The 105308-nt window shown below is 44.3% G+C and overlaps 1 protein-coding gene across 1 annotated transcript; it reads left to right on the top strand.

The window, feature by feature from the left end:
* Nucleotides 1–43824: 43824 nt before the first annotated feature.
* On the top strand, nucleotides 43825–96290 carry LOC143809417 (cytochrome P450 2G1-like). The gene is made up of 9 exons (XM_077292485.1): nucleotides 43825–44010; nucleotides 54576–54738; nucleotides 56602–56753; nucleotides 62767–62925; nucleotides 87668–87844; nucleotides 88759–88900; nucleotides 88993–89180; nucleotides 90251–90392; nucleotides 95814–96290. The coding sequence occupies exons 1-9, from the start codon at nucleotides 43831–43833 to the stop codon at nucleotides 95993–95995; spliced, it is 1485 nt and encodes a 494-aa protein (XP_077148600.1). The 5' UTR covers nucleotides 43825–43830; the 3' UTR covers nucleotides 95996–96290.
* Nucleotides 96291–105308: the final 9018 nt, after the last annotated feature.

Here is a 105308-nt window from a genome sequence, read left to right as displayed (position 1 = left end):
CGGGACCAGTGTGGTGTCTGTGAAGTACTATATGAAGATGCTGGAGGGTGAGTATAAGAATGGGGGTGCAGGGCTTATATTGAAAGCACCACTCCAGCACTGCAAAATAACACTGGAGTGCTGCTTTAAAATCCCATGGGAGAACTATAACTCCCAGCATGTCCTGCAGATCCTATGACATGCTGGGAGTTATAGTTCACTAAAGGAGTGGCAGAGTGCCTTATTGTGTTTTGGAAAGACTAACCTTTTAATTGTGGCAGCCAGCCACACTGTGGTGAGGTAAAAGCATCCCATGACTGCACACACAGAGCCCTCCCTCTTGTTGCCTTTCCACAGCACAGGTAATGGAAGCCAGCAGATTCTAGTGTTGGAGTCTGAAGGACCTGTGATGAAGTCAAGAAGAGGGAGGGCTCTGTGCTGCCATGTGATGCTACAGCCCGCCCACTTCTGACATCATCACAGGTCCTCCTTGTGCACACTGCACAGCACTCAGCGTCCAGCCCAGGAAGGTACCAGCGATCTCCTCTCCCCCGGACCCTGCTGCCTCCTCCTCCCCTGGACACATGGATCTCCCCAGCTGCTGCAGGAATCAGCGCTGAGGAATCCATATATGTCGCTGCTTAAGTGCAGCTCAGCTGATAGGTGGGCGGGGAGTAGCTAATGAATATTCACTGCACTTAATCATCGGGACCACATGGTTTCCCCAACAGCTGATTCCCGGCAGTGGGGACATTTTTCTGCCTCCTGAAGTGGGATATCATTGCGATCCCACTCACTGCTGCCCCCCTCCCCACATGCTACATCCCTACCATAAGACGCACTCACACTTTCCTCCCAAATTTGGAGGGAAAATGTGCGTCTTATGGTCAGAAAAATACGGTACTTTTGTGGCAACACAAATATTTTACCACACTTTTACCGAATGTTACTTTTTTTTACTGATTTTATAAAATTTTGCTCGTGTTTCCGATCATGAATTCAAATGTGCCATATTCATGCCGAATGTTTGGCCATCGTTTTCCAAATAAAAAATCGCGCATCACTAGTCTCCACTCTCCCTTCCCTAGTGTTGGGGTCCCTTAATCTCAACCCTTTATGTTGCACTTAGTCTTTCCCACACTATGCGTGAATGACAGCCACACTGTCATGCACATGATAGCATGGTAAACACTGGAGGTTTGGGCCTCCCAGTCATGTGACGAGGTCTGGGTGTGAGTACTGTTCTGGTACCCAAACCAATCCTATCAGAACTGTTCAGCCGAACGCACCAGATCCAAACATCCAGGGGTTAGTCTATTGCTACTCTTGTCCCTACATTTATCATTCCCCTCTTCAACTCCTGACCCAGTTGTTCCCTCCTCCACCCTGCCAGGCACTTTTGCAGTGACTCATGAATTACTCAGGGAAAAGAGACTTCCTGTTTCTACACAGAGCTTAGAAAGATTCAGCTTGTCAGTTTTTAATTCCATGATGTCAAAGACTTAATGGAAAATGAAGAATTAGCTAGGTAGAAGGGTAAAATGAGCAATTGTAAGTACACAATGCTATATAATATGAGGATTGCCATATATTAAGAAGATACAAATTTTAATGGGAACGCTTTTTTAACTTGAACACCAGAGCACTGTCTGAAAAGCGTTTCAAGTGTCCCTTGAGAAAGCACATCTGCAAAACGTGAGTCAGGGCGTCTGTGGCATTGCGGACCGGCGATTAACTGCACTATGGGTAAGCTCTACATTTTATCCCTTCCCATGTGGACTGACTAAATGTTTTTATGATTTATATCTATGCACTTGCTTACCATTTTGGCATCCCTAGTATTAAGGGCCTATATACATTGCTGCTATTACTACCTGCAGCCTGACCTCATTCCGCTTTACCACTCGTTCTTACTTGATTATTTCTTTTATTTTATCCCACTTACATGTATCATGTTCAACCCTTGATTCATGTCTTTTTGAAGTGTATTAATTTTGAATAAAATTTACTATATCTTTATATATACCTCTTTTGAGTGGTGTCTTTGGTTTTTTATTCTTTTTTAGGTTGTACATGCTCAAAACTCACCAAGTTACTTATTATTTTTTTTTATAATTTGGATACTGATTATTACACTTTAAGATCCCTTGTATTTTTGATATCTTTTTGGATATCTTTTTGATGAGAACCATGGACAGCATGAATCAAATACCGGCTACATTATAGTAGCTGTGCATGTTTTACTCTGAAATATTCCAGCATTTAAAAGAAAGTATATTTTTAAATTCTTCAAAATATGCTTTAAAATGATTATTCAGACTAATCTGAGGAAGATCCCAGTGACTTTTTCCTCATCCCCTTCTCATTGAATGAGAGGTCTCTGCAGGTAGAAACCTGTCAGTCCAGGAAAATTGAACAAAATGTTACCACTGGGTTCTGACCTCAGAATAGTCATTAGAGACACATCATTCCCGGTCAGATTTTCAAATTTTCTTTTTTTTCAGAAGCCCCGCAGCATAAGGTTATTGTTCACTTTTGAGAATAGGTTCCTGGACTGGAGAGATTTGATACACCTCTGATATAGAAGGGTTAAAGTTTTGCCTTTTGCCTTTAATTGCTAGAATGTGTTTAGAATGTGTTTAGTCGTGCAAACAGTCTGGTAATCTCCTCTTCAAGGACACTATACTTCTCATCATATATGTTTTCAATAGTCAGCAAACAACATGTTCTGGGAACATCTATATATATAATTGTCTAAGGGGTACTTCCGTCTGTCCCTGATATCCATTGGTCGCGGCCTCTGTCTGTCATGGAAATCCAAGTCACTGATTGGTCACGGCAAAACAGCCACGACCAATCAGCGACGGCCACAGTCCGATTAGTCCCTCCCTACTCCCCTGCAGTCAGTGCCCGGCGCCCGCTCCATACTCCCCGCAGTCACCGCTCACACAGGGTTAATGCCAGCGGTAATGGACCGCGTTATGCCGCGGGTAACTCACTCCGTTACAGCCGCTATTAACCCTGTGTGACCAAGTTTTTACTATTGATGCTGCCTATGCAGCGTCAATAGTAAAAACATCTAATGTTAAAAATAATAAAAAAATAAAAAATCATTATATACTCACCTTCCGCCGCCTTTCCCGCTCCTCGCGACGCTCCGGTGACCGCTCCATGCAAGCGGCAGGTTCCGTTGGCAAGGATGGTATGCGAGAAGGACCTGCCATGATGTCACATTCATGTGAACGCGACGTCATCACAGCTCCTGCGCGAGAAAGACCTGCCATGATGTCACGGTCATGTGACCACGACATCATCACACCCTGGGACTGGAAGCTGCCGCCTGCACCGCACACAGGCGACAGAACTACAAGGGGCCCTCGGAAGGTGAGTATATGTTTATATTTTAACCTGTGATATACATGGCTGGGCAATATACTACGTGGTTCTGTGCTGTATACTACGTCGCTGTGCAATATACTATGTGGCTGTGTGCTGTATACATTCCTCACTGGGCAATATACTACGTAACTGGGCAATATACTACGTGGCTGGGCAATATACTACGTCACTGGGCAATATACTACGTCACTGGGCAATATACTACGTAACTGGGCAATTGTTGTGAACTCCGTTTTCGGGCTCCCTCTTGTGGTCACAGATGGTATTGTGTGACTTTGGTTTTTTGGCTCCCCCTGGTGGTTTGGTTTATTATCCTGCGGGTCTGGCTGGATCAGCTGCCTCGTTATTCACCAGGGAGGCTCCTATTTAGCTCTGCTTCACTTCCACTTGTTGCCGGCTGTCAATGTATTCAGTGCTATTCTGATTACTCCTGATTATCTCGTTTTCTGCCTCTTCAGGATAAGCTAAGTTCTGTTTGAATATTTTTTGCTCATCTGCCTGCAATATGATTTCTGTGTATGATGAGTCTAGTCCAGCTTGCTAATATGTGATTTCTTTTTGCTGGTAAGCTCTGGGGTACGGAGTTGCTTCCCCCGCACCGTTAGTTGGTGCGGGGGCTCGAGCAATCTCTGCGTGGATATTTTGAATAGGGTTTTTTATTGACCGCACAGTTCCCTTCCTATTTTCTGCTATCTAGTATTAGCGGGCCTCATTTGCTAAATCTGATTTCATCTCTGCGATTGTGCTTTCCCCTTATCTCACTGTTAATATTTGTGGGGGGCTATTCTATATCTTTGGGGTCATTCCACTGAGGCAAGAGAGGACTTTCTTTCCCTCCAGGAATAGTCAGTTTCTCAGGCCGTGAAGAGACGTCTAGGATTTTTAGGTAACGTTCCACGGCTGCCTATAGTTGTTTGCGGATAGGATCAGGTTGCGGTCAATCTAGTTACCACTTCCCCAGAGCTAGTAGTCTGTTCAGTTACTTAGCTAGTCCGACTTGCGATCCTTGCCACTAGGATCATAACAGTACAGCCGGCCCAGTAAAGTGTTAATTGCATGGCAGAAGCAGGAGAAAAAAAGCTTGGAGATATTTTTTTTTTTTTTTTTTTTGCTGCCGTGTGTCTAGCTGCTGTATGTCTGGCTTCTCTCCTCCTCTTAATCTTGGTGTGGCTCTGAGTTCAGCTGCTGATATGGATATCCAGAGTTTAGCCTCCAGTGTAGATCATCTTGCTGCAAGGGTACAAAGTATTCAGGATTTTGTTGTGCACAGTCCTATGTCAGAGCCTAGAATACCTATTCCGGAGTTGCTTTCTGGAGATAGATCTAGGTTCCTGAATTTTAAGAACAATTGCAAGTTGTTTCTTTCTTTGAAACCTCGTTCCTCTGGGGATTCTGTTCAGCAAGTTAAGATTATTATTTCTTTCTTGCGTGGCGATCCTCAAGATTGGGCTTTCGCATTGGCTCCAGGGGATCCTGCATTGCTCAGTGTGGATGCGTTTTTTCTGGCCCTTGGATTGCTCTATGGGGAACCTAATCTTGAGAACCAGGCTGAAAAAGCGTTGTTGGCCCTCTCTCAGGGGCAAGATGATGCAGAGGTGTACTGCCAGAAATTTCGGAAATGGTCGGTGCTTACTCAATGGAATGAGTGTGCCCTGGCTGCAAATTTCAGAAAAGGTCTTTCTGAAGCCATTAAGAATGTCATGGTGGGGTTCCCTACGCCTGCAGGTCTGAATGAGTCAATGACTCTGGCCATTCAGATTGATCGGCGTTTGCGGGAGCGCAAACCTGCGCACCATTTGGCGGTGTCTTCTGAACAGACACCTGAGTCTATGCAATGTGATAGAATTCTGACCAGAAGTGAACGGCTAAATTATAGACGGCAAAATGGGTTGTGCTTTTACTGTGGTGACTCAGCTCATGTTATCTCAGCATGCTCTAAGCGCACAAAAAAGATTGATAAATCTGTCACCATCGGTACTTTACAGCCTAAGTTTATTTTGTCTGTTACCCTGATTTGTTCCCTGTCATCTTACCCGGTTATGGCTTTTGTGGATTCAGGTGCTGCCCTGAGTCTGATGGATTTGTCATTCGCCAGGCGCTGTGGTTTTGTTTTGGAGCCTTTAAAATTCCCTATTCCACTAAGGGGAATTGATGCTACACCATTGGCAACGCATAAACCTCAGTACTGGACACAAGTGACCATGTGCATGACTCCTGTTCATCAGGAGGTGATTCGCTTTCTTGTCTTGCATAATTTGCATGATGTTGTCGTGTTGGGCCTGCCATGGTTGCAGACTCATAATCCAGTCCTGGATTGGAAAGCAATGTCTGTGTCAAGTTGGGGTTGCCAGGGAATTCATGGTGACGCTCCTGTGGTGTCAATTGCTTCATCCACTCCTTCTGAGGTCCCTGCGTTTTTGTCAGATTACCAGGATGTATTTGAGGAGCCCAAACTCAGTTCTCTACCTCCTCATAGGGATTGTGATTGTGCTATAAATTTGATTCCTGGTAGTAAGTTTCCTAAGGGACGACTTTTCAATTTGTCAGTGCCGGAGCATGCTGCTATGTGGAGTTATATAAAGGAGTCTTTGGAGAAAGGACATATTCGCCCGTCCTCCTCCCCTCTTGGTGCGGGGTTCTTTTTTGTGGCTAAGAAGGATGGTTCCTTGAGACCTTGTATTGATTATCGCCTTCTAAACAAAATCACGGTCAAATTTCAGTATCCTTTGCCGTTGTTATCTGATCTGTTTGCTCGCATTAGGGGGTCTAGTTGGTTCACCAAGATAGATCTTCGTGGTGCTTATAACCTTGTGCGTATTAAGCAGGGTGATGAATGGAAAACTGCATTTAATACGCCCGAAGGCCACTTTGAGTACTTGGTGATGCCTTTTGGACTTTCTAACGCTCCTTCTGTCTTTCAGTCCTTCATGCACGACATCTTCCACGAATATCTGGATAAATTTATGATTGTGTATCTGGATGATATTCTGTTTTTTTCTGATGATTGGGAGTCCCATGTTAAGCAGGTCAGAATGGTGTTTCAGGTCCTGCGTGCCAATGCTTTATTTGTGAATGGCTCAAAATGTCTTTTTGGAGTCCAGAAGGTTTCTTTTTTGGGTTTCATTTTTTCTCCTTCTACTATTGAGATGGACCCAGTCAAGGTTCAGGCTATTCATGACTAGTGTTGAGCATTCCGATGCTGCAAGTATCGGGTATCGGCCGATACTTGCTGTATCGGAATTCCGATACCGGGATTCCGATACTCTTGTGGTATCGGGTATCGGGTATCGGAACAACATTAATGTTAAAATGTGTAAAATAGAGAATTAAAATAAAAAATATCGCTATACTCACCTGTCCGACGCAGCCGGGACCTCAGCGCAGGAACCGGCAGCGTTGTTTGTTTAAAATTCCCGCTTTTACATGGTTACGCGATGTCCCGGCTTGTGATTGGTCAGGGCGGCCATGTTGCCGGGCCGCGGACCAATCACAGCAAGCCGTGACGAAAATACGTCACGGCTTGCTGTGATTGGTCCGCGTCCCGGCAACATGGCCGCCATTAACCAATCACAAGCCGTGACGTCACGGGAGGCTGGAAACACGCTCATTTTAAAAAGGGCGCGTGTCCAGCCTCCCGTGACGTCACGGCTTGTGATTGGTTGCGTCGCGGTCAACCAATCACAAGCCGGGAGGCTGGACACGCGCCCATTTCAAAATGAGCGCGTCCAGCCTCCCGGCTTGTGATTGGTTGATCGCGGCGCAACCAATCACAAGCCGTGACGTCACGGGAGGCTGGACACGCGCCCATTTCAAAATGAGCGCGTCCAGCCTCCCGGCTTGTGATTGGTTGATCGCGGCGCAACCAATCACAAGCCGTGACGTCACGGGAGGCTGGACACGCGCCCATTTTAAAATGAGCGCGTGTCCAGCCTCCCGTGACGTCCCGGCTTGTGATTGGTCAGGGCGGCCATATTGCCGGGACGCGGACCAATCACAGCAAGCCGTGACGTAATTTCGTCACGGCTTGCTGTGATTGGTCCGCGTCCCGGCAACATGGCCGACCTGACCAATCACAAGCCGGGAATTCACGTAACCAAGTAATAGCGCGATTTTTAAACAAACAACGCTGCCGGTTCCCTCGCTGAAGTCCCGGCTGCGTCGGACAGGTGAGTATAGCGATATTTTTTATTTTAATTCTTTCTTTTACACATTTATATGGTTCCCAGGGCCTGAAGGAGAGTTTCCTCTCCTTCAGACCCTGGGAACCATCAGGGATACCGTCCGATACATGAGTCCCATTGACTTGTATTGGTATCGGGTATCGGTATCGGATTGGATTCCGATACTGTGACGGTATCGGCCGATACTTTCCGATACCGATACTTTCAAGTATCGGACGGTATCGCTCAACACTATTCATGACTGGACTCAGCCTACATCTGTTAAGAGTCTTCAGAAGTTCTTAGGTTTTGCTAATTTTTACCGTCGCTTCATCGCTAATTTTTCTGGTGTTGTTAAGCCATTGACGGATTTGACCAAGAAGGGTTCTGATGTTACTAATTGGTCTTCTGCGGCTGTGGAGGCCTTTCGGGATCAGGTTGCGGTCAATCTAGTTACCACTTCCCCAGAGCTAGTAGTCTGTTCAGTTACTTAGCTAGTCCAACCTGCGATCCTTGCCACTAGGATCATAACAGGCAATATACTACGTGGCTGGGCAATATACTACGTCACTGGGCAATATACTACATCACTGGGCAATATACTACGTCACTGGGCAATATACTACGTCACTGGGCAATATACTACGTCACTGGGCAATATACTAAGTCACTGGGCAATATACTACGTAACTGGGCAATATACTACGTAACTAGGCAATATATTACATGGCTGTGCAATATACTACATTGACATGCATATTCTAGAATACCCAATGCGATCCCGGCTATTAGACGCAAGGTCAGCTGTTTATAATTCAGCTGCAAATGATAGAAAAACCGCAGCTCCTGCACCAGAGCCATCACTGCGCCAGAGGCATTACTGCACCAGAGCCATCACTGCGCCAGAGGCATTACTGCACCAGAGCCATCACTGCACCAGAGCCATCACTGCACCAGAGCCATTACTGCATCACAGTAATCAATGCGCCAGAGTCATCACTGCACCAGAGGCATCACTGTGCCAGAGCCATCACTGCACCAGAGTGATCACTGCCCAAGAGCCATCACTGCACCAGAGTCATCACTGCACCAGAAGCATCACTGTTGTGAATTCTGCTTTTGGGCTCCCTCCGGTGGTTGTAGGTGGTAATGCAGTTGTCCCTGAGTTGCAGTCCTGGTCAGGTGTATTTGCTGATTGCAGTTCTGACTGGGGTATTTAGGTGTGCAGGATTCATTAGTCCTTGCCAGTTGTCAATTGTTGTTGGGAGGTGTTGGACCTCTGCCTGGTTCCTCCTGCCTTTCTGCCAAATCAGCAAAGATAAGTGTCTGGTTTTGTTTCTGTGGCACACATGCTGTGTGCTTCATAATTCAGTGCTATTCTTTTGTGTTTTCTTGTCCAGCTTAGATTGTGTCAGTATTTTCTCAGTATTGTTGGATTCTCTGGGGTTGCAGATATTCACTCCACGTCTTTAGTTAGATTGTGGCATTTTTTGTATTATCTGCTGTGGATATTTTTTGAAGGGTTTTAATACTGACCGCTTAGTATTCTGTCCTATCCTTTCCTATTTAGCTAGAGTGGCCTCTTTTGCTAAATCTTGTTTTCTGCCTGCGTGTGTCTTTTCTTCTCCTACTCACAGTCAATATTCGTGGGGGCTGCCTATCCTTTGGGGTTCTGCTCTGAGGCAATGTAGTATTCCTATTTCCATCTATAGGGGTATTTAGTCCTCCGGCTGTGTCGAGGTGTCTAGGGTTTGTTAGGCACACCCCACGGCTACTTCTAGTTGCGGTGTTAGTTCAGGATCTGCGGTCAGTACAGTTTCCACCTACTCCAGAGAAAGTTTCATGCGGCTCCAAGGTCACTGGATCATAACACTTCACTGCACCAGAGCCATCATTGCACCAGAGCCATCACTGCACCAGAGTCATCACTGCGCCAGAAGCATCACTGTGCCAGAGCCTTCACTGCACCAGAGTCATCACTGCACCCAAGCCATCACTGCACCAGAGTCATAAGGGTCACTTCCATCTTCCTGTCTGTCCTTCTGTCTGTCACGGATATTCATTGGTCGCGGCCTCTGTCTGTCATTGAAATCCAAGTCACTGATTGGTCGCGGCAAAATGGCCACGACCAATCAGCGACGGGCACAGTCCGGCGGCAAATGGCTGCCCTTCCACCCCGCAGTCAGTGCCCGCTCCATAATCCCCTCCAGTCAGCGCTCACACAGGGTTAATGGCAGTGGTAACGGACCGCATTATGACGCGGTGTAACGCACTCCGTTACCGCTGCTATTAACCCTGTGTGACCAACTTTTTACTATTGATGCTGCCTATGCGGCATCAATAGTTAAAAGATCTAATGTTAAAAATAATTAAAAAAAAATAAAAAATCGTTATATACTCACCGTCCATCGGCCCCTTGGATCCAGAACCGGCCTCTCCCGCTCCTCGCAACGCTCCGGTGACCGCTCCATGCATTGCGGTCTCACGAGATGATGACGTAGCGGTCTTGCGAGACCACTATGTCATCATCTCGCGAGACCGCAATGCACTCTTTGGACCGCTGCGCGCAAGGAGCGTCGGTAACTGCTTCACCTGGATTCGGGGCCAACAGAAGGTGAGTATATAACTATTTTTTATTTTAATTCTTTTTTTTAACAGGGATATGATGCCCACATTGCTATATACTGCGTGGGTTGTGCAATATACTACATGGGGGGAGCAATATAATATGCGGGCTGTGCAATATACTACATGGGCTGTGCAATATAATACGTGGGCTGTGCAATATACCACATGGGCTGTGCAATATAATACGTGGGCTGTGCAATATACTACGTGGGCTGTGCAATGTACTACGTGGGCTGTGCAATATAATTCGTGGGCTGTGCAATATAATACCTGGGCTGTGCAATATACTACGTGAGCTGTGCAATATAATACGTGGGCTGTGCAATATAATACGTGGGCTGTGCAATATAATACGTGGGCTGTACAATGTACTACGTGGGCTGTGCAATGTACTACGTGGGCTGTGCAATATAATACGTGGGCTGTGCAATATAATAAGTGGGCTGTGCAATGTACTACATGAGCTGTGCAATGTACTGCGTGGGCTGTGCAATGTACTATGTGGGCTGTGCAATATAATACATGGGCTGTGCAATATAGCACGTGGACTGTGCAATATAATATGTGGGCTGTGCAATATAATATGTGGGTTGTGCAATATAACACGTGGGCTGTGCAATATACTATGTGGGCTGTGCAATATAATACGTGGGATGTGCAATATAATAAGTGGGCTGTGCAATGTACTGCATGGGCTGTGCAATGTACTACGTGGGCTGTGCAATATACTACGTGGGCTGTGCAATGTACTGCGTGGGCTGTGAAATGTACTGCGTGGGCTGTGCAATATACTATGTGGGCTGTGCAATATACTACGTGGGCTGTGCAATATACTACGTGGGCTGTGCAATGTACTACGTGGGCTGTGCAATGTACTATGTGGGCTGTGCAATATACTAAGTGGCCTGTGTTATACACTACGTGGCCTGTGTTATACACTACGTGGGCTGTGTTATACACTAGGTGGGCTGTGTTGTACACTACGTGGCCTGTGTTATACACTATGTGGGCTGTGTTATACACTAGGTGGGCTGTGTTATACACTACGTGGGCTGTGTTATATACTGCAAGCGTGGGCTGTTATATACTACGTGAGCTGTGTTATATGCTACACGGGCTGTTATAAACTACGTGGCTGTGTTATATGCTATGTGGGCTGTTATACACTCCGTGGGCTGTGCTATATCCTATGTAGCTGTGCTATATACTCCTTGGGCTGTGTTATATACTACGTGGCTGTGCTACAGTATACACTCAGTGGGCTGTGCTATGTACTATGTGGCTGTGCTATATAATACATGACTGTGCTATACACTACGTGGCTGTGCAATATACTGCGTGGCTGTGCAATATACTACGTGGCTGTGCTATTTACTACGTGGGCTGTTATATACTACATGGCCGGCCACGAACAATCAGCGACAGGCACAGTCCGGCCGCGAATTGGCATGGGATTTGAACCACGCTTCGCTAATTGGTCGCGGCCGGCTGAATCCTGTGTATTCAATATATTATTCTAAAATCTTCATAAATAAACTACATACATATTCTAGAATACCCAATGCGTTAGAATCGGGCTACCATCTAGTCTATTATATAATTGTCTAAGGGTCACTTCCGTCTGTCTGTCTGTCATGGAAATCCCGCATTGCTGATTGGTCGCAGCCTCGCACCGCGACCAATCAGTGACGGGCACAGTCCGGTCGTGAATCGGCCCCTCCCTCCTCCCCTTCAGTCAGTGCCCCCTCCCTACTCCCCCTCAGTCAGCGCCCACATAGCGTTAACCAGACTGCCTTACACCATGACATAACGCGGTGTAAGGGAGTCCGTTAACGCTGCCATTAACCCCTTTCTGACCTCGGACGGGATAGTACGTCCGAGGTCAGAACCCCTGCTTTGATGCAGGGCTCCGGCGGTGAGCCCGCATCAAAGCCAGAACATGTCAGCTGTTTTGAACAGCTGACATGTGCCCGCAATAGCGGCGGGTGAAATCGCGATTCACCCGCCGCTAGGGATGAGCGAAACGGATCGGTCATTTTCATAAGTCGCCGACTTTTGGCAAAGTCGGCGTCTCATGAAACCCGACCCGATCCCTGTGTGGGGTCGGCCATGCGGTACACATCTTTCGCGCCAAAGTCACGTTTCAATGACGCTAAAAGCACCATTTCTCAGCCAATGAAGGTGGACGCAGAGTGTGGGCAGCGTGATGACATAGATCTCAGTCCCCACCATCTTAGAGAAGGGCATTGCAGTGATTGGCTTGCTTTCTGCGGTGTCACAGGGGCTTTAAAGGGGCGTTCCCGCCGACCGCCATCTTACTGCTGCTGATCTGAGCGTAGGGAGAGGTTGCTGCCGCTTCGTCAGAAGCAGGGATAGTGTCAGGCAGGGTACATTCACCCCCAAACCGCTTGTGCTGTAGCGATTTCCACTGTCCAACACCACCTTTTGTTTGCAGGGACAGTGGAAGCTACATTTTTTTTCCTCAGCGCTGTAGCTCATTGGGCTGCCCTAGAAGGCTCCCTGATAGCTGTGTTGCTGTGTGTGTACGCCGCTGTGCAAACCAACTGCTTTTTTCAAAGCACAAATCCTGTTGTTCCTTCCTTTCTGCACAGCTATCTTGTTTGTTTGTCCACACTTTTGTGTGCAGCAGTCCTTTTTATAGCTGCCTGCCATACTTTTCTGAGATTACTGCAGGGAGATAAAGATTGGCAAGTCTGCCTCTGTGCCAGTGCTGTGTGTGGCATCTGTCTCTCATTGTGTGCCACAGAAAACCTAGTGTGTAATACTGGGCCATTTTTTTTTTTTTTTTTATTCTCCCTGAAAAAAATAAATAAATAGTGGGAGATAAAGATTGGCAAGTCTGCCTCTGTGCCATTGCTGTGTGTGGCATCTGTCTCTCATTGTGTGCCACAGAAAACCAGTGTGTAATACTGGGCCCTTTTTTTTTTTTAATTCTCCCTGAAAAAAAATAAATAAATAGTGGGAGATAAAGATTGGCAAGTCTGCCTCTGTGCCATTGCTGTGTGTGGCATCTGTCTCTCATTGTGTGCCACAGAAAACCAGTGTGTAATACTGGGCCATTTTATTTTTTTTTAATTCTCCCTGTAAAAAAATAAATAAATAGTGGGAGATAAAGATTGGCAAGTCTGCCTCTGTGCCATTGCTGTGTGTGGCATCTGTCTCTCATTGTGTGCCACAGAAAACCAGTGTGTAATACTGGGCCATTTTTTTTTGTAAATTCTCCCTGAAAAAAAAAATAAATAGTGGGAGATAAAGATTGGCAAGTCTGCCTCTGTGCCATTGCTGTGTGTGGCATCTGTCTCTCATTGTGTGCCACAGAAAACCAGTGTGTAATACTGGGCCATTTTTTTTTTTTATTATTCTCCCTGAAAAAAAAAATAGTGGGAGATTAAGATTGGCAAGTCTGCCTCTGTGCCATTGCTGTGTGTGGCATCTGTCTCTCACTGTGTGCCACAGAAAACCAGTGTGTAATACTGGGCCATTTTTTTTTTTTTTTTTTATTCTCCCTGAAAAAAAAAAAATAGTGGGAGATTAAGATTGGCATTTCTGCTTGAGTGCCGGTCCTATGTGTGCCATCTGTCTCAAATTATTGGGGCACAGAAAACCTAGTGTGTCATACTGTTAATTTTTTTTTTTTTTAATTCTCCCTGAAAACAAAAAATAGTGGAAGATTAAGATTGGCATTTCTGCTTGAGTGCCGGTCGTGTGTGTGCCATCTGTCTCAAATTATTGGGGCACAGAAAACCTAGTGTGTAACATTGGGCCTGGTTTTCCTTTCAGTGTCAGCCACCTATAAAGGTGTATATAAATCCTACAGAAGTTAGAGTTCACCTTATAAGTTGTTTTACAGTAACAAATACCGTTACTTTGGTTACGTTTTGCAAACAATGAGGAAGTCTGGTGGAAGAGGTCATGGCCGTGGGCGGTCATTGTCAGCTGGTAATGATGGTAGTGGTGGTGGAGCATCAGGTAGTCGTGGTAAAAGCAGTACAGCACCTAAGTCTCGAGTTGTTGAGCCAGGTTCGTCGTCTGGCTACACAAGGCCTCGAACGCTCCCTTTTCTGGGAGTAGGAAAACCGCTTTTAAAGCCGGAGCAGCAAGAACAATTTTTGGCTTTCCTTGCTGACTCAGCCTCTAGCTCTTTTGCCTCCTCTTCTGAAAGTGCAAAATGTAAAAGCAGCGCGTTGTTAGTGGATGTTCACGGTCAGGGACAAGTCGCTTCCTTGTCTTCTTCACCCAGAACAAGAGAGAAGGATGCGTCAGGAGACACAACGGGTTACTCCATGGAGCTCTTTACACATACCGTTCCTGGGTTAGACAGTGAAACAGTTAACAGGCCATGCCCATTAGAAGTTGAATCGGACATGGAGTGCACTGATGCACAGCCACAGCCAGATTACTATGCTGTTCCTTTGACTCAGACCAGAACATTGCCCTCGCAGTGTACTGAGCCAGAATCAAACCCAGCTGAGACTATGGTGCCCCGTCACGAACGCTATACCACCGGCTTACACGGTGACACAGACGAAGTTGCACACGAGATAGAAGAGGAGGTCATAGATGACCCAGTTGTTGACCCCGATTGGCAGCCATTGGGGGAACAGGGTGCAGGCGGCAGTAGTTCTGAAGTGGAGGAGGAGGAGGAGCCGCAGCAGGCATCAACATCACAACAGGTTCCATCTGTCGGGCCTGTATCTGGCCAAAAACGCGTGGCAAAACCAAAACCAGTTGGAGGACAGCGTGGCCATCCGGTTAAAGAAGCTCAGTCTGCAATGCCTGAAAAGGTATCCGATAGTAGAAAGAGTGCAGTCTGGCATTTTTTTAAACAACATCCAAATGATCAGCGCAAAGTCATCTGTCAAAAATGTTCAACTACCTTAAGCAGAGGTCAGAATCTTAAAAGTCTAAATACAAGTTGCATGCATAGACATTTATCCACCATGCATTTGCAAGCCTGGACTAACTACCAATTGTGCCTAAAGGTTGCAGCACCCTCGGCCAATGAAGCTAGTCAGCAATGCTACATCCCTTCCCTCACTGTAAGCCCACCATTTCCCTCAACACCTGCAGTATCTGTGCAGCTTTTGTCTCCAGGCCAAAGCAGTCAGGGAATCACCAGGTTCGTAGTAGGAAACACTGCATGTAGGGCACCGGCAAGAATATCATCTCCAACCCTCTCTCAGTTTGCCATGCCCACCAGCACCACCGCTATTTCCACGATCTCCAGCTCTCCAGTCCAGCTCACCCTACATGAGACTCTTGTTAGGAAAAGGAAGTACTCATCCTCGCATCCGCATACACAGAGTTTGAACGCCCACATTGCTAGACTAATCTCATTAGAGATGATGCCCTACCGGTTAGTTGAAAGCGAAGCTTTCAAAGCGCTGATGGACTACGCTGTACCACGCTACGAGCTACCCAGTCGACACTTCTTTTCTAGAAAAGCCATCCCAGCCCTCCAACAGCATGTTAAAGACCGCATCGTCCATGCACTCAGGCAGTCTGTGACTACAAAGGTGCACCTGACAACAGATGCATGGACCAGTAGGCATGGCCAGGGATGTTACGTGTCCATCACGGCACACTGGGTGAATGTGGTGGATGCAGGGTCCACAGGGGACAGCAATATTGGGACAGTTGTGCCTAGCCCACGGTCAAGGAAACAGTTGGCTGTAGGCGTTCGCCCCCCCTCCTCCTCTTTCTCGTCCTCCTGCAGAAGCGAGAGCTCTTCCACAGACCGCAGTCGCACATCCACTCCATCCGCAGCTGCCACTGTTGCACACCAGGTGTGCCATTATGGGACAGCTAGTGGCAAGAGTCAGCAGGCTGTATTGGCAATGAAGTGTTTGGGCGACAACAGACACACCACGGAAGTTCTGTCCGAGTTCTTGCAGAAAGAAACTCAGTCATGGCTGGGCACTGTACATCTTGAGGCAGGCAAGGTAGTGAGTGATAACGGAAGGATTTTCATGGCTGCCATTGCCCTTTCCCAACTGAAACACATTCCTTGCCTGGCTCACACCTTAAACCTGGTGGTGCAGTGCTTCCTGAAAAGTTATCCGGGGTTACCCGACCTGCTACTCAAAGAGCGCAGACTTTGCTCGCATATCCGCCGTTCGCCCGTACACTCCAGCCGTATGCAGAACTATTAGCGGTCTTTGAACCTTCCCCAGCATCGCCTAATCATCGACGTTGCAACAAGGTGGAACTCCACACTGCACATGCTTCAGAGACTGTGCGAACAGAGGCGTGCTGTTATGTATTTGTGGGAGGATACACGGGCAGGCAGTTGGATGGCAGACATGGAGTTGTCAGGTGTGCAGTGGTCGAAGCTACAAGACCTGTGTCAAGTCCTTCAGTGTTTTGAGGAATGCACACGGCTGGTTAGTGCAGACAACACCATAATAAGCATGAGCATCCCCCTAATGCGTCTGCTGATGCAAAGTTTGACGCACATAAAGGAGCAGGCGTCTGCAGCCGAGGAAGAGGAAAGCCTTGATGACAGTCAGCCATTGTCTGGTCAGGGCCATGTAGAGGACGCGATAGCGGGCGAAGAGGAGGAGGAGGACGAGGAGGATGATGGGGATGAGTACTTTTTTAATGAGGAAGCTTCCCCTGGGCCAACAGAAATAAGTGGCGTTGCAAGGCCGGGTTCTGGTTTTTTAAGGGAGACAAGTGACGTAGATTTGCCTGTAACTGCCCCTCAAACCAGCACAACCGCAGATTTGACAACTTGAACTTTGGCCCACATGGCGGATTATGCCTTACGTATCCTCAAAAGGGACCCACGCATTATTAAAATGATGACCGATGACGATTACAGGTTGGCCTGCATCCTTGACCCTTGCTATAAAGGCAAATTGCAAAATATTATGCCACATGAGAACCTCGAACAAATATTAGCAACCAAACAAGCTACTCTTGTAGACCATTTGATTCAGGCATTCCCAGCACACAGCGCCGGTGATGGTTCTCACACGAGCTGCAGGGGGCTACAGGGCAGAGGTGTTAGAGGTGCACAAATCAGAAGTGGCGTTGGACAGAGGGGTTTTCTGACCAGGTTGTGGAGTGATTTCGTAATGACCGCAGACAGGACAGGTACTGCAGCATCTATTCAAAGTGACAGGAGACAACATTTGTCCAGTATGGTTACTAACTATTTTTCATCCCTTATCGATGTTCTCCCTCAACCGTCATTCCCATTTGATTACTGGGCATCCAAATTAGACACCTGGCCTGAATTGGCAGAATATGCATTGCAGGAGCTTGCTTGCCCAGCAGCTAGTGTGCTATCAGAAAGAGTATTCAGTGCTGCTGGTTCAATATTAAACGAAAAAAGGACTCGTCTGGCTACCCAAAATGTGGATGATCTAACCTTCATTAAAATGAACCACTCCTGGATTTCAAATTATTTTGCCCCACCTTTCCAGGCTGACACCTAGCTTTCCTATAAAAAGGTCTTGCTTGTGGACTGGTCTTACTGAGTGTTCCAATCTCTTAATTTGCAGCAGCTGTTTGTACAGCATACGACATGTTTACACCTCCCTCAATGGGAAAACTCCCCCCACGGGGCCGTGGTCTCGCCACTTGGCGCAAGCACCCGTTAGAGTGCCATTTGTCTGAAGAGGTGGGTGTGCCCGCTTTTGGTCGACGGCACTGCCACTGGGTCCCTCATAGTACAATAAAGTGTCTCTGGCGGTGGTGGCGTGCACCCAACGTCAGACACACCGTTGTAACATGAAGGACCCTGGGACGGTACCGCCGGCCACAAGAGAGTTCACCCCCCCCCAGCTCAAACTGTGCTCTACCACGTGCAAAATTATCTCTCACAGCTCCACCAATGTTTAGTCTATGCGCTGACATCATTAAATGCCTGGCACTGACAATACCAATTTGTTGACATCTATGATGCTAGTTAAAATAGTCTGGGTCAGTGTCCTATATTGACACCAGTAAATACTTACTGCCAAATTACTATGTCAGAAACTCAGCAGATGAGCCCACCACAGTACCTAAGTATGCCACACTTTTTTTTTTGTTGTTGTTGTTTTGCGAGACATTAACATCTATTTATTTTTTGTGAGTACTAACTGTGTCAGACACTCCTTGCAATCGTCCTCCGCTGACCACACCAATACTGCCTGTGTACCCCTGCGAGATAACTCTAAGTGCCTTGAGCCTATTTTCATTTATTTTAGGCCTAGTAAGCCTGTCTGCGGTCCCTCCTTGCAATCCTCCTCCACTGACCACAACAATGCTGCCTGTGTACCCATGTAACCTATTTAAAACTGCATTGAGCCTATTTTTATTTATTTTAGTCCTAGTAAGCCTGTCTGTGGTCCCTCCTTGCAATCCTCCTCCACTGACCACAACAATGCTGCCTGTGTACCCATGTAACCTATTTAAAACTGCATAGAGCCTATTTTTATTTATTTTAGGCCTAGTAAGCCTGTCTGCGGTCCCTCCTTGCAATCCTCCTCCACTGACCACAACAATGCTGCCTGTGTACCCCTGCGAGATAACTCTAAGTGCCTTGAGCCTATTTTTATTTATTTTAGGCCTACTAAGCCTGTCTGCGGTCCCTCCTTGCAATCGTCCTCCGCTGACCACACCAATGCTGCCCGTGTACCCCTGGAACCCATTTAAAAGTTCATAGAGCCTATTTATATATTTTATTTAATATTAATAAAGCCATGATGGACTACGCTGTACCACGCTACAAGCTAACCAGTCGACACTTCTTTTGCGAGAAAAGCCATCCCAACCCTCCACCAGCATGTAAAAGACCACATTGTCCATGCACTCTGGCAATCTGTGAGTACAAAGGTGCACCTGACAACAGACGCATGGACCTGTAGGCATGGCCACGGAAGGTTACGTGTCCATTACGGCGCAATGGGTTAATGTGGTGGATGCATGGTCCACAGGGGACAGCCTACTAAGTCTGTCTGCAGTCCCTAATTCAAATTGTCCTCCACTGTATAAATCTGAGCTTCAACCTTCTGGCTCTCATTAAGTGCTTTTTAAAAAAAATTTGGTGGTTAGGGCCTACTAACGGTGTCTGCCGCTCCCTGGTGTTGTCCTCCACTGTATAAATCTGAGCTTCAACCTTCTGGCTCTCATTAAGTGCTGTTTTTTTATAAATTTGGTGGTTGGGGCCTACTAACGGTGTCTGCCGCTCCCTGGTGTTGTCCTCCACTGTATAAATCTGAGCTTCAACCTTCTGGCTCTCATTAAGTGCTGTTTTTTTATAAATTTGGTGGTTGGGGCCTACTAACGGTGTCTGCCGCTCCCTGGTGTTGTCCTCCACTGTATAAATCTGAGCTTCAACCTTCTGGCTCTCATTAAGTGCTGTTTTTTAAAAATTTGGTGGTTGGGGCCTACTAACGGTGTCTGCCGCTCCCTGGTGTTGCCCTCCACTGTATAAATCTGAGCTTCAAACTTCTGGCTCTCATTAAGTGCTTTTTAAAAAAAAAAAAAATTTGGTGGTTGGGGCCTACTAACGGTGTCTGCCGCTCCCTGGTGTTGTCCTCCACTGTATAAATCTGAGCTTCAACCTTCTGGGTAGCTAAACAAAAACTAAATGTTGTTGGGGAAAATCATGAATGTGACGCACATATAACCCCTTGAAACTTCACTTTTATTGTTACCACAATATAAAACCCCGACCCAAAAATAGAGAAAAAATAGTCACAAAAATGTAAAATAACCTATTAAGGTCCTAGATACAGCTACTGCTCAAACCTGCCTGTCTGTGGAGGTTGGCACCCTAAGAGACGATTTTTTGGCGCCCCCACTCAACGCAGACTGCCCCTATCTCCCCTGCACTGTCCCTCTCAGTGCAGGTAGGAAAACAATATAGGGAAAGTGCAGTAGTGAAAAACTAAATTATGTAATATAAACCATAATCGGGACCTAAATAGGTACCTCCATATAATAAAATTCTTTGGCACAACGCACACAAAATTAACAAATAATGCCCCTTACACTAATGTTGTCCTCCAATGGCAACTAGGATAGCGCTCAGACCTATATAATATAATCTAATGCCAGAGAGAAGTCAATGAGCTAGTGGCAACAATAAATATATCATTAACTCCACCATTGGGCACATAACCAAACATATAGTACCCCTAATTCGGTAAAGCATGAAAAAGCGGCCATTGGAAAAAATAAGGGTAAACTTAGCGTGTGCCGTCTCTCCTCAACGCGTTTCCCCGCTCTCACGGTTCATCAGGAGGAAGCGATGGTATATTGATGCAGCATGCCGCCTGGATATAGGGCATAAGCCGGCCGTGACAGTATGAGCTTAAATAGCCCATAACAAGCTGCGTGCCAAAATAAGTCACGCCCCCTATCGTACGGAGTCCCTAATGGGTCAATAAGATGATTACGTCCTCATTTTAACAATAGTATATAACCGTTCAACTTAAATACCATCATTCACATATCTAGCAGTATATTAAGGCTATATGATCCCGATGTAGTGCCTGATACAATGCGTATATAGATAAACACCAGCGATACAAAAGCACTCACCTGGGCATGAAGTGCGCATGTCCGGAATCCTAGTGGAACGCAAGCCGAAATCATAGCACTTAGCTGCGTGTCAAAAAGCGCCTGCGCAGTACCAATGCTGAGATCTTAATATATAGAGCCCTGTCACACTCGTCCTGACCAGCGCGCATGCCCGGAGGCCACGGATCGAGTACTATATCCCTCCAGGAACCATCAAAGCTATGTGGACCAGGGTGCAACTGTGCACCAGATATGAAAAATAAATCGCCATATAGAATTATAATTAGCGGTCAAACAGAATAAATATGCAGTGGAATAATTACATATTATTATATTGTTTATTTATTATTATTCATTAAAAAAGGGGGGTACATATACTTATAAATAACTGCGATATCGATAGTTCAAAGGTATGAACGGCAAACAAATTTCTTAGAGGACCTAAGCATCCTATAATAGCGAAATGTATATATTAGAATACATCAGATATTTAGATCAAGCCTACAATAAGGAGCACATTAAAAAATGCATAGACAGGTAGTTATAGCGGCATAATTACTAAATCATATCGAACAAATTTCAGGACATAAAGGGCAAATAAAGGTATCCTATCCCCAGAAAAATGTGATGGTATATTTATTACAAAAAACACGTAAAGGAGAGGTTCTCATTAAGGCCCTTAGGGGACAGAGACTGCAGCCTAAATATCCACTCCGTCTCCCTTCTCTGTATGATTTTATCCAAATCCCCCCCTCTAGTTTTTGGCCGTACCAACTCAATCATGCTAAATGTGATTTCTTTAAGATTCTTTCCATGATAGCTGTTCATGTGACGAGCCACGGGCGTATCACGTCCGTGTCTGATGTCACCCAAGTGTTCACCTACTCTTACCCTGAGTTCCCTCAGGGTCTTGCCTATGTAGTCCATAGGACATGTACAAGTTGCTTTATAGACCAGACCACTTGATTTGCAATTTCCAAAGTCTCTTATCCCATAAGTCTTCCCATTTGCTGCACTTCTAAACATTTTACCTTGAGCCATGAAGTCGCATTTAGTACAATTTCCACACCTAAAGAAACCAAGGGGCCTTCTCTCTAGCCATGTCCCTGGTTTAGATGGTCTCTGGTATAAACTGTGTACCAAGCTATCCCCTATCGATCTTCCCCTCCTATATGTGATACTCGGTTTAGGAGGTATGTATTTGCTCAGGTTAGGGTCAGCTTGAAGAATCCCCCAGTGTTTTTTAAAAACCTGGTGTACCCTTTCAGACTGTCCGTCAAAAGTGCCTATTAGTCTGACTATACTGTTCTCTTGCTGATTTTTTGTGTCTTTTTGTCTCAGGAGGGACTGCCTCTCCATTTTTGATATTTCATAGAACGGGCCATCCAATACTTCACAGGGATAGTCCCTTGCTCTGAAGCGCTGATATAAGTCCCTCGCCTGTCTTCTAAAGACACCATCATCCGTACAATTTCTTTTAATACACATAAATTGGCCTTTTGGTATCCCTCTCTTCAGGGGGATAGGGTGATGGCTTGTCCATCTAAGTAGGCTGTTTGTTGAGGTAGGTTTACGGTAGGTACAGGTGTTAATACTCCCATCTGACCCCTTGGAGATAGTCAGATCCAAGAAATTAATACTCCTGACATGGTATTCATAAGTGAAACATAGACCAATGTTGTTAATATTGATGGTCTCCACAAAGCGGCGAAGCTCCGCCTCTGGGCCAGACCAAAACACCAAGATGTCATCTATGTATCTGGCCCAGAGGCAGATATATGAGTTCCACCATACTTGCTCATCCCCAAACACCTGGGTTTCCTCCCACCAGCCCAGGAAGATATTTGCATACGTGGGGGCACAAGGGCTCCCCATCGCAGTACCCCTGAGCTGGTGGAAGTACTTCCCATCAAAAAGGAAGTAGTTGTGCGTAAGACAGAATTGTAGGAGTTCTTCAATAAACAAATTATGCTCCCTGCACTCAACTGCTCTGGTCTGTAAATAACGAAAAATGGCCTCCATTCCACATGTATGTGGTATGCTGCTGTAGAGAGCCTCCACATCTATAGAAACCAGCAGGGTATCTACTCCTACCGTAATACCTTCCAATTGGCTAAGCAGATGTGACGTATCCCGTACGTATGAGGGCAAGGAGGTAACAAACGATCTAAGAACCTTATCCAAATAGATACCACTATTCTGCATTAACGAACCAATTCCTGCTACAATCGGGCGACCTTTAAGGGGACTGGTGCCCTTATGCAATTTTGGTAGAGCATAGAAGGTAGGCTTCACTGGATTATTAGGTATCAAGAACTTATACTCATTTTGAGACACCAAGCCCTCTTCTCTGCCTCTAATCAAGATATCCAATAATTCCTCAGCATATCCCTGGGTTGGATCCTGTTCCAGGGCCTCATATGTATTTTGGTCGTCAAGCAAGGAAAAGCACATTTTTAAATATACCTGTTGATCCATAAGCACCAGATTGCCGCCCTTGTCAGAGGCTTTGATAATAACTTCCCTGTTATTCTCCAAGGTCTCAAGGGCCATATGTTTCTCTCCAGAGAGGTTGGAGTCACAGTGTTGATTAAACCGTGGAATTTTACAAAGATCCGCCTCCACCATTTTCATAAAAATATCAACACTAGTGATTTCACTACAGGGCGGCATTCTGGTGCTTCTAGTTTTAAGATCAGTAAACGGTCCTTTCCCTCTCTCCTGTTCATTTTCCCTCAAGAGATCGGTTAAATTCCGTTACCCATCAATGTCCTCTTCCGATAGACCCAGTCTTTTACATTGCTCCACATCATTCTTTTGGAAAAATAGTTTCCATTTAAGGTTTCGACCAAACAAATTTAGATCCTTAACCCACTGAAAACAATTAAAAGCCCCCGTTGGTACAAAATTTAGGCCTTTCAACAGGACAGAATACTCTTCGCGGGACAAATTATATGATGACAAATTAACAATTTGCCCTTGACCTATAACTGTCTTTTCCGAAGGTCGTACCCTGTTGTCAGTGGGCCCTGATCCAAAAAAGACTGCGATGATGAAGAAAAGGATGGTGCATTTGAGGTAAAGCTTAGTTGAGTACCTCTCCCTCCACCTCTCGGTTTGTAATTGCCCCTTGATTGTCGCCATTTGCCTCTCCCGTGTCTCCCCTTCCCCCGATAACCAGAGAAACCCTCCGTACGTTCTGTATCGGAGGTATCGATATCTGATGAAGACACCTCCGAAACAGTTCCCACCTGGAACTCGTATGCCCGGTTTTCTTTAAACTCACTGAGATCCCGCAAAAATTGATTATGTTTGCGTTCTTTCAGATTCGTTTGAAACTTCTCCACAGATGTTTGTAATGTATTTTCTTGTTTCACGAATTCTGGATCCGATTTATGTTTTTGAACCTTTTCTATTAGGCTCTTCAATTTTATAGAGGACTCTTCGAAGAGTCTCTGTTCTTCTTTTATCAGAAGTTGCATGAAACGAATTGAAGCTTCTGTGGACTCCTTGGTCCAGGCTACCAATAGCTGGGGGTTCGTAGTACGTGGTGAGGGCTGTATATTAATCCGTAATCCTTTGGGGACAATCTGGTTCTTAATGTAATTTTCTAACTCCCTTACCTCCCACCACGATCTGATATTTTCCTTATAGCCCCAGTATAGTTCTTTAAACAATGTTTTTAAAGAGGGGTTCTCTGTGCTACTGTTGGGGATTGTGCTGGTTGAGAACACCTGATTTGCGTCCTGAGCCCACAACTCTGTATTGATTGGTGCCGACAAAAAACTAGCCATGTCCTGAAAAGTCAAAGTAGCTAAACAAAGACTAAATGTTGTTGGGGAAAATCATGAATGTGACGCACATATAACCCCTTAAAACTTCACTTTTATTGTTACCACAATATAAAACCCCGACCCAAAAATAAAGAAAAAATAGTCACAAAAATGTAAAATAACCTATTAAGGTCCTAGATACAGCTACTGCTCAAACCTGCCTGTCTGTGGAGGTTGGCACCCTAAGAGACGATTTTTTTGGCGCCCCCACTCAACGCAGACTGCCCCTATCTCCCCTGCACTGTCCCTCTCAGTGCAGGTAGGAAAACAATATAGGGAAAGTGCAGTAGTGAAAAACTAAATTATGTAATATAAACCATAATCGGGACCTAAATAGGTACCTCCATATAATAAAATTCTTTGGCACAACGCACACAAAATTAACAAATAATGCCCCTTACACTAATGTTGTCCTCCAACGGCAACTAGGATAGCGCTCAGACCTATATAATATAATCTAATGCCAGAGAGAAGTCAATGAGCTAGTGGCAACAATAAATATATCATTAACTCCACCATTGGGCACATAACCAATCATATAGTACCCCTAATTCGGTAAAGCATGAAAAAGCGGCCATTGGAAAAAATAAGGGTAAACTTAGCGTGTGCCGTCTCTCCTCAACGCGTTTCCCCGCTCTCACGGTTCATCAGGAGGAAGCGATGGTATATTGATGCAGCATGCCACCTGGATATAGGGCATAAGCCGGCCGTGACAGTATGAGCTTAAATAGCCCATAACAAGCTGCGTGCCAAAATAAGTCACGCCCCCTATCGTACGGAGTCCCTAATGGGTCAATAAGATGATTACGTCCTCATTTTAACAATAGTATATAACCGTTCAACTTAAATACCATCATTCACATATCTAGCAGTATATTAAGGCTATATGATCCCGATGTAGAGCCTGATACAATGCGTATATAGATAAACACCAGCGATACAAAAGCACTCACGCGGGCATGAAGTGCGCATGTCCGGAATCCTAGTGGAACGCAAGCCGAAATCATAGCACTTAGCTGCGTGTCAAAAAGCGCCTGCGCAGTACCAATGCTGAGATCTTAATATATAGAGCCCTGTCACACTCGTCCTGACCAGCGCGCATGCCCGGAGGCCACGGATCGAGTACTATATCCCTCCAGGAACCATCAAAGCTATGTGGACCAGGGTGCAACTGTGCACCAGATATGAAAAATAAATCGCCATATAGAATTATAATTAGCGGTCAAACAGAATAAATATGCAGTGGAATAATGACATATTATTATATTGTTTATTTATTATTATTCATTAAAAAAGGGGGGTACATATACTTATAAATAACTGCGATATCGATAGTTCAAAGGTATGAACGGCAAACAAATTTCTTAGAGGACCTAAGCATCCTATAATAGCGAAATGTATATATTAGAATACATCAGATATTTAGAACAAGCCTACAATAAGGAGCACATTAAAAAATGCATAGACAGGTAGTTATAGCGGCATAATTACTAAATCATATCGAACAAATTTCAGGACATAAAGGGCAAAAAAAGGTTACAACCTTCTGGCTCTCATTAAGTGCTGTTTTTTAAAAATTTGGTGGTTGGGGCCTACTAACGGTGTCTGCCGCTGCCTGGTGTTGTCCTCCACTGTATAAATCTGAGCTTCAACCTTCTGGCTCTCATTATGTGCTGTTTTTTAAAAATTTGGTGGTTGGGGCCTACTAACGGTGTGTGCCGCACCTTGGTGTTGTCCTGTGTTATTTTCCTTACCTTTAATCTTCAGGCTTTCGGCCTTCATTTGTTGGGCCTACTAACGGTGTCTGCCGCTCAAAGGTGTTCTCCTCCACTGAACAAAGCAGTGCCGCCTGTTTACTCCTGTTACCAATTTTGAACTTTATTTTGCCCACTTTATTATTTGGGCCTACTAACTGTGTCTGCCTCTCATTACAGTTGTCCTCCAGTGAACTAAGCAATGCTGCCTGGTTAGTCCTGTTACCAATTTTGAATTGCATTTAGCCCACTTTATTATTTGGCCCTATATCAGTGTTTCCTCCTCATCCTGCCCATTGCCCAGCCGGTGCTACATGAGTCTTGTGGTACTTTGACCCAGACCACTACATTCCCCTTGCACGCTACACAGTCACAATCTGACCCTGCTGAAAGTCAGGTTCCCCTTCCCGCATACTATACCACCTTACACAGGGACAAAGAGGAAGGTCCAGGTGAAAGTGCAGGTTTCTTTAACAGGTAGGGGGCATACTCATTGGAGATGTCACAGGCACAGGGCCCCTCAGAGTACGCAAAAGTGTCGCTGCCGCTGGGAGGCGCCCCAGCCGTGCAAACACACCGCTGTACTTTGAGGGGCCCTGTGCCAGTGCCAATGCGAACGAGTGCACCCCCCCTGCTTGCTCAGGATCACAGCACTTGCAACGTTGAAATACTTACCTCTCCCTGCTCCACCGCCGTGACGTAGTCCACGTTTCCTGGGCCCACTAAAACCTTGAACCAGCCCTACCTCCCACAACTTTTGCCAAATGACCCCCAATTTCCAATGCCCAACTATTATTATAAAGTTAATTAAGATTGACAAGCTTCAGAAACAAGAATGGATGTTTTTGGCATTACAATGGGCACTGTAGGTGTTTTCCTGGCCTCCACTCACTGCCGACTATGCTTCCCCATTGACTTGCATTGGGTTTCATGTTTCGGTCGATCCCCGACTTTTCGCGATAATCGGCCGACTGCACTCGACTCGACTTTGGAAAAAGTCGGGTTTCGCAAAACCCAACTCGATCTTAAAAAAATGAAAGTCGCTCAACCTTACCCGCCGCTATTAACTAGTTAAATGCAGACAGCGGCATTTAACCGGCGCTTCCGGCCGGGCGGTGGGAAATGAGCGCATTGCTGACCCCTGTCACATGATCGGGGATCAGCGATGCTTCTATGGTTACTGATCGCCGGTAGCTGTGAGCGCCACCCTGTGGTCGGCGCTCATAGCACACCTGCATTTCTGCTGCATAGCAGCGATCTGATGATCGCTGCTATGTAGCAGAGGCGATCGAGTTGTGCCAGCTTCTAGCCTCCCATGGAGGCTATTGAAGCATGGCAAAAGTAAAAAAAAAGTAAAAAAAAAAAGTGAAAAAAAAAAATCAATAAAAGTTTAAATCACCCCCCTTTCGCCCCAATCAAAATAAATCAATAAAAAAAATCAAACCTACACATATTTGGTATCGCCACTTTAGAATCACCTGATCTATCAATAAAAAAAGCATTAACCTGATCGCTAAACGGCATAGCGATAAAAAAATTTGAAACGGCAGAATTAAGAATTTTTTGGTCGCCGCGACATTGCATTAAAATGCAATAACGGGCAATCAAAAGAACTTATCTGCACCGAAATGGTATCATTAAAAACGCCGGCTCAGCATGCAAAAAATAAGCCATGAACCGACCCCAGATCATGACAAATGGAGACGCTACGAGTATCAGAAAATGGCACAATTTTTTTTTTTTTTTAGCAAAGTTTGGAATTTTTTTTCACCGCTTAGATAAAAAAATAACCTAGTCATGTTAGGTGTCTATGAACTCGTAATGACCTGGAGAATCATAATGGAAGGTAAGTTTTAGCATTTAATGAACCTAGCAAAAAAGCCAAACAAAAAACAAGTGTGGGACTGCACTCTTTTTGCAATTTCACCGCAATTGGAATTTTTTTCCCGTTTTCTAGTACACGGCATGGTAAAACCAATGATGTCGTTCAAAAGTACAACTCGTCCCGCAAAAATTAAGCCCTCACATGGCCATATTAACGGAAAAATAAAAAAGTTATGGCTCTGGGAAGGAGGGGAGCGAAAAACGAACACGGAAAAATGGAAAATCCCAAGGTCATGAAGGGGTTAACCCTCTGCTTGACCAACTTTTTACTTTTGATGCTGTCTATGCAGCATCAATAGTAAAACATATAATGTTAAAAATAGTTAAAAAAATTAAAAAATCATTATATACTCAACCTTTGACGGCCCCGGGATCCAGCCCAGGCCTTTCGCATTCCTCTCGCGCCGCTCCGGTCCTCAGAATGCATTGCGGCAATGACCGGAGATAATGTAGTGGTCTCGCGAGACCGCTACATCATCACATGTTATTGCCGCTTGGGACCGAAGTGGCTCGTGAGGAAAGGGAGAGGCCTGGGTTGGATCCGGGGGCCGTCAGAGGGTTAGTATATAACTATTTTTTATTTGAATTCTTTTTTTACAGAGATATGGTGCCCACATTGCTATATACTGCTTTGTCTGTGTTATATACTACATCGGCTGTGCAATATACTACGTGGCTGTGCTATATACTATGTGGGCTGTGTAATATACTACGTGACTGTGAAATTTACTGCGTGGGCTGTGCTATATACTGCGTGGGCTGTGTTATATACTGTGTCAGCTCTGCAATATATTGCATCGGCTGTGCAATATACTACATGGCTGTGCTATATACTTCATGGGCTGTGCTATATACTACGTGACCTGTGCAATATACTACGTGGCTGTGCTATATGCTATGTGGCTGTGCAATATACTACTTGGCTGTGCTATATACTATGTGGGACTATGTGGGCTGTGTTATATACTGCATGGTCTGTATTATATACTTCGTCGCTGTGCTATATACTATGTCGGCTGTGTAATATACTACGTGGGCTGTGTAATATATATTCTGTGGCTGTAATATACTGCGTGGGCTGTGCTATATACTGCATGGGCTGTGTTATATACTGCATCGTCTGTGCTATATACTACATGGGCTGTATAATATACTACGTGGCTGTGTTATATACTACGTGGCTGTGTTATATGCTATGTGGGCTGCTATATACTATGTGGCTGTGCTATATACTACGTGGCCAACCGCGAACAATCAGCGGCAGGCACACTCTGGCCGCGAATTGGCGTGGGATTTAAACCATGCTTCGCTAATTGGTCGTGCCCAGCTAGCCGAATTCTGGGTATTCAGTGTATTATTCTAAAATCTTCAGAAATAAACTACATATATATTCTAGAATACCCGATGCGTTAGAATTGGGCCACCATCTAGTGGTAAATAAAGGTTAACATGACTCGGGGTAACAGGGGGGGGCTACATTAATTACATTGAGTTACATTTGTTGTAAATGGTATAAAATACTGTTTATGTGTGAAAAAAATCGGAAAACTGGCGAAAATTTGGACAATGTTGCTATTTTCTAACTTAAAATTCTTATACATTTAAACCAGAGAGTTATGTCACACACAATAGTTGATAAATAACATTTCCCACATGTTTCCATTAAATCATCACAATTTATGAAAAATAATTTTTTTGTTAGGAAGTTAGAAGGATTAAAATTTGATCAGTGAATACTCTTTTTTTTCCAACAAAATTTACAAAACCATTATTTTAGAGACCACATCATGTTTCAAGTCACTTTGAGGAGTCTTTATGACAGAATTATCCAAAGTTGACACCATTCTAAAAACTGCACCACGAAAAGTCCTCAAATCTCATTCAAGAAGTTTATTAACTCTTCAGGTGCTTCACGGGAACTGAAGAAATGTGGAAGAAAAAAATGAACATTCAATTTATTTCACAAAAATTACTTTAGACCCATTTTTTATTTTCACAAAGATAACAAGAGAAAATGAACATCAAACCTTGTCGTGCAATGTGTCCTGAGCACTCCGATACCCTATGTATGGGAAAAAACTACTGTTTGGGTGCACAGCAGGGTTTGGAAATGAAGAAGCACCGTTTGACTTTATGTACACAAAATTGGCTGTAATGGAGAGTGGACACTAAACTCCCTAAACAGTTGAAACTCCAAACAAGTGACCCCATTTTGGAAACCAGACATCTCAAAGAAATTGTCCAGCTGTATGGTGAGCACCTTGAAGCCCCAGGTACTTCACAGAAATTTATAACATTGAGCCTTGAAAATAATAAAAAAAAATGTTTCCAACAAAAATGTTCTTTTAGCCTTAACCCCTTCACCCCGAAGCCTGTTTTCACCTAACTGACACGGCCAATTTTTACAATTCTGACCACTGTCACTTTATGAGGTCATAACTCTGAAACGCTTCAACGGATCCTGGTGATTCTGAGATTGTTTTCTCGTGACATATTGTACTTTATGATAGTGGTAAAACTTCTTCGATATGACTTGCATTTATTTGTGAAAAAAACAGAAATTTGTTGAAAATTATGAAAATTTCGCAATTTTCTAATTTTTCGTTTTTATGCCCTTAAATTAGAGAGTTATATCACATAATATAGTTAATAAACAACATTTCCAACATATCTGCTTTACATCAGCACAATTTTGGAAACATATTTTTTTTTGTTAGGGAGTTATAAGGGTTAAAAGTTGAAAAGCGATTTCTCATTTTTGCAACAAAATTTGCAAAACCATTTTTTTTACGGACCACCTCACACTTGAAGTGACTTTGAGGGGTCTATATGACAGAAAATGCCCAAAAGTGACACCATTCTAAAAACTGCACCCCTCAAGGTACTCAAAACCACATTCAAAAACTTTATTAACCCATCAGGTGCTTCACAGGAATTTTTGGAATGTTTAAAAAAAATTGAACATTTAACTCTTATTTCACAAAATTTTTACTTCAGATCCAATTTGTTTTATTTTACCAAGGGTAACAGGAGAAATTGGACCAAAAAAGTCGTTGTACAATTTGTCCTGAGTATGCCGATACCCCACATGTTGGGGTAAACCATTGATTGGGCACATGGCAGAGCTCGGAAGGGAAGGAGCGCCATTTGACTTTTCAATGCAAAATTGGCTGGAATTGAGATCGGAACCCATGTCGTGTTTGGAGAGCCCCTGACGTGCCTAAACAGTGGAAACCCCCACAAGTGACACCATTTTGGAAAGTAGACCCTCTAAGGAACTAATCTAGATGTGTGGTGAGCACTTTGAACCTCCAAGTGCTTCACAGAAGTTTATAATGTAGAGCCGTAAAAAAAATTAATATTAATTTTCACAAAAAATTATATTTTTGCCCCAAATTTTTTATTTTCCCAAGGGTAGCAGGATAAATTGGACCCCAAAAGTTGTTGTGCAATTTGTCCTGAGTACGCTGATACTTCATATATGGGGATAAACCACTGTTTGGGCGCATGGCAGAGCTCGGAAGGGAAGGAGCGCCATTTGACTTTTCAATGCAAAATTGGCTGGAATTGAGATCGGAACCCATGTCATGTTTGGAGAGCCCCTGACGTGCCTAAACAGTGGAAACCCCCACAAGTGACACCATTTTGGAAAGAAGACCCCCTAAGGAACTTATCTAGATGTGTGGTGAGCAATTTTAACCCACAATTGTTTCACTAAAGTTTAGAATGTAGCGCTATGAAAATTAAAAAATCATTTTTTCTTTCCACTAAATGATGTTTTAGCCCGCAATTTTTTTCCCCAAGGGTAACAGGAGAAATTGGACCACAAAAGTTATTGTCCAATTTGTCCTGAATACGCTGATACCCCATACATTGGGGGGAACCACTTTTTGGGCGCACGGCAGAGCTCGGAAGGGAAGGAGCGCCGTTTGAAATGCAGACTTAGATGGATTGGTCTGCAGGTGTCATGTTGCATTTGCAGAGCCCCTGATGTACCTAAACAGTAGAAACCCCCCACAAGTGACCCCATATTGGAAACTAGACCCCCCACGGAACTTATCTAGATGTGTTGTGAGAACTTTGAACCAACAAGTGTTTCACTACAGTTTATCACGCAGAGCCGTGAAAATAAAAAATATTTTTTTTTCCACGAAAATTATATTTTAGCCCCCACGTTTTTATTTTCCCAAGGGTAACAGGAGAAATTGGACAACAAAAGTTGTTGACCAATTTGTCCTGAGTACGCTGATACCCCATATATGGGGGGGAACCACTGTACATGGCAGAGCTCGGAAGGGAAGGAGCGCCGTTTGAAATGCAGACTTAGATGGATTGGTCTGCAGGTGTCATGTTGCATTTGCAGAGCCCCTGATGTACCTAAACAGTAGAAACCCCCCACAATTGACCCCATATTGGAAACTAGACCCCCCACGGAACTTATCTAGATGTGTTGTGAGAACTTTGAACCCCCAAGTGTTTCACTACAGTTTATAACGCAGAGCCGCGAAAATAAAAAATATATTTTTTTCCACGAAAATTATATTTTAGCCCCCACGTTTTTATTTTCCCAAGTGTAAGGCTGGTTTCACACTTGCGTTTTTATCTGCATGCGTTTTTTAAAAAAACGCATGTGTGAAAAAACGCATGTAAACGCGGTAAAACGCATGCGTTTTTTAGACGCATGCGTTTTTATAGAAAAACACAAGAAAACGAGAAAAAAACAAAAAACCCTAACCCTACCCCTAACCCTAACCTGAAATACGTGGCACTGAAATACGTGGCACTGAAATACGTGGCACTGAAATACGTTTATATACGTATATACGTATATAAGTGCCACGATATTTCAGTGGCCACGTATTTAAGTGTCACGTATATAAGTGCCAAGTATATAAGTGCCACGTATTTCACGTAAATGCCACGATATTTCAGTGCCACATATTTCACTGAAATATCATGGCACTTAAATACGTGGCACTGAAATATCGTGGCACTGAAAGATGTGGCACTGAAATACATGGCACTGAAATATCGTGGCACTGAAATGCGTGGCACTGAAATATCGTGGCACTGAAAGACGTGGCACTGAAATATTGTGGCACTGAAATACGTGGCACTGAAATACCTGGCACTATGACTGTCAGAAAATGTTCATTAAACGGTTAGGAGTGAGTTTAGGGGTAGGGTTAGGGTTAGGGTTTGGATCCCTTTATCACCTTGATGGTGGTGGGTGACTTTTCAGTGTGTGTTCTGTTTTTTTTCTATAAAAACGCATGCGTTTTTAACGCAAACGCGTTGAGATCGGACGCCATGTCGCATTTGGAGAGCCCCTGATGTGCCTAAACAGTGAAAACTCCCCAATTCTAACTGAAACCCTAACCCCAACCCTAACCCCAGCCCTAACCCTAGCCCTAACCCCAACCCTAACCCTAGCCCTAACCCTAGTCCTAACCCTAGCGCTACTTTCACACTAGCGTTTTTTTGCATACGTCGCAATGCGTCGTTTTGGCGAAAAAACGCATCCTGCAAAGTCATCTGCAGGATGCGTTTTTTTCCCATAGACTAACATTAGCGACATATTGACACACGTCGCAAGCGTCGTGCGACGGTTGCGTCGTGTTGTGGCGGACCGCCGGCAGCAAAAAACGTTACATGTAACTTTTTTTGTGCCGACGGTCCACCATTTACGACCGCGCATGCGCGGCTGGAACTCTGCCCCCACCTCCCCGCACCTCACAATGGGGCAGCGGATGCGTGGAAAAACAGCATCCGCTGCCCCCGTTGTGCGGCGCTTGCACAGTATGCGTCGGTATGTCGGGCCGACGCAGCGCGACGGCCCCGTACCGACGCTAGTGTGAAAGTAGCCTAACGGGAAAATGGAAATAAATATATTTTTTTAAATTGTATTATTTTTCCCTAACTAAGGGGGTGATGAAGGGGGATTTGATTTACTTTTATAGCGTTTTTTGGGCGGATTTTTATGGTTGGCAGCCATCACACACTAAAAGACGCTTTTTATTGCAAAAAATAGTTTTTGCATCACCACATTTTGAGAGCTATAATTTTTCCATATTTTGGTCCACAGAGTCATGAGAGATCTTTTTTTTTTGTGGGACGAGTTGAGGTTTTTATTGGTACCATTTTCGGGTACATGACATTTTTTGATCGCTTTTTATTCCGATTTTTGGGAGGCGGAATGAACAAAAATCAGCAATTCCTGAAATTCTTTTAGGGGGGGCGTTTATACCGTTCCGCGTTTGGTAAAAAGGATAAAGCAGTTTTATTCTTCGGGTCAGTACGATTACAGCGATACCTCATTTATGTAATTTTTTTATGTTTTGGCGCTTTTACACAATAAAAACTATTTTATATAAAAAAATAATTGTTTTTGCATCGCTTTATTCTGAGAGCTATAACTTTTTTATTTTTCTGCTGATGATGCTGTATGGCGGCTTTTTTTTGCGGGACAAGATGACGTTTTCAGCAGTACCATGCTTATTTATATCCGTCTTTTTGATCGCGTGTTATTCCACTTTTTGTTTGGCGGTATGAGAATAAAGCGTTGTTTTTTGCCTCGGTTTTTTTTTTTTTTTTTTACGGTGTTCACTGAAGGGGTTAACTAGTGATATAGTTTTATAGGTGGGGTCGTTATGGACGCGGCGATACTAAATATGTGTACTTTTATTGTGTGATTTTTTTTTTATTTAGATAAAGAAATGTATTTATGGGAATTTTTTTTTTTTTTTCTTTATTTAGGAATTTATTTATTTATTTTTTTTACACATGTGGAAAAAATTTTTTTTTACTTTTTTACTTTGTCCCAGGAGGGGACATCACAGATCGGTGATCTGACAGTGTGCACAGCACTCTGTCAGATCATCGATCTGACAGGCACATTGCAGAGGCTTGCCGGCGCCTGCTATGAGGAATTCTCAGCAGACGCCGGCAAGCAGGGTCATCTCATGACCCGGAAGGAGTCCCGCGGCCATCTTGGATCCGGGGACTCCTTCCAGGTCACCGGAGCAGCGCGATCTCATCGCGTTGCTCCGGTGGGAGAGCGCAGGGAGCCCCCGTCCCTGCGCGATCCCCCTCTATGCCGCTGTCACTATTGACAGCGGCATCAGAGGGGTTAAATGCCCGCGATCGGCGATAGTGCCTATCGTGGGCATTGCTGCGGGGTGTCAGCTGTCATATACAGCTGACACCCGCACCCGATCACCGCGGCGCTCAGTGCGAGACCGCGGTGATCGGGGCGCCGTACTAGTACTGCGGCTGTCAGTAATGCAGTGCCGGCAGCGCAGTACTAGTACGGCGCATGTCAGGAAGGGGTTAAATTTGTTGTGCAATGTCTCCTGAATACGCCAATACCCAATTTGTGGAGGAAAACTATTGTTTGGGCACAGGGCTTGGAAAAGAAGGTGCATCATTTGACTTTTTGAAGGGAAAATTTGCTGGAATCATTAACGGATGCCATGTCTATTTGAAGAGCCCTTAATGTTCCTAAATAGTGTAACCCCCCACAAGTGACCACATTTTGGAAACTAGAACCCACAGGTGTTTTACAGAAGTTTATGATGTTGAGCTATAAAAAAAAAAAATCAAATTTTTCCCACAAAAATGTTCTTTTAGCACCATTTTTTTTATTTTCACACGGTAAAAAGGAGAAATTGAAAAATTTAATTTGTTGTGCAATTTCTTTTAAGCATGCCCATAACTCATATGTGTGTGGAAACTACTATTTTGGTGCACGGCAGGGCTCAGAAGTGAAAAATTTGCAGAAAACATTAGCAGAAGCAGATGCTATGTCACGTTTGGAAATACCCTGATGTGCCCAAACAGTGGAAACCCACACAAATGAATCAATTTTGGAATCTAGACCCCTCAAAAAATGTATCTAGATTTGTGTGAGCATCTTGAAACCACAGGTGCTTCATTGAATTTTATAATGTTGAGCTGTGAAAGTAAAAAGCACATTTTTTCCTACAAAAATGTTGTTTAAGCCCCATTGTTTTTTATTTTCACAAGAGTAACAGGAGAAATTGCACAATAGAAATTATTGTTGAAAATCTCCTGAGTATACCGATACTTCATATGTGGTCAAAAACTACTTTTGAGGCACAGTGCAAGGCTCAGAAGGGAAGAAGCGCCATATTGGAGTTCAGATTTTGTTGGAATGGTTTGAGGGTGCCATGTCACATTGGCAGAGCCTGAGTTGCCAGAACAGCAAAAACTCTCCATAAGTGACATCATTGTACAAACTACACCTCTCAATTAATTAATCTAGGGGTGCAATGAGCACATTGACACCACATGTACCTCACCTAAATTTATTGGGCGGTGAATAAAGAATAATTGAAAATTAACTGCTAAAATGCTGTTTTAGCCCCAAATTTGTAATTCTCATAAAGGCTAATAGGAAAAAAATGGACCTCTCAGTTTGCTGTGAAATTTCTCCTGAGCATACCACGACCCTACATGTAATTGTTAACTACTTTTTAGGCACAATGCAAAACTGCTATGGGTTGCGGGTGCAATAACTCACTGGGAAAGCCACTGAGGTGCCAGAATAGCAAAACCTCCTTAAGTAACACCATTTTACAAACTACACCTTTCAATAAATTGTAGTGTAGTGAGGTGCCGGGACCACTGAGGAGCTGTGAGGGCACGCTGGAGGGTGAGAAGGATAGGGGATAAGGAGCCATGCATACCAGGATGGGATGGGGGAGCCATGCATAGCAGGACAGGGACCAGGGAGCCATGCATTGCAGGACAGGGACCGGGGAGCCATGCATAGCAGGACAAGGACCAGGGAGCCATTCATACAATGACAGGGACCGGGGAGCGTTGCATACCAGGACAACGATGGGGGAGCCATGCATACCAGGAGAGGGATGGGGAGCCATGCATACCAGGACAGGGATGAGGGGATAATGCATACCCGACTTACACTGGAGTCAATAAGCTTACCCAGTTTTCCTTGGCAAGATTACGTGCCTCGGCTTATACTCGGGTCAGCTTACACTTGAGTATATATGGTAATATCGGAAGTTTATAAAAGATTCTTTGGGTGATTGTTGGCTTGTTTACACCAGTTGGTCATCGGGAACTAGCCTTCCAACAAACACCTGTCTGTAGTGTTGGCATTCTGAAAGGTGGATGCTATATGAGCAGATATAAAAATAAGCAAGTTAAAATTTCTACAATATCTGAGAAGAGGAGGAAAGCCTCTATAGTCTCACACCATCCATGGCATTAGTAAATAGAGCTGAATGGAGAGAGGCTACTCTGCCTCAAAATAGCAACAGCTGTTGCTTCTGTGATTTCCACATTCTGCACTTTACACACACATTCTGCACTATGCACACAGTTACACTATGTATGCACAGTCGGCACTATATACACACACTCTGCATCTGCACTATGTATACAGTCAATAGTTACTAATATGAACAGTTTATGCTATATACGCAGTCTTTGATACATATGCACAGCCTATGCTATATACAAAGAGTCTAAACTATAAATGCCCAGTGTACGCTATGTACATAGAGTTTACCCTGTATACAGTTTATGCTATATAGGGGAGTCTACACTGAATTTTACAGCGCTGCGGAATATGTCGGTGGCGTATTTCTAAATAAAATAATCAATAATTATTACATACAAACGAGAAATGAGCGGATCTATTGAAACCCAAATTCATCGACTTTGTCAAATTCTCCCTCAAGGATTCGATTTACAACAAATACATTTGTACGGATCTCAGTACTGGAAAGGAGGGAGAGATTTCAATAAGATATTTATATTCCTCTAGCCAGCAAGGCCACATAAATAATATTGTCTCACTCACTGATGCTTCAGTTGTGTGAGCATGAATGCTGGCCAAGTTTTCGTTTGTTTTTTTTTGGTAAATCACAAATCAAATTTCTAAGTTTTCAAATGCACGATTAATTATCTCTTTCTAAGGCCGGAGACACACTGGTGCGAGAGACGGCCGAGTCTCGCTGGTTAAAAGCAAGCTGTGGCACCTGCACTCCGGAGCGGAGCGTGCGGCTCCATAGCAATACATGGAGCTGCACGCTCAGCTCCGGAATGCAGGTGCCACAGCTTGCTTTTAACCAGCGAGACTCGGCCGTATCTCGCACCAGTGTGTCTCCGGCCTAATAAGCACAATCCATGCTACATAGACACAGTGTACACTATGTACATATCATCTAGACTGTATACACCCGGACATTACATTAATAGGAGAACCATGAGTCAAAAAGGGTTGCCAGCCGTATTTAAATCAAATAATATCAATTTTTATTTAGGTACAATCAAATAACATAATAAAATATTACCACTTATGATAAAGTGACATAGTGACTAAATCCGTGGATGCAGTGGTGAGCTGGGAATATCGGTACGAGACATGAAAGCTCCTATGATATACATATGTGAAGATCGTATATTATCACAATGAAGTGTGCTAGCAGCTGACTGCCGAAAACCGGCAGCCCAGCAAAGGTAAATTGATTCTATAAAGTGCAACAGTGCTAAGAAACAGACCTAAAGCTGCAAATGCACACAGAGTAAGTAAAAGGTGTTATTTACCCATGTGGGATAGTGTAGAAGTCTCGTCCGGCACCCAGTCACATACACCCGGACATTATAGAGAGCTCATCAGTCTATCCCCTATCCTTCAGGTCCTACAGACTCCCACTGGGTGAAGGACACTTGGTCTAATGAGCATGGTGTCACTAGGCCCTTCTACCATTCTAACCTTGGAAATTGCGCTAATAATGCAGGACTGACATTATAATTGAAGTTTTTAGCTTTTGAACACTGTTGGGTCATAGACTGACCTACCCACAGAACCTACAGCTGTGTAAGGACTCGTAAAGTGCCCCTTTAGTAATGTACGCTATGGGCAATTGCACAGTTCATGAGCCTGCCTCCAGTCGAAACATGGGGATATTGTTTAATGATTCAATTTGAATGAAAATAAAAATAATAATGTATTTCGTATTCATACTTTTTGTGAAAAAATGTATGATACATATGATTACATATGTAAAGACAAGAAAGTCCTGAAATGTTATATAATATTTATATTCCTGGTGTCTAGTGGACTGATAATCACAGCTCTAGTAATCCAGTGTTCAACATTATTCAGAGAGAACATATTATTGACTACTTTTAGAATGAGAAAACTAAGGAATTGAGTCAACTCAATAAATATCTCTAAGGCTGGTTTCACACTTGCGTTTTTGTCTGCAGCGTTTTTTGCACAAAAAACGCATGCGTTTTTTTCCCTATATTTAACATTGAAAACGCATGCGTTTTTTTGCACATGCGTTTGGTCGCGTTTTCAAACGCATGCGTTTTTTGTCTGCATGCGTTCATTTTCAAAAATGCTACCTGCAGTATTTTCTTGCGCGTTTTTTTGCCGCGAAAAAACGCATGCGTTTTTTCGCGGCAAAAAAATGCATTGCTGTCTATGTAAACGCATGCGTTTTTAAGCACATGCATTTGTTTGCGCTAAAAACGCATGCGTTTTTATAGAAAAAAACCAGAAAACACACTGAAAAGCCACCCACCACCATCAAGGTGATAAAGGGATCCAAACCCTAACCCTAACTCTACCCCTAACCTCACCCCTAACCGTTTAATGAACATTTTCTGACAGTCATATTGCCACGTATTTAAGTGCCACGTATCACGTATTTCAGTGCCACGTATGCCACGTGCCACATATTTAAGTGCCACGTGCCACGTATTAAAGTGCCACGTGCCACGTATTTAAGTGCCACGTGCCACATATTTAAGTGCCACGTGCCACGTATTAAAGTGCCACGTGCCACGTATTTAAGTGCCACGTATTTAAGTACCACATATTTAAGTGCCACGTGCCATGTATTAAAGTGCCACGTGCCACGTATTTAAGTGCCACGTATTTAAGTACCACATATTTAAGTGTCACGTGCCACGTATTTAAGTGCCACGTGCCACGTATTTAAGTGCCACGTGCCACGTATTTAAGTGCCACGTATTTAAGTACCACGTATTTCAGTTGCACGTATTTCAGTGCCACGTATTTCAGTCACGTTTAGGGTTAGGGTTAGGGGTAGGGGTAGGGTTAGGGTTTTCTTGTTTTTTCTTGTGTTTTCTTGTGTTTTCTTGTGTTTTTCTATAAAAACGCATGCGTCTAAAAAACGCATGCGTTTTACCGCGTTTACATGCGTTTTTCACACATGCGTTTTTTTAAAAAACGCATGCAGATAAAAACGCAAGTGTGAAACCAGCCTAAGGGCTCACACTCATCTGCATTTATGAAAATGTCCCAATATTGTTCCTGAAAAATCAGAGTATCATACAAGAGTGCCATGTTCTTAGTCTGGAAGGTGGCCAATATCCATGGTCCCATTCTAACCTATTCATATTAGCCTGCAGCTGTCTGCCTAGCCTATGCTGATTATTAATTATAGGGGGACCCCACGTTATTTTTTTTTTTTTGGGGGGGGATTTTAATAACCAGTAAAGGCAGCTGTGAGCATATGTTAATAGCCTGGGAAGCTCCATGTTTATCACCTCCTTCCCAGACTATAAATATCAGTCCCAGACTGTCAGCTTTCCCTCAGCTGATTGAAAAGTTAGGGGGACTCCACACCATTTTTTGCTTTATTTTATTGAATTATTAGCTAAATACATCAACATTGAACTACTCACGCACTGCATTAATTAAAAAAGTGACTGACCTCTTTCTATTTTTTCTGTGCATATACAGTTCAAAAGTGGTACATACCCCAACAGAATGTTTGCTTTCTTAGCCTTTTTTCAGAGAATATGAAGGATAACACCAACGTTTTTCTCCACTCATGGTTAGTGGTTGGGTGAAGCCATTTATTGTCAAACTACCGTATTTTCCGGCGTATAAGACGACTTTTTAACCCCTCAAAATCTTCTTAAAAGTCGGGGGTCGTCTTATACGCCAGGTACAGATAAAATGTGCATATGGTGGGTGGGGGGGGTGGTCCCGATGACTAAGACAGGGGGCGTCTCACAGTAAAGTGTGAGTGGAGTATATCCCCCTATTACCTCATTGCGGCAGCGTGCCGTGGGTGCTCTGTGCTGTGGGGCAGCGGTGCATATTCGTGCATTGGGTGCTGTGGGGCGGCGGCGCATCTTCTTGCAGCGTCGGGGCTCCTCCGGCATCTCCTCCAGGCCCGGAGGCACCGGCAGCCGCATTGCTGTGATGCGGTGACCTGAGTGAGTGCTGGGGATGGGTATCAGTCTGCCTACCCCAAGAGGTTCTTTTTTATTTAGCTGGTGAAAAAAAATCCAAATTTTGTTATAAAAAAGTTTGTTAAAAAAAGAAATTGCACAATTTTCTGTGATCTTGGGTTGGGTGAGGGCCTATTTTTTGCACTCTGAGCTGCATTTTGACTTTTTTTCCTCTTTACACCATTTAACAATGGGGTTAATTTTTTTTTTTATGTTGATAGATCGGGCGATTCTAAAAGCGGTAATACTAAATATATGTATGTTTGATTTTGTTATTATTTTATTTTGAATGGGGTGAAAGGGGGGTGATTTGAACCTTTATTTTTTTATATTTTTAAAGGCATTTGTTTTTTTACTTTTGGCATGCTTCAATAGTCTCTATGGAAGACTAGAAGCTGCTATAATCCGATCGGCTCTGCTACATGCAGGCGATGATCAGATCGCCTGCATGTAGCAGAATACCTCTCTTGCTATGAGTGCCGACCACAGGTCTGCTGGAGACCTCTGGTTGTCATACCAATCCATCGGTGACCCACGATCAAATGATGGGGTCTCCAATGGGTGGGATTTCCAGCACGCTTGTCGGAAGTGTGAGTTAAATGCTGCTGTCAGAAATTGACAGCGGCATTCAACAGGTCAACAGCTGCGGGTGAATCGCGACTCCACCTGCAGCTGTTGCGGGCACATGTCAGCTGTATATAACAGCTGACATGTGCCCAGAAAGGTGCGGGCTCCAGCACAAACAAAGGGAGTCTGACACCGGCGTAAATTTACGCCCGATGTCAGAAAGGGGTTAATGAATACAAGACACCAAGCAAAACCCCTATATTAATATCAGACTTCAGCCCTGACCACTAAATTATTTCAGACCCCTGGGACCAAAACTTTAAATATATTTTAATGTGAGAAAGAGTAGAGCATATTATTATTATTATTATTTATTGTTATTATTTATTTCTATAGCACCATTGATTCCTTGGTGCTGTACATGAGAAGGGGTTGCATACAAATTACAAATATCACTTACAGTAAACAAACTAACAATTACAGACTGATACAGAGGGGCGTGGACACTGCCCTTGCAATCTTACTTTCTACAGGATGGTTTGGAAGGAGACAGTAGTCAGGGGTTGCAGCAGCTCTGGTGTTGGTGAGGCGGTAGCTCTGGTAGTGGTGAGGAGGCAGCGGGGTCATTGCAGGCTGTAGGCTTTCTTGAAGAGATGGGTTTTCAGGTTCCATCTGAAGGATCAGAATGTGGTTGATAGTCGGACGTGTTGGGGCAAAGAATTCCAGAGGATGGGGTATATTCGGGAGAAGTCTTGGAGGCGGTTGGGTGAGGGGCGAATAAGTGTGGAGGAGAGAAGAAGGTCTTGGGAGGACCGGAGATTATGTGAGGGAAGATATCGGGAGATTAGTTTGGAGATATATGGAGGAAACAGGTTATGGATGGCCTTGTAGGTCAGTATTAGTAATTTGAACTGGATACGTTGAGGGAATGGGAGACAGTGAAGAGATTTGCAGAGGGGGGGAGCGGAGGAGTAGCGAGCAGAGAGATGAATTAGTCGGGCAGCAGAGTTAAGAATGGACTGGAAAGGTGTGAGGGTGTTAGCAGAGAGGCCACAGAAAAGGATGTTGCAGTAGTCGAGGCGGCAGATGATGAGGGCATGCACCAGCCTTTTAGTAGATTGAGGGCTGAGGAAAGGATGGCTTCTGGAAATATTTTTGAGCTGGAGGCGACAGGAAGTGGAACGAGCTTGAATGTGCAGTTTGAAGGACAGGGCAGAGTCAAGGGTTACTCCAAGGCAGCGGACTCATATAATTACTCTTCTCACTCGTGGGTCCAGTTCTGCCCCCAAACAGTCAGGAGGGGCTGAACAAGGGCCTGGAGCAAGTGTTATGGAATGGAAATGACAACTACACTTGGCACTTTTCTATTTCAGGACAGTTGTCACTTTTCATTTTTATACAATGAATAACTTAGAAAAGTATACATCATACTGAACTCTAACTATAATCCTGTCCACATAATTCTGCATCCCAATGATCAAGATATTTTGGAATAAAAACAAGGTGTATTTAAATCTACTCTTCACTAGGCACCCACCCAAATGTAGGTCCATTGCCAAGCAGTATGTGTGTTACATAATTCTTTTATGCAAGGTAAAAAACATATTGATACAGTAACTAAATTCTCAAGTGAACTTGAATGCCTGTCTAAAGAAGTTTCATTGACTGTTCTATGAACTTTAAGAAAGTCTCTGGCAGGACTTCTCGAACTAACCTATGATACAATACAATTAGCAAGTGGCAGAAGTCCAGAAACCTCTGATATATATAGACTGGTGGACACAGTTAATCATACTGTTACTAGTGCTGCCAACCTGGAACATGGACATCACGGTGTTAGCGACTTTGATCCTTGTCTTGCTGGTATCCTGCATGTTCATCTACTCGACGTGGGATAAAATGTACAGGCACCGAAATTTACCCCCTGGACCAATGCCTCTTCCGATAATTGGAAGTATCTTGCATATAAAACACGGAGAGTTGGTAAAATCTTTAAACCAGGTCTGTAATTCACCTTTACGTATTGTCTGATATCTAAAGCTATATTACAACCATGGTTTGGCATCATTGCATTTTCACCTTGCTATAGTCCTGTTAGTCTTAGTTTACGTTAAAGATTATTATTATTATTATTATTACGTTCTCATGATGAGTATTTGGTGAGTTTTTCGATGTCGCAGGTTTCCTCCACCTGTTAAGTAAATTATTTGCTTTTCTTCATTGTGGTTTTGAGAGCAATTTTTTTACAGGCGTTTTTATCAAGTTTTATTTTGACTACATGTTTTTTGTCTCTTTTTGCTTTGTCATGTTATGTTCACTCAGGTGTTGTCACTCAATTCTTCATTCGGATCTTGTCACTTGATTCTTCACTAGGGTCTGCTCATTCGTAACAGTGGCTATAAGGCTACGTTCACATTTGCGTTGTGCGCCGCAGCGTCGGCGCCGCAGCGCACAACGCAAACAAAAACGCAGCAAAACGCATGCACAACGCTGCGTTTTGCGCCGCATGCGTCGTTTTTTTCATTGAATTTGGACGCAGCAAAAATGCAACTTGCTGCGTCCTCTGCGCCTGGACGCGGGCGCCGCAGCGACGCATGCGGCGCAAAACGCAAGTGCGCCGCATGTCCATGCGCCCCCATGTTAAATATAGGGGCGCATGACGCATGCGGCGCCGCTGCGGCGCCCGACGCTGCGGCGCTGGCCGCAAATGTGAACGTAGCCTAAGCCAACCTCGATGCAAGGTGCATCCATCCTGCCACAGGCTCAAGTGCCAACTCCTCCCCTTCAGTGCATTCCTGGACCTTTTCTAATTACTAGCTGCACCACAGCTATCACTTGACCTGGTGCATCCTCCAATCTCTTCCCCGAGGAAACATGCACTACACTCTCCAGTTCCTGCTGATGCAAGTCTCTCTGCTTTTCCTTTTTCTATAAAGTTTTACCAGCAGATGGCAGTATTCACTTGCAGACATTCTGTTAGAGATTAACTGTTTGAGTCTTTTCATTTGTCCATCTCCTTACCCATAGCCTATGGGAAAAATCTACACTTAAAACTCTGTGTTATTGCAAGAGAAGTTGATTGAATTGGTTCATATTAGCGTATCTGTGCGCAGCGTATGCCTGTGTACATATCCACATAGATCCGCAGGCGCCTTGTGTACCTACTGTATATTTAATATTGAATAAACAAAATCACAACTTCAATCAGCATAGCTACCAACTGTAAAATTAATTGATCAAGGTAGAAGTGGAGATAAGTATCCACTGATATCAATACAGGATAGAGCGTACGGACTGGTCGCTAATTAACAAAGAACAAGAGGGAGCAGTTTAAAAAACCCAAAATAAATGACCATGAAGTCCACACATAATAATAAAATATAATCCATCTTTATTAAATATAATATAAGGAACAGGTGAGCACACAGTGCCACACTAAGTACAAATTACCGCACAATTCCATGACTGCACCAGGGGCGCACAGAGCCAGGGGACCATAACTGCTTATACTTCAATCAAAATTATTAAAACTACTCCCTCCCCAAAGCGGGGTGTACTAAAGGTGAGTAACATACTATGGTCAGAAGATACATCTGCACATATGTAGCTTATAAAATCTAGAGGAAATGCCAAATTGAGAAAAAATATTAATTATAGTATGAAAAAACTCATGCAACCAAAGACAAAATTCTTGCTGCAAAAAGATTGAAAGTTATTACCTCAAATGAGATGCAGATATACAGGTTCCCAGGGTTGCACCCACCCCGATGCACATTTCGGAAGCACTCCTTCTTTAGGGTGCATGGTACATAGTGCCATGAGCGGATTTATATACTAATGGCCACCAGAAGCGAGATGGAATCTATTACCTGAAGTGTATGCGGGTTGCCATGCCGACTTACACTGATTACCACAGGCATACGTGAAGAAAAATAAGCGCCATGGCCTCCTCCCCACCTCTCAGTCAACGCGCCATGCTCCGCTGAACAACAGACAGACACGGGGCCCCGTGCAGTCTGATGCCGAGCGTGCGACCAGCTCGAGCAATGACAGGGGGGCGGAGGAAGCGCCGCGCAAGCGCAATGGGCATAAAGGCAAACAGGCACCATATTGTGTGAGGGCAAATAGTGTTGGCAAGCTGATTTATCTAATTTTACAATATTGGGGGTGTCAAAGGCTGCATATCAGTCCTCTGTAGGTCAGAAAGTACACAGCAGTGTGCCACACAGTAACTGGCACTGCAACATAGTACAGGCACATATAAAATATATAGCATATACGGCAGAAATAGCAACACGGGCATTGGCATGGGACCAATACAATAATATTGCCTACTATAAAAAAGAGTACCGTAAATCATCATATTGCAAACAAAATTCATTATCCATCATATACAAATAGTAGATATATATCCAACTCTAAGGGCTTTGTTAGCCGCTGCGACAAGGTACAACATTAGTAATAGTCCATTATTGTGGGCATATGATGCTAGGTCCGACATATCTTCAATGACTACAATATCTTTCCCACAGGATGTTGCTATTCATGAACAGCATATAAAGTTAATCCAACTTGTTTATCACGATACTTGGGGAGTAGGTATAGTTCCCAGGTCCATATAACACCGTGTTCACCCAATCAGCAGTAGATATGACAGCCGATTGTAGTCCACCTGTTTTGAGACGACACCTCCGGACAATCCAATGCAAATTAAACCCACGTGAAAAAGTGAAACTATTAGTAAACCTAAAAATTAATAAAATAGAATAAAAACAAGTTAAAATAAATCAGTCAGCAAAAATGCCGTGGCAGGTACAAAGAGTGCAGCAGGTGGCGATCACAGAAAAGGTGCAAAATTGAGGTTTTTGTTGAGGCCACGTGGGTGGACCATATCATGTGTCCAAATCCACCGCTCCTCTAACTATGCCAAACGTTGAGAGATTTTGCCACCTCGGATTCCCAAGTCAATGGCTTCAATGCCCTTGACTCATAGGCCTTTACTCTCGCAGTTATGGTGCAACTTAAAATGTCTAGGTATAGTTTTAAGTAAAGCTGCATCTTCCTGATTTATTGCTGCCTGGATGCCAAGTACGTGCTCCCTGACCCGGACCTTAAGTAGGCATGTAGTTAGTCCAACATACAGTATATCAGGGAGCACGGACATGTGGCATAGTAGATCACATTTTTTGAAGTGCAGGTAATCAATTTTCTGATCTTATAGTTCCTTTGGCATGTAGAATCAAGAAAGGAATCACTGTGATCAATAATTACGCAGGCCACCCAATGACCACAAGGGACGCACCCATGTCTGGCTAAAAAGTCGCTCAAGAACATTCTTGGAGGTTCGCTATTATTGTGGCTGCGAACCAAGTGGTCGCGTAAATTCTTGGCCCGTCTAAACGTAATGGATGGTCTTTCCGGTAATAGTTTTGCTATAAATAGGTCACTCGTTAAGATGGGCCACGATTTCGAAAGGCCTGTGCATACAGATTCAGATTGAGTGTTATAATTAGTTATAAATCTCACTAGTTCAGTTTTATTTGCGTGGGTCTTATTGTCATATAAAAGCAAATTCCTGTCTGACCACTTTGCATGATGGTACACTCTCTTGATCGCCTGGCGGCTGTACCCCCGTTCAAGGAAGCGCATTTTAAGCTTCTCCATCTCATCTTTGTCAGGATGATGCTTGATTGTAAGATGTATGTTGCAATCGTTGTTATTTAGTTCCCCAATAAGATTATTAAGGGCTGGTACAGTAACCTGCCAGATCAGAAATACGTCGTCGATGTACCACGCCCAAGTGAGGACGCAGTCCATCTTCGACGACCGCTGGTCAGACAGGAAGAGGTCCCTCTTCCACAGCCCCAGGAACAGATTAGCATAAGAGGGGATGAAGGCCACCCCCATAGCTGTTCCCTGGAGCTGCAGGTAGAAGGACCCCTTAAACACAAAAAAAATGTGAGTGAGTGTGAACTCCAAGACTTCAAGGAGGAGGGCCCTCATACTAGAAGATTAATCTGATGACTCTAAAAAAATTTTTATGGCACATAGGCCATCTTTGAGTCTAATGCTAGAATACAGTGACTCGATGTCTGCTGTAACTGAAAGGGTACCTGGGTCGAGAGAGAGCACATCGACCATGCGAAGTAACTCTGTAGTATCTTTAAGAAATGATGGTAGTCCTTCCACCAGAAGCTGTAAAATGGAATCTATCCATTTATTGACATGCTCCAGGAAATTCCCTGACCTGAAACAATGGGATGTCAAAGCGGGGTATGCATATTTTTGTGAATTTTAGGGAGGAGATAGAAAGTTGGTGTTGCTGGCTCATTCACTGTCAGCATGGCGGCCAGTTCCTTGGTAATGATCCCATTATCAACGGCACCTGAAAGGATTTTTTTAAGAAGTGCACTGTAGGCAGACAAGGGGTTAAATGTCAATTTTTTGTAACACACTGGATTTTTAAGTTGATGAAAAACCTCACGTTCATACATGGCTGTAGGCCAGATCACAATGTTTTCCCCCTTGTCTGCCGGTTTCAATACCACATCCGGTAAGTGCCGCAGAAAATGGATGCGCAGAAACGCTTCTCACCCATCAAATTATCACACTGAATGTGCTGAGGAATTTGTAGAAAATCTTTAGTGACCACCTGCACAACCAAATCAATTGTGCTGCAGGTAGATAGTTAGAATAGAGATAGAATCTCCTGGAGCAAGGTCTAATGGAGGGAGGGATCCTACCTCCTTCTGGTGTCTTGTGTTCATCAGACAATTGCTCCAGCACTCTCAATGCTGTTTGTTCTTCTTCTGTAGGGAAGAGAGTATGTAAATTATCATCAAAAAAATATTGTTTAAACAACAAAAACCAGGCAAAGATGTGAAGGTCCTTAACGATAGTAAATGTATCAAGACCTGCTGATGGAGAGAAGGAGAGGCCTTAACTCAATAGTGACAAATTGTATGTAGTTAATGGATGCTCACTTAAATTAATTACCTTATTATTCCCATGCCCTCCATCTGGAAAGTGGGGACCCTGATGTTTATATGGGTGGTAATTATGATTACGGAATCTCTTATTCCCTGCTCCAGAACATTGTGTATGCAGGGACATGCGTTGGCATCAGTTTGTATGCGGATGCGTCCTGATGCGCCGAAAGCAACATGTTGCATTTTTTGTCAAGTCAAATATGCACAGGCATGCGCATGCGGATGATTGCGTCAAAACAACGCATGCGTTCGATGCGCTTGCATATTTCGGACTGGGCATGTCCAGGAACTGATTGAGACACGCCCATTGAGTCACACCCTCCAGGAAATATCGAACGCATGCTCATAAACAGTGCAAACGCAGGCAAAAATGCATACAAACCCATGCACAAGCAGCATTTTTTTTGTGTCATGCGTAACCTGATGTGGATAAAAACCGCAGCGTAAGCATGCGTTTAGATGTGTCTTGGCATGCATTTGCGCATGCAGATGATATGCTGCGCACATATAAGCTAATGTGAACCTAGCCTTATACTGAGTAAAAAGAGACAGAATGGAAATAAGATTTCTATGAAATCCCATTCCCTTTTCTCGAACTGTAAGATGCTGAGTTTTTTTGACGCAGTAAAAATTATCCAGCATCAAAAACTCATCAGGTGCACACAGCCTTATACAGGTATGACTTTTACCCTCATTAACTGCCAGCAATACATTGTGAATCAAGTATAAAGTTCAAGTAATTTTATGACCTCCCTGCAACCGCATAAAGTGCTGGCATCATTTTTAGGAATTTCGATAAAAGAACAACTTTATATACTATGTATAGAACTGAAGAAAAAACTATAATAGAGGCCTCATGCACTTCTGTAACTGTCCTATGGCTCCAGTACAAAAAAAGATCTGTGTGCATAACATTTATGATTCATAGTAGCAGGATCTAGGGTATGTTTTTTAACTACACTAATCAGTAAACAATGATTTGATAAATGAATCTTTTACATATGAGCCAAATGATTTGCAGGACTGTGGTCTGGCATCAACATCAGTATTCCTTGGCAGCCAGGCCAGAACATTGTGAACTTACTTCACCTGCACTCAAATGCCTCCATCCTAGGCTCCTCTTGTAATTACTCCTGCTCCACAATGTCATAACGTTGTGGGGTCCTTGTAATCACAAGAGGAGCAGAGGATTCCAGCAATAGAGTGCTGGCCAAAGAAATCCATTGTGCCTTAAAAGAAATGTGGGCTTGCACAGTCAAGACCAAACCTGGGTGTGTGGAATTGTTCCTGATGAGGTTGAGTGTATTCCCTGAATTTGGGACTTTAGAGTCCAAATGTCACATCTGTCAGAGGCAACAGGCTCAGAAAGGCTACCACGCATACTTGGTACAAGCCAGTCCATCGGGCAGATTCTAGAGGAACCCCAACCATCATCCTTTAAACCCTGAACAGAGATCTGATGTTACAATAGGGTCCAGTAGATTGCTTCCGCTGAAGGGCTGCTGACTGGAGGAGCGAACCAGAGGCAGGAAGGTTCCCGAGTAGGGTCAAAGCCTTGATGTCCTGTAAGAAACTGAATTACAATACAAGAGCATGATCAAAAGTCAGAAACAGGAGGAATCAGGAAAGTAACATAAGAAATGACTAGCACAACTAATTGACTGGCAGCGGAAGTCAGAGACCCAGGAGATTAAATAGCAGGCAGCCCGATCCTGGGCTCTCAGATAGGAACAATCAAAACCAGACAATTATCACTATAGTTCTCTGATCATGTGGCACCAAAAGTCCCAGGAATAAAACAGGACTGAAGATGTCAAGCATCACTCACAACAAAGACATGATTGTCGCCTAATAACCAAAGCAGAAACCGACACATACTTTACCCTTAAATTTTACATAGTCAATATAGGTAAGTATGACAGTAACATGCAGCAAACCAAAGTGCAAACTGGCAATCACATTTATTTGAATTGTTCTTTTATACAGGGTTTTAGAAAGACTTAGATTGGATACCTGATGCTAAACTGATCATAATATGTTACTCAGCTGTAATCTATTGGGAAAGCTGACAGTAAGTAATTTCCGAGAAGGATCAGCACAGGGAAAAGTGAGCATTACACTGTGCCCAATCAAATCCAAGAACATCAAGAAAGAGACAACTCTTTATAACTGCTTTAGTGATATGGAAAGCTGGCCTGGTTTTCAGAAGAAATTTGAATTAAAAGGAAATTCATTTAGAATAAAGGTTTCAGACAAAGAGCTCATTCACAAATGCGATGATTTGCCTATGCAAAATAATTGGGCCAATTGCCATATGCTAAAGACACTTAGATCAAGTTTTGTCAGCGTTTGAGCTCAGTGTCATTTGAATGTGACCCAACTCTCAGATGAATGCATTCTTGTGAGCAAGCCCTAAAAAGATTAAATAAAGTTAGCACTGTAATCTTTCAGTACTGGGGTCCTGGGTTCAAATCTCACCCAGGACAACATCAGCAAGGAGTTGTACATTCTCCTCGTGTTTTCGTGGGTTTCCTACGGGTTCTATGGTTAACTCCCACTGTAGACTGTGAGCCCCAGTGGGGACCATGATGATATCTGTGGAATTAACAGCTCCTCGTTCACATGTACGTGAAAAAAATTGTACCGGCGTCATCATAGTTTGGGATTAGTATGTCCGTGTTTTCCATCAGTGTGTTCATCAGTGCGTTTCACGGAAGGATAAAGAAAGAAATAAATGACAAAGCTTCTCCTATACTTTGCAATGTTAAACCATGACGGCATACAGATGCCATCCATGCACTGCACGTGTTTTTCACAGACCTGTAGACATATATTAACCCTTGTCATTCGTGCTGCTGGGAAAAAAATGAACATTTGAATAGCATCATAGATTATAATGGGTGCATGTTGTTTCTGTGGAAAAAAACCCCAGATACAACAGTTACGAATGTGACGCCCGGGAGACCGAGGTACCCAGCACCAGATCAAAGAGGTCCGTCTCTTGAGGGGGATGTCACTAGTGGCTTGACCCGGTGCTGTGGCCTCAGGCGATGCACAGTGCAAGGGATATCATGAAGGAACAGACACTTACTTGATCAGCAGCAGGTCCTCTCAGCTGTGATGACCCCGATCCTGGATCGATGGCTATTGTCCGAATGAAAGACTGAGGCGCTGAAACGTTTAACCAGTTTACTTCAACAAAAAGGGATTTGCAACCAATACTGTCACCGGAGTCTGTATAAGAACTCTGAATTACTTTGACCCTGTCAGGATTTCCACCTCTTATTATGTGCAGTTTCTGTATGGCCCTGTTGCTGTATGTGAACTGGCTGCCGACCCAATCTGTCTCTTCTGTGCTCTGGTTCGACGGACAACCCGAGTCCTTTTTGTCGGCTTACCCCCTTTGGGAGTACCGCTGAACTCTGTGTCTGTTGCTGCGTCTTACCCTGGTGAAGCTGATATCACCTCACTTTCTTCCGGTTGCTGTATTATATATAACGAATATAGCCACGGATCCGGTATCCGTCTCTGCGCCTATCCTGGGTAGAAATTATTGCTACCCGGTTCTCACAATGTCCTTTTTCTCTATTCCTCTTTTCCTACTATGGGTATTACGGGCCTATAATCCGTCATAGGGCTGTTAGGAGTTCAGTTATACGACCTCTCACTTTCAGCTCCTCAACCCAACTGCCAGTCCTTTTCTCAGACCAGAATAGATCAAGGGGAGTCTCTGGAGCTCCCCCTTCTGGCCGGAGGTGGTAGTGCAGTCTTGCTATTTTAATATTTGTATTTGGTGTCAATAACTATTTTTTGTGGCAAATACTCCTAGGGGCGCAACACGAGGAACACAGACGTCTGAATAAGGCCTTTGCAAGTAAATTAAATACCTGCAGGGAGTCTCTATACCATAATGATAAAAAGTTTGTCTTGTCTCAAAAGGATGTAGCATTCAGCCCTAAATTCTGGCACATAGTCATTGGTTTTGTGAGTATACTAGAGTCGAAATAAAAATTTTCAAGGATCTGCTTCCACCTGAGTCTCAAACTCGTCAAGAGACTCAAGACATTTTTTTTATCTGTGAGTACATTTTATCTAGAGAGCATTATCTTACAGAAAATCCCAAGGATGTCTCCAGGCCTAACAGGATTCTTTATCTGGAATTATTAGGATTTTATTTTATAAAGCTGGTATAAAACAAGTATTATAGCATATTGAATGATTATAATAATTTAGCTGTATTGATCAATTTGCTTATCACTATGGAGAATTAGCTTGTGTATTGCTAAGGCTATAATATATTTTTGGAACTGTCTACATCAAACCATTGTAGATATAATCTGATTAAAAGATTATAGTTGTCAAAATATAAATTATCTGTACGTGGTCTGCAAAAATCTCTGATCATGGAGGGATTACAGAGGAAGTTTAACTGAGAAGCCTATGTGATTGTGAATGGATATGTGGATGGGAATATACTATGATATTTGATATAACCTAAGAAATTTAGAAGGTAATTTTATTTTGATGTAATCTGAAATTTTTTATTTATAAAAGGGGATATACCTGAAAGCAGAATTTACTGCCCTTTGTGAAGTTCTTTGAAAAACTCCAATAGTACATACAGCTCTGGCAAAAATTAAAAGACCACCACATCAAAACCCTTTCATGGCCAGCCCAATCTCCAGACCTGAACCCCATTGAAAACCTCTGGAATGTAATCAAGGGGATGATGGATGGTCACAAGCCATCAAACAAAGAAGAACTGCTTACATTTTTTGTTCCAGAAGCAGTGTGAAAGACTGGTGGAAAGCATACCAAGACGCATGAAAACTGTGATTAACAATCATGGTTATTCCACAAAATATTGATTTCTGAACTCTTCCTGAGTTAAATCATTAGTATTGTTGTTTCTAAATGATTTTGAACTTGTTTTCTTTGCATTATTTGAGGTCTGAAAGCACTGGGTTTTTTTTAAATTTTGACCATTTCTCCTTTTCAGAAAAAAAATACAAAATTTATTGCTTGGAAATTCGGAGACATATTGTCAGAATTTTATAGAAATAATGAACAATTTACATTTTACTCAAAAACATACCTATAAAGAGAAAAATCAGACAAACTGAACATTTTGCAGTGGTCTCTTAATTTTTGCCAGAGCTGTAGAAATGAAAGTTCAAGAATCCATTGGGCAGATGTAAATTTCCAGGTCAACCTTCATTAAAAGGTTCTTCACAATCTTCTTAGATGGATCTTATCGGATAGAGCTTGTTCAACCAATTTTTGCAATTTACTGATTGTTTAAATTTGTAGCCTTTCTTGTGATAATGAAAGGAACCTAACAGTTGATAAATGCTGTCTGATCCACGAGCGGCATGTATGAGGAACTGGCTGCATAATTTCATCCAGGTATCTTTGACTCTGGAATGAAGTGGTGTTTCAGAGAAAAGCATAGTGTATTAGCCGCACGGGGTGTAGCCGGACAGGCTGGTCTATGACGACTTTTGTGTAATCGTGGTGCAATTATTGATCAAAAGATACCAGAAAAGTAATCTGTTTTTGTTTTTAATCTAATTGCAGCTCAGGGAGAAGTATGGCTCAGTGTATACTCTCTACTTTGGGTCACGGCCAGTAGTAATCCTCACTGGCTACCAAATGGTCAAAGATGCCCTTATTGACCAAGCAGATGAGTTCAGCAATAGGGGACAGATACCAATGGTGGACACATTTTTCCATGCTCATGGTAAATTTCTCTTATTTTGTTTTTTCAAACTCTGACTATCTACCAAAGTGTAACCATGAAGGCAAAGTCCAGATAGTGTTGCCTTGGGATGGTGGTGGGCAGTCACAGTAGTAAAATATCTGCCACCTTCAAGTACTGTTAAATTTAAAATACATACTATTTAGGCTGCATTTACACTGGCTGACTGTGGCCAGCTACTGCCAGTCAGCTACATGGATGCCAAATGGTGGTTGTTTGTGTGCAAAGGTGCGAAGAATATCATTGCTCTCTGGAGCTCATGCCAACAAATTCAAACTCTTTTTTCAACCTATGTAGCTATGTAAAGGACGATGTGTTGCCAAAAAGGATTAGGTTAAACGAGCTTGAAAATAGTTTCACTTGACAAATGAACACTTGGCTTTTTCGTTGGGTTTTTGACAGCCCATCTAGACAGAATGATAAATGGAAAATAGTGTTCCCAGGAATGCTTATACTTATCAGCCAGTGTAAATGCATCATAAGGGTTTTTCACACTTTATTCATGTACTGTATATGTACAGGATTTCCTAAAAGGTCTGATGGGTGGAGGTTTCACGTCAAGAACTTTCACCAGAGGTGTAATTTAAGTGAGTACTGAGGTCATAGTCACACCCAGAAGCTTGAGTTGCTTGAAAGGTGTCTTCCGCATATGAGGAGACTGCTACTATAAAAGTCATTTGATATTTGGGGCCTTATTATAGATTTGCAAGAGCTTTAAATTAGAGAGAACAAGGGGGACAATACAAGCACAATAGGGTCTTATCCAATAAGCGAGTGAAGGATAGGGGAATGAGATAACTGCTCAGCTTGTGGAGTTGTGTAACCCACAAAAATGTTAGCCCTTTAGGAGGTAGTAGTACCAGCTGCTGCAACACCAGCAGGGTGGAGGATTCAAAGTAGTTATCAAGTAGTGAAGAAGGGTGGGTAAATCAATGCTGCTGATACTGTAGTCACAATAAACGTCACATATGCGGTTTCAGAATATTTATGTGGTTTTATTCTCAATCTGTTTCAAAGTTAGCAAACTTCTTCATCAGAAGACTGCACTTTTGTGGTACTCCCAATGAAGAGGTTTGATAACTTAAAAAAACACTTTGAGAATAAAACTACATAAATATTCTGAAACCGCATATGGGACCTTTATTGTGACTACAGAGCCAGCAGCACAAATTTACCAATTCTTCTCCACTACTTGAAGAGCTTTAAGTTACGCCTCTGCCCCATCTACCAGGAGAAGGGGTCCATATACTGCTATTCAATAAATCAAAGAGGCTGAACCTCCAAGAGAACACCAAATAGATAGGTGACCACTTATGTATGTTGTTCTCTTGATTGAAGTCTATGTACGTTATAGAAACAACTATTCAAGCCTTATTGCCTATGAAGAAAACCCCTGTACAGATGCCCTATTCAGGCATATTGATATCACCAAAGGGGTCTCCGGCTTGGGACCCCCTTTTATAAGCCAGAATGGAAAGATGTTCTGAAAGAGTCTTTCCTGCTCTTGCAGACTGAAAACATCCATGTATTTCATATTTGCAATAGCTTTCCTAATATAATTATTTATTTGGTGAGTACTATGGCTCCTGTCTATAAGGTGTTCTTTTTACTGAGCCAACCCCTTTTCCATCTTAGATAGATGACTACAGATCAATTCCTAAGATATATGGAGTAAACATTAACATAATATCATAACACATTTTCCATTTTTTATCTAAAATTGTTTTTCTGACTAATTTTGCCACCAATGTAACTAAGAATTGGAAAAGCTGTTAATGAGTTCCATATTGTAAAAATCTTTTTTCAGCGAACATAAAGGAGTAAAGCATATTTTTATTAACCCAGGGATGATCTTTAGCAATGGAGAACGCTGGAAACAGCTACGTCGATTTACCCTGATGACTCTGAGAAATTTTGGCATGGGTAAGAGAAGTATTGAGGAGAGAATCCAGGAGGAGGCCCATTTTCTAATCGAAGAGCTTAAATCACACAAAGGAAAGTATACTTCTTCATATTTCATGTGGACTAAGGAAAATGTAAATAGGAGAAATAAGAAGGAAACATTTCCTATAACCTTCTGTTATCATGACTGGCTTGCATGTAGCCAATGGACAGTTGTTTAGAGGCCATCTTTCTCATGGAAATGCGGTTGACCTGTCTAAACAGTCCGTTAAACAGTCACCGATTGGTTGGCTATTTAATGACTATGGTCAACAAAATCTAAAAGTAATCTGAGTTATCACTGCACTATTTTACAATCCTACATACAGTACAGACTAAAAGTTTGGACACACCTTCTCATTTAAAGATTTTTCTGTATTTTCATGACTATGAAAATTGTACATTCACACTGAAGGCATCAAAACTTTGAATTAACACATGTGGAATTATATACTTAACAAAAAAGTGTGAAACAACTGAAAATAACTGAAAATATGTCTTATATTCTAGGTTCTTCAAAGTAGCCACCTTTTGCTTTGATGACTGCTTTGCACACTCTTGGCATCCTCACATGTGTTTATTCATAGGTTTGATGCCTTCAGTTTGAATTTACAATTGTCATAGTCATGAAAATATAAAAAAATCTTTAAATGATTAGGTGTGTCTGTACTGTATAGTCTTGAATTTTGTAAAGTAAAGGTCCATGGTCTATAACCATGGAGATATGCATGTCTAAATAGGAGCTGAATACACAAGAAAAAAAAGATTTAAATAAATCAATTTTCATTTTTTGCTGTTACTTTATTTTCTAATGTTGATTCATTGACCCTATGTGTCTCCATGGTTACAGACTACAAACAAACCCTTTGTGTAGTCAAATCTTGCAGTCATGAGTTATTACCTACAATGTCCCCCTAAAGTTATTAATTATACCACAGATGAGGCTGAGAGTTTGGAGTTTTATATAACTGCAGAATAAGACTTTTTAGCGTTTATTTGCCATTTGTAAACCTGGTGTTTGCATGATTCTGCTTAGGAGCTGCGGACACCAAATGAAAGACGTTAAAATAAGAAAACCAATAAAAAATAATGTGCTGGGAAGGTATTATTGAAAGTAGTATAAATGTTTATTGATGAAATTTAACATAATAAAAGAGAGGTGAATAAAAAAGGGGAATAAGGTGATGATAAGATATCCAACAGGGCAATAAAAGATATATAAAATATATACGGCAGATGTATGGAAGTGTAATGAATGGATCACAAAATGTACCTTAATAAATACTCATATAAAATGAAATTAAATGATTATAATATCCATCAAAAGTAAGAAAAATGGATATAATAAGGTATAAAATCACACAATAGAAGCAATAGAAATAAAATATAGATAAAGATGCCAACACTATTTAAACATCCCATAAAGTATAATAAATGTAAAGTGCAAAAATTTAATGGAATAGTTGACCAAATACAGAGATGCTCACCCACCATACCCGACGCGCGTTTCATTAATGCTTCGGTCAGGGGTCAGTGACACAATGTGAGGATTCACAAGTCAGTAATCACATAGAAGGATTGTAGACTTGTACCCTAAGGCAGACAACAATTTTAAATTCAATTCACACATTGCGGAAACAAAATTATATAAAAATGAAAGGATGGTGCAGATTTTGAATTTGCAGCATGCTCATAATTGTTTGGATTTTCAAGTTTCCCCCTATTTAATGCTTAGAACTGGAGTAGGGTTGAATCCTCAGCAAATGCAAAATTAATTCTGCAAGTAACATTTGCAGATTTTGCCTGCAGATTTGCTATGGATTTATAACCAAATCTGGGACAAAAATTTAAAAAACAAAAGTAAACATGGTCTAATACTAGGAAATGTTATTTATTATTTATATTAACATTGCAAAAGTGTAGACATTAGAGCACAGCAAACAATAGCAGAGATGCCTATGACAAATGGTAAATTGCACTCATGAGAATGTGTTTTGCCCCAGGTGGGTGTATTATTTTCATTGAAAAGCTGTACAAAGAAATTGAAGGAAAATAAGAACATGTGTGCGTGCAAACTCCCCATGCATCAACGTGACTGATTAATCTTTGTAAACTGAACCTGGGACTCCTTAGGTCAATACTTAACATAGTTAAGAGATTTAGACGGTGAACTGCAGCCAAGTCTCCTGAGACACAAGCAATAAAGCTTTAGAGCAGAGTTTGACTCCCAAGTGCAGCATTATGTACGGGTGAAACGTCACAGTCTGACTCCCAAGTGCAGCATTATGTATGGGTGACAGGTCGTACATTTAATACTAACTGGGGTGCAGAATTTTCTGTTCTGTTCTCTGCTTTGCATGGCATTAGGCTGTTTTTTGTGTTGTTGGCCAGGTTCAGTTAATACAAGATACAGAAAGAATGTATCACTCCTATTTACATTCCTCCACCAAGAGCACTCCCTGCCTGATTCATGCCAAGAACATTAAAAAAAAAAAGTCAGATAGTTAGATTTGAAGTTTATGGCTACCATAAAATACTGGTATGCTGCTACTTGTTGCCAATGGTTGCAATCTAACCAGATTTTCATAGTGGTTGCATGTTTTTAGTTTCTTTGTGTGTATTGTAGTGTGGCTAATGGTCGTATAGTCGATGGGAGGTATGTGTCACAGAGATGGCTGCGCTCTTTGATGTAACCCCGAGTATCTTCTTTAGTGCACGTAAACACTAAGAGGTTTGTTTGGTGCACCTGGGACTGGGTTGTGGGTAGCTATGAGAGATGGGCGGGTCTGGGTACCCACATACCTCACCTCTGGGTGTGGTTGCAACCTATATAATGGAGGCTGTTCTTTGGCACATGGTCTGTGTGTTGGGAGGGGGAAGGCCTCCTGTGTGTTTGGCTCCAGACCAAGCCTGAGTACTGGACATTAGCCCAGCCGGTGTGCCCTCAGGCCTGGGGGAGCAAAGCCCTGCTATGGACATTTATATTTTGTTTTGCCTGATCTAAAGACTATTTACTTTCTGTTTTTGCTTCTGGGGTTTATGAAGGAATAAACCCACAAAAACTTTTAAAGGGACGTGCCTCCTGTTTTCCTCCCATCACACCCGAGTGAGTACAACCCTTACAGTATGTACACCTAACAGGTTAGCAAAGGTATCCTGAACTTTGTGAGCCCACTTTCAACTAATATTAAGTTGGTAAGTGCTTATGACTGACAAAATTTTTACTGTGTCATTTAACTGACCACCTTTATTTCCCCTTGGCCCAAACTCCATACTTACTCTTCATTCTCTTCGCTACTTACCTTAATTTTCTCCTACGAAAGCACAGACCTGTAAATCAACTTGAGTAACATGGGAAAAAGCAGTCCAGTGCAGTACTGGACTAGTGTCTTCTCTGTGCAATCGCACAGCCATTTTTTGATTCATGCTAACCATGGCTTACGCTGCATGAGGCGAGTTACAGTCTTTCATTTACTTCTTAAGTTCATAGCCCACAAATTATTCTACTTTTCCCCTGACATTTACCTCTGAGATACAGATATGTCCTTCCTTACCTTTCCTCTTGACTAGTGTTGAGCATTCCGATACTGCAAATATCGGGTATCGGCCGATATTCACTGTATCGGAATTCCGATACCGAGTTCTGATATTTCTGCGATATCGGAAATCGGAAGTTCCCACAGAGCAAAAACGTAGTATAATGGAGTGTGGGTGGTGCGTGGGCAGAGACTGCGTGTCTCTGTGCGGGCAGAGTCTGTGCGGGACCGTGGGTGGTCTGTACAGCCTGCCGGGGGGGTCTGTACGGCCTCTCCGGGGTCTGTGCGGCCTCTCCGGGGTCTGTGCGGCTTGCCGGGGGGGTCTGTATGGCCTGCCGGGGGGTCTGTACAGCCTGCCGGGGGGTCTGTACGGCCTGCCGGGGGGTCTGTGTGGCTTGCCAGGGGGTCTTTGCGGCCTCTCTGGGGTCTGTACGGCCTGCTGGGGGGTCTATGCGGCCTCTCCGGGGTCTGCATGGCCTGCCGGGGGGTCTGTGCTGCCTCTACGGGGTCTGTGCGGCTTGCCGGGGGTCTGTGGGGCCTGCCGGGGGTCTTTGTGTCTGTGCAGGCATCGTCCGATGGGACTACAAGTCCCATCGGACGATGCCTGCTACAATGACAGTGATTGACACATTAGTCAATGATGGGACAGTAGTAGTCCCAACATCCGGCTAATGTGCTGAATGTAAAAAAAAAAAATACCACATACATACTCCATACATGCTACATACATACATGCTACATATATATATACTACATACATACATGCTACATACATACATACTACATACATACATGCTAAATACATGCTACAAACATACATGCTACATACATGCTACATACTACATACATACATGCTACATACATGCTACATACATACATGCTACATACATGCTACATACATGCTACATACATGCTACATACATACATGCTACATACATGCTACATACATGCTACATACATGCTACATGCACGTTACATACATGCTACATACATACATGCTACATACATGCTACAAACTACATACATGCTACATACATGCTACATACATGTTACATACATGCTACATACATGCTACATACTACATACATACATGCTACATACATGCTACATCCATGCTACATACATACATACTACATAAATACATACAACATACATACTGCATGCATACATACTACATACATACATCCATACATGCTACATACATGCTACATACATACTGCATACATACATACATACTCCATACATACTGCATACATACATACATACTACATACAATACATTCATACATTATGTACAATACATACATATAGACATACAGTACATTAAACGTAGATTACATACTCACCATTACTTATCATTTTGATCCCCGAAAGCCAGTGTCATCTGTAAAAAATATGAAAAAAACAAACAACCAATATACTCCCTGTCCGCAGAAATCAATGAGTGTCCCACGACGATCTCCCGTGGAGAACGGCAGCAACAGCTGTTGCAACCGCTCTCCAGGGGCCCCAGGAACACAATGACGGGAGGAAGGTATTCCTCCGCCACTGTAAAAAAAAAAGTCCCTAGTCTCACTTTATGGCATTGCTGTATGAGAAATTTTCCCAGGCAGCAATTGCCATAAAGTGAGACTTTGAACTCAGGTAACCTCAGTGATACACTGCAGGAGCCATTGTCTCCTGTCAGTGTGTCACTGAGGGTCCTATAGAGCAGTGACATCACCCGATGTCACTGTTCTATAGGGGAGATCATCGTGGGACACTCGTTATTAATTGGACTACGGTGGACAGGTAGTATACGGTTTATTATTTTACGTTGTTTGCAGGCGCTGAAGTATGGTAAGTATGGTGAAATGAAGAATATTAAAATACTTTTTCCTAATGCGTGCATGTTTTATTAACACTTTCTTACTATTGTATTAATAACGGATAGGCGTCTTATTGATGCCTCTCCGTTATTAACCTGGCTTAATGTCACCTTACAATAACAAGGTGACATTAACCCCTTATTACCCCATATCCCACCACTACATGGGAGTGGGAAGAGAGGGGCTAAGTGCCGGAATTGGTGCTTCATACAGATGCGCCATTTCAGGGGCGGCTGCGGACTGGTATTTGTAGCCGGGGGGGCACCTGTAAGCATTAGCACCAGGTCTACCAAGCATTTATCAAGAGCAGGTCTCCAACTGGTGAGTTTTGTGAGTAGCCCCATACACAAGAGCAAATGTGCATGAGGTGATACTAACTATGGGTTTGGAGAGATAAATTAGGTAAGTTCTAAGCTAAATATAGGATGATAATTTCTCTGGATGTGGCTCGCAAGGTGAGAAAGGTTGGGTGTCACTGATGTAGAGGATTACATTAAGAAAAACTGGTAAGCTATTTTATGTCTTGTGCAGGACTTTAGGTGAAGGCCATGACACATGGATCCTGTGCTGTACTTTGAACCCAATGTCATTCTCTGTATGTCACCAGTATTTCAAACATTGTTCACAATTTGCGTTAAATGTTAATTTTTTTTAACTTTTACAGGATCACCATTCAACCCCACCAATATCCTGGTCCAGAGTGTATCCAATGTCATCTGCTCAATCGTGTTTGGAAATCGATTTGATTATAAAGACTTACACTTTCTGAAACTTCTTAATTTGTTTAATGAAGTATTTCAGTTGCTAAGCTCCACCTGGGGTCAGGTAAATTATTTGCATTCCTTAATTTGCCTCTTTTTCCATTATTCAAGCAGGAAAATCTAATTCTATCTGGACATGTAGATAAATATGAAAGTATCTTTTACCCTTGAATCAGTTTTTAAGTGCCTAAAAGAATGGTCTATTGCATGATTTTAGACTCCAATCAATGGACATTGGAAAATTTTTTACAAAATCTCTAAAGTGCAATTTGACTTTGTATGAGCAGATAAGAAGTGTAAGAGGTTAAGAAATGCTTTGTACAGCTATGCATGATTGATTGGCCCAATAGTTACAAATTTTTAATACTACTCTACACAACTCTCGGCTATATTCTTGATTCGACACGCCTAGATAGGGAAAAAGTGAACACGTAGCTATGATTTCAGAGTAACTACACCTTTTGGAATTGCCTCCACAATCATCCTGCTATTCTTGACATGTTATTTTCACACACATATTTCTTTTGGACCACATATCTTTTCAGTTTAAAAAAGAAATTTAAGGTGTGGAATTGCTCTTTGTCAAATGTTAGCTATTTCCAAAGAACGAGGTTAAGTTTTTTTTTTCGAACATCGCCGGGTGGCACCATATCTTTGCAGCTGGTGACGTAGAGCAACAGTGCAGAAGCTATTTTTGATTTCTGGAACATGTGGTGAGATCAAGACAGGTAGCTCCATTCTGTGAGCCTTGGGAGGGTCTTGCGCTGAATAAACTCTTAGCTCCCTTCCTCCAGTTGCCAGTATAGTTTATATCTGACTCTGGTTCTGTCCCTATACCTTTGTTGCCCTGATCCTGTGTGGTATATATTTTCTGACCTCAGATTGTTTGGAACTTTGCATATGGCTGGCAATTCTGTTCCTGTCCCAGACTACCTGTTATTGACATGGCTTTCTTACCTTCTCCCACCATCCTGCTCTATCGGTCAGCAGCCACTCCATGATATACTACCTAGGAGCCCCTAAGTCTGAGAAATCAACTGGTAATTTGCTAAATGGATGGAATTGGCCAGGCTACCATGCACAGAGCAATTTTTCAGTATATCTGGTTCACAACTATGGCTCAAATTCAAACTGTGGACGATATAATGCAGGTTCTAACTCAGTTGGTTCACGACCTTGCCAGTGAAGATTCAGAATTCTAAAAGCAGTCAGGGTAAAGGCATAACAGCACCACAATCTACCTACAAACCTCTGATTTTTCTTGTGAAAATTATTTTTTTCCTTATGGAAAAGTTGTTGGCAACGCATCTGACTTCAACCACAATCTTCTGGTTCTGATTATTTTTTTGCTGCAGGGTGATCCCCCACTTTTGGCTTTCCCTAACTGTCGATGCTCCCTAATTCTTCACAGATGTTTTATTCTTTGAGGCTCTAGGATTCCTGTATGATTACCGTGACCATGTAGCATTCACAGAAAATAATTTTTCAGCCCTATGTCAAGGGAAACATTCTGCTGAGGAATACTGTCTTGAATTTCAGTACTGGGCCAAAGACTCGCAATGGAATGACTTAAGGTACCGTCACACTAGGCGATATCGCCAGCGATCCGTGACGTTGCAGCGACCTGGATAGCGATATCGCTGTATTTGACACGCAGCAGCGATCTGGATCCTGCTGTGAAATTGCTGGTCGCTGCTAGAAGGTCTGCACTTTATTTGGTCGCTAGGTCGCCGTGTATCGCCGTGTTTGACAGCAAAAGCAAGGATACCAGCGATATTTTACACTGGTAACCAGGGTAAACATCGGGTTACTAAGCGCAGGGCCGCGCTTAGTAACCCGATGTTTATCCTGGTTACCAGCGTAAAAGTTAAAAAAACAAACAGCACATACTCACCAGCGCGTCCCCCAGCCTCTGCTTCCTGACACTGACTGAGCGCCGGCCCTAAACTGAAAGTGAAAGCACAGCGGTGACGTCACCGCTCTGCTGTTAGGGCCGGAGCTCAGTCAGTGTCAGGAAGCAGAGGCTGGGGGACGCGCTGGTGAGTATGTGCTGTTTGTTTTTTTAACTTTTACGCTGGTAACCAGGGTAAACATCGGGTTACTAAGCGCGGCCCTGCGCTTAGCAACCCGATGCTTACCCTGGTTACCCGGGGACCTCGGCATCGTTGGTCGCTGGAGAGCGGTCTGTGTGACAGCTCTCCAGCGACCAAACAGCGACGCTGCAGCGATCGGCATCGCTGTCGCTATCGCTGCAGCGTCGCTTAATGTGACGGTACCTTTAGCCATTTGCCATCACTTCCATACCAGAATTTCTGATGGAATTAAGAACTTATCACAGATTTCTAATCTCCTGACTCCCTTGACCGAGTCATGTCCTTGGCTATCCATTTTGATAGGCAGCAGTGGGAACACAGACTGGAACTCAATGCTGCTTTTGCAGCTAAGATTTGGGAGGCTGATACAGTGCCTTGCAAAAGTATTCTGCTTCCTGAAACTTTTCAACCTTTTCTTCAAACATAAAGATACCAAATGTAAATTTTTGGTGAAGAATCAACAACAAGTGGAACACAATTGTGAAGTTGAACAAAATTTATTGGTTATTTAAAATTTTTGTGGAAATTCAAAAACTGAAAAGTGGGGCAGGCAATATTATTCGGCCCCTTTAACTTAATACTTTTTTGCGCCAGCTTTTGCTGCGATTACAGCTGCAAGTCGTTTGGGGTATGTCTCTATCAGTTTTGTACATCGAGAGATTGAAATTCTTGCCCATTCTTCCTTGGCAAACAGCTCGAGCTCAGTGAGGTTTGATGGAGATCGTGAACAGCAGTTTTCAGCTCTTTCCACAGATTCTCGATTGGATTGAGGTCTGGACTTTGATTTGGCCATTCTAACACCTGGATACATTTATTTGTGAACCATTCCATTGTAGATTTTGCTTTATGTTTGCCATCATTGCCTTGTTGGAAGAAAAATCTCCATCCTAGTCTCCAGTCTTTTGCAGACTCCAACAGGTTTTCTTCGAGATTGGTCCTCTATTTGGCTCCATCCATCCTCTCATCAATTTTAACCATCTTCCCTGTCCCTGCTGAAGAAAAGCAGGCCCAAACCATGATGCTGCCACCACCATGTTTGACAGTGGGGATTGTGCATTCAGGGTGATAAGCTGTGTTGCCTTTACACCAAACATATCGTTTGGCATTGTTGCCTAAAAATTCGATTTTGGTTTCATCTGACCAGAACACCTTCTTCCACATGTTTGGTGTGTCTCCCAGGTGGTGTGTTGCAAACTTTAAACACCACTTTTTTATTGATATTTTTGAGGAATGGCTTTCTTCTTGCCACTCTTCCATAAAGGCCAGATTTGTGCAGTGTACGACTGATTGTTGTCCTTTGGACAGACTGTCCTACCTCAGCTGTAGATCTCTGCAGTTCATCCAGAGTGATCATGGGCCTCTTGGCTGCATCTCTGATCAGTCTTCTCATTGTTTGAGACGAAAGTTTAGAGGAACGGTCGGATCTTGGTAGATTTTCAGTGGTATGATACTCCTTCCATTTCCATATGATCGCTTGCACAGCGCTCCTTGGGATGTTTAAAGTTTTGGAAATCATTTTGAATTCAAATCTGACTTAAAACTTCTCCACAACAGTATCATGGACCTGCCTGTTGTGTTCCTTGGGCTTCATGATGCTCTCTGTTATTTAAACAGAACCCTAAGACTATCACAGAGCAGGTACATTTATACGGAGACTTGATTACACACAGGTGGATTATATTTATCATCATTAGGCATTTTGGACAACATTGGATCATTCAGAGATCCACAATGAACTTCTGGAGTGAGTTTGCTGCACTGAAAGTAAAGGGGCCGAATAAGATTGCACGCCCCACTTTTCAGTTTTTGAATTTCCACAAAAATGTAAAATAACTAGTGTTGAGCAATACCTTCCGATATCGGAAAGTATCGGTATCGGAAAGTATCGGCCGATACCGGCAAAATATCGGATCTCGCCGATACCGATACCCAATACCAATTCAAGTCAATGGGACGAAAATAACAGAATTAAAATAAACCCTTTTTCTCCTTGTAGGTTCATTCTACACGAAGGAAAACAACTAAGAATAATGTAGGATGTATTGGGGGAGGTGGTGGAGACATTAAAGGCATAGAGGTTTAGCCCAATCAGATATAATAGCAGGAATTTTATTTTTTTTTTAAGATGTTCGGAGTTACAAAGATATTGACTATGTTAAGATTTTTTTTATTTTGGCAGATATTGATGTTTCACTACTTCCACGCCCTTCACCCTCTTTTTTACTTCTCCCACACTTTCTTCTTCATCATCATCAGCATCTTTGACATCAAGTTCTTCTTCACCTTATTCATCTTCTTCTTCATCTTCTACCTATAATTTTTTTTTGTTACATTGTTCATATTCTTTTTATTTAACTATTATTCTTCTTCATATTCAACTTCTTCATCATATTCTTATTTGTGACAGGCATTCCCGTAGTTGTTATCTATAAAAGTTTGAAGATTACACCTTCCGTTCTGCCTGTCACAAAAGAGTTAGATTTGTCCGCGTTCAGTTTGGCCTGCACTATCAGGGTTTATCCAGGGGCACCACGAGGAGGAACGGACTCACCCCCATACACTGCTTAGTCTTCTTCTGCTTATAATTTAGATAATACCTTTTGCTCTGATATTTAGTGTTATGCTTAATGTTCTTCTGCTCTTTGTTCTGCAGCCTCTTGTTCTTCTGCTTCTTGGTCTCCCATGTCGTCGTCATCAACAGGGTCGTCGTCATCTCAGTGGTTGTCGTCTCTGGTGTTGTCGTCATCTTAGGGGTGGTCTTCCGGGTCATCGTCTTTAGGGTCTTGAACTTGGAAATGTAGCAGAAGGTAAAAGAAGGCTGAGAAAATGCCGAGAAACAGCTGATGGAACTGGAACTCGGATGGCTACCCAAAGGTCCAAGAGCCAATGGAACTACCGAGGACCAGCTGACGTTACTGGAACCCGGTTACTAAGCAGGAGGTACCCGTGCCTGAAAGCACTACCAAGGACCACCTGACGTTGGTGGAACTCGGATACCCAGAGGGAGGCACCTAAGCCAAAGGCTCTGCCCGGAACCAGCTGACGGTACTGGAACCAGGATGGGGAGCAGAAGGTACAAGAGCAAAATACACTGCCGAGAACCAGCTGACGGTACTGGAACCCGGATGGGTAGCCAAAGGTCCAAGAGCCAATGGAACTACCGTGGACCAGCTGACGTTACTGGAACCCGGTTACTAAGCAGGAGGTACCCGTGCCTGAAAGCACTACCAAGGACCACCTGACGTTGGTGGAACTCGGATACCCAGAGGGAGGCACCTAAGCCAAAGGCTCTGCCCGGAACGAGCTGACGGTACTGGAACCAGGATGGGGACCTATTCAAGCTTGTCTTCTTACAGCCCCAACTAGTGGGGTTTGAGCAAAGGGTCAGCAGGGGGAGCAGAGTGTAGGCTGAAGCCTGCACTGGAGGCATTTGGAGGTCTGTTGTGTCTGCGTGGCATTTGCAGGACACGATGCCGGCTGCACAGCAGGGGAACAGCTGGCGTTGCTGAATCCTACTCACACATTGGCGGGTGTTTTCCTCTATGCAGCTAGCACTTCCAGGCACCAACTGGCGGTGTTAGAGCCCAGGGTCAGCAGGAGGAGAGGGAGCAGAGTGTAGGCCGAAGCCTGCACTGGCAGCAGCTTTGTGTCTGCGTCGCGTTTGCAGGACACGTTGCCGGCTACACAGCAGGGGCACAGCTGGCGTTGCTGAACCCCACTGACACATTGGCAAGGTGTTTAGCTCTGTGCAGCCAGCACTTCTGGGCACCAACTGGCGGTGTTAGAGCCCAGGGACAGCAGGAGGAGAGGGAGCAGAGTGTAGGCCGAAGCCTAATTGAACCAATTTTAAAGGTAACCTTTAACCCCCCCTCAGGTGTTTCAAACTAGAAGAGCCACATCTTGTGCAGCTGTAATGCTGCACAAGTCAAAGGTTGCTCTTTAAGTTTTGAATCTTGCAGACGCTGAATGAAACACGTATAACATTTAGCCCCTTATACAGTCAAACTGTCTTGGAGGCGTGACTTTCCTTCTTAATGAGACGCAGCACAGCTGTCAAAAATCCCACCTTGGTGCTGGGCGCAGCCTCCTGAGCGTCGTTATTAGCTGTACAGGAGTCTGCGCTGTTGTGTTATCCCTTGGCCATGCGCTGTTAGCGCTGCCCGTCTTCTGACATCATTTCATGTCGGCCGGTGCGGTTCGCGTTGACCATGAATCCCAGCCCTGCAGTGTCTTTTCCTTAATTCACACTGCGGGGCTGGGATTCATGGCCTTGCGCAGTCAATATGTTCGCCTCACACTCGTGTCCTTACACCTGCTTCAGACTGTGCGGCGTCAGCTGATCCCTTATCGCATGCCACAGCCATGAAGCCGCACAGTCTGAAGAAGGCAGAAGGAGATGAGGGACAGGCGAACATATGCACTGCTCATGCATGTCAATCACACCCTCGCAGTCTAAAGAAATTAGACACCGAGGGGCGTTGTGTCGGGCAGGGCTGCCGCAGAGGCGCAGCCAGCCAAACAATGATGTCAGAAGACAGGCAGCGCTACCAAGGGGGTTGCAGCGTGTCATTACAAAGGAAAGTCACACCTCAGGGATGGTTTAATGGTCTCAGGAGACACATTTTAGACGTGTTGTGTTCGGCGTGTGCAAGGAGAGTAACTTAAAGAGCCACCTTGTACAATTGCAGCATTACTGCAGTACAAGGTGGCTGTTATACATGCCAACGCCTGGGGGGGACAGGTTCCCATCAATTTCAGTTCTTGTGTCTGCGTGGCGTTTGCAGGACACGATGCCGGCTACACAGCAGGGGAACAGCTTGCGTTACTGAACCCCACTGACACATTGGCTGGTGTTTTTCTCTGTTCAGCTAGCACTTCCGGGCACCAACTGGCGGTGTTAGAGCCCAGGGTCAGCAGGAGGAGCAGAGGGAGCGGAGTGTAGGCCGAAGCCTGCACTGGCGGCAGCTTTGTGTCTGCGTGGCTTTTGCAGGACATGGTGCCAGCTACACAGCAGGGGTACAGCTGGCGTTACTGAACCCCACTGACACATTGGCTGGTGTTTTTCTCTGTGCAGCCAGCACTTCCGGGCACCAACTGGCGGTGTTAGAGCCCAGGGACAGCAGGAGGAGAGGGAGCAGAGTGTAGGCCGAAGCCTAATTGAACCAATTTTAAAGGTAACCTTTAACCCCCCCTCAGGTGTTACAAACTAGAAGAGCCACACCTTGGGCAGCAGTAATGCTGCCCAAGTCACAGGTTGCTCTTTTAATTTTGTTCCTTGCACACGCTGAATGTTATGGACCTGGTGGTTAGGTGCACCAGAAATGACCTGATAGTTAAACACGGAATTGGGACGAGCTCTGGGGAAATGGGAACTCTGCTGACCGCAAATCCTACTCCTATCAACACAACTAGAAATAGCCGTGGAGCGTGCCTGACTCTGCCTAGACGCCTCTTCACAGCCTAAGAGCTAACTTCCCCTAAAGAAAGAAAACAAAGCCTCACTTGCCTCAGAGAAATTTCCCCAAAGGTAAAAGCAGCCCCCCACAAGTATTGACTGTGAGATAAGAGGAAATCACAAACACAGGATGAAACAGGTTTTAGCAAAGAGAGGCCAGTCTAACTAAACAGATTGAGGATAGAAAAGGGATCTTTGCGGTCAACACAAAAAGCTCCAAAAACCACGCAGAGTGTGCAAAAAATACCCCCGCACCGACTCACGATGCGGTGGTGCCACTCTGCACCCCCAGAGCTTCTAGCTAGCCAGATAGTTTCATGATAGCAAGCTGGACTAGAACTTAACAAGAAAAACCATATGTAACAAATGAACAAGCAGGAACTTAGCTTGTGGTGGAGTAGACAGGTCCACAGAAAGATCCAGGAGAGATCTGAACCAGTACTAGAACATTGACAGCTGGCATGGAGTAACGATCTGAGTAGAGTTAAATAGAGAATCCAGCCTAGCCCCAAATGAGGGCAGCTGGAGAAGGAATCTCAGAACCAGCAGCTCCACTCACAGCCACCAGAGGGAGTCCACGGACAGAACTCACCGAAGTACCATTCATGACCACAGGAGGGAGCTCGAGAACGGAATTCACAACAGTACCCCCCCCCTTGAGGAGGGGTCACCGAACCCTCACCAGAGCCCCCAGGCCGATCAGGATGAGCCAAATGAAAGGCACGAACCAAATCGGCAGCATGGACATCAGAGGCAACAACCCAGGAATTATCCTCCTGACCATAGCCTTCCATTTGACCAAGTACTGAAGTTTTCGTCTCGAAATGCGAGAATCCAAAATCTTCTCCACCACATACTCCAACTCCCCCTCGACCAACACCGGAGCAGGAGGATCAACGGAGGGAACCATAGTCGCCACATATCTCTGCAGCAACGACCTATGGAACACATTATGGATGGCAAAAGAAGCAGGAAGGGCCAAACGAAATGATACAGGATTAAGAATTTCAGAAATCTTATAAGGACCAATGAAACGAGGCTTAAACTTAGGAGAAGAAACCTTCAACGCATTAACGTAACTATCCCTGTGTGGCCTATTAAAAATAGAAAAAAAAAACAAAACACATAATCAGGTTCCTTGCGTCGTGTTCTCATACACTTTATGAAGTTAATAGCCCTCTGTGTCTGTACTGCTACATACTTAGGCTGTTAACTGGTTCATGCAGCTTTACATGAACACCCGAGCCTTACACTATGGCTGGTCCAAATAACTAAAGCAATTGTTACCATCCACCTCTCGTGTCTCCCCTTTTCCTCATAGTTTGTAAGCTTGCGAGCAGGGCCCTCATTCCTCCTGGTATCTATTTTGAACTGTGATTTCTGTTATGCTGTAATGTCTATTGTCTGTACAAGTCCCCTCTATAAGTTGTAAAGCGCTGCGGAATATGTTGGCGCTATATAAATAAAAATTACTATTATTATTATTATATTCATTGGAACATAACGAGATGATAACCAAACCAAATCCCCAACACGAAGTCGGGGACCAACACGGCGACGGCGGTTAGCGAAACGTTGAGCCTTCTCTTGGGACAAGGTCAAATTGTCCACCACATGAGTCCAAATTTGTTGCAACCTGTCCACCACAGAATCCACACCAGGACAGTCCGAAGGCTCAACCTGCCCTGAAGAAAAACGAGGATGAAAACCAGAATTTCAAAAAAAAGGCGAAACCAAAGTAGCCGAACTGGCCCGATTATTAAGGGCGATCCCCAACCATCCTGATCCGCAGAAACAAAGCATCTCAGATAAGTTTCCAAAGTCTGATTGGTTCGTTCGGTTTGGCCATTTGTCTGAGGATGGAAAGCCGAAGAAAAAGACAAATCAATGCCCATCTTAGCACAAAAGGACCGCCAAAACCTTGAAACAAACTGGGAGCCTCTGTCAGACACGATGTTCTCCGGAATGCCATGCAAACGAACCACATGTTGGAAAAATAATGGAACCAAATCAGAGGAAGAAGGCAATTTAGGCAAGGGTACCAAATGGACCATTTTAGAGAAGCGATCGCAAACCACCCAGATGACCGACATCCTTTGAGAAACAGGAAGATCTGAAATAAAATCCATGGAAACATGCGTCCAAGGCCTTTTCGGGACAGGCAAGGGCAAAAGTAACCCACTGGCACGAGAACAGCAGGGCTTAGCCCGAGCACAAGTCCCACAAGACTGCACAAAAGAACGCACATCCCGCGACAAGGAAGGCCACCAAAAGGACCTAGCCACCAAATCTCTGGTACCAAAAATCCCAGGATGACCAGCCAACACCGAACAATGAACCTCAGAGAAAACTCTATTAGTCCATCTATCAGGGACAAACAGTTTCTCCGATGGACAACGGTCAGGTCTATCAGCCTGGAACTCCTGCAGCACCCGCCGCAAATCAGGGGAGATGGCAGACAGAACTACCCCCTGTCTGAGAATACCAGCCGGCTCAGGAACCCCAGGAGAATCAGGCACAAAACTCCTTGAAAGGGCATCAGCCTTCACATTCTTAGAACCCGGAAGGTACGAAACCACAAAATTGAAACGGGAGAAAAACAGCGACCAACGAGCCTGTCTAGGATTCAACCGCTTGGCAGACTCGAGATAAGTCAGATTCTTGTGATCTGTCAAGACCACCACGCGATGCTTGGCTCCTTCAAGCCAATGTCGCCACTCCTCGAATGCCCACTTCATAGCCAACAACTCCCGATTGCCAACATCATAATTATGCTCAGCAGGTGAAAACTTTCTCGAAAATAAAGCGCATGGCTTCATTACAGAGCAATCAGAACTTCTCTGAGACAAAACAGCCCCTGCTCCAATTTCAGAAGCATCAACCTCGACCTGAAAAGGGAGCGAAACATCTGGCTGACACAACACAGGAGCCGAAGAGAAACGACGTTTCAACTCCTGAAAAGCCTCAACGGCCGCAGAGGACCAATTCACCACATCAGCACCCTTCTTGGTCATATCAGTCAACGGTTTAACAACACTAGAGAAATTAGCGATGAAGCGACGGTAAAAATTGGCAAAGCCCAGAAATTTCTGAAGGCTCTTCACAGATGTAGGCCGAGTCCAATCCTAAATAGCTTGGACTTTAACAGGATCCATCTCGATAGTAGAAGGGGAAAAAATGAAGCCCAAAAAGGAAACCTTCTGAACTCCAAAGAGGCACTTAGATCCCTTCACAAACAAGGAATTAGCACGAAGGACCTGGAACACCATTCTGACCTGCTTCACATGGGACTCCCAATCATCCGAAAAGACCAAAATATCATCCAAATATACGGTCATGAATCTATCCAGATACTTTCGGAAGATGTCATGCATAAAGGACTGAAACACAGAGGGAGCATTAGAAAGGCCGAATGGCATCACCAGGTACTCAAAATGGCCCTCGGGCGTATTAAATGCTGTTTTCCATTTATCGCCCTGTTTAATACGCACGAGATTATACGCCCCTCGAAGGTCTGTCTTGGTGAACCAACTAGCCCCCTTAATCCGAGGAAATAAATCAGACAGTAGAGGCAAAGGGTACTGAAATTTGACCGTGATTTTATTAAGAAGGCGGTAATCTATACAAGGTCTCAGAGAACCATCCTTCTTGGCCACAAAAAAGAACCCTGCTCCCAACGGTGACGACGACGGGCGAATATGCCCTTTCTCCAAGGACTGCTTTATATAGCTCCTCATAGCGGCGTGTTCTGGCACAGACAAATTGAAAAGTCATCCCTTAGGGAACTTGCTACCAGGAATCAAATTAATAGCACAATCACAATCCCTATGAGGAGGTAGGGTACTAGACTTGGGCTCATCAAATACATCCCGGTAATCTGACAAAAACTCAGGGACTTCAGAAGGAGTGGAGGAAGAAATTGACAATAATGAAACATCCCCATGTACCCCTTGACAACCCCAACTGGACACCGACATTGATTTCCAATCCAATACTGGATTATGGACCTGCAGCCATGGCAAACCCAACACGACCACATCATGCAGATTATGCAACACCAAAAAGCGAATATCCTCCTGATGCACAGGAGCCATGCACATGGTCAACTGGGTCCAGTACTGAGGCTTATTCTTGGCCAAAGGCGTAGCATCAATTCCCCTCAAAGGAATGGGATGCTGCAAGGGCTCCAAGAAAAAACCACAGCGCCTGGCAAACTCTAAGTCCATCAAATTCAGGGCAGCGCCTGAATCCACAAATGCCATAACAGAAAAGGATGACAAAGAGCAAATCAGAGTAACGGACAGAAGAAATTTAGGCTGTACAGTACCAATGGTGACAGACCTAGCGAACCGCTTAGTGCGCTTAGGACAATCAGAGATAGCATGAGTGGAGTCACCACAGTAAAAACACAGCCCATTCTGACATCTATGTTCTTGCCGTTCAGCTCTGGTCAAAGTCCTATCACATTGCATAGGCTCAGGCCTCTACTCAGAGGATACCGCCAAATGGTGCACAGTTTTGCGCTCACGTAAGCGCCGATCGATCTGTATGGCCAAGGACATTGATTCATTCAGACCAGCAGGCGTGGGGAACCCCACCATAACATCCTTAAGGGCTTCAGAAAGACCCTTTCTGAAAATTGCTGCCAGGGCACACTCATTCCACTGAGTAAGCACAGACCACTTTCTGAACTTCTGGCAATATACCTCCGCTTCATCCTGACCCTGACACAAAGCCAGCAAAATTTTCTCTGCCTGATCCACAGAATTAGGTTCATCATAAAGCAAACCCAGCTCCAGAAAAAACGCATCTACATTACGCAATGCAGGATCTCCTGGCGCCAGGGCGAATGCCCAGTCTTGAGGGTCGCCACGCAACAAAGAAATAATGATCCTTACTTGCTGAATAGGGTCACCAGAAGAGCGGGGTTTCAGAGCAAGAAACAGTTTACAATTGTTTTTGAAATTCAGAAATTTAGATCTATCCCCAGAAAATAACTCAGGAATTGGAATTCTAGGCTCCAACATAGGATTCTGAACTACATAATCTTGAATGTTTTGTACCCTTGCAGCGAGTTGATATACACTAGAGCACAGACCTTGAATGTCCATATCCACACCTAAGTTCTGAACCACCCAGAGTTTAAGGGGAAAAGAAAGGCAAAACACACTGCAGAGAAAAAAAAATGGTCTCAGAACTTCTCTTTTCCCTCTATTGAGATGCATTAACACTTTGTGGGCCAGCTGTACTGTTATGGACCTGGTGGTTAGGTGCACCAGAAATGACCTGATAGTTAAACACGGAATCGGGACGAGCTCTGGGGAAATGGGAACTCTGCTGACCGCAAATCCTACTCCTATCAACACAACTAGAAATAGCCGTGGAGCGTGCCTGACTCTGCCTAGATGCCTCTTCACAGCCTAAGAGCTAACTTCCCCTAAAGAAAGGAAACAAAGCCTCACTTGCCTCAGAGAAATTTCCCCAAAGGTAAAAGCAGCCCCCCACAAGTATTGACTGTGAGATAAGAGGAAATCACAAACACAGGATGAGACAGGTTTTAGCAAAGAGAGGCCAGTCTAACTAAACAGATTGAGGATAGAAAAGGGATCTTTGCGGTCAACACAAAAAGCTACAAAAACCACGCAGAGTGTGCAAAAAATACCCCCGCACCGACTCACGATGCGGTGGTGCCACTCTGCACCCCCAGAGCTTCCAGCTAGCCAGATAGTTTCATGATAGCAAGCTGGACTAGAACTTAACAAGAAAAACCATATGTAACAAATGAACAAGCAGGAACTTAGCTTGTGCTGGAGTAGACAGGTCCACGGAAAGATCCAGGAGAGATCTGAACCAGTACTAGAACATTGACAGCTGGCATGGAGTAACGATCTGAGTGGAGTTAAATAGAGAATCCAGCCTAGCCCCAAACGAGGGCAGCTGGAGAAGGAATCTCAGAACCAGCAGCTCCACTCACAGCCACCAGAGGGAGTCCACGGACAGAACTCACCGAAGTACCATTCATGACCACAGGAGGGAGCTCGAGAACGGAATTCACAACAGCTGAATGAAACACGTACAACATTTAGGCCCTTATACAGTCAAAACTGTCTTTGAGGTGGGAATTCCCTTCGTAATGAGATGCAGCACAGCTGTCAAAAATGCCACCTTGGTGCTGGGCGCAGCCTCCTGAGTGTCGTTATTAGCTGTACAGGAGTCTGCGCTGTCGTGTTATCCCTTGGCCATGCGCTGTTAGCGCTGCCCGTCTTCTGACATCATTTCATGTCGGCCGGTGTGGTTCGCGTTGACCATGAATCCCAGCCCTGCAGTGTCTTTTCCTTAATTCACACTGCAGGGCTGGGATTCATGGCCTTGCGCAGTCAATATGTTCGCCTCACACTCGTGTCCTTACACCTGCTTCAGACTGTGCGGCGTCAGCTGATCCCTTATCGCATGCCACGGCCATGAAGCCGCACAGTCTGAAGAAGGCGGAAGGAGATGAGGGACAGGCGAACATATGCACTGCTCATGCACGTCAATCACACCCTCGCAGTCTAAAGAAATTAGACACCGATGGGGCGTTGTGTCGGGCAGGGCTGCCGCAGAGGCGCAGCCAGCCAAACAATGATGTCAGAAGACAGGCAGCGCTACCAAGGGGGTTGCAGCGTGTCATTACAAAGGAAAGTCACACCTCAGGGATGGTTTAATGGTCTCAGGAGACACATTTTAGACGTGTTGCGTTCGGCGTGTGCAAGGAGAGTAACTTAATGAGCCACCTTGTACAAATGCAGCATTACTGCAGTACAAGGTGGCTCTTATACATGCCAAAGCCTGGGGGGGGACAGGTTCCCTTCAATTTTAGTTCTTGTGTCTGTGTGGCGTTTGCAGGACACGTTGCCGGCTACACAGCAGGGGAACAGCTGGTGTTGCTGAACCCCACTGACACCTTGGCGGGTGTTTTTCTCTGTGCAGCTAGCACTTCCGGGTGCCAACTGGCGGTGTTAGAGCCCAGGGTCAGCAGGAGGAGAGGGAGCAGAGTGTAGGCCGAAGCCTGCACTGGCGGCAGCTGTGTGTCTGCGTGGCGTTTGCAGGACATGATGCCGGCTACACAGCAGGGGAACAGCTGGCGTTACTGAACCCCACTGACACATTGGCTGGTGTTTTTCTCTGTGCAGCCAGCACTTCCGGGCACCAACTGACGGTGTTAGAGCCCAGGGACAACAGGAGGAGAGGGAGCAGAGTGTAGGCCAAAGCCTGCACTGGCGGCAGCTTTGTGTCTGCATGGCGATTGCAAGACACGTTGCCGGCTACACAGCAGGGGAACAGCTGGCGTTGCTGAACCCCACTGACACATTGGCTGGTGTTTTTCTCTGTGCAGCTAGCACTTCCGGGCGCCAACTGGCGGTGTTAGAGCCCAGGGACAGCAGGAGGAGAGGGAGCAGAGTGTAGGCCGAAGCCTAATTGAACCAATTTTAAAGGTAACCTTTAACCCCCCCTCAGGTGTTACAAACTAGAAGAGCCACACCTTGTGCAGCTGTAAGGCTGCACAAGTCAAAGGTTGCTATTTAAGTTTTGAATCTTGCAGACGCTGAATGAAACACGTATAACATTTAGCCCCTTATACAGTCAAACTGTCTTGGAGGCGGGAATTCCCTTCATAATGAGACGCAGCACAGCTGTCAAAAAACCCACCTTGGTGCTGGGCGCAGCCTCCTGAGCGTCGTCATTAGCTGTACAGGAGTCTGCGCTGTCGTGTTATCCCTTGGCCATGCGCTGTTAGCGCTGCCCGTCTTCTGACATAATTTCATGTCGGCCGGTGCGGTTTGCGTTGACCATGAATCCCAGCCCTGCAGTGTCTATTCCTTAATTGACACTGTGGGGCTGGGATTCATGGCCTTGCGCAGTCAATATGTTCGCCTCTCACTCGTGTCCTTACACCTGCTACAGACTGTGCGGCGTCAGTTGATCCCTTATCGCATGCCACGGCCATGAAGCTGTACAGTCTGAAGAAAGCGGAAGGAGATGAGTGACAACAGGTGAAGATATTCACTGCTCATGCCCGTCAATCACACCCTCTCAGTCAAAATAAATAAGACACCGAGGGGCGTTGTGTCAGGCAGGGCGGCCGCAGAGGCGCAGCCAGCCAAACAATGATGTCAGAAGACGGGCAGTGCTACCAAGGGGGGTACAGCGTGTCATTACAAAGGAAAGTCACACCTCAGGGACGGTTTAATGGTCTCAGGAGACACATTTTAGACGTATTGCGTTCGGCGTGTGCAAGGAGAGTAACATAATGAGCCACCTTGTACAAATGCAGCATTACTGCAGTACAAGGTGGCTGTTATACAAGCCAACGCCGGGGGGGAGAGGTTCCCTTCAATTTCAGTTCTTGTGTCTGCGTGGCGTTTGCAGGACACGATGCCGGCTACACAGCAGGGGAACAGCTGGCGTTGCTGAACCCCACTGACAGAGTGGCGGGTGTTTTGCTCTGTGCAGCCAGCACTTCCGGGCGCCAACTGGCGGTGTTAGAGCCCGGGGTCAGCAGGAGAAGCAGACTGTAGGCCGAAGCCTGCACTGGAGCAAGTTGAAAGGGAATCTTGAACCCCCACCCCAGGCGTTTGTTGCTGAAAGAGCCATCTTGTACAGCACTAATGCTGCAGAAGGAAAAGGTGGCTCTTTTAATTATGCTCCTTTCAAAGGCTGAACTACACACTTATGAAATCTGTCACCTCACACCGTTTAACCGTCCCGGAGGTGGGACTTTCCTTTGTAATGTGATGCAGCACACCCGTCATTCCTACCCCCTTGGCGCCGTGCGCCGCCTCGCAATGTCGTCTAATGTAATCCCACCGCGGTCCTGGGATCCGTGGTCATGCGCAGTGCATATCCTCGCCTCTCACTCCCCTCCCTCCTTCTTCTTCAGACTGTGCGGTGTCGGCCGTGGCATGCTATTAGGGATCAGCTGACGGCGCACAGTCTGAAGAAGGCGGAGGGAGATGAGTGACAGCCTGAGGTGAAGATATGCACTGTGCATGGCCACGGATCCCAGGCCCGGGGTGGGATTACATTAGACGACACTGCGAGGCGGGTTCTCGGCCAGCGCTGCCGCACAGGCGCAGCCAGCCTGACACCAAATGATGTCAGAAGATGGGCAGCGCTAAGTGTGCCTGGCCAAGGCATAACATAACAGCGCAGGCTCCGGGACGGAATCAAACAACGCTGAGGAGGCGGCTCACGGCGCCAAGGGGGTAGGAATGATGGGTGTGCTGCGTCACATTACAAAGGAAAGTCCCACCTCCGGGACGGTTAAACGGTGTGAGGGGACACATTTCATAAGTGTGTAGTTCAGCCTTTGAAAGGAGCATAATTAAAAGAGCCACCTTTTCCTTCTGCAGCATTACTGCTGCACAAGGTGGCTCTTTCAGTAACAAACGCCTGGGGGGGTGGGGGTGCGCAGGTTCCCTTAAATTTTAGTTGTGCCAGCGGGGCGGTCGCATGACACGTTACTGGATACACAGCAGGGGAGCAGCAGGCGTTACTGAACCCCACTAACACATTGGCGAGGTGTTTGGCTCTGTGCAAACAGCACTTCCGGGCAGCAACCAGCAGTGTTGGAGCCCGGGGACAGCAGAAGGAGCAGAGTGTAGGCCGGAGCCTGCACTGGAGGCATGTAAATGTCTGTTAGTGTGCCAGCGTGGAGGTCGCATGACACGTTGCCGGATACACAGCAGGGGAGCAGCTGACGTTACTGAACCCCAATAACATGGCAGCAAGTGTTGACTGTGCGGACAGCACTTCCAGGCACCAACTAGCGGTGTTGGAGCCCAGGGACAGCAGGAGGAGCAGATAGGAGGTATTGCAGCACACACAGCAGGGGAGCAGCTGACGTTACTGAACCCCAATAACAGAGGAGCGACTGTTGACTGTGCGGACAGCACTTCCAGGCACCAACTAGCGGTGTTGGAGCCCAGGGACAGCAGGAGGAGCAGATAGGAGGTATTGCAGCACACACAGCAGGGGAGCAGCTGACGTTACTGAACCCCAATAACACGGCAGCAAGTGTTGACTGTGCGGACAGCACTTCCAGGCACCAACTAGCGGTGTTGGAGCCCAGGGACAGCAGGAGGAGCAGATAGGAGGTATTGCAGCACACACAGCAGGGGAGCAGCAGACGTTACTGAACCCCAATAACACGGCAGCAAGTGTTGACTGTGCAGACAGCACTTCCAGGCACCAACTAGCGGTGTTGGAGCCCAGGGACAGCAGGAGGAGCAGATAGGAGGTATTGCAGCACACACAGCAGGGGAGCAGCTGACGTTACTGAACCCCAATAACACGGCAGCAAGTGTTGACTGTGCGGACAGCACTTCCAGGCACCAACTAGCGGTGTTGGAGCCCAGGGACAGCAGGAGGAGCAGATAGGAGGTATTGCAGCACACACAGCAGGGGAGCAGCTGACGTTACTGAACCCCAGTAACACGGCAGCAAGTGTTGACTGTGCGGACAGCACTTCCAGGCGCCAACTAGCGGTGTTGGAGCCCAGGGACAGCAGGAGGAGCAGATAGGAGGTATTGCAGCACACACAGCAGGGGAGCAGCTGACGTTACTGAACCCCAATAACAGAGGAGCGACTGTTGACTGTGCGGACAGCACTTCCAGGCACCAACTAGCGGTGTTGGAGCCCAGGGACAGCAGGAGGAGCAGATAGGAGGTATTGCAGCACACACAGCAGGGGAGCAGCTGACGTTACTGAACCCCAATAACACGGCAGCAAGTGTTGACTGTGCGGACAGCACTTCCAGGCACCAACTAGCGGTGTTGGAGCCCAGGGACAGCAAGAGGAGCAGATAGGAGGTATTGCAGCACACACAGCAGGGGAGCAGCTGACGTTACTGAACCCCAATAACATGACAGCAAGTGTTGACTGTGCGGACAGCACTTCCAGGCACCAACTAGCGGTGTTGGAGCCCAGGGACAGCAGGAGGAGCAGATAGGAGGTATTGCAGCACACACAGCAGGGGAGCAGCTGACGTTACTGAACCCCAATAACAGAGGAGCGACTGTTGACTGTGCGGACAGCACTTCCAGGCACCAACTAGCGGTGTTGGAGCCCAGGGACAGCAGGAGGAGCAGAGGAACACAGTGTAGGCCGAAGCCTGAATGGAGAAAGTCGAAAGGGAACCTTTAAACCCCCCCCTCCAAGGCGTTTGTAGCTGAAAGAGCCAGCTTGTGCAGCACAAAGGATGCAAAAGGAAAAGGTGGCTCTTTTTATTATGCTCCTTGCAAACACAGAACTAAACACTTATAAAATGTGTCCCCTGATACTGTGAGACCGTCCCGGAGGTGGGACTTTACTTCGTAATGTGACGCAGCACAGCCGTCATTCCTACCCCCTTGGCGCCGTGCGCCGCCTCCTCAGCGTTGTTTGATTCTGTCCCGAAGCCTGCGCTGTTATGTTATCCCTTGTCCAGGCACACTTAGCACTGCCCCTCTTCTGACATCATTTGGTGTCAGGCTGGCTGCGCCTGTGCGTCCGCGCTCGCTGAGATCCCGCCTCGCAGTGTCGTCTCATGTAATCCCACTGCGGGCCTGGGATCCATGGGCATGCGCAGTGCATATCCTCGCCTCTCACTCCCCTCCCTCTGGCTTTTTCAGACTGTGCGGTGTCACGGCCGTGGCATGCTATTAGGGATCAGCTGACGGCGCACAGTCTGAAGAAGGCGAAGGGAGATGAGTGAGAGGCGGAGGTGAAGATATGCACTGTGCATGCCCATGGAACCCAGGCCCGCAGTGTGATTAAATCAGAAGACACTGCGAGGCGGGATCTAGGCCAGCGCGGCCGCACAGGCGCAGTCAGCCTGACACCAAATGATGTCAGAAGAGGGGCAGCGCTAAGTGTGCCTGGCCAAGGGATAACATAACAGCGCAGGCTTCAGGACAGAATCAAACAACGCTGTGCTGCGTCACATTACGAAGGAAAGTCCCACCTCTGGGATGGTTTTACGGTATCAGTGGACACATTTTATAAGTGTTAAGTTCTTCGTGTGCAAGGAGCTAAACAAAAATAGCTAGCTTTTCCTTGTGCAGCATTACTGCTGCACAAGGTGGCTATTTCAGTAACAAACGCCTGGGGGGGACAGGTTCCCTTACATTTCAGTTGTTGTGTCAGCGTGGCAGTCGCACGACACATTGCCGGCTACACAGCTGGGGATCAGCTGACGTTACTGACACCCAATAACACTGGGTCATATGTTTTGACTGTGCAGACGGCACTTCTGAGCCTCAACTGGCGGTGTTGGAGCCCAGGAATTACACTTCAGGTGGTAGAAAGATGAACACAACAGGAGACCTGGATACTGTAGACAGTCACCTAATTATTTAATCAGGAAGAGGAGTGGCAAATTCCTGCGAGATCCAGGCCTGGTTCATTTTCAGGAAAGTAAGCCGGTCAACGTTATCGGAGGATAGTCGCATGCGACGGTCAGTTAGTACACCACCTGCAGCACTAAAGACGCATTCCGATAATACACTGGCCGCAGGGCAAGCCAGCACCTCCAATGCATACTGGCTTAGCTCTGGCCATGTATCCAGCTTTGAGACCCAAAACTTGAAAGGGGAAGAGCCGTCTGGGAGTACAGCAAGAGGGCAAGACATATAGTCTGTCACCATCTGACGGAACCGTTGCCTCCTGCTGACTGGAGCCGTGTGTGATGGTGTAGACTTTTGTGGCGGGCACACAAAACTGTGCCACAGTTGGGCCATACTGGTCTTGCCTTGGGCAGAGGCACTGCTTCTGCTCCCTCTTTGTGCAGAGCCTCCTCCACTGCCTGGACGCACTGAGCTGCTTTGTAAAGCACTAGGAGCACTTCTCTCAGTTGGACTGGAGAAGATGATGGAATTCACCAGTGTGTCTTGGTACTCCTGCATTTTTCGCTCCCGGTTCAACGGTGTGATGAGGCATTCTACGTTGTCCCAGTAGCGAGGATCGAGGTGGGTGAACACCCAATAATCAGACATGTTGAGAATGTGGGCGATGCGGCGGTTGTTTCTCAGGCACTGCAGCATGTAATCCACCATGTGCTGCAGACTGCCAACTGGCCAAGAAACGCTGTCCCCTGCTTGAGGCGTGATCTCTGCCCGCTCGTCATCACCCCACCCTCGCTGTACACACTGACTACTGGACAATTGTGTAACTCCCTCCTCTGGACGGATGTCTTCCTCCTCCATTGACTCCTCCTCATCCTCCTCACAAAGTGTCCACTGCCTATGCATTTGTGAGGAACCACGTGGCGCTGACTGTCCAGAAGATGATGGAAATGGTGAATCCTCATCCTAAACCTCTTCCACAACATCATCCCTTAGCGCTTGCAGTGATTTTTCAAGCAGGCAGATAAGGGGGACAGTCATGCTGACTAGTGCATCATCTGCACTTGCCATCCGCGTGGAATAATCGAAGGGACGCAAAACCTGGCAGACATCCTTCATAGTGGCCCACTCTGTGGTTGTGAAGTCTGAACGGCGCGGAGTGCGACTTCTTTGCGCCTGATGCAGCTGGTACTCCATTACTGCTTGCTGCTGCTCACACAACCGCTCCAACATATGTAACGTGGAATTCCACCTGGTAGGTAGGTCACATATGATGCGATGTTCTGGAAGGCGGAATCAGCGCTGCAGAGCCGCAATGCGCGATTTTGCCATGCTGGAACACTGCAAGTGAGCACACTCTTGGCGGACCTTGTGCAGCAGTGCATCAAGATCCGGATAGTCCCTCAAAAAACTCTGCACGACCAAGTTGAGCACATGTGCCAGACATGGCATGTGAGTGAGGTTGCCGAGGCCCAGAGCTGCCACCAGATTTCAGCCATTATCACACACTACCATGCCTGGCTGGAGATTCGCTGCCACAAACCACACATCGCTCTCCTGCTTGATGGCATTCCAGAGCTCCTGCGCTGTGTGGCTTCGATTCCCCAAAGAAATTAATTTCAAGATGGCCTGTTGACGTTTGGCCACGGCTGTGCTCATGTCGGTCGTAACAGGTAAACCTTCATGTGGAAGTGGACTGTGACGGCTCCTGCAGCGATGATTCTGAGGAACTTGTGTAAGAGGAGGAGTCAATGCATACAGACTGGATTCCTGCAATCCTTGGAGTGGGCAGGACACGTCCTGCGCCACTCGCACGATCTGTACCCTTCTCAACAACATTAACCCAATGGGCAGTGAGGGAAAGGTATCGCCTCTGTCCATGTTGACTGGTCCACGCATCGGTGGTGAGGTGGACCTTGCTACTGACGGCGTTCAGTAGCGTGTGTTTTATGTGTCCCTCCACATGCTTGTGCAGGGCAGGGACGGCTTGCCTGCTGAAATAAAAGCGGCTGGGCACATTGCACTGTGGGACTGCCAATGACATCAAGTCACGGAAGCTGTCAGTCTCCACCAGCCTGAATGACAGCATTTCCAGTGACAGAAGTTTGGCAATGCCTGCAGTCAGAGCCTGTGCTCGTGGGTGGTTTGCCGAGAAAGGCCGCCTTTTCTCCCACGCCTGTACTACCGATGGCTGTAGACTGGGCTGGGAGTGTGAGGATGACTGGGAATGTGGTGCTGCGGGTGGAATTACAGTGGGTCTCTGGACAACAGTGCCAGAGGTTCTTCCATGGCGATCCTGGGAGGAAGCTGAACCAGCTGTGTGTGAGCTGGAGGAAGAGGCAACACGAGCTGAAGAGGTGGTAGCTGTTGGTTGGCCTAGCTCTTCAGTGTGTTTCTGTAACTCCGCCGCGTGCCTGGTCCGCACATGTTTCCACATGTTGGAGGTATTGAGGTTGCTGACATTTCTCCCTCTTTTGACTTTGTGATGACACACCTTGCATTTGACATAGCAAATGTCATCTGCAACTGTGTCAAAAAAGGACCAGGCACTGCCAGTCTTGGGAGCGCCCTTTTTGGCTGTTGGAAGAGACATGCTCCTAACGGGTGCCAAAGTGGAGGCTACAGGATCCGCAGTCTTCCCCCTCCCTCTCCCTCTTTGGCCCGTTCGGGGAATCTCTTCCTCAGAGCTGCTCCCACCACCTTCCTGTCCCTCACGCCATGATGGGTCAAGGACCTCATCATCTATACTACCCTCTGCCACCAACTGCTCCTCCTGGGTAGTCTCAGCAGCAGAGCACACACCAGAAAGTGGCACCTGGGTGTCATCAGCGGATGCGTTCTGTGATGTGGTGACCGGAGGCACTGGCCCACCCGCCTCTTCAGACTCAGAGAGAAAAAGCTGTTGGGCATCACTGCACACTGCCTCTTCTTCCATTTCTCCAATGCTGCTTGGCTGGCCCCCTGTTTCCAAGTCAAGAGATTCAGAGAACAGAAGTAGAGACGGCTCCTGTCCTGGGCTCTCTGTCTGCCTGGGCAATTTGGCAGGTGGTGAAGAGACAGATGGGTGCTCTCCAGTGCTCTGTGTCTGAGAGGATGTGGCACTAATTGAAGTCGATGTGTTAGCTGCCATCCATCCGACAACGGCTTCAATTTGGTCTTCACGCAGCAGCGGTGTACGGCGCTCTCCGACAAAGCTGCGCATGAAGGACTGTTCCCTGCTGAAACTGGATGATGATGAGTCACCGGTGCCCGCAGCAGGCCCAGAATCCCCACGTCCTCTCCCTGCTCCGCGCCCACGCCCACGTGCCTTACTCCCTGCCTTCTTCATCTTGGTTGACTGATAAAGATAAGCAGAAAAGTACTAACGGCTTAGTGTGCTTATTCCTGAACAGCTCCTAACAGGTATAAGAAACACTAGTTTTCTAAAGTGTGGACTAGACTTTATTATGAGCTAATGTGGCCTACACAACTGTAAAGTGGTGTGTTTGGTGAACTTTATTATTTATTTATTTTTTTGGGGCTGAACTGACAACAGGGAGAGCTGCCCTCACACGGAGACCGTGCAGGCAGCCGTAAACGGTGCTGCAAGGCCCCAAAAACCTCCTCTACGTTATCCTATGTAGTGTTTTTCCACAATTTAGCTGGATACGGGTGGAAAGCCACTAATAGGAATTATTTGAAAAAATGTGCAGCGGGCTGCACTATTTGCAAAAAAGGACAATGGAATGGATAGAACTGTATGAGTCAGTGAACCACCCTGAGCTGGATACAACCGGCTGTGGCTGCACAAAGACTACAGGGCGAGATGCACTCACACGGAGACCGTGCAGACAGCCGTAAACGGCGCTGCAAGGCCCAAAAAAACTACTCTAGGTTATCCTATGTAGTGTTTTTCCACAATTTAGCTGGATACGGGTGGAAAGTCACTAATAGGAATTATTTGAAAAAAATGTGCAGCAGCCTGCACTACTTGCAAAAAAGGACAATGGAATGGATAGAACAGTATGAGGCAGTGAACCACCCTGACCTGAATACAACCAGCTATGGCTGCACACAGACTAGAGAGTGGGCTGCACTCACACACACACACACACACAGAGACCTTGCAGAAAAGCAAAAGCAAGGTGAACAAACAGCGGTTGCTAAATTAGCCTGGGAAAAGCACAAAGAAGCAAATCGCTATCTCAACTGGCCCTCAGTCAGCACACAGCGTCTTGTCACTAACTGAATTCACAGCAGAGTGAGCGCAAAATGGCGCCAGCGACTTTTAAACTGCAGCATGACATCATTTCAGCAGCCAATCACAGCCTTGCCAGTAGTTTCATGCCCACCATGCTGAACAGGATGTGCCCACACTTGGAATCATTCCTCATTGGCTGAATTCGTGCAGTTTGAATCCTGGGAACTTCCGATTCCGGTATCCGATATGCGGCAAGTATCGGATCTCGGTATCGGAATTCCGATACCGCAAGTATTGGCCGATACCCGATACTTGCGGCATCGGAATGCTCAACACTAAAAATAACCCAAAAATTTTTGTTCAACTTCACAATGGTGTTCCACTTGTTGTTGATTCTTCACCAAAAATTTACATTTGCTATCTTTATGTTTGAAGCATGATATGTGGGAAAAATTTGAAAAGTTCCAGGGAGCCGAATACTTTCGCAAGGCACTGTATATTTACTAGGAAACTATTGCAGATTGAGGTGAAAAGATAATTGTAGAATGAACGCTCCTGTGTATGGGAGAGTTGGCCAAGATTGCTGCAAGCCAAACGATCAGCAAAGCCATCGTTCGGCAATAGTCATCTATTGTGTATGGTGTATGTATGTCCGTAACCAATTATTAGACATTGTGCAATATGAAATGTAAGTTCACATTACATTCTCTTCTAGGTGCATAGCTTAATTCCAGAGATAATGGACCCCTTTCCTGGACCTCACAAAAGAATGACCAAAATCTTAGAGGAAATTTTGGTGTTTGTTTCTGAAAGAGTGAAGATGAATCAGGAGACATTAGACCCCTCCAACCCTCGGGATTTTATTGATTGTTTTCTTATTAAAATGAACCAGGTAAAATTTTCTACATATATTTATCATCCAGCACGTAATAGGATATCTTAAATTAAGTGATAAATCCAAACAATTCATGTGAAAAGGTAAAAAGAAAAATAAGAACCTATTAAGAAGGTACTTGACACTATCACATTCCAAACTACCTGTGACAGCAGTTCCTCGTGCCTGCTGTTTTATTTCCATACCTCAAAGGTATGTGCACACGTCAGGATTTCTTGCAGAAATTTTCCTGACAAAAACCGGACATTTCTGCGTTTTTTCTGCGTTTTTTTGTGCGTTTTTCCCAAATGCATAGAATTGCGGGAAAAGCGCAGAAAATCCGCAAAAATAATGAACATGCTCATTTTTTTACAGCGATGCGTTTTTTTCGCGGAAAAAAACGCATCCATGTGCACAAAACATGCAGAATGCATTCTACATGATACAGTAGAATGCGTAATGTATGCATTTTTAATGAGTTTTTATAGCGTTTTTAGCGCGAAAAAATGTGAAAAAAACGCAAAAAAACCTGAACGTGTGCACATAGCCTAAAGGAAACTGTTCACCATTAACTTGCACATATGGGGTTAATCTGCAAGACAATAGCATGCTAATGCTGTGCTTCTGCTGCTGCACTGAAAGCCTGGCTACCTGGAAGAAATTAACCTTATTCTTCCTGGAAGCCTCAAGCTTTCAGTCATACAGGTTCAGCCAGCACAGCTTCAGTCACTGCTCAGTACATTGTTAGCTGTCATGGAAATGTAATTTGCATTATGGGAACCATTTTTTAAGGGTAAAAAGGAATCAAAGTGGCAGTCAGCCTAGAAAGTTTTCATAAAATCCATTGCTATTAAAGAAAAATTGTAAATCAGGGCTATGATGATTTTTATGAGTATTTTTTGTGTCTTTTTAAATCTTGTGCCTGTATATAGGAGAAACATAATCCCAATTCGGAGTTCACCGAAAGGAACATGCTGACGTCACTAATTCAAGTATTTTTTGCTGGAACAGAGACGATCAGTAGCACATTAAGACATGGTCTTCTCATCCTCTTGAAACATCCTGAGATTCAAGGTATGACATAAGCTTGGCTGGCCACATGGTCATGATTCTACAAACTGTCTATGGTACAATATTGTTTCTTTTTTTGTCTCTTCGTCCTGCAGAAAAACTTCATGAGGAGATTGATCGAGTCATTGGGGACAATCGTTGCCCAAGTATCGAAGACCGAAGCAAGATGCCATATACAGATGCTGTAATTCATGAAATCCAAAGGTTTAGTGATGTTATACCTCTAAATGTCCCACATTCTGCAGTAAATGACATCAAATTTCATGGATATAACATTCCAAAGGTAACAACCCAAAGATTGTACTAATTCCCACTTCTCTGGCTCTTTAGCTAAATCTGATGCTGTCATGTCAAAATACTCCAAAACACCTTTTTTGCTTCAACAGTAGAATTGCATTTGCTTTTTTTCACTTCGAACTAACTCCATATGAACATATTTCAAATGTTTTCTTAGTTGTATTTTTTAACTGAAATATACACGTCAAAATAACTCTTTAAAAAAAAATCCTGAACGTTTTAGCCCCCGTTTGTTTTTTTGTTTGTTTTTCTTTGCAGTTTTGTGTTTGGGGAATTTTTTTCCTTTTAATTGACTCAGTAATGAAATTTGGATTATTTTTGTTTCAAGCAGAACTGAAATGTTGCTTCTTTTCCTACTTGCAAAATACCAACACCAGGTTTACTATGGTGACTTTTTCCACTGAAATGAATAGGAAGCTTTTTTAAAGTATAAAGTTAAAAGGGTGTGGGATTGCACTCAGTGCATTGGAAACAGCTGATCCAGGCACAATGTCACACACATCAACCAACGACATATTTCCTGTAGCTGGCCCCGATGTGGAAAGGGCGGCCCACTCACACGACTACCGCCGACAGCTAGTTTACAATGAGACTAAGTGCAAAGAATTTAAATTAGTAGCAACACTCAAATGCTGCATTAAAAGATGAAGGATTAGTGCTTTAAAGAGTAAAGGTCTTTCATGTTGATATTGAAACACAACATCCATAAGAACACACCTTTACTGTCAGCCAAGGACACACGATGAAAACGTTACTGATCTATCTTTTGATATATTTTTGCAAAATGGTTGCGGGCTCTTAACAAAGTTTCACCTTTCTCTTGCTTCTTCTCTTATTCATTTATAGAACTTTTACTTTATAAAGGGCTAAACAGCCTTCCTGCCATGCGTGCTTCAGTAAAATTCATCCATTTTCCAGGGAATAATAATTTTAGCTGTTCTGTCATTATTCGTCTTTATACATAATGATGCTTTTTCATCTATGCTGCCAGGTTCGGGCTGTATGGGGAGATGTTCATTGCCTTCATTACCTATATGCTTTACTTCTTCTATACAGGGTACTGATGTGTATCCCCTTTTGTACTGCGCTCTCAGAGATCCGGAATATTTTGAAACTCCAAACAAGTTTAACCCCAATCATTTCCTGGATCAAAATGGCAGCTTTAAAAAAGAAGAAGCTTTCATTCCATTCTCCACAGGTATTACCCTTCTAACTAGGGATGAATGAATTATCTCGCAGGACCCTGATCCAGTGACCACACTATAGGAAAACCTAGAACCATGTTACAAGTGATTTTCTTTCACCAATGATACAAACACAGAGGGCATAATTTTACTACCAAGGCATTGAATGCTACAGCTAGGCCAAGAAAATTTAGGGTTTGCCCTCTCGGCAACCTGTGGCAAACAACAGTAGCTGTCAGTCAAGTCGCATCTTGCACTGATGCCTACAGCAAGTGAGTCTTTTGGCCAGCGCCAGAAAATCCAACCCATTTGGAAACATATGTGACTCTGTGTTGCAGTCGCAAAGCAACACCATAAATAGTCCTTGGATGCAATATTGCAATACGACACTGCAATTTCAGTTGCACTTGTCATGAGTAGCCCTCTAGTTTTATAAAGTGTATGTCCACCTTCAAAATAATTTTTGGAATGTTCTCCACAAAAAAAGTATAAAAAATTGAGAGCACTTCCTAAAATCGTTAAAAAACTATGTAGGTCTCTTTATTAAGACTGGTATAGTATTAAATAGAATTATTAGACCCGATGAGGCTGGTGTATTTACTTTGAAAAATCCATGTCTCAGGCTCAGCATCTTTATTCAGCCATGTTTTAAAGAAAAAGTTTAATCAAGAGCTAAGCCTTGGTCTCATATTTTCCGCAGTTCACATGATGTCTTTTTTGGCACATTGATAGGTGAATTATCATTAGGGACCATCCAAAATTTAGGTACACCATGTCGTAGTTGGATGGCTTTTTCATCCCTGGATCTTAAAATATTAACTCAGTATCTTACATTTTTTTTTGTGAAGCAATAATGGAGTCCAAGTATTCATTAATTGCAGTGTTTCCCGATGCGTAGTGTATGAAACTTTCTGTATAACCATAATATTAAATAATATAATATTAATTAATATTAATAATATAATATTAAAATGAGCAGTTTAGGAGTTGAGCTAAATAACTTATGAGTCCAAGTGTATTTTCGCCTGCTAAGCATGTCTGACAATTGCATCTTGTAAGGAGCAGTGTGAGATCTCAGCAGTAGTAGGGAGGAGGAACGCTGAGGAGCTGTCAATCAAGCTAGGTTGGTGAAGACTGAGTTTACATTTCAGAATGATTATGCAGCCATTTTGACATAGGTTATCAAAGTAAGTACACCGGCTTCATCAAATCTATGAGACTTAATAAGTAACATGAACAGATTATATTCAACTTAACATCTCACTTTTTTACTAGTAATATAATTATATCTAGGATATAAAAAACAGTTATTGCAGCATATTATACCTGTGATAAAGCAATCACAGGATGAAGTCCCCTAGTGGGACAAAGAAAAGTAATAAACCTTTTAGAAAATGTTTACAAATATTAATGAAAATGCAAATTGTAAAAGTAAAACCAAACCCTTTTTTTCTGATGTATTATATGAAAAGTATAATATGGTTAAGAAATAAAAAAACAAAACTAATTTGGCTAATTTATAACTGTTCGAATTAACAAACTACCATGATATTTATCCTGCATGGAGAAAGGTGTAAAAAATATAATAAGTAGCAAATTAAAAATATGTATGTACACCAAAATAGTAACAAATAATTATAGCCTGCCAGCAAAAAAAAAATAGAAAAAAAATTATAATGACATTGAGGTCAATTAACATAAAAAAAATAACTAAGTTTTGTATAACCATAACCGCAATGACTTATAGATTAAAGGGATTGTCCAGAACTTTTTTTTTTCTATGGGACTAAAAATTAACAAGCAGGTAGGTAATAACAGAGACAACTACCTGCCTCAACTACCCAGCGATTCAGCTGTTCCGCATCAACAGAGCAGATCTTCTCTTCCGGGCTGCTCTGTCAATGGGGTGTGACTACAGATGTCATGCTGGGAGTCGGCTGTCAATCAGCATGATGTTAGCAGTCATGCCCTGTCAACAGAGCAGAGCAGAAGAGAAGTCACTTCTCTGTCAAAGTGACATCAGCATTGCCACAGAATCGCCAGCTGGTGCTGTCTTTGACCACTCTGTGCCAGCAAAGATTGACATTGGGCACAACACACAGGTAGGAGTAACTACCTGCCTGTTAGTTCTTAGGCCCATCATAAAATAAATAAATATTCCTAAATAACCCCTTTAAACTTGACATGTTCTGTTTACAATACAGCGAGGAATCGAATTGAGTGAATATCTTTAACTGGAAATTAATTCTACTTGAATATTCAAAACATCTGCATTCACCAAAAAGATTTTTTTTTTGTAATTTACTTATGTGGGAATTCAGTAAAATTGCGGCTGCTGGTCACCATTTTTATGAACCGTAGAGGACCATGACAAAATTGAAAAATAAAAAAATTACTAATAATCACCTTGTCGCTCACCTCTTCAGCCTCTCTGCTACTCACTGTCTCCCGTCCTGTCCTCATTGCATCTTCTCATTACTGCTGTGTGTGCTGAAATCCCTGAGTCTCTCAAGCTATGTCGGGAATTCCAGCTCTGATGAATGCATGAGGAAGCCCGGGGAATAAGTGCTCATGGCAGTGATAAGAAGATGTGACGAGGTTGAGCATTTGCATCTTCACTTCATTTAAGATGAAGCCCCATTCTCTGATGGTCCCAGCAACTGGACCCTCATGCATCAGCTCATTACTCCCTATCCTATGTATAGAGAATAGCTTGTTATATCAATGGTAACTAGTGTTGAGCATTCCGATACTGCAAATATCGGGTATCGGCCGATATTTGCTGTATCGGATTTCCCATACTGAGTTCGGATGCTTTTAAGATATCGAATACCGGAATTGGAAGTTCCTATAGTGCAATGATGCACTATAATGGAGTGTGGGCAGTGCGTGGGCGGAGACTGCGTGTCTGTGTGTTCGGGGTCTGTGCATGACCGTGGGGGGTCTCTGCGGGCCTGTACCGACCTGCCGGGGTCTGTGCGGCCTGCCGGGGGTCTGTGTGGGCCTGCCGGGGTCTGTACGGGCCTGCCGGGGGTCTGTGCAGGCTGCCGGGGGTCTGTACGGCCTGTTGGTGGTCTGTGCAAGCCTACTGGGGGTCTGTACGGGCCTGCCGGGGGTCTGTGCGGGCTGTCGGGGGTCTGTGCAGGCCTGCCGGGAGTCTGTACGGGCCTGCCAGGGTTGTGTCTGTGTGCAGGCATTGTCTGATGGGACTGCAAGTCCCATCGGGCTATGCCTGCTACAATGACAGTGATTGACACAGTAGCCAATGATGGGACAGTAGTAGTCCCATCATCCGGCTAATGTGTTGAATGTAAAAAAAAAACCACAAGCATACATACTACATACATACTACATACAACATACATACTACATACATACTACATACAACATACATACTACATACATTCTACATACATAATACATACATAAATACTACATACAGTACATACTACATACATACTACATAAAACATACTACATACATACTACATACATACTACATACATACATGCATACTACATACAAACAACATACATACAACATACATACTACATACATACTACAAACATACAACATGCATACTACATACATACTACATACATACATACTACACACATACTACGTACATACAACATACTACATACATACTACATACATACTACATACATACTACATGCATATAACATACTACATACATAATACATACATGCAACATACATACTACATACATACTACATACATACTACATACATACAACATGCATACTACATACATACTACATACATACTACATACATACAACATGCATACTACATACATACTACATACATACATACATACTACACACATACTACGTACATACAACATACTACATACATACTACATACATATAACATACTACATTCATAATACATACATGCAACATACATACTACATACATACTACATACATAATACATACATACTACATACATACATACTACATACATACGACATACATAAAACATGAATACTACATACATACTACATACATACATACTACACACATACTACATACATACAACATACTACATACATACTACATACATATTACATACATATAACATACTATATACATAATACATACATGCTACATACATACTACATACATACATACATACTACATACATACATCATACTACATACATACTACATACAGTACATTCATACATTACATACAATACATACATACAGACATACAGTACATATAACATAGAGTACATACTCACCATCACTTGTCACTTTGTTCCCCGAAGCAAGTGTCATCTGTAAAAAAATATGGAAATAACAAACAAACAATATACTCCCTGATCTGCAGAAATCCACGAGTGTCCCACGACGATATTTTTTTTACATTCAACACATTAGCCAGATGATGGGAATACTACTGTCCCATCATTGGCTAATGTGTCAATCACTGCCATTGTAGCAGGTATAGCCCGATGGGACTTGTAGTCCCATCGGACGATGCCTGCACACAAACACAAAGACCCCCGATAGGCCCACACAGACCCCCGAGAGTCCCGTACAGACCTCCGGCAGGCCGCACAGACCCCCAGCAGGCCGCACAGACCCCCAAGAGGCCTGTACAGACCCCTGGCAGGCCGCACAGAACCCCGGCAGGCCGCAAAAACCCCCGAGAGCCCCATACAGACCCCCAGCAGGCCGCACAGACCCCCGGCAGGCCACACAGACCCCCGAGAGGCCTGTACAGACCCCCGGCAGGCCATACAGACCCCCGGCAGGCCGCACAGACCCCGGAGAGCCCCATACAGACCCCCGGCAGGCCGCACAGACCCCCAAGAGGCCCGTACAGACCCCCGGCAGGCCATACAGACCTCCGGCAGGCCGCACAGACCCCCGAGAGGCCCGTACAGACCCCCGGCAGGCCCGCACAGACCCCCCACGGTCCCACACAGACACGCAGTCTCCGCCCACGCACCGTTCATACTCTTCCCCCATCTGGAACAGGATGTACAAGGAAAGAAAGGGCTTATTTTCATTCCAATATTTGTGTCCCATTGACTTGCATTGATTTCCGGTATCAGTATCGGCGATATCCGATATTTTTGGGATATCGGCCGATCCAATCCGATCCCGATATTTCCGAATATCGGAAGGTATCACTCAACACTAATGGTAACCTTTTAAAGAACTGCTGGATATCCTGCACTTTATTCTGTAATAATCTCATGGTGAGACAGCAAGTTATCTGGTGCACTTCTAACAATATATAAGGACTCTCACATGACTTACAGTACAGGACATTGATTAATCCAGCTTTTTTATGTACTCTATATTGTATGAAATTCCAAAGTGAAAATATATGAACACATATTCTACTGTATTTTTGCACTATTTGTCATTTTTACTATAACTTATTTCCAACCCATTTCCAGGGAAGAGGATCTGTGCCGGTGAAGGACTTGCTAAAATGGAGTTGTTTCTGTTCTTTACAACCATCTTACAGAAGTTCAAGCTAACCACCAAGATGCATTTAACTGAGGCCGACATCAGCCCTAAGATGACTGGGTTTGCCAATGTGCCGATACCTTACGAACTCTCATTTGTCTCTCGTTAGGTGACCATTTGTTCAGGAGGACATTGTGCTATATTCATTAGTCCCCTTAAAAGCACTAGATGAGAGTAAAAAAACTAAGATCTGATTGCAGGTATATCATCAAAGCCTTCTTGATACAACCACCCAAAATTGCATTGTTAATTGATTATCTAGTGGGATGGCCTTTTCGAAGAAGATAGCTCGAACTGTAATGGGAAATTGATTCTATATAACAGGGTATTATTTTAGAGTATTATTTTAGAGAGGCATAATTGTACCTACAGGACCTTCAAGTAAAGAGACTATTTACTCCCTTACCAAAGAGACAAATGTCCTGATGTATGGGCCTTACCATGTTATAGGGATGAAACAGAGAGCATCATCCAGAGTCCACCACCTACCACATCCCTTTATTGCAGAAAATCTCAAAAGAAAAAATACAGATGATTGAAAACTTTAAAAATTCTTCTCACAAAATTAAAATATTGAAGAGGTAATTATGCAGGTTTTCCTGCACAATAGAAATACACCGGCCAAATACTTCTGCTTGTAGGTAAGAGGAGAGGTGATTGTTACACACTGATAGCCAATGTACACATAAGATACTGTAGCTAATGACTGAACAATCATTGAACTGACAGCTATGTTTCCCAACTACCCTCATGAACGGTAAGGGTATGTGCACACGTTCAGGATTTCTTGCAGAAATTTCCTGAAGAAAACCGGAAATTTTCTGCAAGAAATCCGCATTTTTTTTTTTGCGTTTTTTTTCCGTTTTTTTCGCGTTTTTTTAGCATTCTGCAAGCGTAATTAGCTTGCAGAATGCTAAAGTTTTCCAAGCGATCTGTAGCATCGCTTGGAAAACTGACTGACAAGTTGGTCACACTTGTCAAACATACTGTTTGACAAGTGTGACCAACTTTTTACTATAGATGCAGCTTATGCAGCATCTATAGTAAAAGATAGAATGTTTAAAAATAATAAAAAAAATAAAAAAATGCTTATACTCACCCAGACATCTCATCAGCGGCATCCGTTCGTCTTCCTATAGCTGGTGTGTGCGCGCAGGACCTTCCGTGACGTCACGGTCACGTGAGCGGTCACATGACCGCTCACGACCAATCACAGGACAGTGACGTCATCGGCGAGGTCCTTCGCCGCACATCAGCTACAGGAACCGAACGGCAGCGTGCAGTGGAGGCGGGAACACTGCGCGGGACATCGAGGGTGAGTATATCGCTATTTTTTATTTTATTTCTTATTTTTTGACCACTTATATGGTGCCCAGTGCGTGGAGGAGAGTCTCCTCTCCTCCACCCTGGGTACCAACTGCACATAATCTGCTTACTTCCCGCATGGTGTGCACAGCCCCGTGCAGGAAGTAAGCAGATCAATGGACCCCTAGGTGTGCGGAATCCCTGCAATTCCGCATTTTTAATGAACATGTTGCTTTTTTTTCCGCTATGCGATTTTTTCGCGGAAAAAATCGCAACATTTGCACAAAAAATGCGGAATACCTTGTAAATAATAGGAGGCATAGGTTAGCGTTTTTTTCGCGTTTTTATCACGTTTTTATAGCGAAAAAACGCAAAAAAAAACGCTAAAAATCCTGAACGTGTGCACATGGCCTTACACTCAGCTTGATTGAGTGCTCCTGTGTTCTCACTGAGACAGAAGGCAAAAGATTATATTCAAGGAGAATAAAGGGATCAACCACTGAAATACAGCAAGTCATGAACTTCTCTCTACATTGGAGAGAAGATCAGCAACACCGTTCTGACAGTGTACATGCTCGAGGAAAGGACAACAATCTTGACTCAATATGAATTTATAAACCTCAGCATCGAAATGCTGAAGAGTAAAAGTAACTTACTGCACAAAGTGATATTCCTTTTGATCCAGCAAGTGATAGATATGGTCCAACATTGCAATTGACACTGGTCTTTATCGGGGACATTCATAAAAACTGGAAAGGGGTCAGTGAATTCTGCACTAATCAGGCCATGATGTGTCTTAGCATTGCATCCACTGACCCCTTTCTGACTCCTCTTATAGATGTCTTTGATAAAGGCTGGTCTCAGTCGAAACATTGGACCATATCTATGACTTGCCGGATCAAAATAAATATCATTAGATACAAGAGCTAAAGCCAGTAATGAAGTAAGGCTTGCAAGGGAGACCAAAAGCAATAGATAAAGGATTTGGGGGGTATGTCAAAAGCAAAATAAAAATCAAAGATGCTATAGGATTTTTACAGGCTGAAAAGTGAAGTGGTCAAAAATGATTTTAAGAAGGTTAAACCTTTAACTTTTTATTTGCATCTTTGCTCTCTTAGCAAGTGTAACATCAACTGATCTTCAGTGCACTATCTAAAGAATAAAATAATCCACATTATCTATAAGCAGAGAGATGGTGAAATAACACTTAGCAAATTAAAATGAAGTTAAATTTCCTGATCCGAATGAATTACATCCTAGGATACTGAAAGAGTTAGCAAAGGAAATTGAAGAACCACTAGCCAAAATCTTTGAAAAATCCTGGTGAACAACAGATGTCCTAGAAGATAGGGACAACATTTGCCATTTTCCAATCTTCAGAAAAGGAAACACGATGGAGCCAAGAAATTACAGGCCAGTGAACTTTACTTCAACACCAGGAAATATCTTTGATCAAATTATTAAAAAACATATATGTAAGTACTTGGATAAAAATACAGTAATTAACCAGAGTCAGAATGGGTTTGTAGCAAGCAAGTCATGCCAGACAAATCTAATTTCCTTCTATGATGGATTCACTGACTGGGTAAATCAGGGAAATGCGGTAGATATAGTATATCTCGACTTCAGTAAAGTATTTGATAAAGTATCTTATACTATCCTTATTGAAAAAATGACCAAGTATGGGATTCACAAGGCTATGGTTAAGTGGATTCATAACTGGCTCAGTGATCGTACTCAGAGAGTGGTAATAAATGGTTGCACATTCAATTGGAAGAGTGTTTCAAGTGGGGTACCACAAGGCTCTATCCTGACCCCAGTGTTGTTCAACAATTTTATAAATAATCTAGATAAGGGAACTGAAGCTAACAAAGGAGAAACAGGAGTTTTATGGTAGAAAAACTTATGACAAATCTTTATTAACCCCTTCATGACCTAGCCTATTTTGACCTTAATGACCTGGCCATTTTTTGAAACTCTGACCAGTGTCCCTTTATGAGGTAATAACTCAAGAACGCTTTAACGGATCCTAGCGATTCTGAGACTGTTTTTTCGTGACATATTGAGCTTCATGTTAGTGGTAAATTTAGGTCGATAATTTTTGCGTTTATTTGTGAAAAAAATGGAAATTTGGCGAAAATTTAGAAAATTTTGCAATTTTCAAATTTTGAATTTTTATATTTTTTTGCTAGGAAGTTATAAGGGTTAAAATTTGACCAGTGATTTCTCATTTTTACAACAAAATTTACAAAACCATTTTTTTAGGGACCACCTCACATTTGAAGTCAGTTTGAGGGGTCTATATGGCTGAAAATACCCAAAAGTGACACCATATTAAAAACTGCACCCCTCAAGGTGCTCAAAAACACATTCAAGAAGTTTATTAACCCTTCAGGTGTTTCACAGCAGCAGAAGCAACATGGAAGGAAAAAATTAACATTTAACATTTTAGTCACAAAAATGAAATTTTAGCAACAATTTTTTTATTTTCCCAAGGGTAAAAGGAGAAACTGGACTCTGAAAGTTGTTGTACAATTTGTCCTGAGTATGCCTATATCCCATATGTGGGGGGGAATTACTCGGGTGCACGACAGGGCTCGGAAGGGAAGGAGCGCCATTTCACTTTTTGAATGAAAAACTGGCTCCAATCTTTAGCGTGACCCCATTTTGGAAACTAGACCCCCCAAGCAACTTATCTAGATGCATAGTGAGCACTTTCAACCCCCAGGTGCTTCACAAACTGATCCGTAAAAATGAAAAAGTACTTTTTTTTCACAAAAAAAATATTTTAGCCTCAATTTCTTCATTTTCTCATGGGCTACAGGATAAAATGAATCTTAAAATGTGTTGGGAAATTTCTCCTGAGTAGGGTTGAGCGAAACGGGTCGGCCATTTTCAGAAGTCGCCGACTTTTGGCAAAGTGTAGGGTCGGCCATGAGGTCGGCGATCTTCTGAGTCTGGTATCGGAATTCCGATACCGAGTTCCGATATGTTTGCAATATCGGGAATCGGTATCGGAATCCATATTTAAGTGTTAAATAAAGAATCAAAATAAAAAATATTGATATACTCACCCTCGGACGCGCCCTGGTACTAACCGGCAGGCTTCCTTTCTATGAATGAGCGCGTGAATGACCTGCGGTGACGTCGCGGCTTGTGATTGGTCGCGAGCGGTAACACGGACAAGCCGCGACGTCATCTAAGGTCCTTCACACGCTCATTCTTAGGAAGGAAGGCTGCCGGAAAGAAGCAGGGCGCGTCCGAGGGTGAGTATATACCTAATAGGAATATACTCACCCTCGTACGCGCCCTGCTTCTTTCCGGCAGCCTTCCTTCCTAAAAATGAGCACGTGAAGGACCTTAGATGACGTCGCGGCTTGTCCATGTGACCGCTCACGCGACCAATCACAAGCCGCGACGTCACCGCAGGTCATTCATGTGCTCATTCTTAGGAAGGAAGCCTGCCGGTTAGTACCAGGGCGCGTCCAAGGGTGAGTATACCAATATTTTTTATTTTGATTCTTTATTTTACACATTAATATGGATCCCAGGGCCTGAAGGAGAGTTTCCTCTCCTTCAGACCCTGGAAACCATAGTATCCCATTGCACTGCATTGGGTTTCGTGTTTCGGCCGACCCCGACTTTTTTATAGGATCGGCCGATTTCACTCGACCCGACTTTTGAGAAAGTCGGGTTTCGTGAAACCCGACCCGATCCTATAAAAATAAAAGTCGCTCAACCCTACTCCTGAGTACACCGATACCTCACATGTGGGGGTAAACCACTGTTTGGGCACACGGCAAGGCTCGGAAGGGAAGGAGCGCCATTTGACGTTTTGAATGAAAAATTAGCTCCAATCGTTAGCGGTCACCATGCCGCGTTTGGAGAGCCCCTGTGTGTCTAAACATTTGAACTCCCCCACAAGTGACACTATTTTGGAAACTACACCCTCCAAGGAACTTATCTAGATGTGTGATGAGCACTTTGAACCCCCAAGTGCTTCACAGAAGTTTATAACGCAGATCTATGAAAATAAAAAATCATTTTTCTTTCCTCAAAAATTATTTTTTAGTCCGCAATTTTTTATTTTCACAAGGGTAACAGGAGAAATTGGACCCCAAAAAGTTGTTGTCCAGTTTGTCCTGAGTACACTGATACCCCATATGTGGGGGTAAACCACTGTTTGGACACATGTCGGGGCTCGGAAAGGAAGTAGTGACGTTTTGAAATGCAGACTTTGATGGAATGGTCTGCGGGCATCACATTGCGTTTGCAGAGCCCCAGATGTACCTAAGCAGTAGAAACCCACCACAAGTGACCCCATTTTGGAAACTAGACCCCCCAAGGAACTTATGTAGATGTGTGGTGAGCACTTTGAACCCCTAAGTGCTTCACAGAATTTTATATCGCAGAGCCGTGAAAATAAAAAATCATTTTTTTCCCCACGAAAATTATTTTTTAGCCCCAAATTTTTTATTTTTCCAAGGGTAACAGGAGAAATTAGACCCCCAAAATTGTTGGACAATTTTTCCTGAGTACGCTTAGGACCCATATGTTTGAGTAAACCACTGTTTGGATGCACCTCAGGGCTCTGAAGGGAGGGAGCACCATTTGACTTTTTGAATGCAAGATTGGCTGGAATCAATGGTGGCGCCATGTCGTGATTGGAGACCCCCTGATGTGCCTAAACAGTGGAAACCCCTCAATTCTAACTCCAATACTAACCCCAACACACCCCTAATACCAACTCTAACCATAACCATAATCACAACCCTAACCCCAACACACACCTAACCCTAATCCCAACCCTAACCACAACCCTAACCCCAACACACAAACAACCCTAATCCCAACCCTAACCATAACCCTAACCACAAGCCTAACCCTAACCTCAACACACACCTTACCCTAATCTTAACCCTAATTCCAACCCTAACTCTAGTTCCAGCCCTAACCCTAAGGCTATGTGCCCATGTTGCGGATTCATGTGTGGATTTTTCCGCACCGTTTTTGAAAAATCTGCAGGTAAAACGCACTGTTTTACTTGCGGATTTACTGCAGATTTCCAGTGTTTTTTGTTTGGATTTCTATTGAGGAACAGGTGTAAAACGCTGCGGATTCCACACAAAGAATTGACATGCTGCGGAAAATACAATGCAGCATTTCCACTCGGTATTTTCCGCACCATGGGCACAGCGGATTTGGTTTTCCATAGGTTTACATGGTACTGTAAATGTGATGGAAAACTGCCACGAATTCGCAGCGGGCAATCCGCTGCGGATCCACAGCCAAATCCGCACCATGTGCACATAGCCTAATTCTAACCCTAATTGCAACCCCTTAACCTTAATTGTAACCCTATCCCAATTCTAACCCTAACCCTAGCCCTAACGCTAACCCTAATCCTAGCCCTAACCCTAGCCATAACCCTAACCCTTACCCTATTTATTTCATTATTTTCCCTACCTTTGGGGATGATAAGGGGGGGCTTTATTTACTATTTTTTTACTTTGATCACTGTGATATAACCTATCACAATGATCAAAATGTACCTGGAACAAATCTGCCATTTTGGAAGATGGCGGCGCCCATCGCTGAAGATGAACAGACACCGGGAGGGATACCGGGACTTGGTAAGTATGGGGGGTGGGATCGGACAGCGGGGGGGGCTGAGGGGAGGCCGGGGGCAGGCGGAGGGGAGTGGAGCACAGAACGGAGGGGAGGAAAGACTGACAGCAGCGACAGATCGCCGCTGTTAGTCAGTGGAGGGGTCAGATCGCGGTCTCCAGCCATGGCTGATGATATTACAGCATCGGCCATGGCTGGATTGTAATATTTCACCAAGTTTCATAGGTGAAATATTGCAAATTGCTCTGATTGGCTGTTGCACTTTCAACAGCCAATCAGAGCAATCGTAGCCACGTGGGGGCAAAGCCACCCCCCTGTAATAATTATAGGGGATAACTCAGGAGACTCTTTGCATGGAACAAAACAACCACAGGACACAGTTTTATAAGTGATAAAGTCTATATTATCACACGGTGATTCAAACAGGTGCAGAGAGAAACTCAAGTCCACAACATTTGGTGCAAATAATAAACGCAGCTTAGCAGTCTATAGGAAACTTCAGAGCAAAATGCAATCAAGCAGAAAGTCTATGAAGCACAGTTATTCTTGAGGATACTTGACACGAATAAATCCTTGTCTTAGTCCAGACATAGATAGATATGCTTATAGTCAGTTCAAATCATAACTTAGCTCAACCAGGGAGGCCTGGTTAATAGTCCCAGGTTAATGCAAAGCAGCAGCAGCTTACATGTCCAGCAAATGCAGGTGGAAGTAAACACGAGCAGCAGATGAAGGAGGATTACTGGAAACTTGTGTATGCAGCAAGAACTCAGAGCAGAGTAGCAGGATCACCACACAGGTTCACAGGAGCAGGTGTATAGCCAGGGAGTAATCAGAGGTCAGGAGCTGGATGCAAGGCAGAATACTCTAGCACAGACTGAAGGCTGGGGTGGAGTTTTATAGCAGGAAGACACAGTGCACATGAGACCAAAGATGCCATCTTGGAAAAGGGCAGTAATGCACAAAAGGACTCCCCCTGTCCCTGAAGATCGGGTGAAATTGGAGTTAACCCTTTCACCCGATCTGCAGGGACGCGATCCCTTCATGACCCCACACAGGTCAGATTGGCACCGACTTTCATGATGCCTACGTGGCATCACAGGTCGGAAAGGGGTTAATACAATCACACGTATATTGACAAACAATTTAAAAATATATATATATGTTTGTAAAGGACACCAATGAGCAACATACAGCACCATTTAAATATGAACTTCCAACGAAAAGGACCAAAAATATATGAGGTAAATGACCCTATCCAATAGTGTGTCCAAACATATCCCCACAAGACCTCTAGGGGAGGGCAACACCAGTTCTGTCCCAATGGTTAATACATGATAATGTCCACTGTTCATAATAGCTCCGTCTCACATGCCATCATGTAGGTACAAAGTTATAACATAGGTGTTAGACAGAATGAATAAGGGTTAACCTTACCGGTGCCGTAATGCGCAACTGGATGCACCCCGACGTAAATTTCGCCGCTTTACAGCATGGCTTTCTCAAGGGGAGGTGTGTTTCCACTCTCCTGCAGGACCTTAAGTATCCCTGGTAACCGGTCACATGTGTGTCATGTGACGGCCCTTTTTTTGTATGTTTTTGCTGCTGGGCTGTGTATATACGGCGCATGCGGCCGCGGCCGACCCCACAAAACTCGCGCCGCCTGGCGCGTCACCGCCCAGCGTCCGAGCAGGAGGTGACCATAGCTCCCAGTCAGACGCCAGCGGCGACCATTGCCGGACCATGCAGAGCAGCAGGCGGTGACAAGCGGGAGCACGCGCACTGCAGCCACAGCAACAGATATAAATACCAAATGAACTTTAGACGCAATTACAATATAATATATATCATAAAAGGGTTATTCCAAATTGTAGCATTTTATGGCATCATGATAACGATAATTCATTCTTCGAGTCTCCTATCTTTTGTGGTCCCAAACCCAGTGGATTCTTCAAGGAGTAATCAAACAATGATGGGGATAACTGTGATGTAAATATCAGATGTAGTTCATCATACCGCAGGGGATAGATTAACATTAACATTAAAAAACTATTGAAAGAAGAAAAAAACAATAATTAAAATCAGATAAAAACACACACAAAAATCAGTTAAAAACATACAAGTGGAATAGAGTATGAGCAGAAAAACAAACAAAGCCACCTCTAATTAAATTTCTTTACAGAAAGGGTGCGAAATTAAGGGCCTCATTAAGCCCAAATGGTTTAACTGTTCCTAGTGTAACAATCCATTTTAATTCCCTTTGCGCCAATAATTGTTTGACATTTCCCCCCCTAATACCTGTGTGGACCACGTCAATTCCCCTGATCAGAAGTCCTCTTGGGTCACAGTTATGAAAAGACCTAAAATGTCGCAGGATTGTTTTTAATTCCGCAGGATCCTGTACCGACCGGGCTGCGCCAATGTCCCGCACATGCTCCCTCACTCTTATTCTCAGCTCCCTTGATGTGAGCCCTATACAGATCAATGAA

Source organism: Ranitomeya variabilis, chromosome 2 (genome assembly GCF_051348905.1).
Source record: "Ranitomeya variabilis isolate aRanVar5 chromosome 2, aRanVar5.hap1, whole genome shotgun sequence".
Lineage (NCBI taxonomy): Eukaryota > Metazoa > Chordata > Amphibia > Anura > Dendrobatidae > Ranitomeya > Ranitomeya variabilis.
The sequence above is the reverse complement of the archived record's forward strand: the minus strand, read 5'-3'. Positions and strand labels throughout refer to the sequence as shown.

What these genes read in the sequence shown, in the direction of transcription:
- LOC143809417 (XM_077292485.1), top strand. Translation starts at nt 43,831, where the DNA reads ATGGACATCACGGTGTTAGCGACTTTGATCCTTGTCTTGCTGGTATCC. An exon ending in CACATTTTTCCATGCTCATG is followed by an intron (nt 54,739 to 56,601) that starts GTAAATTTCTCT and finishes TTATTAACCCAG; the next exon opens with GGATGATCTTTAGCAATGGA. An exon ending in AGCTTAAATCACACAAAGGA is followed by an intron (nt 56,754 to 62,766) that starts AAGTATACTTCT and finishes ACTTTTACAGGA; the next exon opens with TCACCATTCAACCCCACCAA.